At 43.1% G+C, this 139,237-nt stretch overlaps 3 protein-coding genes across 8 annotated transcripts; 1 reads left to right on the top strand and 2 right to left on the bottom strand.

Annotated features, from left to right (window-relative positions):
• Positions 1-23,092: 23,092 nt before the first annotated feature.
• Positions 23,093-33,911, bottom strand: FGFR4 (fibroblast growth factor receptor 4). 3 transcript variants are annotated; one of them, XM_084886596.1, is made up of 18 exons: positions 33,701-33,911; positions 30,775-30,917; positions 29,850-30,113; positions 29,690-29,761; positions 29,409-29,575; positions 28,826-28,949; positions 28,110-28,300; positions 27,851-27,989; positions 27,331-27,521; positions 27,084-27,229; positions 26,874-26,995; positions 25,568-25,678; positions 25,295-25,485; positions 24,818-24,940; positions 24,667-24,737; positions 24,294-24,431; positions 23,911-24,016; positions 23,093-23,812 (listed from the first exon to the last, which is right to left on the bottom strand). In XM_084886596.1, the coding sequence occupies exons 2-18, from the start codon at positions 30,863-30,865 to the stop codon at positions 23,666-23,668; spliced, it is 2,394 nt and encodes a 797-aa protein (XP_084742722.1). In that variant the 5' UTR covers positions 30,866-30,917; positions 33,701-33,911; the 3' UTR covers positions 23,093-23,665. The 3 variants fall into 3 exon arrangements, with proteins under 3 accessions (XP_084742722.1, XP_084742723.1, XP_084742724.1); XM_084886597.1 differs by lacking the exon at positions 33,701-33,911 and adding an exon at positions 33,026-33,446; XM_084886598.1 differs by lacking the exon at positions 33,701-33,911 and adding an exon at positions 33,260-33,446.
• Positions 33,912-47,555: 13,644 nt separating this feature from the next.
• ZNF346 (zinc finger protein 346) lies at positions 47,556-70,658 on the bottom strand. 3 transcript variants are annotated; one of them, XM_084886726.1, is made up of 7 exons: positions 70,410-70,658; positions 68,042-68,145; positions 66,696-66,788; positions 62,771-62,915; positions 58,848-59,030; positions 54,543-54,636; positions 47,556-51,562 (listed from the first exon to the last, which is right to left on the bottom strand). In XM_084886726.1, exons 1-7 carry the CDS (start codon positions 70,582-70,584, stop codon positions 51,517-51,519), a joined length of 840 nt encoding a protein of 279 aa, XP_084742852.1. In that variant the 5' UTR covers positions 70,585-70,658; the 3' UTR covers positions 47,556-51,516. The 3 variants fall into 3 exon arrangements, with proteins under 3 accessions (XP_084742852.1, XP_084742850.1, XP_084742851.1); XM_084886724.1 differs by having other exon boundaries at positions 58,848-59,078; positions 70,410-70,654; XM_084886725.1 differs by lacking the exon at positions 54,543-54,636 and having other exon boundaries at positions 58,848-59,078; positions 70,410-70,657.
• A 72-nt stretch (positions 70,659-70,730) lies between these two features.
• Positions 70,731-137,952, top strand: UIMC1 (ubiquitin interaction motif containing 1). Of its 2 annotated transcripts, none has more exons than XM_084886600.1 (16): positions 70,731-70,848; positions 80,733-80,887; positions 83,118-83,202; positions 84,822-84,946; positions 85,641-85,746; positions 86,085-86,824; positions 94,589-94,653; positions 96,970-97,046; positions 107,828-107,931; positions 110,752-110,902; positions 127,055-127,111; positions 131,290-131,368; positions 134,026-134,197; positions 135,543-135,606; positions 136,798-136,840; positions 137,356-137,952. In XM_084886600.1, exons 2-16 carry the CDS (start codon positions 80,741-80,743, stop codon positions 137,564-137,566), a joined length of 2,226 nt encoding a protein of 741 aa, XP_084742726.1. In that variant the 5' UTR covers positions 70,731-70,848; positions 80,733-80,740; the 3' UTR covers positions 137,567-137,952. The 2 variants fall into 2 exon arrangements, with proteins under 2 accessions (XP_084742726.1, XP_084742725.1); XM_084886599.1 differs by lacking the exon at positions 70,731-70,848 and adding an exon at positions 72,219-75,458.
• Positions 137,953-139,237: the final 1,285 nt, after the last annotated feature.

The following is a 139,237-nucleotide window of genomic DNA, read 5'->3' as shown; positions in this document are numbered from 1 at the left end:
CACTGATGTTTCTCCCTCTCCTTCTCCCTTCCTGGCTCTCTAAAAATCAATAAACTATTCTTTTAAAATAAATAAATAAAATAAAATAGCAAATCCAGGCCCCCTCATCACATCCCTCAGCCAACTGACTATCAGAAAAGATCTGACTCCTTAATTACAATCAGCATGTTCAAATGCGCCCCATGGCAACCATGTCCTTGCTGGGTTCTAATTCTAGGACAGACTGACAAGGTCAGAACCTCGTCCTGAGACTGTCATGAACTATGTCCTTGGGAAGCTCTCCCAGCACCTTCTTTCCTAAGGTGCCCTACCAGGGAGATTCATTTGATTTCTCTTATGAATGGGAAACTGTCTGAAAGGAGACCAGGAGAAAGGTACTTTCTCAGGCAGACCAAGAATTTCATATGAAAGTTAAAGGTCTGGGAACTTGTTTCCTTAACTCTGATCATGGTCAGAATAATCTGGAAAATCTTATATCCCTCAGGTAAAGACTTTAGGCAAAAACCATGATTGGAAAACCCCCCACTTGTCAGAGGGGGTCTAGGGAGGGAGGGCTTTTTCTGAAGGCAGAAGAGGCTTGGTCTTATGTAAATCATTTTACCTTGGGGCCTGTGTTCATTGTTTCTTCGCCTGGCAGGCTCCTCCCCCAGATCTCCCAGGATTCTTCCTGTCAATCAGCTCAAAAGTCTCTCAGAGAGGACACACCTGGCTCCTTCCTCACTTTTGACCCAGGCCCCTCTATTACATCTTCTTGTTCAAGTGACTTATAGCAATTACTATTCTCTGAAATTATCTGATTGTTTCTTCCTTATTATTTTCTTTTATTTAGATAGGATCCACATACAATAAAATTTTAACCCTTTTAAAGTGTATAATCCAGCCTTGCAGGCATCGACCTATGAACCCAGAGGTGATTGTTCGATTCCAGGTCAGAGCACGTGCCCGGGTTGTGGGCATGCAGAACATAGCTGATCCATGATTCTCATGCATCATTATTGTTTCTCTCTCTCTCTCTCTCTCTCTCTCTCTCTCTCTCTCTCTCTCTCTCTCTTTCTCTCGCTCTCTCTCTCTCCTCCCCCCCTTCCTCTCTGAAATCAATAAAAATATATTTTAAAAAATCAAGTGTGTAATCCAATGATTTTTTTTAATATATTTTATTGATTTTTTTGCCCCCCTCCCTCCCATACATACCCTCCCTCCCCAGAGTTTTATGTCCATTGGTTGTACTTATATGCATGTATACAAGTCCTTCGGTTGATCTCTTATCTCCCCCAGATCTCCCTCCCCTCCCCACTGTAATTTGACAGTTTGCTTGTTGCTTTACTGTCTCTATATCTATCTTTTGGTTCATCAGTTTATAATGTTCTTTATTATCCATAAATGAGTGAGGTCATGTGGTGTTTCTCTTTCATTGATTGGCTTATTTCACTCAGCATGATGTTCTCCAATTCCATCCAGGTTGCTGCAAATGATGAGAATTCCTTCTTTTTTATGGCAGCATAGTATTCCATTGTGTAGATGTACCATGGTTTTTTGATCCAATCATCTGCTGACGGGCACCTAGGCTGTTTCCAAATTCTGGCTACTGTAGATTGTGCTGCTATTTTTTTTTAATATATTTTTTTTTATTAATTTTGTACAGAGAGGAAGAGAGAGGGATAGAGAGTTAGAAACATCGATGAGAGAGAGTCATCAATCAGCTGCCTCCTGCACACCCCCTACTGGGGATATGCCCGCAACCAAGGCACATGCCCTTGATCGGAATCGAACCCGGGACTTTTCAGTCAGTCCCCAAGCCGACGTTCTATCCATTGAGCCAAACCGGTTTCGGCGATTGTGCTGCTATTAACATAGGGGTGCATATATCCTTTCTGATTGGTGTTTCTAGTTTCTTGGGATATATTCCTAGGAGTGGGATTACTGGGTCAAATGGGAGTTCCATTTTCAGTTTTTTGAGGAAACTCCACACTGTTCTCCACAGTGGTTGCACCACTCTGCATTCCCACCAGCAGTGCATGAGGGTTCCTTTTTCTCTGCAACCTCGCCAACACTTGTCGTTTGTTGATTTGTTGATGTTGGCCATTCTGACAGGTGTGAGATGGTACCGCATTGTTGTTTTGATTTGCATCTCTCGGATAATTAGTGACTTTGAGCATGTTTTCATGTGCCTTTGGCCTTCCTTCTGTCTTCTTTTGAAAATATTCTATTTAGGTCCATTGCCCATTTCTTAATTGGATCATTCATCTTCCTTTTATTTAGTTGTATAAGCTGTCTGTAGATGTTGGAGATTAAACCTTTATCAGTGGTATTATGTAATCCAATGATTTTTTAATATATTCACAAATATATTGTGCAATGATCACCACTACCTAATTCCAGAGCATTTTCAGCACTCTAAAGAGAAACCCTGTGTCCATTTGTAGTCAGTCCCCATTCCTTCCTTCCCTATAAGCCTTGCAGACCACTAATCTACTATTTGTCTCTATGGATGTGCTTTTGACCATCCTAAATAATAAAGAGGGATTATGCAAATTTACAATCACACAGCCACAAGATGGCAGCACCCAGTCCCCTCAGCCCCACTGGAGTCCCCCAGTCCTTTCAGCCCAGCTTGGGGGGCAGCAGGTGCATGGTGTGGCTGGACCTGCTGGGGCGGGGGGATGGAAGGCATACTGTACAGCCAGACCCGCCCTTAAGAGGGTTTGGCCACTCCTTGGGCCTGCTGCCTGTGTGGCTGGACCCGCCCTCAGCCTCCCAGCACCCAGGGCTGGCCTAAGGTGCAGGCAAGCCTTGGATGGTGGCTGCCCAGCCAACCTGAGGCACAGGCAAGCCTTGGATGACAGCTGTCCAGCCGCCCTGGGCCGCCTGAGGCTCAGGTAACCAAGGCCAGCCAAGGCTTGCACTACTGGTACATGCCCTTGACTAGAATCAAACCTGGGACCCTTCAGTCTGCAGACTGAGGCTCTATCCACTGAGCCAAACCGACTAGGGCTCCATTGATTCTTAGAGAGAGTGGAAGCCAGGGGGAGAGACACAGAGAGAGAAACATCAGTTTGATTGGTTGTTTTCCAGATGAGCCCTGACCAGGGCCAAGGATTGAACCTGCAACTGAGGAACATGCTCTTGACCAGAATTGAACCCAGGACCTTTAAGTTCACAGGCTAATGCTCTATCCACTGAGCCAAACCGGCTAAGGCTCAATTCAGATTCTTTGCCTATTTTACAAATTGAGCAATTTGTCTTTTTTTAAAAAAATATTTTTTAATATATTTTATTGATTTTTTATAGAGAGGAAGAGAGAAGGATAGAGTTAGAAACATCGATGAGAGAGAATAATTGATCAGCTGCCTCTTGCACACCCCCCACTGGGGATGTGCCCGCAACCAAGGCACATGCCCTTGACTGGAATCGAACCTGGGACCCTTCAGTCCGCAGGCTGACGCTCTATCCACTGAGCCAAACCAGTTTCAGCGTGATTTGTCTTTTGTTGTTGTTGTTGAGTTATTAGGGTTCTCTATGTATTCTAGATACAAATCCTTTATCAAATATATGATTTATAAATATTTTCTCTAATTGTGTGGGTTGGGTTGTCTTCACTTTCTTGACGGTATCCTTTGAAATACAAACGTTTTAATTAAAAAAAAAGATTTTAAAAATATATATTTTTTATTTGAGAGAGAGAAAGGGAGAGGGAGAGAGAAACACCGATGTTAGAGGGAAACGTGTATCAGCCGCCTCCTGCAAGCCCACAACCTGAGTATGTACCCTGACTAGAAATCGAAATGACAAGCCTTTGGTGCATGGGACAAAGCTCAACCAACTGAGCCACACTGGCTGGACAAGTATTGCATGTTTTAAAAAATCTTGTAGAATGTGAAGGTGATCTGGCTGCAACATCTGTCACCCCACTGATCACCAGGGTTGATTCAGCTAATCTGGTTGGTTTGGTGGGTGTCCCCTTTCTCCCTTACTGCTCCATATGTGCCCCTCCTGAAGCTGCATGCTCAGTGAAAACTTCCCCCACCCCCCCCCCAAAAAAAAAAATTATTGTGGCACTCTGGTTGAAAATCACTGATCTATTCCATTGATCAATGGGCCTCTTTTTTGGGGGGCGGGCCTATCTTTTATATATATAATTGATTTCAGAGAGTAAGGAAGAGGGAGAGAGAGATAGGAACACCAGTAATAAGAGAGAACTGTTAATCTGCTTCCTTCTGCATGCCCCACACTGGGGATTGAGCTTGAAACCTGGGGATGTGCCTTGACCGGGAATTGAACTATGATCTCCTGGTTCATAGGTTGATGCTCAAGCACTGAGCCATGCTGGCCAGACAGGCCTATCTTTTTGCCAGTACTATACAGTTTTGGTTGCCTGACTTTGTCTCCACCCTCATCTTTCTCACTGTCTATAATGGAAGTACCAAGGGATCAGGACTTATTTACTGTTGTGTTCCGCCTAGACTAGAATAAGGCCTGGTGCAAGGTAGATGCTTGATAAATATTTGTGGTTTGAATAAACAAATTCTTAAGTGAGTACAGTGCTGTTGGGAGGGAGGATTGAAGGTCTAGGACCAAGAGATCACTGAAATCAAGGGTGTGTGAATAGGGTCATGGGGTCATGGGCCTGGGTGCAGAGGAGAAACCCCTGATCCTCTGAGATTTGTTTTCAAAGGAAAGTGGGGCCTCAGCTCTGTTTTAAGTGGAAAGGGAAGGAAATTGATGGACGTTCTACCCAGTGCCTCTGTTTTCTTGGAGAGGTAGGAGCTGAGAGGAAAGGAAGGGGCTGACAGCTGAGTGACCTTAGGGCCCCAGCCCAGTGTTAGGTCTAATTGGTGGGCACCATTGATTCATTATTGGATTCCTTCTAGGGCAAGCATGTCAACTTGGCATGTGGCATGCTGGCTGTGAGTTTGACATGCTTGCTAGGGTTTTGTGGGGCAAGGGGTATCAGATGAAGTGTCAAGAAAGAGGTCAAGTTCTGGAGAGGGTACAAGTAAGTAATGGTTGGGGGCTCAGGTTGGCAGAGACAGGGAAGAAGCCACAAAACAGGGCCCCTGACCACAGCAACATTTTATTTCTTTTTCTTTTTTAAATATATTTTTATTGATTTCAAAGAGCAAGGGAGAGGGAGATAGAAACATCAGTGATAAGAGAGAATCATTCATCACTACCTCATGTACACTACTTACTGGAGATTGAGCATGCAACCTGGGCATGTGCCCTGACTAGGAATCCAACCATGACCTCCTGGTTCATAGGTCAATTTGTTTAGTAAAGAGAGTTTTTCTGAACCATTTCCACGTGAATTACAGGCAGTCTGATACTTCTCACCTAAACACTTAGCAAAACTTCTTCAAATCATCAGGATAATCTCCTACAAAGCCACAATACCACCCAGTAATAATTCTCTAATACCTAGTATTCTTCCATATTCAAATTTTCCCAAAATGTCTTTGGTAGATGGTACTTCTCCTGAACTATATATTGTACTAATCAAGGATCTTATAATTTCCCACCTCATGTTTTCCATGACTTTTCTTCTTCTTCTTCTTCTTCTTCTTCTTCTTCTTCTTCTTCTTCTTCTTCTTCTTCTTCTTCTTCTTCTTTTTAAAGAAAACCAGACTGAAATAAGCAGGTGGCCAAGCCAGTTATCCAAGAAGGCCCCACATTTTGCCATTGGCTGATGCTACCTCTTGATGATGTTTAACCTGTTCCTCTGCCGCTGCATTTCCTGTAAACTGGACATTAAGTCAGAGTCTTGATTAGATTTGGGTTAACATTTTTGGGAAGAATGCTTTGAAGTAAGGCAGCTGCTGACGTTCTGGCATGTTAGGGTTAGAGAGCCTGGAGGTTATCAGGGGCTGACGTCATGTTATCGGTTGAACATACATGTAATTGGAAGATGTGGAGGAAGAATCAGTTGAAAGAGAGAGAGTACCAGGAGGGTCATCAGAGAGGAATTAAAACCTGAAGTCCTTGATTGGGTGGGAGTGGTGATGAGAAATCCGGGGAAATCTAAGGAAGAGATCCCCCAGGGGGTTTCCAGAGGAGTTGGTGATAAGACAGAACTAAAGAGATTAGGTACTACCTGAAGCCTGACAGTCAACAAAAGCCCTGCCCTGGCCCCACCACAAAAAAATAAAAATAAAATAAAATAAAAATCCTGGTCCCTTGCCTGGGAAGTCAGTTGATGAGTTTAGAGTTGAAAATAAGCCCCGCCCAGGGAGATCTGCAGAGGCCTTAATTGATAGGGAGTCCTTAAAATCAAAACTGGAAACACAAGGACTCTTCCCCCTCCCCATGTGGGAGTCTGTGCTGTGAGATTCTTTTCTCTTCCCCACGTGGGAGTCTGTACTTGTTCTTCAATAAATCTCTCCCTTTGCTATACCAAAAACCAAAACCCCAAACCCAAAACTGGAAGCACAGAGGTAGGATAGCCAATGGGAAGATGGAAGTGATTTCAGAAGGCTTAATTCATTGTATTAATGAGCCTAAGGCAAAGGATGAGACCAGACAGGAGGAGGTGGGGGGTAGGGTGGGGCTCAGAGTGGTGGCATCTCCAGCCCTGCTCCAGGATCCCTAAGGCAGCCAGGGGACTTGGACTACATTCTTAGGACAGACACCCAATCACACGCTTCCTCTGTGCTGACACCAGGTCCTCACTGTGGACTAACACACCTTGCAAGATGTGGTCCTATCTGCAAGTCCAGCGTTATCATCTACCCTGTTCCTCTCCCTCCCCACCCTTCAGCCACTATGAGCTATGGGCTTGGCCTGGATGTGGAAGACCCGCCCTGTCACTGCTAGCCTCTTCAGAGTTCTGTGGGCCAGCTGCCTGTGCTGCTGCTTGAGAGGCAGCACACTGTGAAGTTATGAACACAGATTCTGACCAAGAGGCCTGGTTTGTACCCTCAGCTCCAACACTAAATAGTTCTGTGACCTTAGACAGATGGAGTTGTTGAGAATTAATGTTGCCAAACTCAAGGGGTTCACTGCTTGTGGTATTTTATTCAAGAATGAACCAAGCCAAGACCGGCTTGGCTCAGTGGGTAGAGTGTCAGCCTGCGGACTGAAAGGTCGCAGGTTCGATTCCAGTCAAGGGTATGTACCTTGGTTGCGAGCACATTCCCAGTAGGCAGCTATCAATGATTCTCTCTCATCGATGTTTCTAACTCTCTATCCCTTTCTCTTCCTCTCTGTAAAAAAAATCAATAAAATATATTAAAAAAAAAGGATGAGCCCAGCCAGCATGGCTCAGTGATTGAAACGCAATCTATGAACCAGGAGGTCATGGTTCGATTCTGGGTGGGGGTAGATGCCCTGGTTGCTAACTTGATCCCAGGTGTGGGGCATGCAGGAAGCAGCCAATCAATGACTTACCCATAATTGATGTCTCTCTCTCCCCATCTCCATTCCTCTCTGAAAAAAAAAAAAAAAAAAAAAAAAAAAAAATATATATATATATATATATATATATATATATATATATATTTTTAATGAGACTTTGCTGCTGTTAGGCAGTTTTATTTACTTGCAGCAAGTAAAGGAGATGGAATTCACATCCAAAGCTCTGTCTCCTGGAAGGGAGGCTTAGCCATTGCTTATATACACTATTTGGTTAATGACACATGGATTTCTTCTTTGCAGTTGGCTACATTTATCAGAATGGGTTGCCTCAAGCTCATCTGGTTACAGCTGCTTCTGCAAAATACATTTTAACATTTAGTAAGAACAGCATTTAGTAAGAACCACCTAGACCAGTGGTCGGCAAACTCATTAGTCAACAGAGCCAAATATCTATAGTACAACGACTGAAATTCCTTTTGAGAGCCAAATTTTTTAAACTTAAACTATATAAAAAAAACCAGTTTGGCTCAGTGGATAGAGCGTCGGCCTGCGGACTTCAGGTCTCGGGTTCGATTTCGGTCAAGGGCATGTACCTTGGTTGCGGGCACATCCCCAGTAGGGTGTGTGCGGGAGGCAGCTGATCAATGTTTCTCTCTCATCGATGTTTCTAACTATCCCTCTCCCTCCCTCTCTGTAAAAAAATCAATAAAAAAATAAACTTAAACTACAATATATAGGTAGGTACATTGTTATTAACTTAATTAGGGTACGTGGTATTTTGTGGAAGAACCACACTCAAGGGGCCAAAGAGCCGCATGTGGCTCGCAAGCCGTAGTTTGCCGACCACTGACCTAGCCCTTTAGACCCTTGTCCTATCTAATATTAATTTGAGCTTCAAAAAGTGCCTAGTGCCCTAACCAGTTTGGTTCAGTGGACAGAGCATCAGCCTGTGGACTGAAGGGTCCCAGGTTCAATTCGGTCAAGGGCATGTACCTTGGTTGCGGGCACATCCCCAGTAGGTGGTGTGCAGGAAGCAGTTGATCAATGCGTCTAACTCTCTATCCCTCTACCTTCTTTTATGTAAATAAATAAATAAAATATATATTTTAAAATATACTAAAAAACCCCCACAACATTATGGCCTTTGCTAATGTAAATATTCGTGTTTTCCAATGGTCTTAGGCTCTACAGCAGCGGTTCTCAACTTGTGGGTCACACAAGACCATTAGAAAATACATATATTTAATATTTACATTATGATTCATAACAGTAGCAAAATTACAGTTATGAAGTAGCAACAAAAATAATTTTATGGTTGGGGGTCACCACAACATGAGGAACTGTATTAGAGGGTTGCGGCATTAGAAAGGTTGAGAACCACTGCAAACCACCTGAGCTATCAAAGTAGGGATTCCTCTGCCTTTTGCGCATCTTTTCCTTTTGCTCTTCTGGAATTCCAACCCTATTTTCTTTTCTTTTTTAAAAAAAAATATATTTTATTTTCTTTTTTTAAAAAAAATATATTTTATTGATTTTTTACAGAGAGGAAGAGAGAGGGATAGAGAGTTAGAAACATCAATGAGAGAGAATCATCGATCAGTTGCCTCCTGCACACCCCCCACTGGGGATGTGCCGCAACCAAGGTACATGCCCTTGACCGGAATCGAATCCGGGACCCTTGGGTCCACAGGCCGACGCTCTATCCACTGAGCCACACCGGTCTCGGCCCAACTCTGTTTTCTTGCTCCATGCTGGCAACAGTGTAGTCTCTCCTTCGTTTTAAGAGAAAAATCCCAATTGCCCAACCAGTCAGGCCCCGCTCTTCTCCCCCATCTCCTACTATTGGGTTCCCTTCCTCCTCTCCTTCCTCATCCTAGACCTAGGCGGTCTGGCTGGTCACCAACAGTCCCATTCTGGCCAAATCTGGTGGCCTTTCATAGTCTTTGCTATTTACGTCAGACTACATTTGACTCCGTTAACCCTTGGAGCTAACAAGGTTTCCAGGGTCTTCCACTCTTGCCTGGTTCCCCCTAGCTCTTTCACAAACCCTTTTCCATGCTCCACATCCTGGGCTTTCCTCCCTTCTCCTCTTTTTCCTGTCTGGCAAACAGGTCCTCTTTGCTGCTCCTTCATGAGTCTCCCAGAGGAACCAATCTACTCCATCACTGGCATTCCCTAAATGCCAGCAATGCCTGAACCTCCATTCTAGCCTAAATGTGTTCCAGAGCTCCAAACTCACTATCCGTAAGTCTCAGGGGTACCTAAAGCTCAAGGTAGGTCATTTTTTCAATAAATATTTATTAAGTTGAGTGCTGATTTAAAACATAAATATAGTTTTAAAATATATATTTATATATAACATAATACATATATAAATATTTATTTATTGCTGTGTGTCAAAAACTTGGAGGATTACCATGTCTCCCATGACCAGCACACCATGAGTGCTTCGTTACTGTGTGCTGAGTCCGTGTAGGAATGAATGTCTGGCATAGTGTCTGGCACAGAGGAGGTGCTCAATCAATATTACTTACCTTGTCCCTCAGTCGGACTTCTCTCTATTCCAGGAATGGGAACTGTCACTCACAATGCAAAAGCTGCGTAAGTGAGCTGAACTTAAGAGAGAGAGACTTATGAAAGTCTCCCTTGTCCTGTCTAACATTCCACACCCAAGGCAAATTAATCTGTCAGCTCAGCAAAGACACCACTGCCCAGTCTCTTTCCTGGAGGCAGGAAAGACAACTACAAACTGCCATCCTAGGATAAGCAGCGACTGCAGCCAGCCTGGGAAGTACACAGATCAGGGTTCAAATTCTGGAGGCAAGGATTCTCCATAAGGTCCTTAGAGGCACCTAGGGGGCATTGGTAGTTGGCTATTTTGGCTGAAAGACTTGGCAAGGAAAACCAGGGCTTTTTGGTGCACTATCGCCATCGTGTGACTAGCTGGGGAATTACATAGAGAAGGTTCTCCAGCCGTGGAAGGGGCTACCTGGACTCGCATTCTCTGAAGACTGAGAGTGTACTCCCTGCTGCGAGTGCCCTCTTCTGCTGCCCAGGCTCCCTCGGGCCTCCAAGGCCAGTGCTGGCACCGGTGGAGGAGAAAGTATCCCACCTCTTGGTTGAGGGCAGTGGTTGTGTCTTCTCTGACTCCAGAATTTTGAGTTTTGGTGGCTCTTCAGTTAGCATTCAAGGCCCTTCAGAGCTGGTGCCCTTGACACCTACTCTGTGCTTGGAACTCAGGGTGACTTAACTCTGGACTTACCTTGAGATGCTCTCTTTGCTTTCTCCTCCCTTTCAGCCCTCCAGGAGCTCTCTTTGGCCTCCCCCTGTTCAGAAGCATGAAGCACATTTCCCCAGTGAGCATGCAACATTCCTGGGACAATATTCATGTGAAAAGCAGCTAGTTATTGACCACCTACCGTGTGCCTGGTACTGTGTTGGGCTCTTATGAGCATTTATTCTGTATACTCTTCTTTCAAAAACCTCATAGAGGAGGTAACTAGGATTGCTCTCATTTTAGTAGTAGAGGAATTGGAGGCAGAGAAAGGTAACATGATCCATCCAAAACCACACAGCCCTCAAGTGACAGAGCCCTGCCTGTAACTGCTAAGACACCTAATATGGTGGGTGAGGCACACAGACCTAAGTTCAAATCCCATCTCTGTCACTCACTACTGACTTAACAACTTTGAACCCAGACATTCTGTCCTCTTCTAAAATGAGATAGGAGGGAACTGCCATTTGACCCAGTGATCCCACTCCTAGGAATATATCCCAAGAAACCAGAAACACCAATCAGAAAAGATATATGCACCCCTATGTTCATAGCAGCACAATTAACCATAGCTAAGATTTGGAAACAGCCTAAGTGCCCATCAGCAGATGAGTGGATTAGAAAACTGTGGTACATCTACACAATGGAATACTACGCTTCGGTAAAAAAGAAGGAATTCTTACCATTTGCAACAGCATGGATGGAACTGGAGAGCATTATGCTAAGTGAAATAAGCCAGGCAGAAAAAGATAAATATCACATGATCTCATTCATTTGTGGAATATAATGAACAACATAAACTGATGAACAAAAACAGATCCAGAGACAGAGAAACATCAATCAGAACATCAAATCTCAGAGGAGGTAGAGGACGGTGGGGTAAGGGGGAGAGATCAACCAAAGGACTTGTATGCATGCATATAAGCTTAACCAATGAACACAGACACCAGGGGTATGAGGGCATGAATGAGGGGTGGGGGATAATGGGGAAATAAGGACACATATGTGATACCTTAATCAATAAAGAAATTTAAAAATACATTAAAAATTTTTTTAAAATAAAATGAGATGGCAGCTCCTGCCAGGCACAGGTGCTGTCTTTGAGGGGCAGGCAGTGATTAGGGACCTCACACCAGGGGATGAGAAGTAAGGAGGGTGTGGAGCACACTGGAGTAAGCTGGGCCCCCTCAGGCAGGCTAGATAGAGCCCAGGCTCAGGGACCCAAACTCCACCATCTCTCATCTATGTAACCCTTGCTTGTTTGCCTATGCCCATCCCAGCCTCTTCGGTGCTTTTCTCACTTGTATGGACCTTTCCAATCTAATCCTTTGCTGCAGAAAATTCTGTTGCTCATTGTGGACTCACCCCCTCACTAGAGCCTATGAGCTGTGGGGGTCTGTTGATGCAGCCCTGACAGTTCTGTCATCCTCTCTGGTTTATGGTCTCCTCCCATCTCCCTAAAGGCATCTTAGGCCTTTGCACATGCTGTTCCCACTGCCTGAAGCACTCCTCTCTCTGCCTAGCTAATGCTGAGGTGCTGGAAGGTCTCTTCCTGGGGAATGGGGGGTGGGAGGGAGGGGCGTGGAGACCTGAAAGAAGAGTGGGAGTTTGGAAAACCAACAGGGAGTGCGAGAGCGTTCCTGGAAAAGAGAACAACCCATGCAAAGGGATGGAGTGCACACGTTGCAGGGAGGGAGAAGGCGAAGGGAAGGATTGAAAGTAAAGAGAATGAGGCATGCCTAAGACTAGGGCTAAATTCTTTCTTTTCTTTTCTTTTCTTTTTTTTTTTTTGTGGTGTGGTGGTAGGGTGGTGGTGGTGGTGGTGAGTCTTTTTTTCTTTATTAAATTGGTTGAGGTGACATTGGTCAACATGAGCACATAGGTTTCAGGTGTGGGTTTCTATGTTGCAAGATCTGTATATTATACCATGTGCCCACCACCCAAAGTCAAATCTTCTCCTGTCACCTTATGTTAGGACCCCTTCGACCCTCACCCCCTCCCTCAGCGCAGGCTAAATTCTTATGTGCTGTGTTAAGGAGTTTGGACCCAATTCTGAGGGCTGTGGGAAGGTGAGGGGTGGGGAGTAGTTACAGTAGTTTGCTCATCATCTATTCAACTGGGTAGGGTGGAGAAGGGCTTATCAGCATCACTCTGAAAAGTAGAGCTTCCAGAATGACCCGCCACCACCAGCAGGGGAAGACATCTCTTCACAGATTTTCCACCTGAAACCTCCATGGGTACAGCCCAAGGCCCCCAGCCCCACTTTCACACTGGCTGAAGGGAGATGCTGTACTCCTTGTGATTGCCAGGAGGTGGCACCATCACCCTGGTGTGTCCCTCCACTCAGCTCCCTGAGCTGGAGACCCTTCCCAGGGTGCTATTGTGCATTAGGAAAAAGACCAGAAAGGAAAGAAGAGGTGGGTGAGGAAAAGGAGAGGAAGAGGTCAAGGGACAGGGGCTGGGTGGTTTGGATGCAAGGTCCAAGGACAGTTAAGGTGGTGAGAGAGTCGGGTTAAGTTGAGCACATCGGTCTGAGTTAAAATTTCACCATTATCTGCCCTGCCTTCCATGCACCCTTCCTCTGTCTAGCCTCTAAAGCATTCACAAGGACTCCACCTGGTCACCCAAGTCTTGGCCCCTTCTCACCTGCTTGTTCTTGACCACCTTTCTATCCTTCCTACCACAATTACTGGAAGTGCTGTCCCAGTTCTCAGCTCTATCTCTACCCCAGATGCTGCAACAGTCCCCTTGTCTGTCTCCCCACATCTGCCCCAACTCTTTAGTTTCTTTACTTCCTAAGGATGAAATTCTGCAACCTGCAAGGCCCACTGTGCGGTCACTTCATCTGGGGCCATGGACTCCCTTACGCTGTATTGTACTAGTACGTGCACTGTCCACATGTGGCCGGATTGGAATGCCTGAAATTCTTCCCATTCCTGCCTGCCTCCAGGCCTTTGCAGAATCTGTTCCCTTTGCCTGAAATTCTTTTCCTCCCACTCAGCACAAGGCCAAGTGCTCACCTCCTTCAACTCAATTATCACTTCATGGAACCCTTCCCTGAGCCAGATCAGGATCAGTTCCTGTTGTAGACACTCATAGCTGCAGCTGACAGCACTTTTCTGAGCTTTTGTTTATTTATTATTTTTATTTATTGATTTGGAAAAGAGAGAGAGACATTCATTGGTGTTCCACTTATTTATGCACTCATCGGTTGATTTTAAAAAAAATATTTTTGTTGTTGTTGTTGATTTCAGAAAAGACAGAGGGAGAGAGAGATAGAAACATCAATGAGGTGAGAGAATCAATGATCAGCTGCCTCCTACATGCCGCACACTGGAGATTCAGCTCACAACCCAGGTATGTTCCCCTACAGGGAATTGAACTGTGACCTCCAGGTTCATAGATAGACACTCAACTACTGAGCCATGCCTGCCAAGGTTGTCATAATTTATTTCATGCAAATGAGTTTATGCTTTAGAGCTCATTCCACTTCTTTTTTTTTCTTTTTTTTTTTTAAATGTATTTTATTGATTTTATACAGAGAGGAAGGGAGAGAGATAGAGAGTTAGAAACACGGCCGGGACCGGTTTGGCTCAATAGATAGAGCCTCGGCTTGGGGACTAAAGGGCCCCGGGTTCGATTCCGGTCAAGGGCATGTACCTTGGTTGCAGGCATATCCCCAGTAGGGGGTGTGCAAGAGGCAGCTGATCAATGACTCTCTCTCATTGATGTTTCGAACTCTCTATCTCTCTCCCTTCCACTCTGTACAAAAATCAATAAAATATATTAAAAAAAAAAAAAAAAAGAAAAGAAACATTGATGAGAGAGTCATCGATCAGCTGCCTCTTGCACACCCCCCACTGGGGATATGCCCGAAACCAAGGTACACGCCCTTGCCCGAAATCGAACCCGGGACCCTTCAGTCCCCAAGCCGACACTCTATCCATTGAGCCAAACCGGTCCCGGCTCATTCCACTTCTTATGCTTCCACTTAGCACTTGGAGTCTGAGGTCTCTCCATGTCTCTCCAGGACATACTATTTGTCCATTGGGTCCTCCACACATGTTATCTATCCACTTCCCAGGGGACTCCTAATGGCCTCCAACCTCTCCCACACTTTCCCTGCCTGGTCATATGTGAGGAATTGGGGTGTGTGTGTATATTCAGGGCAAAATTGCTGGATCATAGGACATGTGTTTATATACAGCAATTAGCTGAATGCTGCCAGATGGTTCCAGAATGTCTGTGCCCACAGTCCAGGAAGGCCCCCATAGCCCCATGACTCCTGGATTTGTTTTCTAGCTTTTTAACTTTTGTCTGTTAAAGTGCAAAGTGAGAGCATCTCTTGCATTATTTATTTATTTATTAATATTTTTATTAATTTCAGAGAGGAAAGGAGAGGGAGAGAGAGATAGAAACATCAACGATGGCCAAAACAGGTTTGGCTCAATGGATAGAGCGTCAGCCTGCGGACTGAAAGGTCCCAGGTTTGATTCTGGTCAAGGGCATGTACCTTGATTGCGGGCACATCCCCAGTGGGGAGGGTGCAGGAGGCAGCTGGTCTCCTCTCTCATTGGTGTTTCTAGCTCTCTATCCCTCTCTCTTCCTCTCTGTAAAAAAATCAATAAAATATATTTTAAAAAATATATAAAAAAAAGAAACATCAAAGATGAGCGAGAACCATCGATCCACTGCCTCCTGCACACTTCCTGTTGGGGATTGAGCCTGCAACCTGGGCATGTGCCTCTAAACAGAATTGAACCCAGGACCCTTCAGTCTGCAAGCCGACACTCTATCCACTGAGCCAAGCAGGCTAGGGCTCTTGCATTATTTTTGAGTTTCAGAATCTCCTCATATGTTTGTTAACCTCACCTTTAGGTTTCCTTGGTCAGCCAATCACCTCATCATATCCTCTCTGTATTGTTTGGAGGTGTCTGTCTTTTTTTATTTTTATGGATTTGTTGGCCTTCCTTAGATATTGGTCTCTTGTGCCCCATGCTGTCCTCAACACAGTGTGGGTGAGTGCTGTTTACAAGCAGACACCCTGAGCCTGAAGGACCTTAGGGCAGTGGCAGTCCCAAGCCCCCTCTGGGTTCCCAGCTCCACAGAGGACTAGGCTCCAGGGCAGAGGAGGTGAGGGGGATGGACTGACCCTCGGTGGACATTGCAGGATTCATTAAATACACTGCAGTATGTTTGGGGGGGCGCTGTTCCAGTTCCTACAGGGCTTGGGAGCCTCTTTGAGATCAGCTCACCAGCCTGGGATTTGAATTTTGAATTTGAGAAATTCATTCAACATATATTTGTTCCTTGAATGTTTATGAAGTACATTCAAGGTACAACTGTGGACAGACAACCTCTTGACCTCTCAGAGCTCACCTTTTAGTGAGATGGCAGCTGGTAAAGAGTGAACAAACAAGGTAATTACAGAAGAGAACAAACAAGAGGCTAAAATATGGAATAACAGAGGGAGGACTTTAGCCAGGGTGGTTGGGGGAGGCTGCTCTGAGGAGCTGACCTTTGTTCTGACATGTTCTAGGTATATTTGCCATAAGCATCTTTGCTATAAACATACATGTTTGCTACATGCATTTTTGCCACACAACTAATTGGCCAAAAAGTAATCTTTCTGAAAAGATAAAATAAGAAAAAAAAAAATTTAAAAAGAGAGGCATTAGCCCAGCAGGTATAACTCAGTGGTTGAGTGTTGACCTATGAACCAGGAGGTCACGGTTCAATTCCCAGTCAGGGCACATGCAGGCTCGAACGACTTTATGGGAAAGAATTTAAATACATTGTCTTTGAAGTATTCATTCATAGTATACTTTATATTTTTGCTTGTTGATTTATTTCCTCCTTTAGGATGGCACTGGCACTTTCGTCCTTGTCCTTTGTTAATTGAGGTGTCAGTTTCCAACTAAAGAATCGATAATTAGCACTCTCTGAAGACTTGTGAATTAGTAGCCACCTTTTATATTTGTGCATAGCTGGGATGAGTGTTTAGGGTGGGAGGGATTACTGTGCTTACCTAAGGATCTGCAAACTAGCATGTTATCATTTTCTAGTAGAGTATGCATGCATTCTGGCTTGACAAGGAGCTTTACAATCTGGCTTTATTCTTAGTTCTTATCATCCACTATTTTAAGGTCACCAGGTCTACTTCTCACTGTATAAACATTATGAGGGCTAAGATTTATCTATAATAATAAAAGCATAATATGCAAATTGACCAAACGGCCAAATGGCAGAATGACCTTTGAGGTGACCATGCTATGACACACACTGACACCAGGCCAGCCAAGGCTGGTGCGATGCAATTGGTCGGGGTCCCGCCATCACCCCATGATCACCCTGCAGAGGGAGGCCCAGGCAGGGCGATCAATTGGGGGAGCTCTGCAATTGCCCCAAAGAGGGAAGCCCATGCCACCCTTTGCAGGGCTATCGATGGGGGGTCTCCCCAGAACTAGGGAACTGGGTGTGTGTGGTGGCAGATGCAGGCAGTGCCAGGCCAAGGTGGGTGTGGGCAGGGGGTAGGGCTGCCAAAGCCCTGGAAGCTGGGGCTGTGAAGGCCTACCCTTACATGAATTTTGTGCATCAGGCCTCTAGTCTATATTAATAAAAGGATAATATGCTAATTAGACCAGGAGTTATCTTTCTGGACAAAGCCATGGTGGTGGGGCTGAGGCAGAGATGGTTAGGGGCAATTAGGCCAGGAGGGGAGGGTAGTTAGGGGTGAGCAGGCCGGCAGGCAGAGTGGTTAGGGGTGATCAGGCAGGCAGGTGAGCAATTAGGAGCCAGCAGTCCCGGATTGCGAGAGGAATGTCCAACTGCCAGTTTAGAGTGGGGGTGTGTGTCCCAGATTGGAGAGGGTAAAGGCCAGTCTGAGGAACACCCCCTCTCCCCACACAAATGTCATGCACCAGGCCACTAGTATAATATAAAAATGGAAGTGAAGGGGCGAGAACTTCCTCATGAGGATGAAACCAATCTGACAACTATCTAGCTTCAATACATTGTCTGCCGAATGTAAATCGAACTGTCAACCAGTTGTTAAGGCCAATTAGTTGGGCGGCTAAAATGCTTGTGGTAAAAATGCTTGGGACAAAGATGTTCGCAGCAGTTATGGCAACAATGCTTGATAGACAGTTCTGACACCCATCCGGAAGAAGCAGGGGACTAGCATTCCAGGCAGGCAGGGACCTGCAAGTGCTAAGGCCCTGAGGTTTGCCTGAGCTCAGGATGGTGGAAAAACAGGAAGGCCACTGGGGCTGGAGACTAGATGGGGGAGGGGTGTGCAGGGAGTTTGCGAGTGAGCAGGGATCCGCTCAGGCTTAGCCCGCAGCCCTGGGTTCCAGTTTTGGTTGGTGTGTGAAGTGGGCAGGAGGACAGTTGTGGAGGGTACTTGGTCAGAGGCTCCAACGCTGGCTCTGGGGCAGCCTGAAGTTTGGGGGCCAGGAAGATTTGGAATGTTTTTCTTCTCTGATATTATTTCCGGGGAAAATTTTTCAATTTTTGAAAATAAGTAATGCATGTACCAGGTTCAAACATAAAGAGAAACAAAGTTCCCCTCCCTGTCTCACCCCTGTCACCTAGTTTTCTTCAGAACCAACCTCTGTGGCCCCCAGCCCCGGTGATTGCATCCCTATGTCCTCAGGCACAAATCTGACACAGGTGAGAGTGCACTACGCACTATGCACACTGCTTGTACCTTGAAGTTTCACGTTAGCGGTGTGAGTGGGAGAGATTCCCTGCCATTGCACTCCGAGCAGCCCCTTTGTAAAACCTCTAGAGTTGTTCTGTCAGTACACAGCTCTTTAAATTAATATGTAAATTAATTATAATAATTAACTCCTCAGTTGCACGAGCCACATTTCAAATGCTATAGCTACTACATGTGGTTAGTGGCTACTGTCTTGGACAGCACAGATATAGAACATTTTCATCACCAGAGAAAGTTCTATTAGTGCTTCTCTAGAAAATTCCAGACACCCCCCCGATCCAAAAAAAAAAAAAAGAGAATACAGAATTCCAGGGCATCCATCATTGAGGTCTTCAGGGGTTGCTTGGAAGGGGACAGAGCTCGGCTGTGTTGGAAAAGCCCCTCATCATATGCAGTGGGTCCTCCAGGGATAATAACAATCTCTGTTCAACTCTCCAAGATCCAAGAGCTATCCCTCTGTGAAGGTTCTAGAGTTTTGATGTCCAATATGGGTCTCACTGTTTTAGCCCTGCCAGCCAACTCTCCGCTCCTGGAACCTGATTTCCTAGGGGCCTCAGCTGTGGAAGGTAAGGGGCCTCATTGTCCCCCTTACCAGATCACCTCGTCATTGGACAAGCCTTAGTGTGGCCCTCTCTGCACTGACTTGGCTTGCATTCTTAGAGATGAAGCCAGAGGCCCCTGCCCCGAGTGGGAAGGGGAGACATACATGGGTCCTTTCAGTCATGCATGGAGGTGGCATGCCTACGCTGGCTTTCTTGGAGGAGGGGATAACTGAGCTGAGGCCTGAAGGGTACAAGTGTGGTCTGGAGAGCTGAGGGGAGCTCCTAGTGATACCCTAAGGGTCAGCTGGTGAGATCAGTAAGGCCAGGTCAGGCTGGGCCCAAAGTATCCGCGTTTGCACCTGGCACTGGGGGGCTGGAAGGGGCTGGCACTGTGGGATGTGAGCAGCCACTGATTTGGAAAGGATATGGGGGGAATATTGGGTGAGTTCAGCTGTTGGTGATTTCACGCCTCCTCCTCAGTCACTTCTTGGGGACAGGCCCCAGCTGTGGGGCCCAGGTGCCAAGGAAGGTCAGATTTCGGCAGCAAGAGAATAAAAGGAGATTTCCTTCGGAGAGGAGCCTTCTCCCCCAGCGAGAGCTGCAGCTGCCTCCCTTCGGGATTAGGCCAAATCCTACAGCAGGTGGAGGCCTGGGGTGGGGAGGGGTCTCCCATCCCACTTGGAGTCTGGAGTGTGGGAAGAGACAGGCAGTGTGGCTGAGTGTGCACACCTGAGTGTGTCTGTACGTGGGAATGGGTCTCCTTCATCTCTTCAACCCTTTACTGCCCCTCAGTTCTGCCAGGTGCAGCCCGGGGTGGGGAATTAGGGGACAAGGACAGTAACCACTCACCTGGGTCTAGGGCTATGCAGCCGGAGGAGGGGAAGCATTCAGGAAGACTCAGAGAATGGGGGCCGTTTCCCTCAGGAAGCCAAGAGAGTGCGTACTGGGGGGTTGGTTTTCATTGAAAACCTTTTGTGATATTGGAATTTTTGTTGAGTCGTTTCAACCTCCAACACGTGACACCTCTATAAAAACCCTGGTTCCCAGAGTGTGGCCCCACACCAGCAGCTATACTCCCTGAAAGTTTTCAGGCTCTACCTCAAACCTACCCAATAAGAGATTCTAGGGTGGAACCAGCAGTCCAGGGCCTCCAGGTGATTTGGAAATATGCTGAGGTTTCAGGACTGATTCAGAATCCAAGTAGTGCTGGCTTTCTGTGCTCTCTTTGCAAGAAGGAGACTGTGAGAGCACCTCTGAATAGGGGCCACAGCCTGCAAGGGGGGGACAAACTGGGAGGGGTCCGAACGGAGGGCACCTGAGAAATGAGGTTTGCGTGACACTTAAAAGGTGAGGAGAGCATGGCTCAGTGGATTGAGCATCATCCCATGCACCAAGAGGTTGCTGATTCGATTCCTGGTGAGGACAATGCCCGGGTTGTGGGTCTGATCCCTAGTAGGGGGCCTGCAGGAGGCAGCTGATAGATGTTTTTCTATCATCGATATTTCTATCTTCTCTCTAAAAAATATCAATAAAAACATATATATTTTTTTAAAAGGTGAGGAGTGTGCCCCAGGAGGAACATCCCGCTCATGGGAAGGCCCTGAGGTGGCAGGAACCAAAGGCCGTGGGCTGGGGCCCAAAATACTGGGCCTGGCACATCTGTGCTTGGGCCTCCTGAATGTCTATTCACCCCTGAGTGTGGACACTCCATGAACAGATGTCCCCGCTTTTGCACACCCAGCCTCCGCTGTCCTTGGAAAGGCCAGGGCACTGGGGCTGCAGGAATGAGCTCTGCCGTGGGACAGGGCAGCCGGTCATAGGCACCGACCCCCCTACTTTCTCCTCCGGAGCCTCAGTTGTCCTTATCTGGGCAGCGGGACAAGAATGCCGTTCTGTTAGAGTTGCCTTGAGGGAGGAATAAGATCCTGGCAGCCCGGCCTGAGGCCATTCCCTCCTAATCCCAGTTGTTGACAGAGCACTTAAAACCACTCTCCAGGCGTGGCAGCATTCCTGTGTTTCAGGCTGGGAGGGTAACTTCGGTCATAGCTGCCCCCCTTCCACACTGTGACCACCTGACCTTCCTTACCAGCAGCCTCCTGTCCCTGGACTTCGGCTCCCAGATAGCAGTGGCTATCTATCTGTTGCTCTCATCAGAACCCTGACTGATACCTTCGTGGCAAAGTCCAGAGTGACTGATGCTTTTGCTACAGGCTCCCGAGGCCGGTGTCACAGCTAGGCCACTCCGAACCCAGACTGACCAAGGGGCCCAGCTCCAGCTGCTGCCGTGCTGCCCAGAGCAGGCTCGGGGGAGGGGAGGGGAGGCAGCCGAGCTTGCACGGGAATTAGCAGCATCTGTCTCACTCTTACATGCGACATCAGGAATGTGGAAGGGGCCTAGCAAGTGTGTGCCTGCCAGGGAGGTGGGCAGGGAGGGGGCACAGGGTGGGCAGCCGAGCTCCTGTTGGCCTTTGGAACCTACCAGGCAGCAGCTGCCCCGTCACTCTGAGTGACCTGGCTCAGGTCTCCCATGGGTGCAGGACCCACTGGGAACCTGGGATAGGGTGGGAGGGTTCAACTCAGCTCCTTTGGAGCACCATCCTGTAACCTTGGGCTGTGACATCCCTCAGTTTCCCTACCATTAAATGGGAAGAATGGTCTATCTGGTGCGGCTGTGGTGAGGGAGAGTGGTGGGTGGCTGAGTTTGAGAGGGCAGTGGGCCCATGGTGAGGATGTGGAAAATGGGGACTCTCATCTCTTACCCACTTGTTTTTACACACTACCCAACCAACACTTTGCCTCCAGGCTCTGAGAGACCTGCCTCTCCTGTGATTGGTTGGTTGATGAAGGACATAGTCACTGATCAGTGGCATCCAGGGGGAAGACTCAGAGAAGGTGGGGCTCAATCAGGAAGTTTAGGGGCTCCAGGGAGCCAGTTTGGGTTCTTGAGTGCAGGAGGTGCATAAGCCAAGAGCTGTTTTAGGAACCTGCCACCCGCAGGGGAATGCGAGTGAGGGGGACCTTGGGCTGCTGCAAAGCCCAAGCACTAGTGTCACTGAAATACTCATGAACTCTGCATGGTGTCTGCTCCCCCCCTCACACACACACATGTGCTCACCCACGCCTCTTCTCACCTTAGACCCAGGCCCAGAGAGGCACGCAGGGAGGAACACCCACTCACACTAGTGAAGGCAGTGACCACTGGAGAAGTGACAGCACTGGCCTTGGGATCTTGGGAGTGTCAGGCCTTGAACCTTCCACTGTGTTTCTACCTCCTTCGGGAATGGGGTTGGGGGTGACTCTGTGGCTCCTGGTCTGTGCCTTCTCTGAGATGGAGGCCCCTGGAGGAGATGCCATTTTGGGGGGAGATGAGTAGTTCAATGGGGGGCATGGGGACTCAGAGAGACATGGATAGGGCATGAGGAGACCCAGAGTAGGAAAGAACCATGGCCATGAGGTGCTGCTCAGTCTTCTAGCACCAAATTCTGGACAGTCCCGTGCCAGGACAGGGCAGGAGAGAAAGCTAGGCCCTGGGTCAGGCACCCTCATCCCATGGTTCAGCGGCCAGGGAGCAGCAGTAGTAACCCTTGGGATGGACTGAGGAAGGTTCCAGGCTCAGTCCCAGGAAGCTGATCCTCTCTACTCCCCCCCACTCCAAGGGCATCTGAGAACAGGGCCTTGAGGGCTCTCTAGGGGAGGACCAGGCAGGCAGGAACAGCTGCAGTCCAGCCGGGAGGATGGCAACCAGCTGCTGCCGTGGAGACCGGCCAGGGCAGGCGGGGCAGCGGCCCAAGCTCCCAGCCTGACGGCAGGCAGAGCGTGGGAGCAGGAGGCAGCCTCGGGGTTGGGTTTTGGGCTTTCATGCTGTGTTAACTGTCAGCTTGGTTAATGCTGAGCAGATGGGGGAGGGGCACTGCCAGCTCCCTTGGCAACAGCCCCAGGTCACGCATGTGCACAGGGTACAGGAGTCCCGCCCTGTGGATGGATGGTGCTGTGTGGACTTCTCTGCCCATAGCGCTCGTTCACACCATCACATATACAAGATGGTGCCAGTGAGAGACAGGCCAAGACAGAGGTCCACCCTGAGGCACTGGAGGTGGATGTGAACCCAAGGCCGGGCACAGAGCCCTGCCAGCCTGTCACCTAGGCAGAACTCCCAGCTTGGGGATCCCTCCACCCTTTCCCCCCTCCATCTGGGATGCAAGGCAGACATCAGGCACAACGAGGTTTATTTCAAAAAAATAATTTATAAAAGGCCATTGGTTTCTGTGTTTTCGGCAGTCTTCCAGCGTCAGCTAGGAGGGCAGGGGCCAAAGCTCCTTCCACCCAGGTGCTGGGACAAGCAGCAAAGGGGAAGTGGGGGGAGGCCTGGGAGAAGGGGGTTCAGAGGCCCAAGATCTCTCTTGGTGTAGGGAGCAGGGAGGTTTGGGACGGCCCTGCAGCCAGGTTCAGCCAAAGCCCTGAATCAGGATCAAGTGTCAAGGCCCAGGATGCCAAGCAGAGCCCTGTACTCAGGCTATTAGAATGCTCGGGCCATGACTCCGGGCCAAGGGCTGGGCCTTGGGACTAGGGTTGAATTCTGAGTTGGGAACCCAAGGCCAGAGCCGGAAGCCTCAACTAGGGACTCCAGGGCCAAGGACAGACCTCCCCAAAGCAAAACCAGAGACCTGGGACCGCACCCTGAAGTTGGACTGGGGCTGCCAAGATCAAGCACCACCAGGCTGCAGCAGATCCGGGAGGCCCATGGCTGCTGGGTGTCCTGCCTGCACAACCTCAGGCTCCTGCTCAAGTCTGCACCCCAGGACAGGGGAAGGAACTGGGCCCCAGTGGCAGGGGGTCATGGCTGAAGACAGAGTCATTGGAGGAGCAGGTGCTGCTGGCGTCCCCACCGGCTGGGGTGTAGGGTGCAAAGGTCAGGCGGAGGTCCAGGTACTGCGGGGAACAGTGCAGGTGAGCCCTGATAGTCAGCTCAGATAAAGCCCAAAGGGGAGTGGGCAGAGGGGGGTCACAGGTCAGGAGAGAAGGAGTACCTCCTCAGAGATGGCCAGCAGGACCTTGTCCAGTGCCTCCACCAGCTGCTTGAAAGTGGGCCTCTGAGAGGGCGCCGCGTGCCAGCACTCACGCATCAGCCCGTACCTGAGAGAGGTGGGGCAGGGTCAGAAGCACCCACAGGCCTGAGTGAAGGGAGGACCTCGTGGCCCCGCGTGGGTGGGCAGAGAAGGTGGGGAAGGGGAGGGGTGTCCTGAGGGGTGGATGACAGGGCACAGGAGCCAGGACCTCCCCACTGGGCCTGGGCCGAGGAGGTGGCAGTCACAGTGAGCGGGTGCTGATCCCTCCCCAGGGCCAGACCTGAGGCTAGGTCAGAGCAGAGGGTGAGGACCGGAAAGTGGGGGAGAGTAGGGCATGGCCTCACAGCTCTGGAGGGCAGTTCGGGGGCCGGTCCATCCGATGCCCCTCCCGCAGCAGTGAGAACAGCTCCTCCACAGGGATGCCAGGGTATGGGGAGCCCCCAAGGGTGAAGATCTCCCACAGCAGGATCCCAAACGACCACCTGCAGGCAGAACCAGGGCTCAGCAGGGCACAGCTTCGCTCCCTGCTTCTGGGGCCAGAAAGGGGGCCCCTGTGGGCATAATTCACCAAACGGGGGTGGGGATAGGAGCCTTTTTTGGAGTTTGGTCCAACTCAGGTCCCAGGGTTATGTGACTTCGGGCAAATGCTTTGCCTTTTCTGGGGGGTAGTATAAGGATCCTGGCAGACACTCAGGACCCCCAGCCCCCAGGACTCACACATCACTCTGGTGTGTGTAGACTCGGTCAAACAAGGCCTCTGGTGCCATCCACTTGACAGGCAGGCGGCCCTGGAGGGGAGAGGAGGAAGCCTTGGTGCCAGTCCCACAGGCCCTGCCCCCTCCCCCCAGCGCTGCCCTGCCTCCCTCACGTTGCTGGTTTTCTTGTAGTAGTCAATGTGGTGGACGCCTCGGGCCAGTCCAAAGTCAGCGATCTTCATCACGTTGTCCTCTGTCACCAGCACGTTACGGGCAGCCAGGTCTCGGTGGATGCACTGGGGACAGGGCAGGGACTTAGGCTTATTAGGACACATAACTTCCCACGGACGCCTTGGTGGGTAGGGATCGTCACCCGTTTTACAGGTGAGGAAGTCAGGATGCAGAGGGGAGACCTGAGACTCCAACGTCAGGGCCCTCACGCTCTCTCATGTGGCCTCTTTCCCTGCCCTGCCTATGGTGAGGGAGTATGTGAGGCCAGAACGGGACATGCACTGAAATCTACACACAGAAGGGCTCAGGGTAACGAGAAAGGGGAGAGAGGGAGAAGCTGGAGACACTGAATGCCAGGGTCATAAAGACATGGGGATGGAGCAGTTGGGAGTGTCCCAAAGTGCTGCTGCTGCCCTCACCTTTCGAGACTCCAGGTACTGCATGCCCCGGGCCACCTGGTAGGCGCAGGAGACCAGGGCAGGGAAGGAGAGTGGCCCCTCGCTGCTCCGAGGCCCATCAGGGCTGAGATCGGGGCCCGGCGGGCGTCGGGCCCGCAGGAACTCCCGCAGGTTTCCCTTGGCAGCACACTCCACGATCACATACAGGGGGCCTGCGAAGGTGAGCGGGCAGGGCGGCTGCCAAGGCTGTGCTCTTTGCCACCACCGCCCCTGCCCGAGCCCCACCTCACCCACCTTCTTGGGTGCAGACACCCAGCAGGTTAATAATATTTTTGTGTTGACCGATCAGCTTCATCACTTCCATCTCAGAGACCAGATCTGCCAAGTCCTTGTCAGAGGCGTTGTCTGCAAGGGCGACAGCCAGGGTGACTACACAAGGTAGGCTGTAGGGTGGGGAGAGGACATGAAGGGTGACTACACAAGGTAGGCTGAAGGGTGGGGGAGAGGACAGGAGACAAGAAGGTCTGGGACTGAGTCCCCACGAGGCTGCGTAGCCTTGATAAAGTCACCTAACCTCTCTGAACCCCAGGACCCTCTTGTGTGAAATGGATACCGTATCGTGCCCTGCCTCTCAGAGCAGTTGTGGGATGCAACAAGAATCAAGGATCTAAAAGCAGTAGGCCTGCCTGCGAGGGGCCAGGAAGCAGGAGGGGGAAGAGCTCTGAGCAGGAAGGAAGCTTGTCTGCAGGGCTTGGCATTAGTCCCTGAATGGGGTGAGAGCTCCTGGGAGTGGAGAGCAGGCTGGCGCCCTGAGGTCTGTCTGACCAGGGCCTGGCGTCCATCTGGCCCGGGAATTCAAGGAGCCGCCAGCGGGGCACAGCTCGGGGAGGCCTGGAAGAAGGCTGCGGAGCAGGGGCGGGCCCTCAGGGCTGACCTGTGGCCCTGGGCCAATGACATACCCTCCCCACCAGACCTCGCAATGCACATTTCTCAATCTCTGCCTCCGGGAAAGTGCCAGGTGGCCCCAGCTGTGCAGAGAGGAGCTGGGAGTAAGGAGGCGGAGAACAGAACAGTGGTTTGGGTGCCTGCAGAGGGGCCTGGGAGACAGCGGTGAGAGGCCCCTGTGGTAGATTCCAGGGGTGTCCTAGGCACCTTGGGGCTCCTGCTTTGAGGCTGGGACTGAATTTAAGCAGAAAGGCTGTCTAGAGAGGTAGAAACAACAGGACAGACCTGGGAAGGGCCCTGGGGGAGGCTGAGGGTGTGGCTTCGGGGGAATGAGGTGGTGTCCGACACAGCTGACAAGGTTACTTGAGGCCAAAGCTTACATAGGGTCAGGGCAGACAGGGGATAGTAAACCCCAGTTACCCCCAATCCTTAGAGTCACCATCATCCCAATGGGTAAGATTTTATGCATCAGGAATTTTTATGAACCTCTGAGGTAGGGACATATGAGGAAACTGAGGCTCAGGAGTTGGGTCTCAGGCCCAAGGGTGGGTGGGATCCGACAGCCTCTCCTGGCCCCTAGTGCTCACCTGATAGCACTATGAGCTCCTTCTGTCAGCCCGAAGCCCACCGTACCTCCCCAGGCCGCTACACTCACCCTTGAGCATCTTGACGGCCACGGTGCTGGCTTGGTCAGGCTGGGCCGGGTCCATGCCTAAGGCCTCTGCACGCACCACCTGCCCAAAGCAGCCCTCGCCCAGGGGCTTCCCCAGCACCAGCCTAGGAATCAAGAAAGCTGAGGTCTCAGCCGTCCGGGCATCCTTCCTGCCTGGAGCCTGCACCCACACCCTCCCTCAGCACAGCCTACCTGTCCCGGGGGAACTCCCACTGTGGGTCCAGCGGGAGGTCTAGACTCACGAGGCCAGCAAGCAAGGGGGGGCCGCTGGAGGAAAGACGGACGCCCCGCACCAGGGACGAGCTTGACTTGGCTGAGGAGCCTGACTCCAGGGAGAACTGCAAAGCGGGAGGCTTGGTTAGCCTGCTGGCACTGAGCTGTGGTGGGACGGCAGGCAGAGAGTCTCCCTGTGGGTCACGGGGGCTGGGGGGCGTAGTACCTGTCGGGCCAGCGGGAAGCGGGACAGCTTCTGCACCGTGGCGGGCTGCCGGGTGCGCCCGTGGAGCACCTGTCCGCGGTACAGGCCGGCCAGCAGCAGGAGCACCACCAACACCAGAGAGCCCGACGTGTACAGGATGATGTCCGTGTATCTGGCATCGGGCGCCGCTGCCACCCACGCGAGGTCCTCCTCTGTCCGCAGACACACAGCTGGCCAGTCAGTGGTCAGATGGCTGACCCTGTGCCCTCTACCTCAGGCCCTCCTAGCTCCCGCCACACACCAGGATGCACACACCAAGACAACTGTAATGACACCCACTCCTGCATAGTCCTGGGTCCCACTGACAGTCACATGTTGACATGCAGAGGGTCTGCTACATGCAGAATCCAACACAGAACCACACACACCACGTCCCGAGCTTAGATCCCACAGGCCAAGGGGTAACGTCCGCCCGCGGGTCAGCCCCCTGCTGCATCAGAGCAGGATCCTGAAGCCTCTTCTGGCCGCCTCAGGGGCTCACCTGGCAGCACGGTGAGCCAGGCCGACTGGTAGGAGAGGCCAATGGAGTTGCCTGCCAGACAGGTGTACTCGCCCGCATCCTCGGCCGACACGTTACGGAGGTAGAGGACCTCTACCTCTGAGCTATTGATGTCTGTTGTCTGGGGGTGGGAGACACATGCAGGGGTCACAGCAGGGCCCGGGGCCAGGGAGGGGGCGGCAGTCACCCTCCCCACCGTGGGAGAAGGGTAGGGAGGGCTCAGGCACCGCAGGGGCTGGACCTTCAAGACTTGCACATAAGGGAAGCCGTCGGCACCGAAGTTGCTGCCGTTGATGACAATGTGCTTCAGCCACTGGATGTGAGGCTGGGCGTCACTGTACACCTTGCATAGCAGCTCCACGTCACTGCCCACCACCGCTGTGGTATTGGCCGGGAGCCCTGCCTGCAGGATGGGCCGGTGCGGGGACCGCTCTGGGGGCCGGGCCGGGCCGTCAACCCTGACCAGCGGCACCCACAGAGGCACCCTGGTCACCTGCCTCCCACTTCCCCAGCTCCAGGGAGAGAGACCTTCCTGATACGCAGCTCAGACCTGCCTGTCTCCTGCTCACCCTGCTTAACCTCCCCTGGCTCCCCATTGCCTTCGGGGTCAAGGACAGTCTCTCAGCCTAGCATTCAGAGCCCTTCCTGGCCTGGCTCCCCATGAAAATGCCGAACCCCGGGCCCACCTCTCCCCACAAAGGCATTCTATTCTTTACGCTGAAGGCCTTTGCTGAACCACACCCTCTGCCTCAGTGGCTTTCCTACTTTTCTTCTTGGCTAATCTCTGCTCCTCCAGGCCCACTCACCCTCTGTGCTTCCCTCACCCCAACAGCAAACTTTAGACAGTCTGAGTGAGTCATCTAAGACTCAGTCCATGCTGCCTGCCAGACTGGGCTCTCACTGAGGGCAAGTTCTGGGCTTCCACCCCCACCCTGCCTCGCTCGCCCATCCGCTCACCCAGCACGTCCAGCAGATAGCTGTAGCGGATGCTGCCCACCGAATTCTCCACGAGGCAGGTGTATGTGCCACGATCTGAGGGCACCACGCTTTCCATCACCAGGCTCCAGTGCTGATGGCGCAGCTGCGGGGGGAGGGGACGTGTCCATGAGGAGTCACTAACTCATGCCCATGAGGGGAGTAGGATGAGAGAGGGAGAGGGCAAGGCTAGGGACTTTGGGACAAAGGAGAAGACTCCAAGAAATGCCTGAGCCCTGAGTTTTAGCTTGCCCTCTGAGCCTCAGTTTCCTCATTACAGCCTGGAGCTGGCCTTGCAGGGTCTCACCATGAGAATGAGCTGCCCAAACTTACTGATGCTGGTCAGGGATCCCTCCTTCTTTAGAAATGGAGTCACTCCGGAGGCTAAGTCACTTGCCGGAGAGTGGCAGAGTGGGAACTTGAACCAGAGCTGTCCAAGTCCAAGGCCTGCACTTCTTCTGGGGCCACACAGTGGCCTTCTTTATTTAAGAAGGAACTGGAGGGTTGATTTATAGGTATGAGGGGGCGGTAGGGGAGCAGGTGGCCTTGGAACCCGGAGACTCACCCGAACGCCTCCAATGCGATGCTCCCCGTGAAAGTCCTGTCCATCTTTGAGCCAGCGGATGGTGGGCGTGGGGTTCCCTGCCGCTGGACAGCGGAACTTGACGGTGTTCCCAGCAGGCACTGCGTGCAGCTTCTTCTCCATGCGCTGGGGGTGTGTCCAGTAAGGTGCTGGAGGGGAAGGAAGAACTTAGTGGCCTCGGGATGACTACGTGCTTCCACACAGGTCTCTTCTCAGGGAGCAGCTGGGAGGTAGGGACAGAGTCCTTGAGGGCTTGTACTGACCATGCTGTGGGTAAACATGCCTATCTGAAGGGCCATTGTGTTCCTCATCACCATTGCTGGAGGCCGAGGAGTCTATGTCAGGGATAGAGGGAGATATATGAGGGCAGGATTGGAAGAGCCTCTCCCTAGATAGCCACTAGCCCCTGCCAGACCTCCTTACCGTCCATGACCAAGGTGACATTGTGCAGGACAAACATGGAGCCTCGTGCCAGGCAGAGGTAGTGCCCAACATCCTCGGGTAGGAAGCTGGCGATCTCCAAGCGGCCCCTCCAGCCTCGTACCCGGCCGGCAGGTGCCAGGCGACTGCCCTCCTTGTACCAGTGGCCACCACGCTCAGCCCTCCCACAGCATAACTGCACAGGCTGCCCAAGGACCACGGTCAGCTCTTGTTCTGGCTGCTCTGGGCTGGGGGCCAGGCAGGGCTCTGTGGGCCAAGGGCAGAGGTGAGTGAGCCTCACAGCCCCAGCTGAGGCAGCCCCCACATAGAGAGAACATGCTGCCCATGCAGGGCACGAGCACCTCAGACACATGCTGGACACCTACTGCCCCTCAACATACACACAACCACATGCTATAGATGCTGCATGCAGAGGTAAGGCCATGCCTCTGATTCACAGCACACACACGGTGAGTAGCACACCCGCTGGGCTGAACACGACCCTGTTCAACACACACACACACACACACACACACACACACGGCACATGCTACAGAACACACATCACACCACTCCAAGGCATAATATCCTCCCAGTGCACACACCACACGTGTGGTCTGGGCCTTCCAAGCCACACACACACAGTGCACAGAACACACACACACACCCCCACACACACACACACCCAAGAGGCTCACCACCAGTTCTGCAGCCCCGCTCAGGGCCCTGGGCCCTGCAAGGCCAGTCCTCTTTCGCGGACACAGAGAGTGGTGGATGCTTTCTGGGAGCCAGACACTGAGTCTCAGTGGTTGCCACCTGCTGCCACCTCCCCAGGGCCTGGGCCAGGATCCTCTCCAGCTTTGCTCAGCCCCCTTTTGGTGCCAACTCTTCCCACCCCTGCCACCCTCTCCCACCTTAAAGGTCATACCCAGCTCCATTTCCTCAGAGGCCTCAAAGGGCAAAGCTGGAGCCCAGGATGCTCTCAGGAGGACCCCCAACAGGACCAGCAGCAACGGCATCTTCTTCCTGTTGCTCAGGGGGCCCAGGCTGGGTTTCCCACCGATGGCCTTCCTGAAACAGGAGGGGACAAGAGCTCCTGCTGCATGCACACCGTGGCTGGTGCTAGTCCCTTATTTTGCAGATGAGGAAACGGAGACAGGAAATGGCTAGCCACTTCCAAGCCCCCCGCCAGGCAGCGGCAGGGCAGACTGGAAACTGGTCTGCTGCTGCAGAGCCCAAGGCTGCCGCACAGTAGGGTGTGCAGGGGGGTGAGGGGGGGGCGGGGCTTCCTGCTCTGCACTGGTCCTGCTGAGACCTTGGCACAAGTTCACAGAGAGGGCAGTTTTGGGATTCTTTCCTTGGAGGCAAGCAGAGAATGGAAACATATCTTCTGTTCACTCTTAGCACACATGATTTATTTTTTGCTGAATAAATGAATTTATTTCTGAAGAGCAAAAAAAAAATAAAAAAAAAAATTCTGAAATATAATACAAGGCCAAACTGCAGCATCTGGATATTATCTGATCTGATCCCCACTCCTTATTAGCATTGCTGACATTTCCATGACCAGCTTTGGATACCTCCAACGGCAGGGTGCTTACTACTTACAAGGCAGCAGACTCCATGGCTAGCAGTCCTTCCTCTTTCTGAACCAGAACTGCAGCCTGGGAATATCTCTGCTTTTTGTGTCCCCACCACTCCACCTGAGGCAAGGCAGACTCTTGTAAAGAATGAAGACTCTGGAGTCTGACAGAGCCAAGCTCAAATCCTAGCTCTTCCCAACTTGCTTGTGCCTGGCCATGTCTGGGTCACTGACCTCACAGGACTGCTTTGAGAATAAAAGAGGATGTATGTAGTCCCAACCGGTTTTGCTCAGTGGATAGAGCGTTGGCCTGTGGACTGAAGGGTCCCAGGTTTGATTCCGGTCAAGGGCATGTAGGTTGGTTGCGGGCACATCCCCAATAGGAGGTGTGCAGGAGGCAGCTGATCGATGTTTCTAACTCTCTAATCCCCTCCCTTCCTCTCCGTAAAAAAATCAATAAAATATATTTTTTTAAAATAGATATAGAGCCGGGACCGGTTTGGCTCAGTGGATAGAGCGTCGGCCTGCGGACTGAAGGGTCCTGGGTTCGATTCCGGTCAAGGGCATGTACCTTGGTTGCGGGCACATCCCCAGTAGGGGGTGTGCAAGAGGCAGCTGGTCGATGATTCTCTCTCATCGATGTTTCTAACTCTCTGTCCCTCTCAATTCCTCTCTGTGTAAAATCAATAAAATATATTTAAAAAAATAGATATAGAGAGAATGTATGTAGGGGCTGGGTACACAGAATGTTGGAATGGTCTCCTTCCCCATCTCCTCCCTATAATTGTCACCCAGGGTCTGCCCTCTGCCAGTCACCCCCAGGTCCTGTCAGGTGTGAGCGACCCGGATCTCGGCGAACCTGGAGCCTCCGCGGGACACCCACCCCATCTGATTATCCTCCTCCAAATGCCACCAAGGACGTCTCCTCACCCTCAGAACTGAGAGTCAGCTAGGGCAGGGGAAGAGGGTGACCAGTGTAGGCCCGAGACCCACTGGCTATCACCTGGGGCTGGGTGACAGTCGGGGCACTGGTGTCTCTGGGTCTTCCTTGCCCAGGAAACCCACCACACTCTCTCTCTTCAGCCACAGCCTCCTGTCCAGCTCTGGCTCTGAGGCAGGGGGCACTTAGCTTGTCCCGGGCAAAGCCATTATTTCCCTCTTCCCTGAGTTGCCCCTGCAGCTGGAGCATTATCTCTGTTCATCCCCACTCCTCACCCCTGTCCCATTTCCAGCCCATTCTGGACCCAGGGCAGCCCATAGTCATCTCTAGCGTGGGCCTCTATTCTCCAGCAGGCTTTAAAAATTACAAGGCTGCCATGTCAGCCCCCTCCCCACCAGCTTACAAGTCCTTAATGGCTGCCCGTGCCCCGCGGGTACAGCATCCTAGGCCTTCCTCCCTGCCTGGGCCACGCAGGTTGAACAGTCTGCTCCTCCAGTACCTTCAGCACTGAAACCACCTGCTTTCAAAACTGGGCACATCTTGTCTCTTGACCTCTGCGTCCATTTCTCTTCTCCACCTGGCTCAGATGCCACTCCCTCGGCGCCCACCCCGTTTTCGTGGCCCCTCCTGGTAAAATCCCCCCCACCCCACACTCACTTCTGCAGGGAGCTCAGCTCTCTGGGTTCACAGCTCCGGCTGGGGATGGGCTGGGAGGCCAGTGGACGTTACATTTTCACCTTCAGGCTACCCTGACCTCATCACCCCAGGGTCCTTAGCAAGGTCACAAGCGGACAGGGGGTCGCAGTGCCTGACTCTGGCATCAGGTTGTCCAGGGTTTACTTCCAACCTCCCGCACTCCAGCGCTGGGGGGCCCTGGGCAAAGGACTGCACCTCTTCGAGCCTGAGCTTTCTCATCGCCACTCGGGGCGCGCCGACACCCCAGCAGCCGAGGAGCAGGCGAGCTCGTCCTCCTTCACCCCTACGCCGCCGCCCTGGGGGGAGGTGCGAGTCGGCGGGTCCCCAGGAGGAGCCGCAGAGACAGCCTGTCCGCCCCCGCCCGGGTGGGCAATGAGTAACCAGCGCCGCGGCCGGGGTGCTCTTTGGACGGAGCGGGACAAAAGGCCCTGTGTGCACGGCGGGTTACTGATTTACCGCCCCCCTCCACCCGTCCCGCCGAGCGGACACCCGGGTCCCCTTGCTGGGATGGGGCAGCACCCGGAGCCCCGTCGCCGCTCGCCCCCTGGCGGCTGGGAGCGCGGCCAGGGTCCGCGTCGGATCTCGGTGCACCTGGAGCCTCCGCGGGACAGCTCCCGGCACCGGGTCCTGGCTCACCTGGGTCTTCGGTGGCCCCGGTCCTAGCTCCGGCCAGGCCGATCCCCCAGCCCGGCGGGGACCGAGGACGCAGGCAGGGCGCTCCTCCGCCTGCGGCCGCAGAGCGGGGAATGCGCTCGCGAAAGCCGCGTGCAGCCGGCGGCCCGGCGCCCCGCCCACCTCGGCCGGCCCCTCCGGACCTGCTGTCCTGACAGCCGCGCGGCTGCGGGCGGCGCGGAATCCCACCCACCTGGGGAGGCCAGATCCTGAACCCAAGAGCGCCGAGCGACCCGGAGCAGCCTCATCCCAAAGGCCCCGCCCCAGCCTGCAGCACCCCCCAGACCCCGCCTCTTTTGCCCCATTCAGGCCGGACTTCGTAGTTCTACTCTGGTCCTTGCTCTCCATCTCCTGCTCAACACCCTCCCGGAACAAGACCCTGTAGTTCTCGTCGCTGCAGACCGTGGCCCAGCCTGGCTCCTCTGTCTTCTGCATAGTCGCCATGGAATGCCTAGTACACTGCCTCTGCCCCCGTCACCGTCCAATCTCTGCATAACCTTCCCAGTGATATTAAACATTTAACTGAGCTACCTGTCCAGGGAAAAATTTTTTAATCTTTCAATTACTATCGACTTCACCACTGTATCTCAAGAGCCTGGCACACAGTAGGTGCCCTCCAAATAGCTCTGCCTTACTTGCAAGTACTTTTCTCCTGAGCATCTTGACGGTGACCAAATAGGAGGTCAGCCGAACTTCGATCTCTGCCCAGCACTCTTCTGATGTCCAAGCCCTTTACTCCCTGAAGGCTCCTGGAGAAGAAAGGGACCCCCTCAACTAGGGTCTTAGCTCACCCCCAGTTAGCCCTCGGCTGGTGGAGACATTGGCCGTCGGAAAGCAGCTTCCACTTCCATTGTTATGTCGAGGAGCCTAGTCTCTCACCCTCACTCCGGAGGAGGGTGTGGGGGGAGGAGGATGGAGGCTTGGGCTGCATAACCAAAAGGCCCATTAAAGTGAGAATGGCTGTGATGAGTTTTTTTTAAAAAAAAGCCTTGAAAAAGAGTTAAAAGAAAATGACTCTGAAAGATCACAATTTGAGGATGGTAGCACTGAAAAAGTTATCGATGAGGAAGGCTCTGAGTTTGACAAGGAAGAATCAGACGATGCATATACAATAAAAATTTTTTTTGATGATGAGTCGGATGAAAAAGTGGGTGAAGAAGATGCAGATGAAAAGGGACTTGAAGATGCTGATAAAAGGAGGAAGAAGACGCAGTTGAAAAGATGTTTAAATATTTAGATGAAAATAAAGAGGAAGTAGATGCAAAGGACGATGAAGAAGGTATAGATGAAAAGATGTTAGAAGATGAGGATTCCTGTGAGAAGTTGGATGATTTTGGAAGAAAGGGACTGTGGGCCGTATGGGGGGAATGTTCGGGAAGAAAGGGCGCTATCTACATGCAGCAGCTTTACCCTCAGTAGTGATGATGGTGACGATATTTAACCCCTTAAGCTTGCTTTTGAGGGAAAGTCCTCCGTCTACATTTTGCCTGTGCTCTAGGGTAGTAGTGTTAATAAACACTGCACAGTGATAGGATGTCATCAGATTAATGCATTGCCTTTTTTATTGTTACCTGTACTTAATGATCATAAATATATGCTAATTGGCTGTTCAGTTAAAACTTCAGAGTATAATGCAAGTAAACTGGATACCTGTCCTTTGTCAGATTTGTTAGACGCATGCAGTATATATATATATATATATATATATATATATATATATATATATATATATATTTTTTTTTTTTTTAAATATTCTGATTGAAGTCTGTGATATTCAAAAATAAAAATAACTTGTTAATGTGCAGATACTGAAAACTGGACTTGAATTAAATTGCATTTTAAGTTCTTGCTATTGCTTTGTTTATAGTTAAGTTTTTAGTGTTTTAAGGATTTGAAAATCTGAGAAGAGTCTCCTTGCTTCCAGCTTATATTACCACTCAGGTCCCGTTTCTCTTCTCTAAACCAGAACCTGTTACTAAACTTAAAAGGTAAACAGTACTTTGGAGTTTTCCCCTGCCCAGTCCTTGCAAGTTACTTTTATTTGTTTTCCTTTCTACCCTGTTTCCATGAAAATTGCAGGAGTGAACTTCCTGAGGTGCATCCACAGCTTTCTTCACTGAAAATATAGGGAAGAGAAATATAGGGAAAATATAGAATTCTGCTCTGTGCTATTTGGCCCCTTTAGAAGTTGACTGGAACGGTGGGACCTCTCCCCAGAAAAGTGCACGCACTACACAACTTCCTGTATACAGTATTGGGAGGTTCATTGATACCCTGGAGTTTAAAAATGTCTGCCATCACTCATACTTCAATTTTGGGTGTTTTTTGTTGTTGTTGTTGTTCTAGTATGGTGCCTGGTACTGTGCTAAATTGTGTAGTCCCAGTAAAATGGTGAATCTTCTTGCTTATGCTTTCCAAATTAAGTATTGATGAATGTAGCATTAAGAAATTATTCTCGCCGAGACCGGTTTGGCTCAATGGATAGAGCGTCGGCTTGGGGACTGAAGGGTCCCGGGTTCGATTCCGGTCAAGGGCATGTACCTTGGTTGCGGGCATATCCCCAGTAGGGGGTGTGCAAGAGGCAGCTGATCGATGACTCTCTGTCATCGATGTTTCTAACTCTCTATCTCTCTCCCTTCCTCTCTGTACAAAATCAATAAAATATATATTTTTTTTTTAAAAAGAAAGAAATTATTCTCACCGAAACTGGTTTGGCTCAGTGCAAAGAGCGTTGGTCTGTGGACTGAGGGGTCCCGGGTTCGATTCAGGTCAAGGGCACGTACATTGGTTGCAGGCACATCCCCGGTGGGAGGTGTGCAGGAGAGAGCTGATGGATGTTTCTCTCTCATTGATGTTTCTGGCTCTCTATCCTCTCTCTTCCTCTCTGTAAAAAATCATTAAAATATATATTTTTAAAAAGAAGTTATTCTCATAAATTAGAAACATTGAAGTAAACTACATTGAATTTTTTTTAAATTAAAAAAAATAGTGATTTGTTTCCTTTATTTTTCTTTTCCTTGTCAAACAAAAGGATAATCTCCTCCCAATGATAAATCAGAAGAGAATTGGATATCTTTTAAAAACAGCTTGTCCTACCCTAGCTGGTTTGCCTCAGTGGCTAGAGTGTTAACCTGTGGACCAAAGGATCCTGAGTTAGATCGTGGTCAAGGGCATGTCCCTCTCTGGCCCAGGCCCTGTAGGGGTGTGTGCAGGAGGCAACCAATGGATGTGTTTCCCTCTGTTCTTTCCCTCTCTTTTCTACTCTCCCTAAAAAATCAATGGAGTTGAAAAAAGAGATAGAAAAAGACATAAACAAATGGGAGAATATACTGTGTTCATGGATTGGTAGACTCAACATCAATAAAATGTCCATACTACCCAAAGCAATCTATAGATTCAATGCAATCCCCATTAAGATACCAATAGCAGCCCTAGCCAATTTTGCTCAGTGGATAGAGTGTCAGCTTGCAGACTGAAGGGTTCCGAGTTCAATTCTGGTCAAGGGCACATGCCTGGATTTCAGGCTTGATCCCCAGTGGGAGGGGCGCGGAAGGCCGTCGATCAATGATTCTCTCTCATCATTAATGTTTCTATGTCCCTCTTCCTTCCTCTCTGAAATCAATAAAAATATGTTTTTGAAAAATCCCCACCAATTATTAAGATACCAACAGCATGTTTCACAGACTTAGAACAAACTGTTCCAAAAATTCATCTGGAATAAAAAAAGACCCCGAATAGGTACAGCAATCCTGAGAAAGAAGAACAAAGTTGGAGGGATCACAATACCAGATATCAAGCTATATTACAAAGCCACTGTTCTTAACACTGCTGGTACTGGCACAAGAACAGACATATAGACCAGTGGAACCGAACAGAGAACTCAGAAAACAACCCAAAACATTATGCTCAATTAACATTTGACAAAGGAGGCAAGAGCATATAATGGAGTCTCTTCAATAAATGGTGTTGGGAAAGTTGGACAAATACTTGCAAAAAAAAAAAAAAAAAAAAAAAAAAAAAAAAAAAAAGAAAGAAAAGAAAAGAAAAGAAAAGAAAAGAAAGAAAGAAACCAGACCACCAATTTACACCATACACAAAAATAAACTCAAAATGGATAAAGAACTTAAACATAAGATGGAAAACCATAAAAATCTTAGAAGAAGCCATAGGCAGCAAAATAGCAGACATATGTCACAGCAATATCTTTACAGATACAGTTCCTAGGACAATGGAAACTAAGGAGAAAATAAACAAATGGGACTACATCAAAATAAAAAGTTTAACAAGAAAGCCCACAGCATGGGAGAACTTTGCCAATGTTATCTCCAATAAGGGTTTAATCTCTAAAATTCATACAACTTAACAGAGGAAGGTAAACAATCCAATCAAAAAATGGGCAAAGGATCTAGTAGATACCTTTGGAAAGAGGCCATACAGCCTAAGTGCCCATCAGCAGATGAGTGGATTAGAAAACTGTGGTACATCTACACAATGGAATACTATGATTCGGTAAAAAAGAAGGAATTCTTACCATTTGCAACAGCATGGATGGAACTGGAGAGCATTATGTTAAGTGAAATTAGCCAGTCAGAAAAAGATAAATATCACATGATCTCACTAATTTGTGGAATATAATGAACAACATAAACCGATGAACAAAAATAGATCCAGAGAAAAAATATTTTATTTATTTTTATTTTTTATTGTTTTAAAAATATATTTTACTGATTTTCCACAGAGAGGAAGGGAGAGGGATAGAGAGCTAGAAACGTCGATGAGAGAGAAACATCGACCAGCTGCCTCCTGCACACCCCGCACCGGGGATGTGCCCGCAACCAATGTACATGACCTTGACCGGAATCGAACCCGGGACCCTTCAGTCCACAGGCCGATGCTCTATCCACTGAGCCAAACGGTTTTGGCGAGAAAAAATATTTTAGAATATAATAGAAGTAATCCTTTTATTTGCAGATTTTTAATATTTCCTACAACTTTTGTAATATACGGTACTATGTTAGTACAGTTTGGGTAATATTATTATATTTAAAATCCTTTCTTCTTGAAATATTAATGTTTATTGCATGTAAATGGCTAATTATTTTGTACTACAATCTGGCAATATATTTATTTTGTATATTGTAAAAATAAAAAAAATATTTTTTAATCAATGGAAAAATATCCTCAGGTGAGGATTAACAACAAAAAGAAAATAATACATACATAAATAAATAAGTAAAAACAGCTTGTCCTGCTTTCCCTCCTCCAGGTCCCTCCTTGCTGGAGGCTTCTGGCGCTGGGGGTGCCCAGCAATTGGAAGCTTACTGCCCAGAGGGGGCTTTACCGGACCCCCTGGACTCCTGGAGAAACTCAGCCCCCCACCTCTGGTCCTCTGCTGGCTCCCTTAGTGAATGTTTGTTGGGGGTGGCGGCGGGGTGAGCTGCCAGCAGGAACTGGACCCACGCAGCTTTCATTCAACTTCCAGGCACTTCCCAGTATACCTGAGACAAAGGCAAAGGCTGCCTCCTGATGTGCCAAGTCCCTTAGATTGGCAAACCTCCCAACAGCCTCTCCGCTGGGTCTGAGCCTCCCTTGTCCAGGGCCCCTCTGGCACTCAGCACCTCTCACACGGACCCTCCGCAGAATATGACGCTCTCACAAGGTCATCCATTCACTCATTCATTTGCTAAAGGCTTATTGTGTGGTATGCACTATTCTAAATCCTAGGGATAACGCAGTGATCAGACCCAGCCTCTACCCTTTAAGGAGCCGCTGATATTAGTGGGAAGACATAGATAAGTAAACAGAGCACAGAAGGAGATCTACCAAGGGTTTGAATCCAGGCCTGTCTCCCTCTCACAGTCTCACTCTCTTGCCAACAGACTGTCACCAGTCAGGGACTCAGGAGCCTGCCATTCTCAGTCCTGACTTTAACCTATCTCTGCCTCAGTTTTTCCCTCCAGAAAATGGGCATGTGCACACATGTGTGCACACACACACACCCACACCCACACACACACTCTCTCTCCCACACATACACACACACCAAAACTAAAACAAACAAACAAACAAACAAACAAAAAACCACAACAGAAAATGGGCACATTCATGCTTCCTTTTACTCCAAGATATTGGAGGAAATTAATGCATTAAGAGATGAGCCTGGCCGGCATGGCTCAGTGACTATGAAGCAAGAGGTCAAGGTTTGATTCCCAGTCAGGCACATGTTTGGATTGCGGGCTTGATCCCCAGTGTGGGGTGTGCAGGAGGCAGCCAATAGATGATTCTCTTTCATCATTGATGTTTCTATCTCTCTCTCCCTCTCCCTTCTCTGAAATCAATAAAAATATTAAGAGAGAAATGAGAGAGAGAGAGAGAGAGAGAGAGAGAGAGAGAGAGAGAGAGAGAGATATTTTACCAGACAGAACAGGAAGTAGAGCAGAAATCCACACCTTAGCTGAGCTCCCATTATGTGCTAGGCATTTGCTAGGCTGGGTGTCATACATGCATTACATCCTTTTATCCTTCTCCCAAGCCAGTGAGGGTAGAGCCTTAGCTCTGTTTTGTAGGTGAGGAGCAGATGGAATGACTTGTCTAAAGTCACGTAGCAAGTGAACAATAGAATTGAGACTTAAACCCTACCATTTGGGTCACAGAGGGAGAGCTGGGATTGCTGACACATCAGCCCACTTTCTTCCCCATCCTTAACTGTGGCCGGAAAGGTGGAGATTCACCTGAGGATGAGGGGGGGCTGGCTGTGGGCATTGCTGTTCCTGCCCATTTGACCAGCTATGATGGGGCACCTATGAAGTGCCAGGCCCTTGGCAGAGGTTTGCAGACTCTGGGCTCCTGGAGTGCCAGGCTGGGCCAGGAGGGACTCCTAAGGCCAGGCCCCTGCCCCACACCCGCCTGCCTGGGAGCAGAGTTGTGGGGAGGGGGCAGACATGGCCTGGTGCCCACCATGTTGCTCTTGGACAGCAGCGGCCTAGGGAACACTGGGCTCTTATGCGGAAGGGTTTCCCTGAGCTCCAGCCCAGGCCCCATTCCAGCCCGGGCCCGTTTCCTTCCTCTGACCCAGCCCCGTGCTTTCTTGTCTTCTTTCTTTCATTTTTTAAAAACAATTTTTATTTTGAGAAAGTTCTAAAATATAGGAAAAGTACACAGGGAAATGTACAGTTGCTGCTCAGAACTGACAATTGTTCTTACTATTTTTTCCCCAACCCTTTTCTACCCTGGCTTCCCCTACAGGTTTTGTGGCGGTCTGGCCTGGCTCTTCAAAATGGAGGTGACATTGACAGCAACTGAGTGGTGAAAGGCTGGGTGTTAGAGCCAGACAGCTGTGGATTTGAATCCTGAAAATGTGTGACCTTAGATAATGTTAAGCCTCAGTTTTGTGTTCTGCAAAATGTAAATAGTAGCGCTCTCTCTCTCTCTCTCTCTCTCTTTCTCTCCTCATTTTTCTTTGAGGTCCTGGCCCTCTCTTATTTCTAGTCCAAACCTGCAGAGAATATTTATGAGTTTGTTTGAGCCAACATACAGGGGAGTATGATCTCAAATACTCTGAAGAAAGACAGTTTTGTAGTTTCTTTTATGCATTTGAAATTAAGGAGGGAAGTAAGGAAGATCCATTAGGGTAGGAGAAAGCAAAGTGAGGATTGGATTACAAGATTATGTGCTCTCTTAAGGGTGATTATGCCTTCTAGAGATATTACTTCTGGCATTTCAAAGGTGTATTAATCTAGATGCACAAGGACAATAGACAAGACTGGCTTAAAAACCTTTCACTAAAGAAGTTATAGGCCTGGAGTGTGATCTTCCCATTTAGGAATTTATGATTTATTGCAGCACCCCTTTTTTGTCCCCAGGGGTTTGGATGGAACCAACACTTCTCCTTTGCTCTCCTGGTGGGTATATGCCCTGAACCTTGGCTAATGTGACTATTTCACCGCCACCCCCCTCAGACTACTGTGATTGGGTCAAGGATGAGCAAGTGACTAAAGCAGGGCCAATGAGGGCCAATCTGAGTTGTTCATTGGAACTAATAGGAAACTAACTCTCAGAGGTTACTGAGTTATGAAGATGTAAGCCCAGAGCTGCTTTAGAGAGCCTGCCTGTGAATGAAGCCAACATAGGAAATAAGAGGGCCAAGAGATGGAGCTGTGCCTGGATGGAGCCATGCCTGAAGCCAAAATTACCTCTTTGAACATTTCATCTATGTGAGCCAAATAAGTTTTTTCTTTTTTTTTTTTTTTAATATATTTTATTGATTTTGTACAGAGAGGAAGGGAGAGAGATAGAGAGTTAGAAACATCGATGAGAGAGAGTCATCGATCAGCTGCCTCTTGCACACCCCTTACCGGGGATGTGCCCGCAACCAAGGTACACGCCCTTGATCGGAATCGAACCCGGGTCCCTTCAGTCCCCAAGCCGACGCTCTATCCATTGAGCCAAACCGGTCTCGGCCAAATAAGTTTTTTCTTAAGCTAATTTGACTTCTTATTTTACTCATAAATAAAAGACTCCTAATAAATGACCTCTGGGTAGAAACTCCTCTCTCCGTTATGTCTCCACTATCCTCTTTTGGCTCCTAGGCCGTGGTACTCATTGCTTATGAGTCAGCAAATTCATCTTGTTCTTGCTCCTATTTGTTTGAAACCTTTCATGGCTTCCCATTGCTTTTAGGATGAAAACCTGTATTAGATATTTATTCTTGCATAAAAATAGCCCCAAAACTTAAAATAAACGTTTGGCTAGCTACTGGTGGAAGACCTCCATTTCTTTCCATGTGAGCCTCTCCACGGACTGCGGGAGTGACCTCACAACCTGCCAGCTGGTTTCCCTGGAGCTGATGATCCAGGAGGGACTGACACTGCCCTTTTATGACTTACTCTCAAAAGTCACACTTCAACACTTCTACCTTATTCTAAATGTCAGAGTGAATCACTAATATCGAAGTAAGAACATCCAAGCCTGTTCAAAATTTTTACTAAAAATTATTTATGTCAAAAAGAAAATACACCTGGAAGTAAGATCAATGCAGTGGAGAATAACAGTTTGCAGCGTTACTTATGCATATGCGACTAAGGAGGGAACTTAATGAGGGTTATACAGAGGTGGGAAAAAGCAAGGTGGGGACCCAATTACAGGGTAGTTAAGACTACATGGTCTCAGCCCTGGCAGGGTGCTAAGTTGGTTAGAGTGTCATCCTGAAATGCCAAGGTTGTAGGTTTGATCCAGGGCCAGGGCACATAAATAAGTTTCTCTTTCTCAAATCAACGGGGAATAGAAAGAAAGGAGAAAAAAAAAAAAAAAAAGATTATGTGGTCTCGGCCCTAGCCCATGTGGCTCAGTTGGTTGAGCATTGTCCTGTGTACTGAAAGGTTGCTGGTTTGATTCCCCGTCAGGGCACATACCCAGGTTGTGAGTTCAGTCCCTGGTTGGGGTGTGTACAGGAGGCAACTGATGGATTTTTCTCTCCCTCTCCCTCTAAAATCAATAAAAACATATTAGGGGAAAAAGAAAAAAGAAAAAAGCTCTGGTTGGTGTGGCTCATTTGCTTAGGCATTGTCCCATGTACCTAGAGGTTGTTGGTAGGTTTGAATCCTATCGGTGCTTCCAGAGAGAGAGATGGAAACATCAATGATGAGAGAGAATCATTGATCAGCTGCCTCCTACATGCCCCACACTGGGGATTGAGCCCACAACCCAGGCATGTACCCTGGCCGGGAATCAAACTGCGACCTCCTGGTTCATAGGTCAATGCTCAACTACTGAGCCACACCAGCTAGGACACGTTTTACATCACTAAGTTTGGGGATGGTTTATTATGTAATAAAGGTTCCCAGAATAACCAGGTAATCATCCCTTTCTTCCTATAGTAGGATTTTCCTTAAGGAGCCCCACCCTCAGCTCCTAGGGCCTGGATATGAATGACCTCCGCCCTCCTGGCTTCTGCTAGAATGACTGGGAAGGTATTGCTAAATGGGGAGGTCTGGAACCCAGAGCTGTTGGGTAGCCTTCTTTGTCACCTATGCGGGAGCATCTGCCAGAGAATAGAGTCAGAGGAAAGAAAGCAGGAAAGAGAATGAGTCTTTTTCTTCTTCAGCTAAGAGAGCGGAAGTACACGTTACATTACTGTACACGTTACATTCAGCCACAGCTGAGAACAGAACGAGTCCAGACTATCACAGGTCCAACACAAAGGACCAAAAAGGGCTGTTTTTGTACAAGCAAGGTGGGTCTTTCAAAAGGGGGTCTCAGTGATGAGATGGCGATGGCTATTCTGAGTCCATTAAGAAGTTCCAGACAGGAATGCAGTCCAACAATTGGTAGCAGCAGCCCTGGCCTCGGGCGTTCCTATTTCTGCTCCTGTGGCTTCGATGGCGCACAAACTAGCAATCTGCTTGGACCTCTGCCTCATCTTTCTTTTTCAATTTCTCTTGATCGCTGGAAGTCTGCCCCATGCCCCGCCCAGTGACCCCTTTGCCTCATCTTTTGTCTTTTGCGCCTCAGCCTGCACATTTGATTCTCCCTCCATTTGGCCTTCGTGGTGTGGAGGTTTCTAAAGAAGATGGCACTGCCCAAACCGGTTTGGCTTGGTGGACAGAGCGTCGGTCTGGGGACTGAAGGATCCCAGGTTCAGTTCTGGTCAAGGGCATGTACATTGGTTGCGGGCACATACCCAGTAGGGAGTGTGCAGGAGGCAGCTGATCGATGTTTCTAACTCTCTATCCCTCTCCCTTCCTCTCTGTAAAAAACCAATAAAATATATATATTAAAAAAATATTATTTTAAAAGCCTAAAAAAAAAAATTCAATGGACAATAGTGTGGTGAAGGCCTGGGGCGGGGGGGCGGGTGCGGGCTAGAAGGAGTCAATGGGGGAAAGAAAGGAACATTTATAATACTTTCAAGAATAAAGATTTAAAAAAATGTAGATGCTCCTGGCAGGCATGACTCAGTGGCTGAGCATCAACCTATGAACCAGGGAGTGAGATCAGTCTCTCAAAACCACAGGGTCTAAGAATGGAGCAGATATGTTACCCAAAGGAAGAGTTAAAGGCTGATGAGTAGGCCAGACATCAGGTGTGCTCCCAGGTAGGTGACTAAATTAGAGCTCTCAAAGAGAGGTGTCCTCTGGAGGGAAATGTCCTGAGGGAAGGGCCAGGTGGCCTTAGGGGCTCAGGAAAAGTCATCCTAGTCTCTTCTGCATTAAACCCAACAGTAAGGTCCTCGGGCTGGTCTACTTTGTCCAGCAAATAACATAACATAACATAACATAACAAAACATAACATAACATAACATAACATAACATAACATAACATAACATCATAACATAACATAACATAAATAATAGAGGAGCATTTTCCATCTAGTGGCCATCAGGGTCATTGCACAGGTCCATTTACAGGACTGGAAGTTGCTTTGTTAGTGTGAAGCTCCTGCACAGATGAAGCACCATTTGTGGACATGGAACCTGGGAGTGTCAGAACAGGGACATGTTCTCTCTATAATGTGGCCTTGGCACAGGGCAGCGTAAGTGAGGTTGTTATGTGGACAGATGGTCAGAGGGAGAAGTTGTATTTTAAAAGTATATACATTTTTATTGATTTCAGAGAGGATGGGAGGAGGAGGGATAGAGATAGAAACATCAACGATGAAAGAGAATCATTGATGGGCTGCCTCCTTGAACGCCCCCTACCAGGGATTGAGCCCACAACCCGGGCATGTGCCCTTGATCGGAATCACACTTGAGACCCTTCAGTCTGCAGGCCGACGCTCTATCCACTGAGCCAAACCAACCAGTGCTGGAGAAGTTGTATTTGATGCTAGTGACTGCCCAGAAGGGAGTCTCGTTAGGAGTGAGAGCAGCTTGCCTCAGAGGGGCCACTGTGAAGAAGGAAAGGCCTTCTTTACCTCCTCGGGGAAGAACCCCAACTGCCCATCATCACTACCTCTTCAGGACTCCAGCTGGGACCTGTGATTTCTTCCAACTTCTACTTCATAGCAAATATCAAGGCTTCAGGTCCCACAAAGCTGGTGGCAGGGCTCAGACCAATGCCCAGGGATCCCAAATCCCAGACCAGTGTCCTGTTCACACCCCATGGCTGCTTTATGAGCCAGCTTTGTGTCTGCACTGAGGGGTTATTACATTCCAACACTTGCTTTGCAACCAGCTCTAGACTAAGAGCTTTACGTGCACGGTTTCATCAGTTCATCAGTCTCCTCAGGTGTCACTGGCTGCAGAGGCTGGGGTGCCTGGGAAAAGCTGAGATGCCCCGGCAGTAGAAGGAGGCTTTTTTTTTTTTTTTTTTTTTTTTTTTTTTAAACAAGCAAAAGTTTATTTAAAAAGTCACAGAGGTAGAAGAAATGAGCCGTGGAAAAAGTGAGCTAAGCGGGTTGTGTTGACTCAGGAAACAACTTACAAACCCTTGGAGCTTAGGAGAGAGCAGAGATGCATGCTTTGAGGGAAGAAAGGGGAAGGAAAGGAGTGGGTGTTTGAGAGAGAGAAAAGATGGTGGCTTTTAAAACATATATATTTTTATTGATTTCAGAGAGAAAGGGAGAGGGAGAGAGAGATAGAAACATCTGTAATGAGAGAGAATCATTTACCGGCTGCGTCTTACACACCTCTACTAGGAATGTGCCCTGATCGGGAATCAAACTGACCTCCTAGTCCATAGGTCGATGCTCAACCACTGATCCACACCAGCAGAGCTGGAAAGCTTCCTTTTTGTTTGTTTGTTTGTTTGTTAATCCTCACCCAAGGATATTTTTTCCATTGATTTTTAGAGAGAGTGGAAGGGAGGGAGGGGCAGAAAGAAAGAAACATCCATGAGAGAGACACACATCAATTGGCTGCCTCCCACATGTGCCCAGACTAAGGATTGAACCCCCAACTCTTTGGTGCAGGGGCCAACACTCTAACCACTGAGAACACTGGCCAGGACTTTTAATTATTTTTTAATCCTCCTCGAGGATATATTTTAACAATTTTTTTTGGTTGTTAATCCTCACCCAAGGATATTTTTCCATTACTTATGAGAGACAGTGGAAGGGAGGGGGAGAGACAGAGAGAGAAACATCGATCCATTGCCTCTGCATGCCTATACTGGGGATTGAGCCAGCAACCTGGGCATATGCCCAGGAATTGAACTGGTGATCTCTTGGTTCATGGGTCAAGGCTCAACCACTGAGCCACACCAGCTGGGCTCAAGGATGCTTTGTTTGTTTTTTAATATATATTTTATTGATTTTTTACAAAGAGGAAGAGAGAGGGAGAGTTAGAAACATCGATGAGAAACAATAAGCAGCTGCCTTCTGCACACCCCCCCCCCCCTCGGTATGTGACTGCAACCAAGTTACAGTCACATACCGAGGGGTGGTGGTGGTGCAGAAGGCAGCTGATTTTAACCAATTTAACCAATTTAACCTTGACTCTGTAGGCCAACACTATCCACTAAGCCAAACTGGTTAGGGCTGCTTTTGTTGATATTTATAAAGAGAGGAAGGGAGAGAAACACCAAGGTGAGAGAGAAACATCAAATGGTTGCCTACTTGTGTGTCCCGACTGGGTATGTGCCCTGACAGGGGGTAGTCACACAACCTTTTGGTGTATGGTAGGATGCTCCGACCAACTGAACCACCTGGCAAGGATATGGAATAAGTGGAACTCTCCCATAATCCAGATGGGTATGTAGGTTGGTAGAACAACTCTGGAAAACCATGTGGCAGTATTTAGGCTAAAATGTATCTACCAATGATGTAACAATTCCACTCCTGGGGATATTCGTGCACATGTTCACCAAACAACACAGACAAAATGATTCACAACAGCTTTATTTATAATAGTTTAAAACTAGGAACAACCCAATTGTCCATCAACAGTAGAATGGCTAAATTGTGGTATATTCATATAACAAGTTACCACACAGCATGAAAAAAATGAACTTCTGATATACACAATAACATGGATGAAATCACAGACATAATATTGAGCAAAAATGGATGTATGACTCCATTCTTATAAAATTCAAGAGCAAGCAGAGCTAAGTTATGGTGATAGAGGTCAAAGTAGTGTTTACCTCTGGGGCAGTGATCGGCAAACTCATTAGTCAACAGAGCCAAATATCAACAGTACAACGATTGAAATTTCTTTTGAGAGCCAAATTTTTAAGCTTAAACTTCTTCTAATGCTACTTCTTCAAAATAGACTCGCCCAGGCTGTGGTATTTTGTGGAAGAGCCACACTCAAGGGGCCAAAGAGCCGCATGTGGCTTGAGAGCTGCAGCTTGCCCATCACAGCTCTGGGGGATACTATGTAGAGAGAAAAACAAGGGGACCTTCTGGGGAGCTGGCAATGTTCTGTATTTTGATCCCAAGGGTGACTGCCCAGATAAATACACATATGTGAGGAGGACTCAGCAAACTGTACTCTAAAAATTGGCACACATTACTACTTAATGTATCCTGTATCTCAAAAAGTCAGGATAAAAAAAAAGAAATGGTTAAAGACAGACACTACTTGGGTATGGCTGACAAGTTATTTTTCCCCATCTGCATCAATCTTTTCCCTTAGTCTGGAGGGAGCCCTATACTTTCTTCTCTTAGGGACACATCTCTCCCTTTCAGTCCATCTGTTTTTGGTAGAGTTCATTGCTTTGCAGGCCCCAAATCAAAGCACCATTTCCTCTACCTACAGTGGATGGTTAGGGATGGGAACAGGAACAAGCTGGCTAATGAGTCAGTCCCAGAATTTCTTTTGGAACTAATAGAAAAAGATGTTCTTCCCATTTCAGTTGCTAATCTATCAGGATATAAGCTTTGAGCTGCCAGTGGCCATCTTTCCACCTTCTGCAGAGTCTGCCCAAGGGAGGCCACACAGAGGAAAGCATGGCGAGATTGAATTCTTACTAATGACACTGTCAGAACCTGGGTCTAGCCATCTCTATACCAAGTTTTTTCATTGAGTGAATCAGTAAATTTCCTTTTAGCTAGCCATTTCAAGTTTCTTACAGTTCATTAGAGCCTAATACACTGAGAATCTTGAGTAAAATTATGAGACGCATGAGGGAGCTTGGAATATAAAATAACTACTGAACATTGTATGACTTGTTTTGTGGCTGCTCGCTCTGAGACAATCACCCAGCCAGATGGGTGAAGCAGGCTAAGGGGTCATGTGGGAAGGACTCTGGTCCTTGTTTGAAAGGGTTCTGGAATAGGAATCTTGACAACAGGATCCACTCCCCATTTTGCTGTTTTAGTGGCAAGGTCTTGGGCAAATCACCACACCTTTCTAAGCCTTGTTCCTTTTCTAGAAAATGGAATATCATCATCTGGTTCAAAAGGCTGTTATGCAGATCAAATGCTAGTTTCCCAACTTCTCCAGCTTTTCATATCCTTGGCTGAGTTAATGCCTACATCCTGGGCATTCCCACAACACCCTGTATGACCCTCTGACCATTGCCATAATGGTCTTTAACAGTGGTGAGCTCTCCAAAGAAAAGTGTTCATTCCTGTATTCCCATGCCAATGGGCTGGGCACACAGCTGGCAGGACTCCTGGATCCAGAGTGGTCCTGCAGGCCAAGAATATGGCATGGTGTGGCAGCCCACTATTCCTCTGCCCTTCACTTCCTTGCTTGTTAGATGGGCCCGATTCTGACATCTTGGGTTGGGGAGAGGGATTCTGGGGAAAATGCTGAGGCAGTATGGGCTTTGGAAGCTGAGAGCTGAGAATCCACACTTGGGGCTGTGTAGGGTCTTTTCCAGCTGGCCTAAAGCAGGTGCTCAAGAATCATTTGCTGAGTGAAGAATTGGAGCTAAAGCTGTGTGAGCACCTTCCTCAGATCTGATAGTCGGAAACAAAGGAATCCTGAAGCCATCATACTCCTTTCTCAGCTCATTTCTGGGTCATGGAAAAGGTTCTTCCAAGAATTACCAGGACCATTTCCCCTTATGCATAGTCATTCATCCATCCATCCATCCACCCACCCATCCATCCATCCAGGAAACACTTCATGACACATCACTCTGTACATTAGGGAAGGGGGGATGAACAAGGGTAGGTCTCTGCCCTGAAGGGGTTAGCCTGGAAAGAACCACAAAAAGGCTCCATTTGACCTCTGTCTGTGTCCTTTCCTGCTCTCCTACATTCCTTCTGTGCATAGCAGCTAAAATGATCCTCTCAACCAAAGCAGGCTACTAGTTTAAACTTTCTCGAGACCTCCATGAGACTCTCCGTTACAGGGAAAGGTGAATGAGTAGATGAGGTTATATTGAATTTAGGGCATGTGTGAAGACTTCCTCAGAGTTGCCAAACAATTTGGATGCCTCTCTCTGTCCTAACTCCTAAGATAAGTATTTAGGACTGTGGGAGTATGAATGGGATAAGGGTAAGGGATAAAGATACACATATTAGACCCAATGGCAATATGGCCCCAAGTCCTAGTTCTGTTAAGTTGCAGTCTGGCTCATGGGATAAATTCTTTATTTAGATGCTTCAGTAACCAAGAGACAGAGCATAAAACACATACCCACACACAACATTAAAGGCATTTCACAGGCAAGGGATAGGGAGTGGGAGGAAGAAGCATTGAGAGCAGAATAGGGCTTCTTTGGCCCAGTGAAGGAGGGCCACTGATGGTTCCACTCCCTATAATTCCTGCTTGAAAGATACAAGATAAAATATACTCCCAGTGAAGTCCCAGGCCATAAGACATGGCAGAGCTGGAGAAATCTAGGTTTGGGGCCTGGGGAACATCTGATTCCTCACCGTGGAAACTTGTACCAGCCCTCCTTCCTTTACCTGGTACCCAGGAATCTCCTGGTAGGTGATGGGGGAGGGTTAGCACCACAGCAACCTGGGCAGGTGGTCTGCTGCACGCGGGGAAGGAAAGGCTAGTGGAGGCAGATGAGCAGCAGTGAATCTCTGAGCTGGCTGGCTGGAGAATCATCAAGAAAACTTGCATATGAGGACTTTCCCATATGAACTGGGTCAGAGCACTTCTGACACAGAGGAAAGGCCCCCTAGAGCCTTTCCATGATCCCACTAGGTACTGAGGCCTTTTCCAGCTCTAGCTTGTCTCCGGCTGCTGCAGGTCCTTAGCACCATTCGGGAACTGTGAAGGGTCAGGAGGGACAGCAACACTCTGCCAGGACTGCGGCACTGCTCCAGGAGGAGACTTCACAGTGGGCAGAAACCTGTACAACTGGCCAGCTTCTGGTCCCAGGCTTAGGGAAGTCTGCACATCTTTGGGGGAGGTGAGTGTCACATTATCTCTAAGCTTCCCTGTGGCAGCTATTGTCATCTGTCCTTTCCTGCCTAGACCAAGCTCTGGCATGAAAGTGCCATATTTCATTGGAGATGCCTAGAGCCCAGGAGAACTCAGTTGTTTAGCTGCAAGGAGTGGTCCAAAACTGACTTGCAGAGGAAATACAGGACTGGAGCCTCATGACATATGGCCTAGAAGGGCCAGGGAAGGGGAAAGGCCATCCTCTAAACTACTACCCTGTGAGAACCCACGTCCTCTTAAAAAATCCCTCTTTGTCCTGACTTTCAGAGCCCATTCCAAAGGGGAGGAACATGGGTGGATTTGCCTGGACCAATCAGAGGCTGCCTGTGGCCTATTCCTCAGGCCTATGTAAGAAAGGAGGAAGAGGGAGCCAAGGGCTGACCATGGTCATGGTCAGGAGGAGGCTGGCTCATGGCTGGTTCAACCTGGGGTGCTGGACAGAAACACCTCTAGTCTTCCAAAGCAGTTGAGTCTTTCCGAATGGGTTGTCTTTACATTGGAATCTGGCCCAGAGGTGACACCATTGTTTTCGGGGATCTGTAATATGAGAAGGAACAAAGGTACAGGGTCAGTGTCTGGTGGTTGCAATGGTGCCCCAGTTGCTTATTCTAATGGTAGACAGCTCTTCTAGGGCCTTGGAGTGACAAACAGGCAGCTCTCTTTTACGGAGGGCCACACATATTACGCACAATAATGGATGCTTTGCATACAGCATCCTATTTCATCCTCATGGCAATTTTGCAAGGATGGGAGGGGAATAGCACCTCCATTTTACATATGAGAAAACTAAAGTTCAGAAAGTATAAGAGACCTGCCCACAGCAGTTTTTAGGTGTATAGATTCAGGATTGTAGCCCAATCCATGTCTTCCCACTATAGCACACCATTTATTCTGCCTAAAGGGCCCACGAGACCTGAAAGGTACAGAATGACCATTCTCCCCCTCACGCAGAATCTACAGTGGCTCTCCTGTCATTCTCCATCCCACTATCTGGTCACCTAGTATCACCTGATATCTTATTTATTTATGGGTTTGCTTCTACCACCAGAGGGGAATCCAAAGGATCAGGGAACAGCATTGGTCTTGATTCCTACAGTAGCCCCAGTGTCTAAATCAAAAGGCCTGGCACATAATAAGTGTCAATAAATATTTGTTGAGTGGATAAAAGCTCATCTCTAACAGTTCCCCTTATTGGTACTTGAACTACATTATCTCTAACCCTCACATCCTCCCAGAAGGTGGGGATAATGAACTCCATTTGTAAGTGGCAGAGCAAAATGAATGGACTTTGGAATCAAAGAGGTTTGAAACCTTGGTTTAACTCCAAGTATCCTAGGCAAGACACCTCACCTACCTGACATTAGGTTTCCTTGGGGTGTGAAAGGGTGGTCCTAATTCAGAGCTACTGTTTTGAATTAGATGAGATTGTAGCTATATTCTTACAGAAGAGGAACTGGAGGCTCAGAGTGGTTTACTGACTTGCCCAAGGTGACACAGCTGGAAAGTATAGGAATAAAATAGTAAACAACACTAGCATTTTCAAGTATGACTAGCCTCAGGACAGGGCTCTGGCTGGCTCCAGAATGTCTGAAATTGCCACCAGTCAAGGTGTCACAAGCTGCAGACATGCTGAAACAGGAGAGAGCCTGAGGCTGGGTTGCTGGAGCTTATTTCAAGTCCATATCTAAGAGAAATCTCAAGAGTCCTCCCAGTTAAAGACATATCTACAAATAAAGAGAAAGACCTCCTACAGTGAGGGAGAGGAGACTTAAGGCAGAGTAGAAAGGACCAAGGACATTTTTGACTCCAACATTCTGTTTCTACCACCTTTAATTCATTTGGCTCTGTGAGTAATGCAGAACCAAATACCGAAGTCAAAGTTATCATTTCAGCAGACTTGCCTGTCTGAAACTCAGTTTCCTCATCTATAAAATGGAGATAATTTCTACCTCAGAAGGTCATGTTGTGGCACACTGTCCACACAACACAGTTCCTTTCTGAGAGGCGGGATGTAACTATGAGGGCCCTCCCTGGCCAAACCCTAGCCTCTTCATCTCACGTGGTGCTATAACCTCCCTGTCAGCATGATGCCCTGAAGGAGCATGCTGTAAGCCAGATAAGCCTCAGTTTGAATTATGGCTCTGACTCATAGGTTCACTTTAAAAAATATATATATTTTATTGATTTTTTTACAGAGAGGAAGGGAGAGAGAGAGATAGAGAGCTAGAAACGTCAATGAGAGAGAAACATCGACCAACTGCCTCCTGCACACCCCCCACTGGGGATGTGCCCGCAACCAACGTACATGCCCCTGACCGGAATCAAACCTGGGACCTTTCAGTCCACAGACCGACGCTCTACCACTGAGCCAAACCGCCAAACCGGTTTTGGCACGTTCACTTTTTAAAAAAAATTATATTTTTGTTGATTTTAGAGAGGAAGAGAGAGGGAGAGACAGAAATATCAATGATGAGAGAGGATCACTGATTGGCTGCCTCTTGCACACCCCATACTGGGTATTGAGCCCACAACCCGGGCATGTGCCCTGACCAGGAATCGAACTTTGACCTCCTAGTTCAAAGGTCGACGCTCAACCACTGAGCCACGTCAGCAAGAAAGAGGTTCACTTTTAATGGTGGTGCCTCTCTCTATAAAATCAGAATAATAATCCCTTCCTCTAAGGGTTGCTTAAGAATTACCTGAGAGAGAAACTGCTTGGCATATGGCCTATAACAGAACAGGTGCTCAAAGAATGTTAGTCATTTTCAAGATTACCACGAACAGCCAACTCTCTGTTCTTCTCTTCCCTCAAAGAACTTACCACAGGATGAGAAGAGATAAACCAAAGAACTAATATACTTATATGAATAGCTCACGGATACTGGTAATAGGGAAGTGAAGACCTGGGAGGCCAGGTAGGGGCTGGGAGGAGAGTGGGGGGAAATGGGAGATATCTATAATACTATCAACAATAAAATATATACATATTTTAAAATGAACTTATAACAATTTTTAATTATTGGTTATTATGTTTTGTCTCCTATCAGAATGTAAGGTCTTGAGAGCAGGGGTTGGATCTGTTGGGTCTACCACTTAGGGTGTTCAATAAATCTTTGATTAATAAATGAAAGAACCTGGTAATACCTTGTAATGACCTGTAGAGGGAGCTCTTGCCATAGAATTGATGGTAGTGAAGCACAGGGTCTTCAGACCAGTGAAAAAAAGACTTCTCTAGTCAGATTGCTACAGGCCAGGAAATCCAAGTACTCTTTTTCCCCTCAAGTACTCTAAGGAGACTACCAAAGAAACTGTCTATGCTTTTTTACCAAAAAGGGAGAAAGCTAGGTTGAAGCTGATGGGAAAATTACAGAGGAGATATTTCTTTCTGTTAACTGACCTAATGACTGAGAAAAAGCTGTCAGGATTCCCTTTTAGCCAAGGAGTACCTGGCTTTGTTCTAATTCAGCAGCCCATAGCTCCTGCTGCAGACCTTGAACTTCAAAGAATGATTACTCACTGGTTCTTGTGTTTGAAGCCGCTGACATGAGCTTGGTACTGTTCTATGGAGTTCAGCACTATCTTACATGTCTTGCACGGATAGCCCTTCCCAGCTGAAACACACATAAAAGCCAAGATGCTTAGTTATCTAGTAAGAAGGGACCTGGGGACTGCTGCTTTTGACAGTGCATGCAAATGTACTAGTACTTCTGAGGACAGAGGGGTGGGATGAGGTCAGGTGATTGGCCATGATGAGAATCCCAAAGCCCTCAATGCTCAGGGGGCATATGCTATGTGCCAAAGTTGCTGTCGTACAGGGTGTGGAATGCAAACACAAGTGTGCAGTAAACCAGATTTGGGGCCGACAGTGCTCTAGCAACAACAAGGCTGAAGGTGGAATTGTGCGGCCCCACAAGGAATCAGGCTCTCTCCTCTCTGATTTTGGGGTGCATCACCTGAAAACTGCTGCTGCCATGTCACTGCAGCTCAGCAGCTCCTGCATTGAACATCTTTTCCCTGGTGGTCAGTGCATGCCATAGTGACTGGTCAGATGGTAGGAGGGACACTTATCATATTAGCCTTTTATATATATAGATTCATTTTTATGGGTTCCATGAATCATGCTGGTAAAGAGGTGGTGAATATCTTTTAAGCAGCCTTTCATTGCAACTGCAGCTTCTGAGAATGTCAACAATCTCCTCTACTCAAATAAGGTAGCCAATGTTACAGCTCTGTTTGTTTCCCTTGTTTCTTCACTTAAGGATAAACTTCCTACAATCAGAATTCAGGTCCTTTTTAGATATTTAAGGTCAGAATTCATGTTTCAACACTAACATGGAAAAGATGCATAATGGACTAGTAGAGCTACCTTGCCCCCAAGGCCAAGAATGGGACCTGGGATTGGTGTGGCTAAGAGTCACTGATACCCAGATTATAATAGCCTACTATTATTATCTATTAAGTACTAGGCACCACACCAGAATTTTGGATATATATGTCCTTAGATTCTTACAACAATAATGCAAGATAGGTGGTGATCTCCATTTTTCAAATCAGGAACCAGGCCCAGGAAAGTTAAGTCGTTGACCTGGGATTTTCCCTCTGGTCATGAAGCCCCCATTCTTCACATGTCTCTAAACTCTTCTATCTCCTTTGTGAGGGACAAGATCTCAACACACTATCTACTCATCCGTAAACTAGATTCAAAATGGTTATTTGAGCTCTGTCTGTGTGACTCATTTGGTTGAAGTGTACACCAAAAGGTTGTGGGTTCAATTCAAGGTCTGAATACATGCCTAGATTGTGGGTTCAGTCCCAAGTCAGGTTGTATAAGGAAGGCAAGTGATCCAATGTTTCTTTCTCACATTGATGTTTCTCCCCCCCTCTCTCACCCTTCCCCATTCCCTTCTCTCTAAAATAAATAAATAAATAAATAAATAATCATGTCCTCAGGTGAGGATTAAAAAAATAAATAAGAGTTAAAATTGTCATTTGGGGAATTGCAGAATTTATCGATGCTCTAAAAAAAAAAACACAGTATTTGTCCAGTAATTATCATCTGTTTTTCATTTTACAAGTTTGATATTTTGGTTTACCCATGTAATTTCATAAAACATAAGTCACAAGAGCTGGTTTTTGAACATCTTATGTGGGAAAGCACCTATATCTCCATCTTTTTACTGCTAAGCCTTCTTCACGTGCACACGCACACATGTGCATGTGCACACCCTTTCCAAGGCCAATGGTGGCTTCCTTATATATAAATTTAATGGACAACATGGATGCTTATGAGGACTCATCGTATTTGAGCTTTCAACAGCTCCTGAGAGAACTGGTGACTCCTCCCTTCTTCAGCATCTCCTGCCCAGCCCATGGCTTTCAGCACATGCACTCTTGTTTTCTGTCCTCTGGTGGCTCCTTCTCTTGCTAACACCTGTTTGATTTCCATCATTAATAGTGGCATTCCAGAGGGTGCAACTTTTTCCTTCTTTTTATTTCCTTATTATTTTATTTTTTTAAAATATATTTTTTATTGATTTCAGAGAGAAAGGGAAAGGGAGAGATAGAAACAGTGATGAGAGAGAATCACTGATTGGCTGCCTCTTGCATGCTCCTACAAGAAGTTGAACCCACAACCTGGCACATGCCCTTGACTGGAATTGAACTTGGGACCCTTCAGTCCACAGGCAGATGCTCTATCCATTGAGCCAAACCAGCTAGGGCTATTATTTTATTTTTAATTGTGGTTAAATACAATAGGAAATTTACCATCCAAACCACTTTAAGTGCACAATTCAGTAATATCAAAAGATAGGTCTGGCCGAAACTGGTTTGGCTCAATGGATAGAGCATCGGCTTACAGCCTGAAAGGTCCTGGGTTCAATGATTCCAGTCAAGGACATGTACCTTGGTTTCAGGCACATCCCCAGTAGGGGGTGTGTAAGAGGCAGCTGATCGATGATTCTCTCTCATTGATGTTTCTAACTCTCTATCCCTCTCTCTTCCTCTCTGTAAAAAAATCAATAACATATATTTACTTATTTATTTATTTATTTTAAATATATTTTATTGATTTTCCACAGAGAGGAAGGGAGAAGGATAGAGAGCTAGAAACATTGATGAGAGAGAAACATCAACCTATTGGGGTTGTGCCCGCAACCAATGTACATGCCCTTGACCGGAATCGAACTTGGGACCTTTTTAGTCCGCAGACCGACGCTCTATCCAGTGAGCCAAATCGGTTTCGGCAATAAAATATATTTAAATGCTAGCTGGATGCTATATTCCTATCAATTACAGACCAAAATACTCAAATCTGGTTTGGTATGTCATGAAGTGGGGTTATAAGGAACTTGGACCTAGGTTTCCAAATTCCTCAACATGATACTGATCCTATTAAAGGGGAAGGTACTGCCTGTATGTGGGAATGGTAAGTAAATATCAGCAATCCATTTCAAATTAAGTCTTTAAAAATTTTTTTAAATTGATTTTTAGTGAGAGAGGAAGGGAGAAGGAGAAAGAGAAACATTAATGTGAGTGTGGAACATTGATTGGCTGTCTCCTATACACCACCCAGACATGAACCCTGACTGGGGAACCAAACCAGCAATCTTTTGGTGCATGGGCACAATGCCCAACCAACTGACCCATATGGTCAAGGGCTCCAATTTAAAACAGGTTTATAAAGCAGGGCCCTTCAATGGCATTGGTGGAGCAATCTTTGGCACCCTGCTAAAGAGCTGCCCACTTTGCTTCACAGTCACTGCTTTGCACCCTTCTCATTTGTGTCAGTATTGCCCAAGGACAGCCTGTGCTGCATGGTGCTTTCGGGTTTGGAGGTTTGTTAGAGAGCCAGGATCCCTCCCCTTGCCTATATGTGGTCTGGAACATCTAAGACAACTATATGTTCATCTCTTCAGCACTGTGGGAAGAGCCCAGATGGCTCTGAGAATCAGTTTCCCTGAGGCCAAGTTGTTGGTAGCTGGATGCCATGGGGCCTCAAGTGGAATGCAAACAGAAGTATTGACTATCTGGTGCTGGATGTCCATAGCCTAGGGAGAAAACCCTGCGGACCAACACAAAAGTTCACATCGGCTCCATGAGACAGGAATTGTGCCAGTGTTGATCACTACTGTACCTCAGTGAAGAAACACAGTGGGTGCTCAATAAATAATGACTGGCTGAGTGAAAAATTAATATCTCTTCTCTTCCCCTCCCTTTCGATAGGCAGTGAGTAGTTACTGTGATGGGAAGGGCTTCTAACTTTTTGTGAATGCTCACTCCTGTGATGCTGATGAGTGAGCACCTTGAGGTCAGGGGAGCAGCTAATATTCTCAGTCAGAATGGTTTTCACCATGTTATCCTAGGAATACAGTTAGGCCTCAATTGCTGAGAAAGGAGGGGCCCTGAGGACACTCTAAAATCTGACAGAAATAGCTGAGACCTTCACACAAAACATGTGGATGACAGGGAGTTTAAATCAGAAGTTGCCCCTGGTGGCCCCTGGCCCAAATCTCACAGGACTTAACATTTTAAAAATTTAGTTGCACATTTAAAAATAAGAATTCTTATTCAAATCTGGCTTCTAGATTCTTGTGAAAAACTGGTAATAATTGGCTAGAGCTGACTCAGCCAGGCATGCACTTTTTTAGCTGACCTATCACCTCCAGGCTCTTTCCCTTATTTAAATTTCCTATCTGGCTTCTGCAGGCATTTCAGTTTGCCATGTTTGCCCTAAGAGACTTAAGGAGGAAAAGCATAGTCTTAGTGGTCCAGCTCTGATTCAACTATGGGTGTGAGCTATGTGTGAGCTGGGCTCCCTTACCTGAGTCGGTGACAGCAGGGTCTGCCAGCCGTCCATAGTGTGCCATGAGTTTGAGCTTGGTCTCCTGTTTCCTGTGTTTCTTGCCCTCATAATGTTGTTGAGCCATGGCAGGGTCGTTGAAAGTTGCGTGGCAGAGGCTGCAGAACTTGTCTGGGTCTATCATCTCTCTATTCTGGTGTAAGGCTAAGGTGGAGGCCACAAGGAAAGGGTTTGTAAGGCGTTTCGACAGAGCTGCAGTGAGAGAGTTCAAACAGAAACAATGAAAAAACCCAGAAGGTGCCAGGCTTTTGAGTATACTGAATGCAAATGAAGGCTGCTAACTAGTTAATCACGCTTGCACAGGGGGCCCTGCCAGGATGAATCACACAGTGAAAACCTTCTCTGATGAAGAAAACTGCAAAGATGTGGGGGAGCTACTCTGTTCAATAGCTTTAACTACTTTAGGAACATGAAACCTGATTTTCTCACATTCTGAGGAGGTTCTGCACTTCTACTATCAAGTTGTAAATGACAACAGACTAGAGATGTACATGCTTGCAGTCTTTTTCTCCTTCAGAAATCCCCAGAACTTCGCAGTAAGTGGGTGTTTTATTCCCATCCTCAGTACCCCCGTTACAGAGCTGGGAGGCAATGTGCAAATGTAGAGACTGAGGGTCTAAGGGCTTACAGGGTCATTCACAAAAGGCAACTATACTGGGAGGCTTTTTGCACACTTCTTTCTGGGGTAAGGTGGGGAGAGAAGAGGATGACACTGACATTTACTAGTCATTATGTGCTTTGTACATGTATTTCCTCCCTTGGTCCTCAGAACTACTCCATGAGGTATATATTATTTTGCTGCACAACAGAGAAATATTAGGGCAAATGACTTGTCCAAGACCACCCAGCTAGTGAGTGGAACCAAGGTCTGTGTGATCCTAGACACCATGCCCTCTTTGCTCTGCCAGGCTTCCAGAGTGTGGCAAGGGGACCTGAAGGCTACAGTGCATGCTTTCACCTTCAGAAAAAATCCCTGGCGTTGGTTAGTGAGTTCTGTTAATCAGAGCCTGGTATGGATATATGTGTAAGCCTCCTGTGAATCAAGAGATGTCCAAATGCTGACTGCAGGCCACGCAGCTGCCTTAATAAAGTGGATGCCATAACTCACTAATGAGTCGACGTGGCTGGAATGGTGTGGATCTAGTAACCACTGCTTTACAAATGTGGGCTAGAACCTCCACCGATGGTGGAGGGGTGGGGCTCAGCAGTACTCACAGATGTTGAGGAGCTCTTTCATCTTGGTACCACTTCAATGTGGGAAATTTTAAGGATTTTTAGCAAGCCAGAAGAAACTTACTGGCTTTTCCCACAGTTGTTTTCCAGGATAGGAAATCTCAATTTCTCTGGCCATTCACTTTTCCTGGTCATTGTTTCAGCAAGTTACTTGAAAAGTAATATACATGTTGCAGAATATTTAATAGTATGAGAAAATATTCAGCATGTGGTACTGAGTTAAAAAGAAAAGGTTATACAGAAATTTGTTTCTATGTCCTCAATTCTGTAAAGCAACAAAATATATTGGTGATATATGTTAAAAGACCAAAAGCATAAAGCAAAAGGGCTTTTCAGTATTTTCCAACTTTTCTACAATGAATGTAGATTTTTGACATCAGAAAAGAGATAATGGTTGTTATAAATGTCATTTTTTAAAAGGTACTGAAGAAAAGCATCAGAGGCAAATGCTTAAGTAAAGTTAAAGGAACTACTTAATGGACATCCAATAAAAATTAGACCCATGGGAGTCTTCCCTCAAGAAACAGCTTGAAATATGGAAAGAGTATTCTATATGGATGTTTGTTATATAGAGTTATTTATAAATACCAAGAAGGGGAGAGGGAAAAACATTAGAGGAATGGTTGAATGTGATATGATGAGATGCCTTCTAGTCATTAAAAATGTTTATAAAATAGTTTTTAATATGAGGAAATACAAATGTTAAATTTAAATGAAGAGTATAAAAGAAAACTGCACGTACAATATATAATTATATTATTGTGAAAAGACACATACACAGTTTATATGTGTATTCTGGTATTCTGAAAGTCACATATTAACAGTGTTTTTCTCTTGGTGGTAGGATTTGGGTGAAAGTTTACTTTTTTCTTTGTACCTTTTGCATCGTTTGAACTAGATTTATTTATAATGAGTATGCATCATTTTCATAAAAACAAGATTATTTAGAGTATTATATGTTTATATGTTCATATACATGGATTCAATTTAGATACACATAAAGCAGATACACACACACACACACACACACACACACACACACAGAACAAAAGATAACAGGAGAAACAGTACTATAAAATGTTAACAATGGTTACCTTTGAATGGTAAAATTATGGGTACTTTCCCCCCCACTTATCTATATTTTCCATATTTTTTACAACGTGCTTATATCACTTTTAGAAATATATTAATAAACTTATATGATAACAGGAAAATGTGCTTAAACTAAAAGTAAAAGCAGGATACATGTATGACAATTACAACTATATAAAAAGACATATATGCATGTGGCAAAGGCCAAAAATGGATATGGAAAATAACTTCCAGAATCTTGGTACTAGATATATTCCAGGGAATTTTCCTATTTATGGAGAGGTAAGTCCATATAAAGATAAGTGAGTGACCTTATAAGTTCTGTTCCTAAGCTGGTTTTTCTTGGCCTAATGTTTAGTATTTTTTTGCTGCCATGAATGGTGCCAACACTGACTTTACCGAAAGCAATTATTAGTAGTAATAAGTTCCAGGTGGTGTATGCCTGTTCAACTACTGCATTTGTTGTGGGAAATGCCACTCACTGGATCTCTTAAAAATAGCAGCTGTCATTTACTGGGCATCTGTTATGTCCTATGTTCCATATATATTATTTCATCCTCACAACCTATGAAAGTGAGGAAACTCAGGCATGAAGAAGTCAAGTCATAAGGATGGTAAATAGCCCTAGGATTTAAACCTGGGCATCTGTGAGTTCAAAGTTATTTAGGTTTATAGCACAAATAACTAGATTTGGGTGTGAGAAGGTGTAATTATAAGTGAATTGTTTTTACTCTTCAAAGCCTCCCAAAACATTGTTGTCTTGTTTTCATAATACAATAATATAAAAAAGGATAATAAGTATTATAGATAGTATAATCTACTTCTTGATCCAAAATGAAGAGAGAAGCTAAAGTTACCAAGAAAAAATAAAGATCAAAGAATTTTTATTCTTGAGTAACTAGTTAACAGAAGTTAAAAAATCCCAGAAAGTCAGGAGTTAATGAGATGAAATCAAGGGTCCCAGTGTGACAAGATAAAGGGGGTTACTTTAGAAGTCACTATACTGGGAATGAATTCATAGCCACTGCAAACACAGCTTATGGGACAATAGTGACAGTACTGAAATATTCAGCTTTGAAAGGCAAGTCCCTGTCTTGAGAAGAGGCACCTTTGAAGATTAAAGTGAGTAGGGCATAACCTGAGCACACAAAAAAGACTAGGTTTTAGCTTTCAACCTGGAACATATGATAATAAGGGCAGATGGATGCTGGGAGGAAAAAAATCTACGTGGGAGAGGTAGGAAGTAGAATGCTCTCGTGGTGTGCGGCCTGAAGGACTTTGACACTCCCGAATTATTAGTCAGAACAAAAGCTCAGGCCTAAGACACTTCTACAGAGAAAAACTGATGCAACCAAATAGAGGTTAGGTGGGTACAACTCTGAGGCTGCATTTCAATGAAGCTGAGTCTACTTTAATATTTTTAAGGGCTCCCAAAAGCAGATCAACCTCTTCAAATCTGTGGCCCCAGTGAGAGTTTCTGGGAGCACCTGGCATTAGTGCCCTAAGGATGGGGGTGGGGATGGGGGTCCCGATATAGCACTACTCAGGAAAACCAGTACCTTCCACCTTAGTGGATTGCTGCTTCAGCTTTAAGTTCTTTGCGTGGGTCTTCCCCAGGTAGTGCGACTGGGCCACGACAGGGGAGAAAAAGGTCATGTTACAGATGGGGCAGCACTGGTTCTTGTCTTTGCTTCTGCTGCTCTTCTGGTTGGGAGAAAGAACACAGGTCTGAACATGTCACTGCCCGGCCAGAATATCTAAAATGGTTCCCCACTGCCCACAGCAGAATGGGTATTCAAGGCCCCGTTCGCACACTACCCCAACCTACCTTTCTGGATTCTTCTTCAGCTAACTCATGCCAGGCTCTACTCACCATTCCCCGCTTTATGCTCTGATATTTTCTTACTTTTTGTGTGGATCATTCTTGCTACCTAGAATGATCTTTCCTTCTTTTCTGCCTGGCATATGTCCACTTAGCCTTCAAGGCCCAGATTAAATATCACATCTTCTGGGAGACTTTTACTCAAGAAAATTATTCAATAAACAATTATCAAGGCACTTTATGTGACTATTCCAGGAAAAATTAATTCTGTTCCTCCTCCATACTCCCAGAGTGCATGAAACAGACCTCTTTAGCATGCCACTTGTAACTCTAAGCTGACAGCATAATAGCTTGGGAGACTTTTCTGTGAACTAAACTTCAACATGGACGGCATAGTCTGTTTGATTTTGTCTCCTATCCTTAGCAGTCTGTTGGAGTCTGGCACACAGCAGAGGCTCAGAGTTTATTGAACAAGTACTAGCAGATCATTGTATTTTTAAAATTTTTTACTTATTGATTTTAGAGAGGAAGAGGGAGAGGAAGGAAGAAAGGGGGAGAGAGAGAGAATAATGTGCTATTCCACCTATTTATGCATTCATTGGTTGATTCTTGTATGTGCCTTGATTGGAAATCAAACCCGCAACCTTGGCGTATCGGGACTACACTCTAACCAACTGAACTACCAGGCAATACAGCATTTTATTTATTTAGTTATTATTTATTTATTTATTTATTTATTTATTTATTTATGTTAATCCTCACCTGAGGATATTTTCCCATTGCTTTTTAGAGAAAGTGGAAGGGAGGAGGAGAGAAAGGAGAAACACTGATGTGAAAGAGACATATTAATTGGTTGCCTCTCAAATGTTGGGGCCAGGGACTCAACCTGCAACCCAGGTACCTGCCCTTGACTGGGAATCAAACCTGTGACCCTTTGGTGTTTGGGTCGACACTCTAACCACCAGGCCACACTGGTCAGGGCAAGACAGTATTTTATTTTTATTACTAGAGGCCCAGTGCACAGAATATGTGCACTCGCGTGGAGGGGTCCCTCAGTCCAGCCTGCACCCTCTTACATTTTGGGAGCCCTCAGGAGATGTCCAATTGCAGGCTTAGGCCTGCTCCCCTAAGTCAGCAGTCCGACATCTTTAGCGCTGCCACGAAGACAACAGAGGCTCCCGCCACCACCGCTTTGCTCGCCAGTCTTGAGCCTGGCTCAGGGCTTCTGGCTGAGCAGTGCTCTCCTCATGGGAGCACACTGACCACTAAGGGGAACTCCTGCATTGAATGTCTGCCCCTGATGGTCAGTGTGCGTCAGTGACTCAACATTCTGCTATTTGGTCGATTTGCATATTAGCCTTTTATTACATAGGATTATTATTATTTGTTTAATCCTTATCAAGGATATTTTCCATTACTTTTTAGGGAGAGTGAGAGAGAGAGGGAAAGACACCGAGAAACACTGATGTGAGAGAAACACATAGAATATTTGCCTCCTGTATAAGCCCAACTAGGGCTGGGGCTGGGGAAGAGCCTGCAACCAATGTACGTATCCTTGACCAGAATTGAACCTGGGACACTCTATCCACTGAGCAAAATTAGCTAGGGCAAGACAACATTTTAAACCTTGGCACTATTAATATTTTGGGCTGAATAATTCTTTAATTGGGGTAGGGGTAGGAGCCTGTGACCTTGTTTGAAACTACTGGACCACCCTGAGTTGAAGGAACTGAAATACAAAGAGGTAAAGTGACTTGCTCAGGGTCACAGAGTTGAGCTTCATTTTCTTTTTCTTTTCTTTTTTTTGTTTTTTAAAAAAAGTCTTATTCATTTCAGAGAGAAGAAGTGAGAGGGAGAGAGAGAGATATGAGAACCACCGATCAGCTGCTTCCTACATGCCCCTTACTGGGGATCGAACATGCAATCCAGGCATGTTCCCTGACCAGGATTCGAACGATAACCTACAGGTTCATTGATACACGTTTAACCAGTAAGCCACGCTGGTCGGGCCCCCCCCTTTTTTTTTTTTTTAAGAAAAAATGTGGCCGAAACCGGTTTGGCTCAATGGATAGAGCGTCGGCTTGGGGACTGAAGGGTCCCGGGTTCGATTCTGGTCAAGGGCATGTACCTTGGTTGCGGGCATATCCCCAGTAGGGGGTGTGCAAGAGGCAGCTGATCGATGACTCTCTCTCATCGATGTTTCTAACTCTCTATCTCTCTCCCTTTCTCTCTGTACAAAATCAATAAAATATATTTTAAAAAAAAGTGTATTGATTTTTAAGAGAGAGAGGAAAGGAGAGGGAGAGAGAAATATCAATGTGAGAGGGAACATCTTTCGGGTATCTCCTGTATGCTCCCTACTGGGGATGGAGCATGCAACTCAGGCATGTGCTCCCACTGAGAATTGAACCAGAAACCCTTCAGGGCATGAGATGACACCCAACCAACTAAGCCACATCGGCCAGGGCTATTTATTATTATTATTTTAAAGAGTGTTATTTTTACTAATTTTAGAGAGGGAGAATGAGAGATAGAAACATCAATGATGAGAGGGGATCATTGATTGGCTGCCTCCTGCATGTCCCACACTGGAGTTCCAGTCTGCAATCCAGGCATATGCCCTGACCAGGAATTGAAGCTTGACTTTCTGGTTTATAGGTTGATGCACAACCATTGAGCCATGCCGGCTGAGCTACTTTTAATTTTTATTGAACTCTTTGGGGTAGCATTGGTTAGATCCTGACTTTCAGAATTCTAAATTTTAAGAAGGGCCAAGTAGGGGATCAGTCTAGTGTAGTGATCGGCAAACTCAGTCAACAGAGCGGCAAACTGCAGCTCTAGAGCCACATGTTTGCTGACCTCTGGTCTAGTAAATTGGAGAAGGGATGAGCATGGCACTTCCAAATCTATAATAGGAGGCATAGTTTTTATATTCACTGGGTATACACTAGAAATGGAAATTTTACCTTATGGTACCCTTAAGAGATAGAAATTACTATCTCCATTTTATGAATAAAGTACACAGAGGTTAAATGATTTACCTAAAGTCACCTAACTAGTAAGTTGTAGAGTTAGTGCTAGTTTCTTATCCCATGATGTTTGCACAGCCTCCTATGGAACAAAAATTATAATACCCCTGAGGACTTAGGGTTGTTTCAGCATAATTCCCACATTATTTCTAAGCCAAATAGCAAATGTGTTTATATCTCTATCAGAGCAGGCATCTGATAAGGTGTTCCTACCACTTATTGACTCAAAACATTCAAGTGCTGAGCTCAGCTCTTTTCCCTGATCTCAAGAAAGCAGCCCGGCCTCCTTCCACTTTGTTTCCTTAAGTAGTGAATGGGCAGCTTCTTGTTCTACTCCATCAAACCACTGGGTGGTAATACAATACACAGCAACGGCTCCACTTACTAAGCTCCTGCTATGTGCCAGGCTCTGTGTGGGGTCTTTTTCTTTCCCTCATTTTAGTTTGGAAAATCCTAAAACATAACTGATATTAGCATTCTCTTTTTGATAAAGAAAGAAATCAAGGCTCAGAGAAACGACAGGGCTGGAATTTAAAGTCAAGTCAGACTCAAAGCCCTTGCTCTTTTTACCACACCAACCTGTCTGCAGGCTTCATCAGGAAGCAAGCAGTATCAACATGGCAGCTGGATTACCTGATCTGAGTCTAGCTTCTTCATTTCCCCCTTTAATGTCTCCATTCCATGGATTGCTAGGTACCTCTTCACTTTGTTGGCATGTTTTTTGCTCTGTAAGAACCCAGGAAAAAGATCAAAGATAGCCAAATATCAATTCATATCTAAGGAACTCAAAACACTTACTAGATTTTCACCTGATTCATCCTCATAAAACATTTAAGCAGGAGAGGGTGTGGGAAGAAACCTAGTCTTTTGAGTTCCCACTCTGCTCAAGGTACTTTACATGCAGTCAAATCTAATCTTCACAACAACCTATGAGAAAATTATCATCATCTCCATCTTGTTTTTGTTTTGTTTATTGTTTTTTAGACAGAGTGGAAGGGGGCGGGGAGAGACAAAGAGACAGAAACATTGATGTGAGAGTGACACATCGATTGGTTGCCTTCCCCACGGGGACTAAGCCTACAACCTACCCTGTTTCCCTGAAAATAAGACAGTGTTTTACATTAATTTTTTCTCCCAAAGTTGCACTAGGTCTTATTTTCAGGGGATGTCTTCTTTCCACGCGCTAGGTCTTATTTTTGGAGGATGTCTTATTTTTTGGGAAACACGGTAGGTACATGCCCTTGACCGGAATCAAACCTGAGACCCTTTGGTCTGTGGGCTGACGCTCTATGCATTGAGCCAAACCAGCTAGGGCATCATCTCTATCTTATAAATGAGGAAACAGAGACTGAAGATACTGAGGATTCTTGCCCAAGATGAGTAGCAGAGCTGTGATTCAAACTCTGGTCTATTTAAAGCCAAAGTTCTTACTTTCTACTGTACAAGCTACAATGGAAGATATAAGTACAGGCAGCCCTCGGGTTATGTCAGATTCAATGTACATCATTTCGTGGTTATGTCGCCATATCTCATTTATTTATTAAAAAAAAAAGTTCCGTCATTTTGACATATGTACATATGTGCTTTATGTTTTTTATTATTTATTTACCACAAGTAAAGGTCAGGAATTATTGTTCTTTTAATTTTTTTTTACTGTTTCACTTCATTACTGCTGTGTATGTGCTCCACGTGAGTGACATAGGTGCTTATGTAGGTGGGTTCCCACTAAAATCACATTACGTCGCACCGTAGGAACAGATCTCCAATGTAACCCAAGGACCTACTGTATAATGATTCTAATTTAGATGAGAGAAATGGGACTTGGGAAAATTAAATCAGTCTTCAAGTTACAGTCAACATGCATGGAGGCAACGTCTGGGTAGCTAAAAAGGGAATTACCTTTCACAGAGCAAGTCGGGAGAAGTGGGGGCTTGGAATTGTCTGGAAAGTAGAGCAGTTCTAAAGGTACTATGGCATACCTGGTAGTGTGCCAGCTTCTGAGAGTCTGAAATGAGCAAGGCGCAGCAAACCTTACACTGGGTGTTGGTGAAGAGACACTGGTTCTTCTGGATCATATGCTCCACTATAGAGAGGAAAATAAAATCTGTGAGTTAAAAATCTGCTTCAATAGCATTGTCTTTGAACCCTGCCTCAAATGCAGGCACTGAGTAATGGAATGCCATACTATTATATCTTGACAAACTTCAGTCACTCTTTCCTACTGCTTTCATAACTTGTGCCATGTTCTCGTACCATATATATTATTACTGGGGATTGAGCCTGCAACCCAGTCATGTGACTAACTGAAATTAAAATGTGACCTCCTGGTCCATAGGTCAATGCTCAACCACTGAGACACCCCGCCGAGCCAGAACATTCTTTTTGAAATATTCCCTCACACTTGTCAGAATGGCTATCATTAGTAAATCAACAAACAAGTGTTGGTGAAGATGTTGAGAAAAGGGAACCCTCGTGTACTGCTGGTAGGAATGCAGATTGGTGCCACCACCATGGAAAACAATATGGAGGGTCCTCAAAAAATTAAAAATGGCCCAGCTGGCGCGGCTCTGTGGTTGAGCATCAACCTACAAACCAGGTGGTCACAGTCCAATTCCCAGCATAATTACAATGGATGAATTTTATGATATATATAAATTATAACTCAATGAAAGTGCAGAGAAAAAACAATGTGAGTAGAAACTGGTGTTATAGTTATCTACCTAGATCTGATATAAATATTGTAGGGGTGTGGAGAATAGGGAAATGAACTGGTGTGACACTGTACATTCATACACACATAGAGACAGTTCACTTTTCAATGCACAGTCGCTGTGTCCTATGTCCTCTGAGGACAAAGGTCACTTCCTCTTCTTGTGTGCACCCAACTCTTAGGCATTCCTCTTCGCTATATTATAATAAAACTGCGGTGGTGTCTGCTTCCTGGACCAGACTATAAGCCACTTCAGAGCAAGAACAGTTTTTCCTCACCTCTGACACCCAAACAGCCTTGAAATAGAGCAGGCATCAGTGAATAGAGCAGACATTTGTGAAATTAATGAAATAAAAATTGTGGGGTTGGGGGTGGGGGAGGAAGGGCACAAATTTGTACATAATAACTTAGGAATCAGACTAGACTAGACTATTTTTTAAACTGGAGAAATATATATATATATATATATATATATATATATATATACACACACACACACACACACACACACACACACACACACGAGGGTATAGGTCTGTGTACCACCCCAAACTGAAACATACAGTCCTTGGCTGTGATAAAAGGTCCCGAGTTCGATTCCAGTCAAGGGCACATGCCAGGGTTGCAGGCTTGATCCCCAGTAGGGAGCATGGGGGGGGGGGGGGAAGGCAGCCAATCAATGATTCTCTCATCATTGATGTTTCCATCTCTCTCTCCCTCTCCCTTCCTCTCTGAAATCAATAAAAATATATTTTTAAAAAATTCCATTTTATTCCAGGGGGCATCAATTCACAGGTAAACATACTGAACTTTTCAAGATTTGTCTATTCAGCAAGCACAAACCATTAGAGCAATCTGATTGCCCCGCAGATTACTTGACAGGATTTAGCACAGAAGCCCTGACAGCTTGTGTTCTTTTGGGTAGTTAAGCAGCTGGCTTTTCTAAGGACTGTTAAGTGGGTCACACAACCAGGTCAGGCCAGCTTTTTCCATCTCCTCGATGTCCATCTTCCCACTGCTAAGTAAAATGCAGAGCAAGCTGGAAAGCTTCTTTCTCAGATTCCTGGCCCCCATCTCAGAAAAGGGTAGAGACCAGGCAACTACAAATGGGGGTGAGCCAGGACTCCATCCATCACCACCAGCAGGAACATGGGGGTATAAAGAAGGCCTTCTAGAGCCCTTGGAAATTGGGGCATGAGAGAAAGGAGGCTAGAGACATGACGCGTGGGGCGATGGAGAATCGGGGAGAAATGGTGAGTTAGCTAAAAGTCTGGCGGGATTGTTCTGTAGGTCTCACAGAAGGTGTGGACAGGGACTACAGTCCACGAGCCAGGGAAGAGCTGCACTCCGGTGGGTGAGGAAGGCCGGGCAGAAACACCCGCGGCCTGAGCGTGAGATGGCCCTTGACCATATGCACGCGGGAGCCTTGATTTTCAGGGGCGGGCCTGCGATGCCCGGGGCCTGGGCCCCTGGTTTGCATGAGTTGGGGAGTCCCGGGCTGCGTCACGCAAGGGGTGGGACCAAACAGACGGGGGGCTGGCCCGCATTCCAGCCTCGCGCTTCCGCCACTCGCTCCGGGGGCAGGCGGGCAAGGGGCCTCCTTCCTCTGAGACCCCCGCCCTCCCTCTCTCACTCACCTTCCTCCCTCCCCAGGGGCTGGGCCCCGGACACCGCTTCCCACAGGCGGCACGCCCTCTCGCGGTCGAAGCGCAGCCCGTCCGGCTCCCGACCCTCCGGCTCCGCCGAGCTGTGGTATGGCTGGACCCCTCCGCTGTCCGTGGCCTGCACGGTGCCCAACGCGGGGTACTCCATCTTCCCTGGAAGCCCAGATCTGCCGGCAGAGCCGGGGCCTCGCGAGATGAGGCTGGACGGGTGACTTGGCCCGGCTAACAAATCTCGCGAGGTTGGGAGCCGCAAACCGCGTTGCGGTTCCTCCCTGACGGTCCTTTCCCCGGGTGACTGCTGGGGATCTCGGATCCTCTGCTGCTGACTCGGAAGTCGGTCCACAATTCAGCGGCTCTCTCCTTGCTGGACGGCTCCTGCGGTCCTTGGCTCGGGGGTCTCACTTTGCACACGGTCAGCCTTTGACACTTATTTCGTTCTCGTGAAGGCCCTGTGATGTGGGAGTATTGTCCCCATTTCGCTGGTAGGGAAACTGAGGCTCAGAACCTAGAAGTGGCTTACTTGAGTTCACTACTAGTAAGTTAGCGATAGAGGAAACTCCATCTCCGCGATTAAATACCTTTTGAGTTCCAACTGTTAACCCCCAGCAAGACCTCTCCTTAAACTCCTTTCCTGACAAAACTCGTAGTTCTGTCGGAACCACAATCTCTTGCCAAGGTTATTGCTGTGAAGTGCTCTGGTCCCTTCCTTTGCTCTTCAGGTATTCTAAGCACAGCAGCCCCAGTGATCCTCTTGAAACAAGCCCTATCATGACACCAGGTGCTCCAATTCTCCAACACTTTTTTTTTTTTTTTTTTTTTTAATCCTCACCCAAGCATATTTTTCCATTGATTTTTAGGGAGAGGGAAAGACAGAGAGAAATATTAATGTGAGAGAAACACATCAATCGGTTGCTTCCTGCATGAGCCCCAACCAGGGCCCGGGCTGGGAAGGAGCCTGCAACCAAGGTACTTGCCCTTGACTGGAATCGAACCTGAGATCCTTTGGTCCAGAGGCCAATGCTCTATCCACTGAGCCAAACCTTCTAGGGCTCTCCAACACCTTTTTATCCCTTCAAAAAGCCAAAATCACCCAGCTGGCCTTAGTGGCTCACTTCCAGGAAGCCTCTCAGTAAGTTTCAGTTTCTAGGTCTTTTATTTTTTACTGGAGGCCTGGTGCATGAAATTCATACGGGGGGGGGGGGGGTCCTCACCCCAGCCTGCACCCTCTCCAATCTGAGACCCCTTGAGGGATGTCTAACTGGCAGTCGGACATCCCTCTCACAATCCAGGACTGCTGGCTCCCAACTGCTCACCTGCCTGCCTTCCTGATTGCCCCTAACTGCTTCTGCCTGCCAGCCTGATCACCCCCTAACAACTCCCATGCCAGCCTGATTGATGTCTAACTGCTCCCCTGCCAGCCTGTTTGCCCGAATTTCCCTCCTCTGCCAGCCTGGTAACCCCTAACTGTCCTCCCCTGCAGGCTTGATTGCCCCCAACTGCCCTCCCTTGCAGGCCTGGTCCCTCTAAACTGCCCTCTCCTGCAGGCCATCTTGTGCTGGTCATCTTGTGTCCACATGGGGGAGGGTCTTTGACCACATGGGGGCAGCCATCTTGTGTGTTGGAATGATAGTCAATCTGCATATTACTCTTTTATTATAGATAGGATAGAGGCCTGGTGCATGGGTGGGTGTCAGCTGGTTTTCCCTGAAGGGTGTCCTGGATCAGGATGGGGGTTCCCTTGGGGTGTGAGGCGGCCTGAGTGAGGGGCCTGTGGTGGTTTGCAGGCTGGCCATGCCCCCTGGCGACCCAAGGAGAGGCCCTGGTATCTAGAATTTATTTATATTCTATAATTGAAACTTTGTAGCCTTAAGTGGAGGCCTGTGCTGGCCAGGGTGTGTGGGAACCTTGGCTTCCTCTACCGTCCGGGAAACCCAAGCCTCTCTCCTGCTTTCTCGGTGGCCGCAGCCAACTTGGCTGGGTTAATTTGCATACTTGTTGTGATTTGGCTTGTGGGTGTGGCTTGTGGGTGTAGTGGAGTGGTGGTCAATTTGCATATTACTCTTACATACGACTAGAGTCCCGGTGCACAAAATTCATGCACTTGGTGGCGGGGGATCCCCCTACCCGGTCTGCACTCTCTTGCAGTCCAGGAGCCCTTGGGGAATGTCTGACTGATGGCGTAGGCCCACTCCCTGGCCTTAGCGCTGCTGCAGAGGTGGTAGAGGCTCCTGCCACCCCCAGTGCGCTTGCCACCTATGAGCCTAGCTTCTGGCTGAGCGGTGCTCACCCTGTGGAAGAGCACTGACCACTAGGGGGCAGCTCCTGTGTTGAGCACCTTTCCCCTGGTGATTAGTGCGTATCTTAGCGACTGGTTGTTCCACTGTTCAGTTGATGTGTATATTAGCCTTTTATGCCTGCAGGATTGTGCCAAAACTGTGACTCCAACATCCCCTGGGGGTCCCAGATTGCAAGAGGGTGCAGGACAGGCCAAGGGACCCCACTGGTGCACGATCAGGGCTAGGGAGGGATCCAAGAGGTTGGCTAGCTGAGGAGGGACTGTGGGAAGGCTCCGGGGTGTGTCTGACCCGCCTCACTCAGTCCCAATTGGCCAGACCCCAGCAGCAAGCTAATCTACTGGTCAGAGCATCTGCCCTCTGGTGGTCGGTGCACATCATAGCAAGTGGTTGAGTGGCTTTAGCATATCGTTAACATATTATGCTTTGATTGGTTGAATGGACAATAGGACGACCAAACACTTAGCATATTAGGCTTTTATTATATAGAATTTTTATTGATTTCAGAGAGAAAGGGAGAGGGAGAGAGAGATAAAAACATAAGTGATGAGAGAGAATCATTGATTGGCTGCCTCCCACATGCCCCACATTAAAAATCAAGTTGCAGCTTGGGCATGTTTCATGGCTGGGAATTGGACAAGAACTATTATTCCAAAAAGTCAAGCCTCCAGCAAAATTCCTGTAATGGTTAGCATATCTATGGCAGGAGTTATTTGCCTGAAAGCCCTGGGAAAAATGCAAGCTAGAATTAAGATAAGAGTCAGAGACTGAGCATTTCACTCCATTACAATTGGAGGTCATCTTAGAGGTTGCCTACCATTGGTTGGCTCTCCTTAGGGTTACAACATGGCTGCTAACAACTGCATCACCAATCTTCTTTGAGGTAGGATGCCCCAAAAGGATAGGATGTCAAGTGGAATGGGGAACCTGAGAGAGCTGAACAAACTGGCTGAGCAATTTACCCCCAGCTACAGGTCACCTCCCTAGAGAAAACATCTAGGATTAAGCTGTATTTCAGCATCAGGTCCAAAAAAGCAGCAAAACCAGGTGGGCATCGCCAGAATCAGCTGCAATGACTAATGATCTCCTGCCCTTGTGCCAACCAGTCAGTGGAGACCATGAGCCTGAAAGGGTACACCTGGAAAAGCTTACGACTATTCTGTTGAGATCCTTAAGACTGCTTCTAAACTCCCAGCCTTTAAAAAAAAACCCCTCAAAATGTAGGTTCCCAAAATGAATGAGTTCCCCCTCCCTGGAACATGCCCCTGTCTTTCCCTACCCGCTCTTCTTCCCGCACAAACGTGTATTTCCTAAACTCCAGGGGTCCCCATGAGACTTGCAGCAACCAAGGGAGCAACGGGCAGCAGCAGCTTGTCCCAGGCTAAACCCCTGAACCTGTCTCCAAGGCCCCTTTTCTCTGACTTCTCAGAGAGCTAAAGCAGCTCCCCTAGGCTCTTTTCTTTCTTATAATATTTCCAGAGAGCCAAAGCAGCTCACCTGTGCTCTCCTGTTGTTTTTCCTGTCATAAACCCTTGTTTCACCATCCTCAGCTTTAATAAAAATACTCTCAAAAGCACCTGAATTAATGTTGTGATTTTTTTTTTTTTTACATGAAATCAAGGACCAACACATTATGGGCCAGCCTGAGGCAGAACCACTTAGGGCCAGGTCCCCTTTCCAGTAACATCATGACAGATCTGAAATCCAGTTTATCCCCTCTCCCCAGCCATCCTGGCTTCCACCCCTCCTGCCTCCTGCCCTCATAACATGATCACATTGTGTATTCATCTATCCATGTAGGTCATTTTCTATATGCACATTTTCCATAATCAGGATATACTGTTATTCTATGTACTTTAAAAGTATACTTTATGTCATTTTACAGTGTATGTAATTTGTTGGCATGTCACCATTTCAGTAACTCATGCTATGAGCTATCAAATGTTGCTACTTATTTTATCGTAATCTTTTATCTTGGGAACATATCTCATCATCCATGTCGTATTGGACATTTCTGTTATTTCTATTTTTTTTTTTTGCAAGGGAGCAGGCTTGAATATAAACATGTCCTTTTGTGTACACCTGTAGCAGTTTCTCTATTTTTTTTGAACATGAAATTGCTGGGTCATGCACATTTTAAATCCCCCCCCCCCAAAAAAAAAGTAAACCTACCTAAAGATTATCATAAAAAAATTTTCACCAAAGTGGCTGTTCTGATGTTACACTTCACCCGACATCCCCAAGTGTTTCCCAGAATTCCCCCTCCCCTGAAATGATCAGACTGTAACATTTACCCGGAGAGTTTTCAAGCGGTCACGTGAACAGATAATGTCAGTATAACTGGATACATGCAAAAGGGCCAGAAGAGGTTCTATGCGCCAGAGAAAACCTTGAAGGGTTAACTAGAGTGTTCTGCGGGCTCTGTGCTACTCCGGTTTCCTTCACAGTGCTAGGATAACACCTGAAACTACACACGGCGGGAGCAGGCAGGGCCCGCCTGCAGGACGCGCCCCGGTGGCGCCCCCCCCCCAGCAGCAGTTGGTACGTTCTGGCGGCGGCTTCCCCCGCGCGGGGCTCGTTGGTTTCGTCCCCGGACGCCCGCGTCTCCTCCCGGCAGAGCCCGACTTCGCGCGCGCCTCCGCCCGCCCGCCCCCCGCTCCTGACGTGGTGCGGACGCCGTGACCCCCGCACCGGGAGGAGGGGCTCGGCCAACCGCGAGGGCCGGTCGGTGAGTACCTGCCGCCTCCGCACTCTCCGGGCCGCCCTCTCCCCGCCGCCTCTCCCGCGCGGGCCCGCGGCCGCTCCGCACGCGCAGGGGCGCCTCTGACAAGCGGGTAGGGCCCTCTCGATGCTCTCGGGACACCGAGGTGGCCGTTTGGGACGCCGGGGAGGCGCCTCCCAACGCCGGGGTGGGCCCTACGGTCGCCTGTCGGCTCCCGCCCCGGTGCCGGGCCCGCCCCTCCCCCTGGGGGTGCGGCCTTCCTCCTCCAGGGCGTCCCCGTCGCGGTTCTCACTCCCGCCCGCCCCTGGAGGCTCTTCCTCCCGCGGAAGCCGGAGGCGGCAGCGCCGCGCCCTCCCCGGCGCCCGGCCGCCCCTTGCTCCTCCCTTGGGCTGCTGTTGGGTCGGGAGCGATCCCTGCATTCACTACTTTGCCAGATTTTCCTTGGAAATCCTTATCGTTTACCACTCCCCCCTCCAGCGGAACTGTGGCCTCTCCTCTGTACCACAGACCAGTGCTTCTAGCCTTTTCCACAAACGCGATTATTTAATCTTCACGAGTAGATGCGGGACCTTCAGTTTGCAGATGATCAGTGACACAGCTCAAAGGTAGACCTGGCGTTGAGTCCAGGCACCTTGACTCCAGGGTTCCTGTATAGCCACTCTGTCTTACCGAGATAGAAGTGACACCCAGGAAAAGGGGAAGTAGTATGCTTCTGTCTTTATTTTTTCCAGTCAGGGAGGAGGCATTGCTGTGTAATTCAATCAAAGAATGTCTTTGGAATCAGACATATGGGGCTTCAATTCTCAACATAGTCAATTACCAAGTTAACAACTGTTTGATTTTGAATACATTTCCCAACGTATAAATAGTGATTAAAAACAGCTTATACAGAATAATAAAAACATGTTTGATAATAATAATGACAGAAAACTTCCTCTACCTGGTGAAGGAAGTAGACATAAAAGTTCAGAAAGCACAGAGTCCCAAACAAGATGAAACCAAAGCGGCCCACACTAAGTCACATCATAATAGAAATGCAAAAAGTTAAAGACGAGATTCTTAAAAGCAGCAAGAGAAAAGCAGTTAGCTACTACTACTGTCAGCTGATTTCTCAAAAGACACTTTGCAGGCCAGAAGGGCGTGGCAAAAAAAGATTCAAAGTAATAAATAGCAAGGACCTACAACCAAGATTACCCAGCAAAGCTATCATTTATCAGAGGTCAGATAAAGACCTTTCAGATAAGAATAAGCTAAAGGAGTTCACCATCACCACACCAGTATTACATGAACTATTGAAGGGTATCTTATATTACAAAGAGATAATATGCAAATTGACCATCACACCATCACATGATGGCAGCACCCACAGCAGGGGTGAGGCCGGCCCCACCAGAGGCCTTGGGTCCTTCTGTACCCTAAACTGACTGACAGCTCGCCCAGGCTCCTCCAACAAGCTGCCCATCCCTTTCTTTTTCCCTCCCCCAAAGTTGAAGCCTGACTGTGCTGTCTAACAAATTGGAACTTATAACCCATGTCGTTGAGAGTATCCTCCCTTCCTCAGCTGGGGCCAGCCACTCTGTACCCCTGCCGCCAAAGTCCCCTCAGCCCCGCCAGGGGCCTCGGTTCCTCCTGCACCCCCCATTGACTGAGGCTCAGGCAAGCAGGGTCAGCCAAGGCACAGGCAAGCCTTGGATGGCAGCTGCCCAACCGCCCCTGGCCGGCCCAAGGCACAGGCAAGCTTTGGATGGTGGCTGCGTAGCTGCCCAGGGCTGGCCTGAGGCTCAGGTAACCAGAGCTGGCCAAGGCTTGCACTGCTGGCAGTGGCAGCAGCAGAGGTGTGGTGGGGCATCGCCTTCTCCTGATTGCTGGGTTGCCTCTTGCCCCTGAGGGCTCCTGGACTCTGAGAGGGTGCAGGCTGGGCTGAGGGACCCCCTCCTCCAATTCATGCTCTGGGACTCTAGTTCTTTAAGAAGAGGAAGAAGAGAAAAAAGATAAAAAATATGAACAATAAAATGGCAATACATATTTATTAACAATTGAACCTAAAAATCAAAATAAATGAACAAGCAATCTAATGAACAAAATAAATTGGTGAATAAAATAGAATCAGGCATGGAAACATGGAACAGACATGAATCTCAGAGGGAAAGGGCGGGGAAGGGAGGGGGGAGAGATTCACCAAAGATCTTACCTATGGACACAGTTGGGTGGTGAAGACCTGGGGCAGGGTGGGAACCAGGTGGAAGGGAGAAAGATGGACATTTGTAATACTCTCAAAAAAAAAAAAAATCCTGCCGAAACCGGTTTGGCTCAGTGGATAGAACGTCGGCTTGAGGACTGAAAGGTCCCAGGTTCGATTCCGGTCAGGGGCATGTACCTTGGTTTCGGGCACATCCCCAGTAGGGGGTTTGCAAGAGGCAGCTGATCAATGATTCTCCCTCATCCATGTTTCTAACTCTCTATCCCTCTCTCTTCCTTTCTGTAAAAAATCAATAAAATATATTTAAAAAAAAATCCTTACTCAAGGATCCTTTTATTGATTTTAGAGAGAGGAAGGTGGAGAGAGAGAAAAACATCGATATGAGAGAGAAATAGTGATCCTGAATGTGCCCCAACAGGGGATTGAACCGTGACCTAGGTATGTGCCCTGACCTGGAATCAAACTAGCAACTTTTTGGTGTACAGGATGATGCTCCAAGCTACTGCACCACCTGGTCAGGGCTCAATTTCTTAATATGGTTTGAAGCACAAGATTGTTTTTTAAAAAATACATTTAAAAATATATATTTTATTGATTTTCTACAGAGAGGAAGGGAGAGGGACAGAGAGCCAGAAATATCGATGAGAGAGAAACATAACTACCCGCCTCCTGCACACCCTCCACTGGGGATGTGCCCGCAAGCAATGAACATGCCCTTGACTGGAATCGAATCTGGGACCCCTTAGTCCGAAGACGGACGCTCTATCCATTGAGCCAAACCGGTTTTGGCTTAAAAATATTTTTAAAGTTAATTTCAGAAAGGAAGGGAGAGAGATAGAAATATCTATGATGAGAGAGAATCATTGGCTGTCCCACACTGGGGATTGATCCTACAACCTAGGCACATGTGTTCTGGTTCATAGGTTGATACTCAACTACTGAGCCACATTGGCTGGGCAAAGTTTTTGATTAAAAAAAAAGCCCAGTTTCTTTATTTTTGTTGTTGCTTATGCTTTTTTTTAAATTTATTTTTATTTTTTTAATTTAATATATTTTATTGATTTTTTACTGAGAGGAAGAGAGAGGAATAGAGAGCTGGAAACATCAATGAGAGAGAAACATCTATCAGCTGCCTCCTGCACACCCCCTACCGGGGATGTGCCCGCGACCAGTGTACATGCCCTTGACCAGAATCGAACCTGGGACCTTTCAGTCCGCAGACCGATGCTCTGTCCACTGAGCCAAACCGGTTTCGGCTTGTTGCTTATGCTTTTGATGTCATATTTAACAAACCATTTCCTATTCAAGATCCCAAAAATTTATGCCTATGTTTCTCTTAAGAATCTAATTCCATTTCTTGCAACTTTTTGTATATGATAGGTAGAGATCCTATTTCATTCTTTTGTATGTGGATATCTACATTTATTGAAAAGACTATAATTTCTCCAAGTATTTTGGCATCTTTGATGAAAATTGTCAATGTGTGGGTATTTTCTGGATTCTCAGCTCTGTATCATTGATTTTTGTCTGTCCTTGTGCCAGTGTGCCAGAGCGTCTTGTTAACTAGCTTTGTGATAGTTTTTTTTGAAAAACATTTTTAAAAATTGATTTTAGAAAGGGAGAGGGAGAGAGAGAAACGTTAATGATGAGAGAGAGTCATTGATGGGCTGCTTTCTGCACGTCCCCTACTGGGAATCAAGCCCACATCCTGGCATGTGCCCTTGACTGGAATCGTACTCGGGACCCTTTAGTCCACAGGCCAACACTCTATCCACTGAGCCAAACCAGCTAGGGCTCTGGTAAATTTTGAAATTGAGATATGTGGTTCCTTAAAATTATTTTACTTTTTTCAAGATTGGGACCCTCTGTTTCCATGTGAATTTTAGGATCAGCTGTCTATTTCCCCAAAAAAGCCTACAGGGATTTTAAAGTTTCCATTTGCAAATCTACTTCCTTCATTAAATTCATCCCTAAGCTGTTAGAATTCAAATTTCATTTTTGGATTGTTCATTGCTAGTTTTTTTTGTTTGTTTGTTTGTTTTTGGTATATTGACCTTATATTGTGTAATCTTGCTGAATTAATTCATTTTAGTATTTTGTGGATTTTTAAAAAATTATAAGATTATGTTATAAGCAAATGATGATAGTTTATTTTATTTATTTATTTATTTAAAATATATTTTATTGATTTTGTTCAGAGAGGAAGGGAGAGAGATAGAGAGCTAGAAACATCGATAAGAGAGAGTCATCAAACAGCTGCCTCTTGCACACCCCCCAACGGAGACATGCCCGCAACCAAGGTACATGCCCTTGACCGGAATCGAACCCGGGTCCCTTCAGTCCCCAAGCCGACGCTCTATCCACTGAGCCAAACCGGTTTCGGCCAAATGATGATAGTTTAGTTCATTCTTTTCAGCTTGGTGTCTTTTATTTCTTCTTGAATAATTGATCTACCTAAAATTTTCAGTATAAAATTCAATAGAAAGGATGAAAGTAGACATTCTTGTCTTATTCCTATCTTAAGGAGAAAACATTTAGTCTTTTATCTTTAAGTACTATGTTAGTACTGTTGGTTTTTTTGGAGATATATTTTTATCAGGTTGAGGTATTGGTATTAAAAAATCTTTTTAGATAAATTATAATATGCAGTCAAGAAAACCAATGATCTGAGTCAGTGTATAAGGAACGAGGATAATTTGTCATATTATTCCTATTAAAATTTTATTAAAGAGTAGTGGAAAAGTTCAGAATCCAGTTTTACTTTATTAGGTATCTTTTTCTTTTATATGATTAAATTACAAATAGCATCTATAAAACTTATACTTAAAATTTTTTTTTAATTGATTTCAGAGAGGAAGGGAGAGGGAGAGAGAGAGAGAAACATCAGTGATGACAGAGAATCATTGATCAGCTGCCTTCTGCATACCCCCTACTGGGGATCAAGCCAGTAACCCAGGCACGTGCCCTTCACTGGAATTGAACCTTGTACCCGTCAGTCCACAGGCAAACCATCCACTGAGCCAATCTGGCTAGGGTTAGAAAACTTATACTTTGAATGAATTATTTGTCCATGTTTTCAGACAGAAGGATGCCACGAAGAAAGAAAAAAATTAAAGAAGTCCCTGAAGCTCAGAGCTTGGAGAAGAAAGATGCAGAAACTTCCAGTCCTGTCAGTGTGAGGAGGAAGCGTAAACTGGAGGATGCACTCATTGTGATATCTGATAGTGATGGAGAGGTCAGTATTTTGAAGTGTGGAGTTCTAGGTCTCAAACTAGGCCTTGTTACCGAAGACTGGTTTGTGTTGTAACAACCTTAATGCCAGCTTGCCAGACCTTGCAATTTTAACTCAGTTTCATTTTAATCATCCGTTATTTGAGTTCTTGCAATATACTCTGAACTTGCTTCTGCACCGTCAGCTTTTTCTCTCTGCATTTCACTTAGCTTACTCCAACTTCCTTTTAAGATTTTAGATTTTATATCTTTGTACTTGATTGCTTAAAAATTTGTGACTAATACCTACAAGATTAGTTTAGAACTTTAATACAGTTTACTCTACAGAACCTTCACAATCTAATCTTACTTATATTCTTTAAAAAAAAATAAAATATTTTATTGATTTTGTACAGAGAGGAAGGGAGAGAGATAGAGAGTTAGAAACATCGATGAGAGAGAGTCATCGATCAGCTGCCTCTTGCACACCCCCTACTGGGGATATGCCCGCAACCAAGATACATGCCCTTGACCGGAATCAAACCCGGGACCCTTCAGTCCCCAAGCCAATGCTCTGCATTGAGCCAAACCGGTCCCGGCTAACCTTACTTACATTCTTATCAACAGTTTATTTCTTGTCCCCTTGCCAAGACTATTACGACTATTTAAAAAAAATATATTTTATTGATTTTTTTTACAGAGAGGAAGAGAGGGATAGAGAGTTAGAAACATCGATGAGAGAGAAACATCCATCAGCTGCCTCCTGCACACCCCCTACTGGGGATGTGCCCAAAACCAAAGTACATGCCCTTGAGCGGAACCGAACCTGGGACCTTTCAGTCCACAGGCCAACGCTCTATCCACTGAGCCAAAACGGTTTTGGCTGTACTATGCTTTTTTAATTTTTTTTATTTTTTATTTTTTATTTTTATGACTGGCAGCAGTGTAGATTTGTTTACACCAGCATCATCAAAACATGTAATATGTTGCATATGATGTTATATTGGCTATGATGTCACTCAGTGATAGGAATTTTTCAGCTCCATTATAATCAGTATGTTGTTGAGTTAAATGTAATATATGCAGTATGTTGTTGTTGAGTTAAATGTCTTTATGCAATGTATGACTATAAGAGGAAAATTAGCCCTTTGTCTGACAAATATGTTGCTTACTTTCTCCAAGTTGTTCTCTTGCTTTTTGAAGTACTGATTAAAAAAATTTGCACTGAGTTAAAACATTATTATGTTTTAAACTTTCTTTTTTTTGGTTTTGTTAATCCTCATCCAAGGATATTCTTTCTATTGATTTTTAGAGAGGGAGGGTGTGGGAGAGAGATAGAGAGAAACATTGATGTGAGAGATACATATGGATTGGTTGTCTCTTGATTAGGCATAATCAGGGATTGAACCTGCAACCCAGCTATGTGCCCTTGGTTGGGAATTGAACCCGCAACCCTTTGTAGGAGTGTCGAACTCAATCAGAGAAGGGGCCAAAATCTAAAATCCAGCCTAAATTGCGGGCCGAATGGTTTACTGAACAGTCATAAACTGACAATGTCATAAACTGACAGTGGAGTGCAGTGATGACAGCGCGGTGCGGGCCACATTGCAAGGCCTGGCGGGCTGGATTTGGCCCGCGGGCCTTGTGTTTGACACATGTGCTTTAGTGCATGGGCTGACATTCTAGCCATTGAGCAATACCAGCCAGGGTGATTTTTAAACTTTCAATCAAGCCTTTTCTGAACTTGGGTGTATGCTTACTACTATTTTGCGGATAGTCCACATTTTACATGAGCATGTGTATGACAGATAATGTCAATATGTTAAATATTTTTTATTTTTGTGATATTTATTGATTACAGATCTACATTTTTTTTGGTACTGTAAAGGATCTTTTTTTTTTTTTTTAATTGATTTTAGAGAGAGAGGAAGGGAGAGAAAAACATTGATATTAAAGAGAAACTTTGATTGGTTGCCTCCTGAGTGCACCCCACCCAGGGATTGAACCCCAAACCTAGGTATGTGTCCTGATCAGGAATCAAACCTGAAACCTTTTTTGTGAGTGAGACAGTGATCCCAACTCACTGAGCCACCCAGCCAGGGCAGTACTATACAGGATCTTTTACTAATGTTTTCTGTGAATGTTTACAACCGTTGATTCTTCAGAACCTCAGCAGCCTCCAAGCTGTAGAAGAAATGGAAAGAGTACCACTTTTTATGGTAGCCATCTGATCATATTTCTTTGTTTTGAAATAGGAACCACAGGAGGAAAATGGATTGCAGAAAATGAAGACAAAACAGTTGAATAGAGCAAAGTGTTTGGCTAAAAGAAAAATTGCACGTATGTTTTTGTTTTTGTGTTAAAATTGATTAGAAATTATAAGTCATAGTGTTGTACCAAAAAAAGGAGAAAGTCTTTATTTTTCCATTGTTCCAAATGTTCTCTTTCAGCCATTTTAAGTACTCACAAATTATACAAGTTTTCTTGATAGTATATACTATCTAGTTTTGTTTCTGGATTATTAATAGTCTGTTTGCATGTCTCAGTGGGAGGTTAACCTGAATGTTGGGAGATGTTAATTATTGTAAATTATAACCAGCATAATCAGCTTCACAAAGATTTTGTACTTCTCTTGTTTAGCTTAGCAGAATCATTTGATAAGGTAATATTTAATGCTGATAAGGTTGAAACTTGCTGACATTTTCCTTAAGGGAGCATGCTCCCAGGTGTGATTCTAATTTTTTTCTTTTTCTTTTTCTGGTTGAGTTTTTATCTAGTAGAGAGGTAAGGTAAAACGTTTTAGTAAACAGCAGTGTTTATTGAACTTTAGTCTTAGAACATTTGAAAATAACAGATAGTAACTAGTGAATGAGAGTGTCCTTTTAATTCTGATTTAATTCTGAGTGGTTAAAGTAAATTTTTAATGGTGGCTTTGTCAAGTTATGTGGCTCTGTGTTGCCAGTGAAATATACATCAAATGATTGAGTTCAGTAATTGAAATTGAAGTTTTGAGTTTCTTTAAATAATATATAATAACACATAATTTAACTGATTATTATTTTAAATATATTTTTATTGATTTCAGAGAGAAAGGGAGAGAAATATAAAAATATCAATGATGAGAGAAAATTATTGATTGGTTGCCTCCTACATGCCCCCCCAACTGGTTGTTCTAGTTTTGGCCAGCGAGAACCTTTTTACTCTGGCTCTTAAAAGTTTTTTGATATGACCCTGGTAGTGTCTTCTAGCTTCCTTGTTCACAGATATGACAGATACTCTAGCTCATCTTCTACATTTCTAGCTACAGACTTTGAATCACCCATTTCTACTAGGTACCCCAGTTGCTTTTAATAGGAAATGATGTTTGGAGATCACATTCTCGTCACTTTGGAAAGTCTTTTCTAATGGGTAAACGGTCCCATCAAGAGGATTCTAATTGAGTAAATTATTCTGGTTAAATGTCCAGCATAAAGCAGTGTGATTGGTAGGTAGCAAAAAGTCCTGGAAGCCTGTTCCTCTGTTTATTCATTCACCAAATATTTGAGTATCTACCAGTTGCTAGGTATTCTTTTTTGTACAGAGGTGGACAAAAGTAGATTAATAATAAAAAATAATACAATAATAGTAAATAAGTAATACAAGAATAAACTGTTTCACGTACTCACAACTATAAACCTTTTGCCTACCCTTGTATGCTGGAGACATAACAGTGAACAAAATAGGCAAAAACTGCCTTCATGGGAGCTCACAGTCTAGTTAATCCAGGATTCTTGTAACTTCGGCTGCTGACCTTGGCCAATATCTTACTTTTGGGGACTTTCCTCATTTATAAGATTATAAAATTGTATTACATGGTCTGTAGTGTTTTCACTTGAAAAGTTTAATAATTCTATTCCTTGCCTCCATGCTTATTCATTGTTTGTGGTATCCCTCCCCTCTTTTTCCCTGCCCTTCTACAGAAATGACAGAAGAAGAACAGTTTGCTCTGGCTCTCAAAATGAGTGAGCAGGAAGCTAGGGAAGTGAACAGCCAGGAGGAGGAAGAAGAGGAGCTCTTGAGGAAAGCCATTGCAGAAAGCCTAAATGTAAGCATGCTATGCTGAAAAAGTTTGTGAGGATTGATAAGCGATACTTTTTCTTCTACAGTGTTATGGTTGCATTAGATACTAGCTGTAGTAGTGCATAGGATTTTCAACTAATAAATATTCCCACAAATTTTAAAGTCCATGTTGAATTGTTGGTAAACCTAATTTGAAGTGTTTTGCTAATTCTATATGAAAGAGTTTTCTTCCATCTGACAGATTTTCAGTCCATGGCTTAGGAGAACCAAAGTGGTTGGCAGCTCCTGAAAAGAATTACCTATTAACAAGAAACCAAAAGTACTTACCTCCCCTGTTTTGTGGAGAGAACAAAGAGAATGAGAGCTAGCTGTGGGTTACAGAGAGAAAGAATGGGTAGTTTTAAAATGTTTCAAATAATATTAAATTGTGATTTGAATAAGTGTAATTGAAATTGGATATGTACCAGTGGCAGGTCCTGAGCCATTTATGCCATCTACTTCTCTATATTAGGAAAGGGTTTAGTATAGGACCTAGGATAGTACTTTGCACATAGTAAGCATTCAGTATGAATTGTGGAATTCATTTGAATTGTGCATCTGCATTTTAAAGAGGAGACTCTGTTAGCGACAGTGGCCTCCCCTTTTTGTTGTTGCTGTGACCCTTCATGTGTAGCCATTTTAATAATAAACTTGGTCTGGTTTGGGATTCCTTGTTTCAGAGCTGCCGGCCTTCTGATGCTTCTGCTACCAGATCTCAAGCTCTGGCCGTTGGGCCATCTTCACAATCCCACCAAGAGAAAACCAGAGACTCTGCGACCACTGAAGGCATGTCTCCCTGTACTGCTCCTTGTACTCATCAAATATAACCATATTACAGGGATCTCATACTGAGAGTAGATATACTGAAATTCCCTAAATTTCTTTGGTGGTATTAAAGAGGTTAAATCAGAAAGTAGTTGAGATCTCACTAATATCCAGCATACTTTTATCTCCAAGGAAAAGCCAACAGTTGGTTAAACCCAAGGAAAAGCCAATGGTTGATTAAACCCAAAGAAGAGCCTTTTTAACCCACATTATGTAGTTCTTGGTAAGTGAGAACTTACCAAGCCTTCTTAATTAAAAACAGTTTGTCCTTAGCCCTACTTTTTCTCAAATACCTACAGGCATATGGCAGCTGGTACCTCCATCACTGTTTAAAGGCTCACATGTCAGTCAGGGAAACGAGGCTGAGAAAAGAGAGGAGCCTTGGGACCACACTGAAAACACTGAAGAGGAGCCGGTCTCTGGCAGCTCAGGAAGCTGGGACCAGTCAAGCCAGCCAGTGGTTGAGAATGAGAACGTTAAATGTTTTGACAGATGCACTGGCCACTTGGCTGAGCACACACAGTGTGGGAAGCCACAGGAAAGTACTGGGAGAGGATGTGATTTTCACGAAGCTGCCCAGGGTAGGGGGGGCATATCTAGGCACTTTCTGCCTGCCTCAGCAGATGCCAAAGGTATCCAGAACAGTGGGGGCACTGTGCACTACTTCTGGGGTATTCCATTTTGCCCAGCTGGGATAGACCCTAACCAGTATACCAAGGTCATTCTCTGCCAGTTGGAGGTTTATCAAAAGAGCCTGAAAATGGCTCAGAGGCAGCTCTTAAACAAAAAAGGATTTGGGGAGCCAGTGTTACCTAGACCTCCCTCTCTGATCCAGAGTGAATGTGGCCAAGGAAATCAGGCTAGTGAAACAAATGAAGGCATCTCGGAAGATATGGCCGATGAAGACAAAGAGGAGGAGAGGCAAGAGTCTAGGGCATCTGTCTGGCACTCAGAAACCAAGGATTTCCAAGAAAGTCCAATTAAAAGCTTGAAAGAGAAACTTTTGTTGAAGGAAGAATCAGCAACCAGTCATGGTCAGGTAAGGGTCAGTGATACTATGATTAAGGATGATTTATTCACAGTTTAAATAAAGATTTTAGCTATGCTTTTTGTGTTTTCCCCCTTTATTTTTTTTTCTCTTTCCCCCCTCTTTTATTTTTAAAAAAATATATTTTATTAATTTTTTACAGAGAGGGAGAGGGATAGAGAGCTAGAAACATCGATGAGAGAGAGACATCGATCAGCTGCCGCCTGCACCCCCCCCACTGGGGATGTGCCCGCAACCAATGTACATGCCCTTGACCGGAATTGAACCTGGGACCCCTCAGCCCGAAGACCAACGCTCCATCCACTGAGCCAAACAGGTCTCGGCATCCCCTCTTTACTTTTAATGAAACACATGCCCATTATAGGAAATTAGGAAACGACAAAAGAGTGTAAAGAAGAAAAAGTTATCCATAATCCCAGCACCTAGAGAGCCAATCATCATTTCTGTGCATACAAAAATATTTTTTCTGTTTATTTTTTCAACAAAATGGAAATTCTTCTGTATAAACTTTGTTCCTTTTCCTTCCCCACTTAATAGTTTATCTTAGATTTTTTATTTATTAACTATACTGAAAAACATTTTATAATATGAATGTACCATAATTTATTTTTTGTGTTTTAAAATTTACATTATTTTAAAAAAGTTTAGTTTTTGAATGGGTAACAGTGTTCACATGGCTCAAAATTTAAAAAGATAAAAATAAACTAACTGTCTTCTGTCCCTATCCCCAGCCAACCAGTTTCCTCCCTGGATCAACCTTTATGACTAGTTCTCTAGTGTGTCCTTTCAAGAGATTTTGTGTAGTGCTAGTATAAGAAACTTCCTTTACCCAGATCATGGTTTACTCTACACATTATTATGCTCTGTGGTTTTTTTCATTTAATATCTCTATGAGATCATTCTATAACAGTACATATAAGAGTTTCTCTCTCTTTTGGATGTGTAACACACCATGTATGGGTGAGTTTTATTTTATCCAATGCTTCTGTTGCTGGACGTTTAGGTTGATACCAATATTTTACTACTATTGCAGTGATTACTGTTGCACAGAAGATGTTTCATTCATGTGGGAGATATTTGTACAATAATTTGTTGTAGAAATAATTGGTGGGTCAAAATATATGTATATATGTATTTACAGTTTTGTTAGCTATTGTAAAATTGCTTATTGATAGGGGTTGTATAAATTTACACTCACTGCAATGTATGAGTACAAACTTCCCCATACCCATACCAATACAGTATTATCAGACCTCTTGATCTTTGTTAATCTGAGAGATGAAAAATATTATCTTAATGCAGTTGTAATTTTTATTTTTCTTACTATGTGTGTAGTTGAGACTCATTTGAATTTCCTTTTCTTTTTTCTTTTTGACCATTTTTTTCCTTAGTGGTTTGTAGGCACTCCTTATGTATTAGGATCACATGAAGTACATGTAATTTTACAGTTTATTCCTCCTCCCACCCCATTATGGTCTATTTCCAGGTTTGCTTGTGATAATTTTTAATAATTTACTGAAAATAGTCCCTTGCTTGGGGATGTTTCGGTTGCCTTTTTAGTTTTTTTCTGACATACCTAGATTGTATTATATATAAAAGCTTATATTCAGTTTTGTTCTCTGAATATTATAAAAGCAGTTATATGATTTTTTTATACACTATAAATAGAGTATTTTGTTTTATGACTATACTGTTCCTTGTTGCTATTTCTGTTTTCAGTTTTGTTTTGCTGTTACCCTTTTTGCTCTGTCTCTTATGATAAGGGTTCTAGAAATGATCGCTATTAGAAATTTCATAGCACAGTGCACAGAGTATGGATTTGAAGTTTGAATTTTTACTTTTTTGTTTTAGTAACTGTGTACCTTTGAGCAAACCACTTAACCCTCTGAATCTGTTTTTTACATCTGTAACATGGGAATAGCAAGTCAGTAGTTTAATGATTTAAGTGAATTGTCCAGCCAAAGCCTGTTTGGCTCAGTGGTAGAACTTCGGTCTGCGGACTGAAAGGTCCCGGGTTCGATTCCCGTCAAGGGCATGTACCTTGGTTGCGGGCACATCACCGGTAGGGGGTGTGCAAGAAGCAGCCGGTTGATGTTTCTCTCATCGGACGTTTCTAGCTCTCTATCTCTCTCCCTTTCTCTCTGTTAAAAATCAATAAAATATATATTTTTTTTAAATAAAAAAAATAAAGTGAATTGTCTAAAGTACCTAGTATATTTGGTAAATGGTAGTTCTCTCTAAGGGACTAGAGGGTCATTCACTGAGACTACCTTCTGGGAATCATTATTGCCTAGCATTCTCTTCATCCACATTATGGGAAAATTGCTGTATGTGAAGAGAAAGCATTTTTTCCTAACAGTACTGCTAGTGATTTGACTCTTTTTCAAATGAAAGGTAATGTTTATAATAACATGTTTTGTTTTTAGTTTTTTTGCAATGTAGAGATGCTTCCCCTTAAAAGAATAAACTAACTCTGCAATGATTTATTGTAACTCAAGTTGTTAGCTTGAAAGATTTTAGGGGCCAGAGTTCTAGAGCATAGACTTGCCAAGTTCTAAGTTTGAAACAGTGTCTTTGGAATAGCATGGACGTGGTCAGACTTTAGTGGGTAGCCTTAATAGATTGAAGTTCTTTTACTTCATGAACAGGCCTCAAAATACTACAAATATTAATTGGTACTATTTGGTTATAACAAATAAAATCAAGCTATCTTAATTAAGAAGAAGACTTTATCATAAGGAAACATGGTACCTCATAAATTTTAAAAGAGGATCGTAACCAGTCTGGAGAAGATACTGAGTCTAGAAAATCATCTAATTTTATGTATCTCAATGCCATATTGTATCTACTTCATTCTCCCCCGTCCCCCACAGACTGTCTTCCTTTTCTTCTATCTTTCACATGGTAGGTGGAAAATACTGATCCTACATAGCTCTCAAACTTAAATACAGATTGCAGGAGATTTACTTTCTCCCAGTTCAATTTCATATTTCTAAGAAAGGAACTTATGGCCCATTTGATGTTAATAGCTCTCACCAGAACAGTTGGCTGTGGCCTGAAGTGGGTATGTGTCACATTGAACAAATGGCTATGATGCTATAATGCAGTGGTTGGGGTAAGGGGCAGTCTTCAGTGAAAAGAGACCAGGTAGACAATCTAGTGAGTGTCCAGTGCAGTCATTAACATTAATTTTAGAGATCATTTAGAACTATTGAAAAATGTTCAAAAATTTTTAGAATAAGGCTGAAAGCCTCCATAATCCTATCATCTAGTGATGTATTCCTTCTTTTTTTCTGTATAATTTTTGTGTTTTAAAGTTAACATGTAAACATTTTCTTATGTTAAAATGATAGATTTCCATTTTTAATGATTAACATTCTGGCTTATGAATTTTTATTTTTTAAAATATATTTTATTGATTTTTTACAGAGAGGAAGGGAGAGGGATAGAGAGAAACATCAGTGAAAGAGAAACATCAATCAGCTGCCTCCTGCACACCCCCTACTGGGGCTGTGCTCGCAACCAAGGTATATGCCCTTGACTGGAATCATCAAACCTGGGACCTTTCAGTTTGCAGGCTGACACTATCTACTGAGCCAAATTGGTTTCGGCTGGCTTATGAATTTTTAAACTATTTTTCTATTGCTGGATATTTTGATTGTGAAAAACATCTTTCTAAATATAATATAAATATTTTCTTTACTTAAAATTAGTGTCTTTAGGGATAGGGAACCAGAAAAATGTTGGATTAAAGAGTTATAAACAAAAAGGTTTGTTATTTGTTGCCAGATTGCTTTTCAGAAAGCCTGCTCAAATTTATACTCCCTCCGTCCAGCTGTGTATCAGAATACCTACTTCACTGCAGCCTTGCCAACATAGAATAGTATCTTTAAGAAATAAACAACAATAAACTTACTAATTATATAGGCAAATAATGAAAGTGTTAAATAATTTCACCTCTTGTCTTGGTCTTTGGCTTTTAGGAACTGTGGTAGAAAGAATTTATATTTTTGTTAAATATTTTCTATTGATTTTTATTTTGCTGGAGTTGTCCACATTTGAGACTACTTGGTTGATAGAGATAGCAAAATAGTCCCAGAAATAGGGATTCAGAAAAATATTCACCCTGAGGCAGATTGCTTACTCTATATGAAGGCTATAAAATCAGATGTTAACTGGTTTCTGACATCACTGAGATAATTGGGAAATTGTTAATGAAGATGGAGTGATTATTTTGATAACTGTTCAGCAGGGAAGTAGAGGGTAGTATATTAATGTGTTCATTATTTTTCAATGTCTGATTTTTAATTTTTTCAGTTCAGAGACTGGAATTTGTTTTCCAGAAATTATCACATTGTATGTGGTTATGAGAACTGACTTGACTAACCAAACTTCTGTCTGACATGAGCACCAAATGACAGTTTGTTAATTTATTATGGAAGAGAGACATTTTTAGTGACTGGAATACTCAGGTCCATCATCTATTGTATCTCTTTCTAGGATGAGGTATATGGAAACCTGAAATAGTAATCAGAAAATGGAAATTTTAAGAGATGATTCAACTAGTCTAGGGAAAGACTTGATATACTACCAGTGCCTGACAACAGAGGATATTTTTATGGTGACCAGATGATATGTCCATTCACTTTCACTTCTCAGGCCATGGTGTTAATGGCACTGCTTGAATCTAGATCTTTGAATCTTTCTTTTGTAAATATTTTGGTAAACTATCCTTTTCCCATTAACTTACTTCTTCAGGCAGAGAACTGTCTTGATTAGACCACAGTTTCCTTAGTTAAAGTTATATTGCTATCATGCTTTCCTGTCCACCTTGATTAAATTTGGGTGTTTTAATTGCATTTTGTTTGCTTGTTTTACTGTATTGTTTTCATATTCTGGAAGAGCCTCACTTTACCCCTTTCTTCAAATTATTGCTATTGAGGTATAAGTTTAGAAATTAAAAATGGTTTATTGAAATGAAGACATTCTTGGGATATGATGAAATGATTGGTAAGAAGATCATTTGAGTAAACAATATAACAGTACTGGTTAGAGCATGGATTTTGGAGTTAGACAGGTCCAAGTTTCATTTTTTACCAAGTCTGTGATTTTGGGCAAATTATTTAACCTCTCAAATTGCATTTTCCTCATTTCTAAAATAATTAATTTATTTCCTCAGAAGTTTCTTGTTAGGACTAAAGGAGATAATGCATGTAAGTGATTATCATAGGCCTGGCATAAATAGGTGCACAATATATTTTTTAAAAAACTTACTCTGGCAAAGGTAGAGATGCTTTAACCTAAGGCAGAAGTGGAGTTATAACTTCTTAGTGCTTTGATTGCTTCTGAAGCCCAAGGCTTAGTCAACAAATCATTCTAAGAAGGTAAAATTCTATTAAATGGACACTAGGTGTCAGTATTAATCCTTTTAAAAAAGCATTTTTTTTTTTTTTTTAATTGCTTTTAGAGAGGAAGGGAGAAAAAGAGAGAGAGAAACATCAATGATGAGAGAGAACCATTGATTGGTTGCCTTTTGCACGTCCCCTACTGAGGATCAAGCCCACAACCCAGGCATGTGCCCTTGACTGGGCATGTGCCCTTGACGGGAATTGAACCCGGGATCCTTAGGTCTACAGGCCAATGCTCTATCCACTGAACCAAATCGACTGGGCAATATTTACCTTTTTCGAGGTTTCAGGAATGAAACTGGTCTTTCTCTACTGAAATCAAACAAATATGTGACATATTTATTACTATTGTATTTTAGTACTTCTGACAGCTTTGTTCAACCTTTATTTTTCATAATGGCTACATTTCTGATCACAGCTTTATCTTCCCTTTGACTGAAGGGATTCCTGTTTTTTAGTATATTTCTTCATTTTCCTGGGTAGTAAAGAGATGGCTAAACTTGTTTAGGTTATTTATACCCTGTATGAGACCCTCTAAACTTCAGCCAATAGTTTTACATCTATTGGAAGAAGCCTTACAGTTAGGGACACTTCCTCAGAAACCCACCTAAGTTAGCAATAGCTACTTTTTCTGTGCTCTTCTGTGCACCTATATTTAATGAGTAGACATTTGCAACAACTACCATTAATCAAAGAAAATAGTCTTTTTCTTATCCAGTATCTGTCTGTTATACTTCATTAAAAAATATATCTTTTATTTTAATTTATTTATTTTGTTAATCCTCACTTAAGGATATTTTTCCATTAATTTTTATAGAGAGTGAAGAGAAAGGGACAGAGAAACATTGATGTGAGAGAAACACATCGATTGATTGTCTCCCACACGAGTGCTGACCAGGTCCTGGGCCGGAGATGAGCACGCGATGAAAGTAACTGCCCTTGACTGGAATTGATCCCAGGACCCTTTAGTCCACAGGCCAACGCTCTATCCACTGAGCCAAATTGGCTAAGGCTATTATATTTCTTAAAAGATATCCTTGTAGCCAGATTCCAAAACCATAGTGGCAGATTTCTAGTAAAAGGAATATTTATAACCTTCCTTTTGGAATGCTCTGTGTTATGTCTGTTGTGTCCAGAGAGACGTTTTTCATGGATTGCAGTATTTTTCCCAACTCTCTATTTCCACTGAAAACTGGATTTTTCTCTAAATCTCCTCTTCCCACAACAAAAGCTTTATACGTAACTTGTTTTACTGAAATCATAATTTGACTCACCATTATTTATGTCTTGTATTTACAAAGTGCATCACATATCTTGTTTAATTCTCATAGCACTCTGTGAGGCAGTCGTTTTTTAAATATATTGTTATTGATTTCAGAGAGGAAGGGATAGGGAAAGACAGAAACATCAATGATGAGAGAGAATCATTGATCAGCTGCCTCCTGCATGCTCCCTACTGGGGATCAAGCCCGCAACTCAGGCATGTGCCCTTGACCGGAATCAAGCTTGGGACTCTTCAGTCCACAGGCCAGTGCTCTGTCCACTGAGCCAAACCAGCTAGGACTAGGCAATTGTTAATATTATTTTAAGATGAGGAAACAGCCAGGCCAGTGTTGCTCAGTGATTGAGCATCAACCTATGAACCAGGTGGTCATGTTTTGATTTGATTCCCAGTCAGGGTACATGCCCCAGTTGCAGGCTTGGTTCACAGAAGGGGGCATGCAGGAGGCAGCTGATAAATAATTCTCTCATCATTGATATTCCTACCTCTTCTTCTTTCTTCTCTGAAATCAGTTAAAAAAAATAAAATAAAAGGCTAAGTGTCCTTCTGACCACCCGACCAGTAGCTATGACATGTACTGACCACCATGTACTGCTTTCTGATTTAGCTTTTTCCAGCCCACCGAAGCACCCCAACGTCTCTTTCAAGTAATTGTCAGCAACACAGCAGTAAATATCAATACGATTGGGAATATGATTGACTCTTGAGAAAGGGCAAATAGCGATATTAAAATATTTCTTCTAATTAATTTCCTTTCAATGTGCATGAATCAGTGCACCGGGACACTAGTATATGTATTAAAAGATAAACAAAGTCAGATGTGACTTACTCAAGATTACAGAGTTAACAGGTGATTCACCCATAATTTAAATTTCAGTCTTTTGTCTCCACAAGATACGTTCTTTTGGCTGAAACTTACTGACAATGTAATTTGTTATTGTTAACTGCTGAGTGATAATGTTGAACAACCAGGTGTGTGTGTGTGTGTGTGTGTGTGTGTTTTATAGGAAGAGAAACTAGTTCATCTGTACCTGTATATTTAGGATGTTATGTATTTCTTTGCAGTCTTCCCAAGGTCTATTTGCTGAGGAAACTTCTGAAGAAGGAAACTCTGACCCTGCCCCACAAAGGTAAGATTATATGTTACGGGTCTGAATTCTCCTCTGTTGATGCCAGAATAAGAGAGCTGAACCACATGAGTAAGACTTGGGGGACAGCTTGCTAGGGATCTTTTAGCTCTTTTATAAGCATAGACTAGGAGAAATCTTTGTTGCCTATATACATCTCATAGAAGCTTAGAATATTTGGTTGAAGAAATCTTAGGGATTTTTTGTTGTTGGTTTTCTTGTCCAATCCAGCCATCTGGTACAAATCCCATTTACACTGTTTCTAAAAAATGGTTATATCCTGCTACTCTCTTAACTAGCTACACTACCGTCCCAAGCCAATATGAAGGCTCTAAACTGATTTCTTTATGTTCCTTCTAGTCTTCCTCTCCCCTTTGTTTCCTCTGCTTACAAGTATGTTTACTTATCTGCATATCTAAACCATATACATTTTTAAAAAAGTATTTAAAAAAATATTTTTTTCAGAGAGGAAGGGAGAGGGATAGAAAGTTAGAAACATCAATCAGCTGCCTCCTGCACCTCCCCCCTGGGGATGTGCCCGCAACCAAGGTACATGCCCTTGACCAGAATTGAACCTGGGACCTTTCAGTCTGCAGGCCAACGCTCTATCCACTGAGCCAAACCGGTTTTGGCTAAAAAGTATTTTTAAAAAAAATAATTTCAGAGAGGAAGGGAGAGGGAGAGAGAAAAACATCAATGATGAGAATCATTGATCGGCTCCCTCCTGCATGCCCCCTCCTCAGGATCAAGCCAGGCATGTGCCCTGATCAGGAATCGAACCGTGACCTGGTTCAAAAGTCGACTCTCAAACACTGAGCCGTATACATCTTTTAAATCTACTCTTACGACTTACCTCCTTTTTGAAGCCTTCATATTATTCAGGCCACATAGAAACTGTATCTCTCCCCCTAACCTATGCCACTTTTCGTTGGTTATATCTCATCTTTCCCTTAAGTGGTAATATTTGTATTACCTCCTTAATTATTCTTACTGGTTGATTGATAGGGCTATTTTCTTAGGTCTTCTCACTTTAATATATAGTAATGGATTGGTTATAAATTGGATCAGGCTTCCAATTACTTTTTCCTTTATTTGGTTGTTGACCTTTGGTGATGACTTCATCTCCTATGTGGAAGTTGAGACCCAGTTGCTATTTGCTGTAATTTAGTTGGTGTTCTTAGGTTTTTGGTTAATAGTACATAGTACTAGGTATTTCTTCTTGAGCTGAAGAATATGGCTTTGGTTTGATTCTCCTGCTAAAACAGTTTTGGAAGTGGTTTTAACTGGAGTTCTGCTTCCTACAGGCCTCTCTGTTTTGTTGTAGTGAGCCTTGTGCAGAGCAGATGTAGGTTTTAATAAATGATTATACGCTTTGTCACCAGGAGAGAGTTGGAACTGCAGGCAATGTGGTTTGACTTTAAATTGATTACTCCATTTTATAAATGTCAGCAAATTGTTTTGTGATGGACCCTTTGAATAGAGTCCTAATGTTACATGCAGAGTAAACTGTATCTGGTTTGGGTTTATAACAAATGGTATGAAATACTTTATTTAGAGAAATAAATCACTTGTGGTTTTCTATCAAGGTTTAGTTATTTATCACAAATCAGTGGTGGTTATTTTCTTTTCTCTGTGGTTGATGTGAGGATTTGTGTCCTCTTGTATACTTGATCAAACTAATCGTAAAGCTCTATGGAGCATGAGGGGGCTAGCTCAGATCTCTTAGCCATGTGTTCTGTGTCAGGAAGAGATTGCACTCCATGAACAGGCAGGGAAACCAGAAGGTCAGATGAGGGGAGCCATTCATAATTACGTTTTTCTCAGAAGAGATTTTCAACTTCTGTGGAGTTAGGAATTGTATCTTATTTTTGTTGTCTATAAAGCCACATCTTGAGATAGAGTCGAAATTTAACTGCAAGTGTGTTGTCAGGAGAATCTTCATATTTTCTCTTACTGGCTGAGATGGAGACTCTGAAACACCTTTGACATCCTTTTATTGGAATGGAGTTTTTGTCTTCTGTGATCTTCATAGATAGTCCTTACCCTTCAACCTTTCTTTGTGAAGACTCCAAAAGTGTATACTTTTTATTTAGAGATTTCACTGGAACCAAAGTAATAAGCATGTTTGTTTCCTCTATTTCTGGCCTGGAGTTTTCACTACTGATTTCTTGCTTCCCTGTTGTGCTTTTTTTTTTTTTTTTAATATTGGACAGCAGGTATCAGATAACCGGTGGCTTTGTGAATGATTCACCATTGCTTTAGGTGCAGTGTTCTGACTTATTTTATTGGCAATTCACTTGAGGTTTGGTTCTTTTTCAGCATTGCTGCTTTGACTAGTAAGAGAAGCTTAGTCCTTATGCCAGAGAGTTCTGCAGAGGAAATCACTGTGTGTCCTGGTAAGTATTCCACTGTGGCTTTACTGACTTTCTGATCCCTAGCTATATTTGTGCCTATTAATTTGTCTGACTTTTCCATCCCACTCCCAGGAGGTTTATGTGTGATTGATGTGTGTGTGTATATCACCACACACATACACATATATATACTGTTTTTTCTCATGAATATTGGCTCTGATTCTCACTCAACCTTTTCCCAAAGATATGTGAGTTTTGAAATTAACATGGCTTGTTTGTCTTGTTTGTCTTGTTTGCTGACTAGCCTCATCAGAGATGGCAGCAAAGCATCAGGAATACCACTTAATTGTACATTCAGAGCCTATAGGACTTTATGTTTTGATTTATGGATTCTCAAAGTTGGGCTGTCCTTAAATCTGCCTGTCATTGAGCAAATTTTTCTGATGCTTTTACTAGTTAGTTTTACGTTGCCACCCCACAGGATATTATTGCATAGGGAATAAAAAAATTGAATTTTCGTGCATAGTTCTATCACTGACTTATATTTTAATCTCAGACAAGACACTTAACCTGGTTAAGTTCTGTACTTTGGTTTTGTTAATTATAGAGATGCAAAGACATGTGTACCTTGTTTTAGGTATAAGAGCTGTTCATTAAAAAGTGCACAGCATAGATTTTGATATATAAATAATTTTAGATGAACTAAGGTACCTATGGTCTAAGAGAACTCTTGGGTTGAACAGTATGTACTGTGAAGAATTATTTTGTGATATGAACCATTATTTTCTAAGCAATTTGTTTTAGCTTGTATTATTATTATTTTTGGCTTTTCTTAAATGTGGGGCCCATTATTTTTATCAGTAACCTACTTCATGTGAGATTGAGTTACTGTCTATTAATGTTTAAACTTTTGAGTAGCAAATATTATACAAATATAAATCATACCTAGTTTTCTCCTAGGTCTTATTTAACCTGACAGAGTCAGAAAGGCTAATATAAACTAAGTTTGAGTTTTTGTGGGGAAAAACTTGAAAGAAATAAGAAAAAGAAAACTATTAAGTAAACATTTTTAAACATTTGGCAGCATATCATTAAGGGACTTTCTTCACTTAATTAATTAAATTTTTATATATATTTTGTTGATTTTTTACAGAGAGGAAGGGAGAGGGACAGAGTTAGAAACATCGATGAGAGAGAAACATTGATCAGCTGCCTCCTGCACACCGATGTGCCTGCAACCAAGGTACATACATGCCCTTGACTGGAATCAAACATGGGACCTTTCAGTCCTCAGGCCAACGCTCTATCCACTGAGCCAAACCGGTCAGGACTTCTTTACTTATTTTAAAGTTTAAATATGTTAGGTTTTTAAAATATATATTTTTATTGATTTTAGAGAGAGGAAGAGAGAGAGAGAGAGAGAGAGAGAGAGAGAGAGAGAGAGAGAGAAACATCGATAGAAATATTAATCGACTACTCCTGCATGCCCCTAGTGGGAATTGATCCTGTAATCCAGGCATGTGCCCTGACTAGGAATTGAATGGAGGACTTCTTGGTGCCTAGGGCAACACTAACCAACTAGCAACACTGGCTAGGCTCTATGTTGGTTTTTTATTGAAAGTGGTTTCTTTGTTTGAAATGTAGTTGGATTATTGCCTACTAAGAAACTCCACTATCTTGTGCTCCAGTTTTGGCAAGAACACTTAGAAATGCTGTGCTGTCTTTGTGAAAAGAAAGCTTTATCCCCCTCTCTGTCTGGGACTTCTCCCTTATGCCATTCTGCTCAGAGTCAGACTGTCTGTTTAGTATGATGGCATATGATGCCACCCTGGGATCTTGAAGGAGAATTGTATTGCAAATACAATAATCTTTTTTTAAAAAAAAAACCATTTTGTTTGTTTGTTATATTGTTTTTAATTTTAGAGAGAGGAAGGGAGAGGGAGAGAGAGAACATCAGTGATGAGAGAGAATCATCAATCAGCTGCCTCCTGCACACCCTGTTCTGGGGATTGACCTGGAATCAAACCCTGATTTCCTGGTTTAGGGGTCGATGTCCAACCACTGAGCCGAACTGGCTAGGGCCTAATACAATAATATTGAAAGCCCTAGTAAATAAGAGAGGAAAAAGCAAGCCCTTTATGACTGAGGTTAGATAACTTTTAGATCATGACTGTTATCACTAGTCTGTTAATTAAATCCAGCTTTTTGCTGACACAACCACTTCTAAAGTAGATCACAAAAGGTTTTCATAACTTGTTCCTTTTGCTAAGAAAGTATTAACTCCTTCATGGAACTGGACTCCTGAGTGTCTGAACACACACACACACAATTCTAAATATATAATTTAAAATCTGTGCATTTAAATTGTCTGAAAACTTTGTTATAAATGAGTGAAACACAGTTTGGGTATAGTAATCCATCTTATCTATTTCATTTTATAAATTTCTATTAGTTTTTATATTGAAAATTATGACATCCTTTTAGAGTTACTCACTTTGTTGAAGAAGCAAATTTATAGCTTTATGTCCACAATGTGCATGACACTAGCATTGTTTATTTCTAAAGCTAATGACCTCTTACATTGTCTTTACAGTTGAACATTTCAGCCATTTATAGAAAGCTTAGGTAAAGACATTTTATTTTTACTGTAGCGTAAGCAATAAGCAGTTATTCTTTTCTGATAGACTGAATGTCTCTTTTGGTAATATCTCTCAGGGAAACATGACAAAAAATTTGAAGTTTATATACTGTAATCTTTTTTTCCAACAAGATGGTAAAATTTTGTATGTGTCCAATTTTAAAAAATTATAGTTTATTAAAATATATTTAACATTAGAAATGTACTTAATCCTTCTTTGATGTTTGAGAAAATGCCTTAGTATCTTTCAGGTACTTAATTTGCCCAATATTGGCCATTCATTGTATTTGAGAAGCACAGAAATATCAGTTAGATGTACAGTGTGTACAGTGTATATAATAGAGAACTTATTGGACTCCTGTTCTGAGATCAATTTCTTTTCCAGATTTATTGTTCTTCTTTAAAATTTACCTTTCTTTGTTATATTAAGGGATGGGATCTATATCAGAAGTTGGCAAACTTTTTCTATGAAAGGCTAGATAGTAAATATTTAGGCTTTGTGGGTCATGCAGTTTCTGTTGAAACTACTTACCTCTGCCATTTTAGCACAAAAGCAACTATAGACAATACAAAAAAGAAATATTTATTTCAACATAGCATGGCTATGTTGAAATAAATATTTATTAACAAAACCAGGCAGCTGGCTGGATTTGGCCCATGAGCTATGTAGTATGCTGACTTTTAAATTATGACACTATGAGGGACCTCATCTTTTATTTCCACATTTCGAGTAGCCTATATAGTGCCTGGAACTTATTATTGAATAAATTTTTGTTGAATTAGTGTGAATGAATAGATGCTGTTTAAAGAATATATTAAAGAAAGGCATATGTGATGGTGGCATAGGTAAATGTGGTACTCACCATTTCCCACAACCACATCAGTATTACAACAAAAATACAGAACAACCATCGTTCAGAACCACATGAAATCTAGCTGAATGAAAGCCCCTACAACTAGGGAATTAAGAAGCCACAGAGACTGGTAGTAGGGACAGAGAGACACAAGGCCAATCAAGGAACTGGCTGGTCCCACACCCACATGTGGCAGTTTAAAATCAGGAGGATATCTTGGCTGTGGAGGTTTCCCAGCCCCACCTCAGACCCCTTGATCCAGGATTCCAGTGCTGGGAAGAGAAGTCTCCAAAACTTCTGGTTGTAAAAACCAGCAGGATTGTGGCTGAGTGACACGGAGACTGCAGGAGACACAGGCAGTTCCTCTTAAAGGGCCTGCCCATGGACTTACTCAGGCTCACACCCTCTGAGCTCCAGCACTGGGGCAGCACCTTGAAAGGAACCTGGGACATTTAGGGAGGAATCAACTTATCTGGAATCAGGGCAAGAGCTGGAGGGGCAACTTTTTCCCAGACACAAGTGCTGGCAGAGGCCAATCTTCCTTTGCTTAGTACTCCTTGCCACAGAACCTATAGGCAGGAACCATATCTGAATCTCTATCAACCTGGCTCACACTTTTCACCCTGCCCTGGTGATTTCCTGAGACCCCACCCCTCCCTACTTGCAGGCTCATCCAAGCCATTTCCAGTGGCTTTTCTATACAAGTGGCCTCTCTTGTCTCATGCTTCGGGCTTTCCTAAAATCTCTCAAACAAGCAGCAGCTGGTCTCAGTGTGCCCTGTACCTCTCAATAAGTGGCCCTAGGCCCAGTATTAGCAGCAGCCCCTTATAGCTTGGCTTCTTGGGCACCTCCAAGCCCAACACAAGTAGCAGCCATCTGCAGATTATTTTGTAGCTCATGCTGGGTAGCCCTGGGTAGGGCACAGGCAGTGGCTGACTTTGCACCTCCTGAGAGGCTATAGAGCCAGTGAACCTGGTGGTCAGCTTCAACCATGCTGGATTACAACCCTACCACCTCCATGAGTGACACACTCAAGGGGCGTGCTTAGCACCAAAGCCCCACTGAACCTATTCTTGCTCCATAGGGTCGGCTCCTGTAGAGTAGTTCTGTTGTAGTCTCAGTCGACCCTCTCAACTGATTGGCCTAGGGGTCAATCCCACCCAGTGACACCAACATAAATCAAGGCTCAACTACAATAGGACAGTGCACACAGTTCACACTGGAGTGCCCAGCTCAAGTGATTGGGAATGCTGAGCCACTGGGCCCTACAGGACACCTACTACACAAGGCCTTTTTACCAGTGTGGGAGATGTAACAGATCTACTGAAAACATAGACACAAATATAGGGAAGCAGCCAATATGCTGAGACAAAGAAATCTTTCTCTAAAGAAAAAACAGAAGAAATCTCCAGATAAAGACCTTAAGTGAAATAGAAGCAAGAAAACTACCAGATACAGAGTTAAAAACAGTGGTTATAAGGATGCTCAATGAACTTAGTGGGAACTTCTTGGAACTTAGTGAGAACATCAATAACATAAAAAAAAAAAAAGCCAGTTAGAAATTAAGCATACACAATATGGAGTTTCCTCAATAAATTAAAAAATGAAACTCCCATTGACCCAGCCATCCTACTTCTAGGAATATACCTAAGAAACTTGAAACACTCAGAAAGAATATATGTACTCCTATGTTCATAGCAGCATAATTTTTAATAGCTAAGGCTTGGAAACAGCCTAAGTGCCCATCAGCAGATGAGTGGATAAAAAAACTATGGTACATTTACACAATGGAATACTACATGACAGTAAAGGAGAAAGAACTTTTACCACTTACAACAGCAAGGATGGATCTGGAGAGTTTTATGCTGAGTGAAATAAACCAGTCAGAGAAAGATAAGTATCACATGATCTCACTCATATGTGGAACCTAATGAACCAAATAAACTGATGATGATAAATAGACCCAGAGACATAGAAGCATGTACACACTGTTGAAACTCAGAGGGAAGTCAAGGGAGGGTGGGTGGGAAGAGATCAACCAATGAACTTGCATGCATATATGCATAACTCATGGACACAGACAATGGGGTGATGAGGGAGTGGGGGGTTTGAGGGAGGATAGGAGTGGGCTGGAAGAGGTTAATGGGGGAGAAAAGGAAGACCTATGTAATAATTTCAATAATAAAGATTAAAAGAAATTAAGCATAGACTGACTGAAATAATAATTTGCAGGGGATCAACAATAGAGTAGATGAAGCGAAGAATAAAATAAAGAATTTGGAATAAAAGGAAGCAAAGAACACCCAACCAGAAGAGCAAAAAGAAAAAAGGATCCAAAAATATGAAGATAGTGTAAGGAATGTCTAGGAAAATTTCAAGCTTACCAACATTTGCATCATGGGGGTGCTGGAAGAACAGAGGGAGCAAGAAATTGAAAACCTATTTGAAATAAATGACAGAAAACTTATCTTACCTGGTGAAAGAAATAGACATACAATCCAGGAAGCACATAGGTTAAAATGCCAAAGGTTAAAGACAAAGTTCCTTAAAAGCAGAAAGAGAAAAGGAGTTATTTATCTACAAGGGGGTGCCCATATGACTGTCAGTTAATTTCTCAACAGAAATGCAAGCCAGAAGGGAGTGGCAGGCAATACTCAAAGTGACAAATAGCATGGACCTACAACTGAAGATTACCCACCAAAGCTATCATTTAGAATTGAAGGTCAGATAAAGAGCTTCTCAGACAAAGAAAAGCTAAAGGATTTTATCACCACCAAACCAGTATTAATGAAATATTAAAGAGTTTTCTTTAAGAAGAAGAAAAAAAGATTAAAAATATAAACAATAAAATGACAATGAATACATGACTATTAACAATTGAATCTAATAAAATAAATGAACAAGAAGAACAGAAACAGACTCATAGATAAGAGAACATTTTGATGGTGCCAGATGGAAGAGGGGCTGTGGGATGGGTGAAAAAGGTGAAGGGATTTAGAAGTACAAATCAGTAGTTATAGTGTAATCATGGGCATGTACTGTAAAGTATAACATAGGGAATATTGTAATAGGTCTACTAGTTAATTTGGATTTTGTAACAAAAGAAAACACGATAATTTCAAGGGAAACATCAAAAGTGCTTTATTCAAAGTAATGTCTATTGCTAGCTACACATTTCCCCCATCTTTCAGGAAATTTGTGAATACTGTCCCAATCGAACTTTTCTTGTTTTCCACTTTTTTGTATGTTTTGAAGTGCTATTCAGAAAGTGCATGTGCCATTGATTGGAACAAGTGGTAATCTGAAGGATCAAGGTCTGGTGAATAGGGTGGGTGGGTTAATACTTCCCAGGCAAGATCTTTCAATGTGTATTTAACTGGTTTTGAAGTGTGTGAGAGTGTGTTATCATGAAGCAAAATTACTTTGCTGTGTCTTCTGGCCCATTCTGGTGGTTTTACAATCAAAGCGGTTCTAATTGATTTTTTGTTGTCGGTAGCGATCAGTATTAACCTGGTTTTAGAAGTTCATAATACACCACACCTTCCTGAGCCCACCAAATGCAGAGCATTGTCTTCTTTCTGAAGGCATTTGGCCTTGCAGTCGATGTTGATGGTTGACCTGGATCAACCCATGATTTTGTGCGTTTGGGATTCTCAAAATAAATCCATGTTTCATTGCTAGTCACAATTGGATGCAAAAAAGACTTTCGTGCCATTAAAGCAATATTTTACTGATGACTTTTCAGTTTTCCATTTGTCTTTCATTCAGTTGATGTGGCACCCATTTTCCTTCCTTTAAAATCTTTCCTATTGCCCCAGTAACCCCACTCCTAGGAATATATCCTAAGAAACCAGAAACACCAATCAGAAAGGAAATATGCACCCCTATGTTCATAGCAGCACAATTTACAATAGCTAGGATTTGGAAAAAGCCTAGGTGCCCATCAGCAGATGATTGGATCAAAAAACTATGGTACATCTACACAATGCAATATTATGCTGCCATAAAAAAGAAAGAATTCTCATCATTTGCAGCAACTTGGATGGAATTGGAGAACATCATGCTGAGTGAAATAAGCCAGTCAATGAAAGAGAAATACATGACCTCACTCATTTATGGATAATAAAGAACATTATAAACTGATGAACAAAAAGATAGATACAGAGACAGTAAAACAACAAACAGACTGTTAAATTACAGCGGGGAGGATAGGGAGATATGGGGGAGATAAGAGATCAGCCGAAGGACTTGTATGCATGCATATAAGCAAAACCAATGGACGAAAAACTCGGGGGGTGGGGAAGGGCATGTATGGGCGTGGGGGGGGGGCAATGGAAAGATATGTACACATATAATACCTTAATAAAAAAATATTTCTCATTGCTTGTAAATGATAGGAAATTATTTGCTGAGCAACGTTTAATCTTTCTGCAAGTTGTTTTTCAGTTTGTCATGCATCTTCATCCAATAATGCTTGTTATTGTTGGTCTTCAGACTTTTTCAGTCAACCTGGTTGTTCTTTGTCTTTCACATTGAAATCATCACTTTTAAAGCGTTTAAACCAGCGTTCATAAGTATCTTGAGAGGGAGCATGTTCACCGTAAGCTTCCCAAAGTATTCAGCAGCACTTTTTTTCAAAATAAAGTAATGAATTAAAACTTCCCACAAATGCTCTTTTTTGGCACGAAATTTGACATTTTTAAGCGTAAAAATATCTATGATGTTAACACCTCCAGAAAATTTGACATAAGTTTTGAAGCTTGTCAGTACAACAAAATAGCATACATATCAACACATGTGTAACTCCATCTATTGAAAAAAAATCCACATTATTAACTGATACACCTAGTAAGTAATATTCTATTAACTATGTATGGTGTTAGATGGGCATGAGATTTTTCTGAATGATCACTTAAAGTTTTTTTAATGTCTAATCATGGGGGGGGGTACATCTGAAACATATAATATTGTAAACATATAAATTGAAATTGAAAAAATAAAGAAAAAATAAAATAAAGTCATATCTTCCTTGAGAATGTATTTTCTATTTCTGCTCCCTAATTTTGTCATCTCTAATCATTCCTTTTACTTTAGAACTTACATTGGCAGGTTTTTGTTTTTTGCCAAAATAAATATACTTTAAAAGCACAACTATGCTGGAAAGAAGACAAACCAATTGATTGATGAATGGATAAACAAACTGAAATATCCATACAGTGGAATACCATATTAAATAAAAGAGGTCAGACACAAAGACAACACACCATATAATATTCTAGAAGAAGCAAAATTATAGCGACACAAAATAGACTGGTCATTGCAAGGAGCCAAGTAGGAGGGGATTGAGTACAAAGGGGTACACTTTTGGGGTACTAGGAAGGGAGAACTTTTTGGGATGTTAGAAAGATTTTTTATTTTATTTTATTTTTTTAATATTATTTATTGATTTTGTACAGCGAGGAAGGGAGAGAGATAGAGAGTTAGAAACATCGATGAGAGAGTCATCGATCAGCTGCCTCTTGCACACCCCCTACTGGGGGTATGCCCGCAACCAAGGTACACGCCCTTGACCGGAATCGAACCTGGGACCTTTCAGTCCCCAAGCTGAATGGCTCTATCCATTGAGCCAAACCGGTTTCGGCAGAAAGATTTTTTAATATATATTTTAATCCTCACCCAAGGATATTTTTTCCATTTGTTTTCTTAGAGATAGTGGAGTGGGAGAGAGAGAGAAACATGGATGTAAGAGAGACACATTGATTGGTTGTCTCCCAAATGGGGGCCAGGGATCAAACCTGCAACCGTGACCAGGAATCGAACCTGAGACCCTTCAGTGCTTGGACTGACACTCTAACCACTGAGCAAACGATCCAGGGCAGGTTTTATTTTATTTACTTATTTAAAAATATATTTTTATTGATTTCAGAAAAAGTGGGAGAGGGAGAGCAGGACAGAAATATCAATGATGAGAGAGAATCATTGATTGGTTGTCTCCTATAGGACCCATGCTGGGGATTTAGCCTGCAACTTTGGCATGTGTTCTGACTGGGAATTGAACCATGACCTCCTGGTTCACAGTTCAACACTCAACCACTGGGCCATGCTGGCCGGGCCAGGGCAGATTTTATATCTCTTGATTGTGGTGATAATTACATGGTATAACTGGTTTATGTATGAATTGTATATATTTATCAAAACTCATCAAATTATATTTAGTAAAACATTTTCAGACTTTGACTTAACAGATTTTGGATTTAATGGACACAATTTTTGGTCCATATGTCATATGTGAAAATTAACACCCTTTTAATTTTAAAATGCTTTTAACCAAGATTTGCTTATAATTAAATTAACAGGTTATATATATTTTTTGTTAATTCATTTTTATTTTTATTTTATTTTAAAAATATATTTTATTGATTTTTTTTTCAGAGAGGAATAGAGAGTTAGAAACATCAATGGGAGAGAAACATCTATCAGCTGCCTCCTGCACACTCCTACTGGGGATGTGCCCGCAACCAAGGTACAAGCCCTTGACTGGAATGGAACCTAGGACCCTTCAGTCCTCCGGCTGATGCTCCATCCATTGAGCCAAACCGCTTAGGGCTTCATTTTTATTTTTAACAAATTGTAGCGAATAGGCCATATGTTGGAAAAACTCTAGTAACTTCTTGCTGACCTAGTTAAACATTACATATTTACAACCATAGTTTATATCTTTAAATCCAAGAGTCACCAATTGTAAACAATGTTTGGCGAATGATGTGATATAAACAATGATCACACAACATTGTCAGGGTAATTGGTTCTGTTGTTGAATGGCGTGACTTTGCAGCAGTTTTAATGTATGCTAAGCCATGCCCCAGTCGTGTGCATTTGTTTACTCATGGTGACTGGTGAATGCACACATTTACTATACCTACTCAGTATAAATATAAAATTACAGTAATACATATAGAACACTTCAATGAAATTAAAATTTTTATGCATACTTAATTTTAATTACACAAACATGTCTACATAAATATAAACAGGTAAACTAATTTGTCAATATTTTTAACATGCTTTCAGAAAACCTACTTTATTATATAATGGACTTTCAGCTTTAATGGACACCTCCTCTCTTGAATTAGCCACTTATTCTGTACAGAAAATTGCTGAGTTCTATTGTATGTATATTATGCCTCAGTAAAGCTTTATGAAGAATCAAGCAAATTGTATGATAAACCACCTCAGTTTTATCATACTCGTTAGGGGAAATAGATGTTTGTTTTTTTTAACTGAAAATACAAAATGAAAATTAATGAGATTTATATTTTTTTCAATTACAGAGACACAGCTAAGTTCCTCTGAAACTTTTGACCTTGAAAGAGAAGTCTCTCCAGGTAGCAGAGAGACCCAGGATGAAGTAACAATAATAACGTCAGATAAGGAGGTGAATAATCTAATTTTTCTCAGTGTTTTCTTTCTGTTGGTAGTCCTCTGCTTCCTACATGCCCCTTATTGGGGATTGAGTCCTGACCAGAAATCAAACCATGACCTTCTGGTTCATAGGTCGACACTCAGCCACATCAGTCGGGCACTTCATTTCTTGAAGTGAAGTTTCTTTTGAGGCTAAAAGGTAAGAGATCAAGATTTGGTATCCAGCTGCCTCTTTTGAGAAATGGCTGTATAGCATTTTACAATAGTAAAAGAAAGAAGCATTTTTGCAGAGACTTAATCCCTGATGGCATAGTCCTGATAAAAGTTTCTTTTGTTTTTTGGCTTGGGGTTTCTCCATTAGAGTTTTCATTTTTACATTTGATAGTTACATTTTTTCAATTTTCTTGATTGTTGAAAGTATTACAGATATCCCTTGTGGTTTTTTTTTCCTTCCCAATGACCCCTCCACTTCATACCCACTCCTCCCAGACCTTCATCACTCTATTGTATGTGTCCATATATGAATATAATTTCACCAGTTTATCACCCCCCTCATAGTTAATATATAAATAGACCGTTTTAATTGTGATAGAAAAATCTTATTTTAATATAAAAATGTTCAGAAACCTTCTGGGTTGCCTATGAGTGTGATTGGAAGTGGTCTTGTCTTCACAATAAGACAGTAATAGACTACTCCCTCTTGAATATATTAAGAGTTGAAGGTACATTATCTACATTTTATAGAGTTGGTGATGAATGGAAAGGAGGATAGTACTGGGTGTGAACACTGACATTCATGTCATACAGTATTTCTGTGCTTGGTGAACTTTAGAAGGCCAAGTACTGCGCAGGCGACACTAACTTTCAACAACTCAAGACTACTTGCAAAATATCGAGTAACTTTGATTTTCTTCCCTCTGCTCAAATGGCTTTGCATGTAAAATTACAAGATGACTTCTCATTGTAAAATTTATGAACAGAAGAACCTGTATTTATAAGAAGCTCAGTGATTAAGCTTGGAATAAATAACACCTAGAACTTCTAGACCTACCTCCTATAGGAGAGTCAGCTTTCCGAAACAAGTGGAAGCGGGTGACTTTTGCTTTTGCCACACCATGGTAAAATGGAAATACTGAAGGTTTGATATCATACAGGCCCGGGTTTGTGTCTAGATTGCCTACTTAGTAACTATGTGATCAGTAGATTACTTTGTCTTTCTAAGCCTCAATTTCCTCTTCTGTAATACTTGAGCTAGATACGCCTTTGTCGGTTGGGCTGTTATGAGGGATGGATATGGAAAATGTTTGGTCAAACCTGGCATAGTATAGGAACTCAACCATTGTTAGTTCCTTTCTCATCTTTTCCTTTTTCCCCCTTCCAGAATATTTCTTTTTAAGTATAAAACACATGTGTTGAAACAACATATTTTGGCAATTGTAGAAACTGTTTGATTTGGTATTTAGGTGACCTATTTCCCTCTCTCATGGATCACATTCACCGGAGATTTCAGGGATGGCCTAAACTTAAGAGACAACCTCCCTACCCCAAGACCCAGTTGTTTCAGAGCTCAAATTATCTACCCATTGCAGTTTTGGTCCTGTTTTGTTCTTGTACTAGAAGATGGTTTATTTTTTCCCTGTAGTAAGGCATAATGACAGCCCAGGTGCTCTTTGCTTTTAAATGGAAGCAGTGGCTATGCAGGATAGTTTCACATTGATTGGACAGGACATGCTGTCCTTTGAAGCAAATGTTAGGCAGTAGTACTGCAGTGCTTAATGCATACTGTTGAATTAATCACTGCAGAGTTCTCAGTTCTGATCTGTAAGGTAAAATAAAACTGCCTCTGAGAGACACTGGCAACTATTGAAAAAATGATGAATATAGCACAAGGAGAGGAACAAGAGAGGTATGCTATAGAATGGCTTCAGCCACTCTCTCTAAAAATGGTGTGGCTCAGTGGTTGAGTGCTGACCCATAAAACAGGACACATGCCTGGTTGCATACTCAGTCCCTAGTGGGGAGTGTGCAAGAGGAAGCCTGATGGTGATTCTCTCTCATCATTTATGTTTCTATCTTTCTCTCTTCTTCTATGAAATCAATAAAAAATATTTATTTAAAAAAATGGCTTTAGCAGCAATGTCTTAGTGACTTTTCTTTGGCTTTCTTAAATATTTGGGATTTAATTATATTTCTTCTTTCAATCCAAAGTCATAAAACACAAGAGGCGATATATCTTACTGGTTTAAGCTGAGACCTAGGTTCTTAAATTTTAATTGTGCTTCTGTTGCTTAGAGCTCTTTTGTTTTCTAACTCCTTATATATGTCTTACGTAAAATATCACAGTTCTTTTGTGAGATTGAAAGTGTCTTTAAGGTGCTGCTGCTCTACAGACTATTGAAACACTGCAAACAGTACACTGACCCCAGGAGAACAGTGCCTTGCAGCATGATAGAAAGAAATGCCCTCAGTTTTTGGCGCCAAATAGTCCTTGGTTTGAATTTTAGCTCTGCCACTTATTTGTTCCGTGACTTTGGGCAATTTGCTTTACTATTTTGGACAATGCTTATCTCATGTAAAAAGGATATGTTAATACCTTTGTTAGATTGCTTTGAGGATTAAATGAATATTATATGCAGAGTACTTAGCACATAGGGAGCAGGCACTGAATAACTATTGACTATGTTATCTCTCAATCCTCAGTCTTGAATTTGCAAACTAATTGGTATTGTCTCTGAAAGTAAATGAAGTATGGATAGAATTTCTTGTAGTTCTTTGGGGAAAATTTATTTTATAAAGTAAAGCTGTTACAATTGCTGCTTGTCATGTTCTTTAGGTTGGCAACAGGGAAGATGCTGAGAAGGAAATACCTTCTTCTTTCTCATCTAGTACCAAGGTATCCTGCCCACTATGTGACCAACGCTTCCCACCCACAAAGATTGAGCGACATGCCATGTACTGCAATGGGCTGGTGGGGCAAGATATAGGTAAGGACTTATCTGTCTGTGTGATGGTTTTGTAATTCTGTTCAATACAGAGCATAAAAAAGAGACAGTTCTTCAAAGTTACAGTTGTTTTTATTGCTATCTAATTAATTTTTAGTATTTTTCATGGTCTTTACTTGGCAGGTATGTTATTTTGTGGCACATACCTGAGGAGAAGGGGAAGGGGAAAATCTTGTATCTTTTTAATGTTTCAATTTGTTCTTTGCCATAGTAGGCCAAAATTCAGTGCAATGCCATGGATTTTGCATTTCAACTTATATATTCAAATATTGAGACTGCTATGGAACTTGAGGAACTAAGATCTAGAGTTGCCCATTTTCAATTCAAAATAAGTGTGTGTGTGTGTGTGTGTGTGTGTGTGTGTGTGTAAGTAAGTAAACTCTACCTATAAAGACAGTAGCTGAAAAATATTTCTAATTTCTATTCATGTGCTACAAGTCTCTGCTGTATCCCCCTGAAGTTATTGATTACCTTTGTGTGTGTGTGTGTGTGTGTGTGTGTGTGTGTGTTAATCCTCACCTGAGGATATTTTTTTCCATTGATTTTTAGAGAGAGTGGAAGGGAGGGAAAGAGGTGGAGCAGGGTAGGGAGGTGGTGAGAGAGAAACATCATTGTGAGAGAGACACATTGATTGGTTGCCTCCTGCATATGCCCTGCAACCCAGTTATGTGCCCTTGACTGACAATCAAACCCATGACCTTCAGTGCACCGGCTAATGCTCTATGCACTGAACCACATTGGCCAAGGTCTTATATTATTCTGCAACTTGTCTTTTTTCTTTTGTCTTTTTAAGTTTAACAGTAAATTTAGGTCTTTCCATGTGCAGACAATTTTTATATAGTTGAGATCTGATTAATGTAAAGTTTTGTATTTTATTTTTTCTATTTATAGCATAACATTTCCTTCACGAGTCACTAAAAGTTAGTTGTAAAAATATTTTAATGCCTATGTAATATTTTGTAATCCAAATTGCCTCCATTTACTTACCTGTGTTTAGAATGCTTCAAGTTGCCATGTACATGGCACTGAGCCTCTTGTGCTTAAAATTGTTGCTATATTTTGGGGTCATTTTCCCAGGATATATTTCTAGTTTGGGTGGTAGTAAGAAAGGTGGGCTCTAGAGTTCAATCAATCTGAGGTTGAGTCCCACCTCTGTCACTTGTGCTAGTTTCCAAGCTTTCCTTTATTCGTCTGTCAAGTAATAGTAGTAATGATCTTATTTGTTTTTTTGTGAGATATCTTAAGGAAAATGGCTAGCACAGTGCCTAGCATACAGTAAGTACTTAAGAACTTTCAGGTGCTGTTACTACTCATAATAGTGAATTACTAGGTCAAATATTTTGTCATAATTTTTAAGGTTCTTTATGAATAGCATTGTAGTATTAAATGCAATGAAAGGTGAAGACTAAATCTGGTCATCAACACCTTTTAATAGAAGAGCATTGAAGGCCTGGGATTCTAGATGCAGTTTAATTTGACAGCTCTTTAGTCTGATTTTTAGCAGAGAGTTCCAATGGCTGAAAAAATTTCAGGGCTAGGCATTTGGTGACCAGAGAAAGAAGATACTGTCTTTGTACCTCTCCAAACATGCTTACCCAATTGGTATTGTGTGTGTCAACAACCTACTCAGTATGAGGTCCAGAAAGAAATGAGTTTGAGAAGCTAGGCTTAGCCTGGGCTGTAAAGGCTGGATAGGTTTGGATAAACCCATAAGAAAGTAGGGGACCATATATCTTCAGTGGGTTAAATAAAATAGGAAGCAAAAGAAATAGCATTAAACAATAGCTTCCTCTTAATCTTCCTAGTGGTGTTAGCTTGTTAATAACCTAAAGTACTCTCTCTGGTGACATTTTAGGCCTTTTGAGAGAATTTGGAGGAGGGAGTCCTCACTAGAACTATCCCATTCTTTGCTTTCCTGGAAACAGAATTTGGGGCTGTAAGTAGGGTGGGGAAGTTAGAGAGGAATTATGCAAAGCACCTACTGGTGTGCCTGGCATAGGTCCTCGGTAAGTTTGCTGTGTATTTGGTTTTTCTACCAGCTTGCCTGACCCTGTCATCCTTGCCAGAAGTAGTGATTGTTCTGATTCCTATAAGCTGTATAGCCTTCAGCCTAATTTTTTTTAATTTAAAGGAATTTAAATTAAAAAAATCTTTGCTTAAAGGAAGCTTCTCTTAATATGGAGTGTAAAAAGTTACTCTCAAAGATACATGACCCAGGTTGGGAGACCAGTAGTCTAGTGCCTAAGGGTATGGAATAAGAGAGAGACCTCCCAGAGTTAAATATCCAGCTTTACCCTCCTTCCTGTTTTCCTCTGAATCTGATCCTAGACATGCTTGGTTTGCCTGTGTTAAAAAAAAAAAAAAGTAATTAGAGTCATTTACATGAAGTGTCTACCATTTATGCCTAGTTACTGTGCAGCACAATAACAATTATGCATATCATTAAATATGTGTCTGATTAACTTTGCTGTAAGTTTTATGTTCTTATAATATGTACTACACTGGTTACATTGGCTCAGCTGCTCACTCATTGCTCAATGGCATTACTATCTATTCACGACTTTGGAAAAATTAGAGCAGTCTCTAAAGGCACTGTTTGGGGGAGATAATTTGCTAAATTAATCCAGACTAGGACAAAGGCAGCTTAGCTTCCCTTTGCTTTCTGGAAAATGTCTCTGAGATCATTTTATTTTATTTTAAAATAAATGTTTATTGTTCAAAGTATTACATATGCCCCTCCTTCCCCATCCCCTCCCCCCACATCCTCCACCCCAGGTCTTCAGCACCCTATTATCTGTGTCTGGGATATGCATACATGCATACAAGGTCTTTGATTGATTACCTCCCACCCACTCACCCTCCCCCATTTTCTCTCCAAGATTCTACACTCTGTTCCATGCTTCCATATGTCTGGTTCCACTCTGTTCATCAGCTTATTTTGTTACTTAAATTCCACATGTGAGTGAGATCATGTGACATTTATCTTTTTCTGACTAACTTATTTCACTTAGCATGATATTCTCCAGGTCCCTTCATGCTGTCTCAAAGGGTAAGAGATTCTTCTTTTTTTACTGCTGCATAGTATTCCATGATATAACTGTAGCACAGCTTTTTAATACACTCATTTGCTGATGGGCACTTGGGCTGTTTCCAGATCTTAGCTATTGTAATTGTGCTGCTATGAAGATAGGGGTATATACATTCTTTCTGATTGGTGTTTCAGGATTCTTAGGATATTCCTAGAAGTGGGATTCCTGGGTCAAAAGGCAATTCCATATTTAATTTTTTGAGGAAACTCCGTATTGTTTTCCATAATGGTTGCACCAACCTGCATTCCCACCAGCAGTACTAGGGTTCCTTTTTTCCCCACATCCTTGCCAGCACTTGTCATTTGTTGATGTATTGATGGTAGCCATTCTGACAGGTATGAGGTGATACCTTATTGTTGTTTCAATTTGCATTTCTCTGATGATCAGTGACTTTGAGCATTTTTCCATATGTCTCCTGGTCATCTGTATGTCCTCTTTGGAGAAGTGTCTATTATGGTCCTTTGCCCATTTTTTAATTGGATTGTTTGCCTTCCTTTTGTTAAGCTGAATTAGTTCCTTATATATTTTGGATATTAACCCTTTATCAGATGTATCATTGCTATATATGTTCTCCCATATAGTAGGCTTCCTTTTCGTTTTGTTGATGGTTTCTTTTGCTGTGCAGAAGCTTTTTATTTTGATGTAGTCCCATTTGTTTATTTTCTCCTTAGTGTCTTTGCCCTAGGACAGTGGTCGGCAAACTCATTAGTCAATAGAGCAACGATTGAAATTTCTTTTGAGAGCTGAAAACCGACTTCTGCGCATGGGCCATGAAGTTTCAATCGCACTGTATGTGCCCGCCCACACGTGGTATTTTGTGGAAGAGCCATACTCAAGGGGCCAAAGAGCCGCATCTCGCTCTCGAGCTGCAGTTTGCCGACCACTGCCCTAGGAGATGTATCCATAAACATATTGCTACAAGATATGTGTGAGGTTTTGCTGCCTATAGCTTCTTCTAGGATTTTTATGGTTTTACAACTTATATTTAATTCTTTTATCCATTTTGAGTTTATTCTTGTATATGGTTAAGTTAGTGGTCTAGTTTCATTTTTTTGCATGTACCTGTCTAGTTTTCCCAACACTATTGAAGAGACTGTCTTGACTCCATTGCCTTCTTTGTCAAATATTAATTGAGTGTAATGCCTTGTGTTGATTTCTGGGGTCTCTATTCTGTTCCATTGGTTGACATGCTTCTTCTTGTGCCAGTACCAGGTTGTTTTGATTACGGTGGCTTTATAGTATAACTTGAAATCTGGTATTGTGATTACTCCAACTTTGTTTTTCTTAAGATTGTTGCAGCTATTCCGGGTCTTTTTTGATTCCATATAAATTTTTGGGTTGTTTGTTCTATCTCTGTGAAGTATGCTGTTGGTATTTTAATAGGGATTGCATTGAATCTGTAGATTGCCTTGGGTAGTATGAACATTTAATGATGTTGATTCTACCAATCCATGAACATGGTATATTCTTCCACTTGTTTATATCTTGTATCTCTTTTTTCAACGTTCTATAATTTTCTGAGAATGGGTCTTTTGCCTCCTTTGTTAAGTTTATTCCTAAGTATCTTAATTTAAAAAATATATATTTTATTGATTTTGTACAGAGAGGAAGGGAGAGATATAGAGAGTTAGAAACATCAATGAGAGAGTCATCCATCAGCTGCCTCTTGCACACCCCCTACTGGGGATATGCCTGCAACCAAGGTACATGCCCTTGACCGGAATAGAACCCAGGACCCTTCAGTCCCCAAGCCGACGCTCTATCCATTGAGCCAAACCGGTCCCGGCTATCTTAATTTTTTTTGTTGCAATGATAAATGGGATTGTTTGTTGTTTCTCTTTCTGAGAATTCATTATTATTATATAAAAAAAACCAATATTGATTTTTGGGTTTTGATTTTGTATCCTGCTATTTTTTTTATTTAAACATCTAGAAAGACTAAGGCTCATCATTTATTCAACCTACTATATAACAGATACAGTAAACAGAATGTACAGACTCCCTGTTCTTAAAGGGCTTATATTCCAATAGTGGGATACTGATATTGTTATCATTTCTTTAATTTGATGATAAGTATTTTGGAGGAAAAAAGAAAGCAGAGAAAGGAGGGGGTAGATAAGAGGTAGCAATTTAAATTTGAAAAGACACTTCTGCAAAGTATTTGGATGGCCAGTAGACATACGAAAAAATGTTCAAAGTCACTAATCATCAGAGAGATGCAAATTAAAACCATAGTGAGATATCACCTCACATCTGCCAGAATGGCTGTTATCAACAACTCAACAAATAACAAGTGCTGGCAAGGATGTGGAAAAAATGGAACCCTTGTTTACTGTTGGTGAGAATGCAGACTGGTGTAGCCACTGTGGAAAATAATATGGAGTTTCCTAAAAAAATAAAAAATGGCCGAAACTGGTTTGGCTCAGTGGATAGAGCGTCAGCCTGCGGACTGAAAGGTCCCGGGTTCGATTCCAGTCAAGGGCATGTACCTGGGTTGCGGGCACATTCCCAGTAGGAGGTGTGCAAGAGGCAGCTGATTGATGATTCTCTCTCATTGATGTTTCTAACTCTCTATCCCTCTCCTTTCCTCTTTGTAAAAAAATCAATAAAATATATATTAAAAAAATAAAAAAAATAAAAAATGCCTTTGACCTAGTAGTCACACTTCTGGGATGTATCCTAAGAATCCCAAAATACTAATTTAAAAGAATATATGTACCCCTGTATTCATTACAGTATTGTTTATAACAGACAAGATCAATAGATGAGTGGATTAAAAAAAAACCTGTGGTACACTTACACAGTGGCATACAATGCAGTTATAAAAAAGAAGGACATCATACCTTTTGGGATAGCATGCTGGATCTAGAGATTATTTTGCTAAGTGAAGTAAGTCAGAGAAAAACAAATACCATATGATCTCACTTATATGTGGAATCTTATGAACAAAACAAATGATGAATGAATAGAAACAGAGGCATGGATACATTAAATAGACTGACAGCTGTCAGAAGAGAACGGGTTGGGGGTGATGAAAGAAGGTAAAAGAATTAGCCAAAAAACATAAATACATAACATATAGACCCAAAAAAACAATGTGGTGATAGAGGGAAAAGGGATGGGGGCTAGGTGGAGGTTGGCAAAAGGGGGGAAAATGGGGACCGAGAGAGACTTTACTTGGGGTGGTGGGTGCATGATGCAGTGTGTAGATGATGCTTTATAGAGTTGTACACTTGAAACCTATATGGTTTTGTTAACCAATGTCATCCCAATAAATTCAATTAATAATAAAAAAATAAGTGGTGACATTTGAGCAAGAGAAAAGAAGTTAGGGAATAAGCTAAGAGATTCCGAGGTGGAGAAGAGAGGGTGTTACAAGCAGATGGAATAGTAAGTGCAAAGACCCTAAGGTGTGAGCAGGCTTGGTATGTATGAGGAATGACAAAGAAGCCAATGTGGCTGTGGTGGAATAACTAAAAGAGAGAGAAACAATGAGACCAGATAGGTAATTGGGGAGGAGACAAGTGAACAGGACTCTTAGGCCATAGTAAGGACTTCATTTTCTGAGCAAAGGAGGAACCATTGGAAGGATTTGAGCAAATAATGAATTAATATTTGAATAAATAATGAATTAATATTTGAATAAAGAATTACTCAGGCTGCTGTGGAATTAGATTGTTGGGATTGGGGACAGGGTAGAAGCTGGGAGAACAGCCACTGTTTTATTTTTGGCAGTATGATAGAGTGAAACATGGGCTGTGGAACTAGGTGGAGCTGTAATACTTGTCATCTGGGTAATATTTGAGAAATTGCCTTACCTCTTTGGGGACCAAGTGCCTCGCTTGTAAAATTAGTCTGACATCATTAGGATTGTCATGAGAATCAGAGACACTTTATGAAGTACCTAACACTGTGTCTAGCTTGTAATAGGTATTCAATAAATGATAGCTGCTGTTATTATTGAGTATTATTTTTGCCTGCGTAGTCTCAGTGAGGTTGGTGTTAAGATGTCAGCCAGATAGAGTTAAGGGAAAGATGAAAGGCAGGGAAAAGCAATCTGATTGTCAAAGTGGTAAGAATAAGCTAGTGAGAAATAGATCATTGGAGAGTTAGGGAAGCTGAAGGCATTAACTGTGTACACCTCAGGGCTAATTCATAGGAGTGTGGCTTAGAGTCAGGACACTGCCTGGAATGATTATCTCTTCATGGATATCTCCTGGGAAAATAATGGTGGGTAAGTGGGTGGGTGGAGCTAACAAAAGGACTTGACTTGGGTGACTCAGCAAAAATCATTTCTTTAACTGGACAAAATTGATTTTTTTCTTTAATATATACATGTATTTGCCTACCTGAATGTAATTTGCACCCCATTCAGTCCTCTCACTTATATTAATGTGGCTTTTGTGATACCCAGGACAATTAGATTAAATATATTGCTATTGATACCTAACTAAAGAGGTGTTCACTCAGTGCTCTTGGGAAATAGCATAGGTTTAATAGAAATAACATGGATTTGGGAGGCAGACTGACCTGTGGGGAGATACACAAGTCCAGACACAGAGCAGTTGAGTAGATAAGATATGCACATGAATAACTGTAATACAAGGTCAAATCTACTAAGGGACATACAGATAAAATCCTTGCTGTTTCAGAGGAAATGTGATTAGAGATTAAGAGGGAAGGGCATTAATGTAAAAGAACAGTAGACAAAAATCACATAAATAGAAGAATGTGAAGGATGTACAGGAAAAAGCAAGCAATTTAATGTGGTTGTAGTGTGGGCAGTATGAAACGGAATAATAGGCAGTTGGAGAACAACAAATGTACCAGTAACTTGAGTTTTATGAATTAATATGAGGCAGTTTTTTCCAACTGTAAAATAACTGTATGCTTACCCCATTGTAGTATGTAGGACTCTTTCAGATGCAAATGTTGGAAATATAATTAAGTAACCTTAAGCAAAAAAAAGAAAGTTTGTATAGTAATTGAGAAGTCTGTTATAGGCTTCAGGCAGAGCTGATGTCTTTCTCCCATCTTTTCACTTAACTTGTCCATTCAATAGATAGGGTTTTTCTTTTTTCTGTTAAGCCTCATTCCTATAATCTATTGGGATTGAGTTTATTCCAAATTGTAGTAAAATTAGGTCAGTTATAAATTTTGTGTTTGCCTTGTTTTCAAAAAAAAAATCTTTCTAAACAAAGCTTTATTGAGCAATTGCTAGGCTGGAGCCTTTTAGAATCAGGGATGTGACCTGGGGTTGCTGCCTGAAAGTTGAGTTGTTTTTTGTTTTGTCTTGTTTTTTTTAGAGGTAGTGGAAGGTTGTGGGCGGTGGGGGGCATGGTGGTGGTGGTGGGGGACCTATAACCCAGATATGAGACCTTGACCGAAAATCAAACCTCAGACCCTTCGGTCAGCAGTCCTATGCTCTAACCACTGAGCAACTTTTTAGGGTCAGATGTCTTTATGTGTATAAAACTATCTCTGAAGCCATTGATTAATTTGCTTTGTATAGTGATTCAACTTAACAAAAATGTTTGTGTCTTGCTATTAGTACTGGGGGGCAGGGTGTACTTGAGAGGTGATTAGTGATACGGTATAAAGCTGGATGGGACCTCAAATTTATACTCAGGGAATTCACAATGCAGTGAGGCAATCAGACTTGGGCACAACTAAGTATGATACAAATCAGGTGAAGTGCTAAACCAGAGGCCTGAACCACTCACAGAGGAGGAAGGATCTCTTCTGTTTCACAGGGGTGTGGTAAGAAAAAGAACAGATTCTTACTTCAGTGTTACCTAATATCAAGCATGGGTATTACATCTTTTTTTTTTTTTTATTAAAAGTTTGATGAGCCTTGAAATGTATAAATTTTCTGAATTTCTAATAAGAGTTCTTGTTTTTCTTTCTTTCTTTTTAAACGGGCTTACTAAAAGTGGAATTACTGGGTTATATGTATAAAGTTTTTAGATTGCTTTATTGGAAGGTTATACTCATTTAAATTCTCACTAGTAGCAAAGTGTACCTCTCATCATACCATTCCAAATAATGAGAAATATAATTTTTTAAAAAAAAGCTTGGCATATTTCTGATAATCGATGAAATTTCATTATACTTCTTTGATTAGTAGTAAAGTTGAAGTCCTCTTTGTGTTCTCTGAACTTGGTTTCTTAGTATTTCTTATTTATTTATTTATTAAAAATATATTTTTATTGATTTCAGATAGGAAGGGAAAGGGGGAGAGAGATAGAAACATCAGTAAAGAGAGATAATCATTGATCAGCTGCCTCCTGCCCTACTGGGAATGAAGCCTGCAACCGGGCATGTGCCCCTGACCGGAATCGAACCTGGGACCCTTCAGTCTGGAGGCCGATGCTCTGTCCACTGAGCCAAACCGGCTAGAGTGGTTTCTTAGTATTTTTATTAAGAGTTTACATGAGTTCTTTATAAGGCAATTGCCTTTTGCTTTGAAGGTGCTTTCAAAATTTTCCTACCCACCCATCAGTTTTTACCAAGTTTCCAGATTTATGCAGCTGGGGCAGCAACCCCCTTCTTGTGTGAATGCTGTCAAAGCTTTTATTTCTTGAAGCAGAAGTGGTGCTGATCCTGCAGAAAGATCTAATCGGTGTGAATGGAAGTGGCGCTGATATGAGAAAAAGAGTATTAGAATTCATCCAGAATTAAGAAGGGGAGTGGGCAGCAAGGAGAAAGGGTAAAGAATTCATTGCCATTGATTATGGAAGGAGGGAGTTAAGAGGTAGGAAGTGGTGGTCTGGTATAGGGGTTGTCTTAGTTGTCTTTTGAAAACTTTTGTTCAACCTCTCTGTGGAACATTTCCTCATAAGCAGCCCCACTATGGTACATCAATAAAGTTGCTGTATGATGTGGTGTGTGAAATGGCAGCCTGAATGTAATGTGTCCTTTTGAGTCCTCAGTGCCTTTGCTGTTCCCTCCTTGTTCTTCTCAATATGGATTGTCTTTGCTTACTACTACTTAAAAAAAAAAAAAAAAAAAAAAAAAAAAAAAAATATATATATATATATATATATATATATATATATATATATATTGATTTTTTACAGAAAGGAAGGGAGAGGGATAGAAAGTTAGAAATATGGATCTGCCTCCTGTACACCCCCTACTGGGGATGTGCCCGCAACCAAGGTACATGCCCTTGACCAGAATTGAACCTGGGACCCTTCAGTCTGCAGGCCGACACTCTATCCACTGAGCCAAACGGGTTAGGGCTCTCTGCTTACTTCTACTCACTGTGCCTTGCTGCTGAAGAGCCAGGCTTCAGGATTTCTTTCAGCATTTTTTTTTTCTGCTAAGTCTGCGTATTCCTTCCTTGAAAAATAAAATAGCTCTTATTAACACCTGAGTTAATACCCAAAGCATTATGTGTTAAAGGAATATTAACAGCTAAAAACCACTTTAAAGAAGTTCTCTTACTTTATGATCTAGTCATACTTTTTAATTTAGTCACCCAAAACAATTTTCAACTGGGTGTGCTGCAAGAATTTTAAAAACATCAATACCTGACTATTTAGTCAGGGGCACTGACCTCTTTTCTTTTAGATTGTCAAATAAAAAATGACAACAGCCAACACAACAATAGCCATCATGTGTGAATGAATACAAATTATACTTCTTCTTTTTTTGTCAGATAAAAAAATGTATTTTTGGTGTGCTGCAGAATTCTAATAATTAGTTTAGGTGTGCCATGAGTTGAAAAGAGTTGAAAATTGCTGATTTAGAGCATGTTAAGAAAGAAAATTCAAGGAATTAATATTAGAACAGTCATCTCCTTAGGACTATAATTACCTTACAGGGTGTTATTGTTATTTCCAATTTACCTGTGAGGAAACTGGTATCAGAGAAATTCAGTACTTGTCCAGCATCAGTTAATAAGCAGCAAAGTTGGGTCCTGAGCCCAGGTCTCGAGCTAGCGTTCTTCATTATTATGTTCTTCTATCTGTCTTTCCACATGTGGAGACGGGGATATACATAGTCAGGGCAAAGACACCATAAAAGCCTCAGTCAGTTTTGGGAAGTCAGTATACTAAAATCCTTCACTCCTGAATGCAAACATGGAATCTTATCTCATCAGACATGGCCTTGTCAGCTTTTCAATTACCTGGAAGAAACAGTTATATGGATTCAGACTATTTCCTAGTAAACTGAGTTAATGTGACATGAGTCACCTCTGTAAAAGCATATGTGCAAAGTCAAAGGATCGATCAGACAAACTATTGGAATTACTTCTGTGGTGGCTATGGAGATTGACTGTTCACAGACTGACTTGCTAATAAGGAATTTTCTCAGGGCCTAATATAAAGGAAACTCTTAATAGCAAGGTGTTATTTTTCCATTAAGCAAAAGGATTTAATTTTTCAAATCTTTATAAATCATAACTAATTGTAACCAACAATAACTACCATTTATGAGCACCTATTATATACTGGGAACTATGCTTTTTGTATATTCTGTTTTAATTCTCACAACAACCTTTTGAAACAGATATTATTCCACTTTTATGGAAGAGGAAACTGAGGCTTGACAGGAAAATAATTTCCCAAGATCACATATTGATATAATACTTAGAAAGCAGCTAGAGCTGGATATACAGTCAACATTAATTCAAAAGCTTATGCTCCAAAGAGTCATCCATGAAAGTTCAGATTAAAAAAAGTTTGAGAATACTAAATCCAGTATGATAGTCAATATATTGTTTTAAGAATTTATGGTAAGACTGTGGAATAAGAACAAAGTAATAACAGTTTTGAGAATAAAGGCTGCTTGTGTGGAGATAAAGGATGGAATCAGGAAGAAGCACATAGCTAATTGGTATTGGTATTGTCTAGTTCTTAAGTTGGATGATTGGTTTACACATATATTCTTTTGTTCATATGATAAAACATTTTAAAACTCACATATTTGTATTATGTTCCATTGTCATTCGTTTCATTTTCATAGGAACCTTGATAAAAGTCACTGTTGATCCTTGCCTAGACTTGTTTTTTAAATATTGAGGTGTCAATATTTAAATAATTTTTAAAATGAAAAGTGGTATATGCTCACTGAAAAAAATTGGCAAAATAGAAAAATAATCATCCCAAATAATCACCCAATACCTCTCCTTCCCACCCACTGAGTTAGTTGATATTTTAGTATATTTCCTTTCAGTCTTTTTTTTAATTGTTTAAAGTATTACAAATAGTAGTATATATGTCTCCTTTTTTCCCCCCATTGACCTTCCCCTGGCCTCCTCTACTCCCCAGCAATACCCCTCCCCCCCAATGTCTTACGTCCATTGGTTATGCTTATATACATGCATTCAAGTCCTTCACTCCCCCAATCCCACCAGCCTTCCCAGTTTAATTTAACAGTCTGTTCAATGCTTCTCTGCCTCTGTATCTATCTTTTTGCTTATCAGGTTATAATGTTCTTTATTATCCACAAATAGTGAGATCATGTGGTATTTTTCTTTCAACTGACTGGCTTATTTCACTTAGCATAATGCTCTCCAGTTCCATCCATGCTGATGCAAATGGTAAGAATTCCTTTTTTTTTTTTTTTTTTTTTTTTTAGCAGCGTAGTATTCCATTGTGTAGATGTACCATAGTTTTTTAATCCGCTAATCTGCTGATGGGCATTTAGGCTGTTTCCAAATCTTAGCTATTGTAAATTGTGCTGCTCTGAACATAGGGGTGATATATCCTTTCTGATTGGTGTTTCTGTTTTCTTGTGATATATTCCTAGAAGTGGCATTACTGGGTCAAATGGCAGTTCCATTTAAAATTTTTTGAGGAAATGCCATACTGTTTTCCACAATGTCTGCACCAGGCTGCATTCCCACCAACAGTGAAGGAGTGTTCCTTTTTCTCCGCATCCTCTCCAGCACTTGTCATTTGTTGATTTGTTAATGATTACCATTCTGACAGGTGTGGGGTGATATCTCGTTGTTTTAATTTGCATCTCTCAGATGATTAGTGACTTTGAGCATGTTTTCACATATCTCTTGGCTTTTCGAATGTCCTCTTTTGAAAAGTGTCTATTTAGATCCTTTACCCTTTTTTTTTTTATTATTGGATTGTTTATCTTCATTTTGTTAAGTTGTATGAGTTTCCTGTAAATGTTGGAGATTAAACCCTTAGCGGAGATAACATTGGCAAATATGTTTTCTCCCATGTTGTGGGCTTTCTTGTTGTTTTGCTGATGGTTTCTTTTGCTGTGCAGAAGCTTTTTATTTTGATGTAGTCTTATTTATTTATTTTATTTTCTCCTTAGTTTCTCATGCCCTAGGATCTATGTCTGTAAAGATATTGATATGAAATATGTCTGCAATTTTGCTACCTATGGAGTCTTGTAGGATTTTTAGGTTTTCCATCTTACATTCAAGTCCTTTAGCCATTTTGAGTTTGTTTTTGTGTATGGTGTAAGTTGTTGATCTACGTAGTTTCATTTTTTTGTATGTATCTGACCAAATTTCTCAGCATCATTTATTAAAGAGATTGTTTTGACTCCATTGTATGCTCTTGTCTCCTTTGTCAAATATTAATTGAGTATAATGGCTTGGGTCAAATTCTGGGTTCTCTATTCTGTTCCATTGGTCTAGATGTCTGTTCTTGTGTCAGTACTAGGCAGTTTTGAGAATGTGGCTTGGTAATATAGCTTGATGTCTGGTATTGTGATCCCTCCAACTTTGTTCTTCTTTCTCAGGATAGCTGTGGCTATTTAAGGTCTTTTTATTTATTTTTTATTCCAGATGAATTTTTGTAGAGTTTGTTCTAGATCTTTGAAATATGCCATTGGTATTTTTATAGGTATTGCATTGAATCTATAGATTGCTTTAGGTAGTATGGACATTTTAATGATGTTGATTCTACCAATCCATGAACATGGTATGTCCTTCCATTTGTTTATGTCTTCCTCTATCTCTTTTTTCAATGTCCTGTAGTTCTGAGTTAGCCATCCTACTGGATAAAATACTCCTCGTATGTCCACACACTCTCCTTTCATTCTCTCACTCACACACTGTCTTTCAGCCTGCCTTCCCGTCGGCAGCCGTCTCCTATCCTCCTTTCAATCTTTATTTTGAATTCCTGCATAGTATTTTATCCTGTATTTGAACATTAGGTCATTTAATTTTTTTATTGTTATATGCTTTGATAAAATATCTTTGTTTTACAGTCTCATTTAAATTCACATGATTCCTCAGAGTAGATTCCCAAAGTATAATTCATGGGTCAGAAGATATGAGTTATTTTAAAATTCTTGATATATATTGTCAATATTGCTTAAGTAAAAATTCCAGCTGTTAAAGAAAAAGATTGAGTTATATATTTTATACACAAATACTAATAGGAACTAGATATACACAAAAACTATAGTAGGAACTGTTTTTCTAAGACCTCTAAATTATTCAATACCTCATGAACTGAGAAAACATAAAAAACACACACACACACACAAAAAAAAACACCCAATTAGACCAAAGGAGTTGAATATATTTTTTTTCAAAGAAGATTTACATGTGAAAAGATGATCAATATCAGTCATTAAAGAATTAAAAGTTAAAAAACACAATGAAATAACACTTTATACTCAGTAAGATGGCTATTAACAAACCCGAAAATAACAAATGTTGGTTAAAACTGTGGAGAAATTGGAACCCCAGTATATTGTTGGTGGCAATGTGATATGATGCAACCACAGTGGAGAAAAACATAATGAAGTACTGACACATGCTGTAACATGAAAACATACGTTAACTGAAGGAAGCCAGTTACAAAAACCCATATATTGTATGATTCCATTTATAGGATATGACCAGAATAGTCAATCCACAGATTAGTGATTGCCTAGGGCTGAGAGTATGGGGGAAAATTGAGTATGAATGTTAATAAGAACAGATTTCTTTTTCAGTTAACAAAATGTTCTAAAATTGGTGTGGTGATGGTTATACAACTCTGGATATACTCAAAACTATTGAATATATGTTAATTATAGCCCAATAAAGTTTTATATTAAAACAAAAAAGAATGACAGCTGAGTAAGGATGGGTATTGGAGGTATGATGATAGTGGAAAAGATGTGAAATAAACTCTGGGAGAGTACAAGAATATACTGACTATGGAAATATATTTATTGGGGGGGTGTGATTGATAGGCAGTACTTGAGGGTCCTCTTGAGGTTTGTGGACTTAAATATAATGTGAGCTCAGTTGGCACTGTTGTGCTGCTTAGGTAGGAACAAATAATAGGTGGAGTGCTGGACTTAACTAAAATTGGGTTTTGCCAAGGAGTACAAAAGAAATTAGAAGTAAGTTGAGGGAATACTCAAGGGAATGATTAGATAACCATGAGATCTAACTTAGGAAAGAAGGAAATTGAGAACATAAGAGGGCAAAGAACACTGAAAAAAGTGATAGTTTGGAATTAGATATCCTAGAGAAGCTGAGAAATTATTGGAGTTAAGGTATTTAGAGGGAGTCAGAAAAGATCAGTGGTGGTGATCAGAAAATGGGACATCTGAAATTGAGAGCTTATAAGTGGCACTATTACAACCAGGTTTTCTCATTGGAATCATGAAACATAGACAATGAACAGATTGTTATCCTACTTCTCTCAAGGATGGTACAAAACTGGTACCAACTATTCTAGATGCAGCAGACAAAGATCAACTCATCACATACAATGTATGCCTCATAAGGGCATTAGGCTTACTTCTGTCTCAGAACCCCCCCTGAGAAAGGCTGGGATAGTCATCAAGGAACTGAGAGGCAAGAGCATTTGATGCATCATACCTTAGGTTGAAACCTATAAAATCTACAACTTGATATGCTTCAGTCTAATACAGTTTATAGATATTTAAATCACCAAGAATGATGGCAGGAGTGGTGAAGAGAAAGACAGTGATATATTAAAATTTTCATTGAATGGTTGGGAAATGTGGGTGGCTGGTGGAGGGCAGGTGATCAGGAGAACAGGCAATGACTACTTCAGGGTTGGGTTGCAGGGTAACACTGATTTGTGCTTCAAACTAGGTTTTTCCAGTAGGCTGGAAGCAACGAGGAAGAAGAGGATATCTACCCCAACCCCAGGTCAGTATTGCTGTGGTGTGAGGAAGAAGGTACAAGGCAAAGAAGTATCCTCCGAGGACAGCCATCTTTCAGTGAGATCAAGGAGATGAAGAGAATGTTCAGAGGAGGTTGAGAATGTCATGGGAGTGTGTGACGGGGGGTTGTTGATCACTGGCAGGAATTCCAGAAGGCAGAGTCATTTCGAGAGTAGGAGTGGATGATTGGGTCAGATTAGAAAAGTCTTCCCAGAGTCAGAGTAGAGTTTTGTGGGGATGAGAGATGCCAGGGAGGCTTGGATTTCTTGTGGCATGTTTTATCCTGGTTATCTCTTAAAGGAGCAGTGCTAGGCAATAGAACTGTCTGTATGACAGAAATGTTCTATATCTGTGGAGTCAAATATGAAAGCCGTAGTCACATGGCTATTGAGCACATAAAATGTGGCTCATGGAACTGAGCTGAATTTTAAATTATATTTAATTAGAGGCCCAGTACACGAAATTCATGCATGGCTGGGAGTGGAGGTCCCTCAGCCTTGCCTGCACCTTCTTGCAATCTGGGACTTCTTGGACATCCCTCTTGTAATCTGTGACTGCTAACCGCTTGCTTGCTTGCCTGCCTGCCTGCCTCCCTGCCTACCTGATTGCCCCTAACCCCTCTGCCTGCCTGCGGATTGCCCCTAATCACTCCTACCTGACTAATCACCCCTAACCATTCGCCTGCCTGCCTGATTGCCCCTAACCACTCTGCCTGCCTGCCTTATCTCCCCTAACTGCTTGCCTGCCTGTCTGATCGCTCCTAACCACCTCTGCCTCACCCTCTGCTTCAGCCCTACTTTGTCTGGAAGGACATCGGGAAGGTCATTCAGCTATCTGATCTAATTAGCATATTATTCTTTTATTATTATAGATTCTAATTAAGATTTAAATTTAAATAGCCACATTGTTATTAGGCTAGTTCTTACGGGAGGTCAGCACATTGAGGCAGGCAGCATGCAGGTGAAGTGCACCTTTCCTTCTTCCTCTTACAGCCCACTGAGGAGTATCTGGCTGGGTGAGGGGCACTTTTACTAGGAACATAAAGTCTATGGCCTCTTATTTTCTGCTGAGGTGGTTTTGAGGTTGAGGGAGATAAATTGAGAATGACAAATCTCTCTTCTTTGTGTATATAATTTCTACTCCCTAAGGATCCATTTGTTTCACTCTTATAGTTCTAGGCCATATGCTTTATTTGTGATTGCTTGTCTTTGGATTTTTGGAAACAAATGTGCTGATATTTACATAGTATTGATAATTGTTCTATAATTCTTTGGTTATTTGCTGTTCATTCTGTTTGTACAAATCAGTATGGGAACCACTTAAAACTAAGACCTAATTCAAATTTTAGACAGGCTGATAAGCGCTTATCTTAAGGATGGGCTTAAATCTTTGGCTAAGGCTAAAAAATAAGTCTGGAGGAAAAATAATGATAATTACAATTAACAACTTATGTTTGATGAGTGCTTTCTGTGGGCTGGAAACTCTTACAGCTTATTTGGATTACCTGATGTGATTCTTACCAAAACTCATGAGGATAGATGCTGTATCATCTCATTTTGTGGATAACTCAAACTAATACTCAGGTTAAGTTATTTGCCTATGATCAATAGCTAGTAGAGTCCCAGTTTGGACACCATTTTGTCCAACTCTAAAGTTAGTGTACTTTATTCCACAAGCATTACTGCTTTCTTTTGTCTTACCCGGACAGAGGCAAGTCCCAAGGGCAACTCCTTAGGGTGTTTCCATCTCTCAGATCTTGGTGACATCCTTCCTCTCCTCCATTTTGCTTCCTTGCCTGGTGGTTATTTTCCTGGTAGTTGTTCTCAGACTCCATTGTTCCTTTTTGAAATCTTTGGCCCTTGTCACCAGCAGCAAGGGTTTTGGATTTCAGTTTCATATTGAATTCTCTGCCAGCTCCTAGTTGAAGTGACTGTCCCAACCCTTATAAACTGGAGTTGGAAGCTCCTTTAAGAGCAACTTACACTTTTCTGTTTCTTTGTAGGGAAAACTTAGCTGCAAGGCCCAGTCCGGTCCGTCCTGATTCTAACATTAAATAATAGAATTAGTGTGTGATTCCCAGCAATCTGCCAACTCTCTCCCCTCAGATGCTTTTCCACCTGTCTACTCACTCACTACTTAACACTTTTTCTTTTCCCATCCTTTACCCTTTTATTTTCCAGGAGAGGTAGCCTACTCTTATCAAAGAACATATGCTTCTTTTACGTTAGACTTGTATTGTGGTTTGTTGTTGTTGTTTTGGCTTTGTGATCTTGATCAGTTATTTAATATTTAATCATCTATAAAATATGAATAATGACATATGCCTTGTAGATTTTGTTCTAAGGATTGAGATTATGATTATAAAGTCTCTGGTACAGAGAGGTCCTCATAAAACAAGAGCTCTTTTTTTCCTCCTTGAATCTATTGCTATGATTTAATTGGCAAATATTTATTAGTGTCTAATATGTGCTAGATTTTGCTGAGGATGCTGAAGAGATCAAAACAAAACTCAGAATCTCTAAATTTAGAAAGTTGCATGATGTAGAAAGGAGACTGACATACAAACAAATAACAACAGAAATGTGCTAAGTGCAATAGAGGTATATATAAAGTGCTAGAAGCAATTTTTTTCCAGCCCTGTCTGTGGAGTGTTTCCAAGTATTTCTTTTGGAAAAAATACTGGGTAGTCAAGATGGGGGAACAAATGGAAAGAGAGAGAGGAAAAACAACCCTTAAAAGTTTTTGTAATCTGTGAGGTGCCAACCTTTTAAGAATTGATTTTAGCAGTGCCCTTGATAAAATCTCTCATGAAGTCCTTGTACATAAGATGGAGAAATGTGGGCTGGCTGATGGAGTAGCAGGAGGATTTGAAGGCTATATAACTATGTCCAGGATATTTTTCTCCTGCAGTACTTTATTTTTACTTATAAAATCTCTGGGGTGGAAGGAACCTTAGAAATAGATTACCTACTTTCTCTGTACTCTGCTCTCTTTCTCTCCCTTTTAATTCTTAATTCAACAGTATAGAAAGTATATGGTGAAAAACATACCATTTTCCTAATTCAGTCCTCAAGTGTCGCTGTCATCCTCCACAGAGACAAACACTATTAATAGTTACTTGTGTGTATCATCTTGTTTTATTATGCATGTCTCTTTACATTTGGTGTTATAGTTATTTGAGTGTATGTTGTCTCCCTTAATACATTGTAAGCTCCTTAGGGCAAGAACCCCACCTCATAATTTCCTATGTCTCCCCAAATTACTCACATATTAAAGATTCTCTGTAAATATGGATGAAGATGATTGTCATATATGCAGATGACACAAAACTGGAAAAGAGCTAATAACATTAGATGACAGAATCAATATTGCAGATGAACTTGACAGACTGCAATGTTCACCTGAAAAGAACAGGGACATTCCTGGCTGGTGTTGCTCATTGGTCAAGCATTGTCCCATATACCAGAAGGTTGCCAGTTCAATTTCCTAGTCAAGGGCACATGCCAGGTAGGGGCATTCAGGAGACAGCACATAAATGTTACTAGTATACTCTCACATTTTCGATGTTTCTCTTTCTCCCTCTCTTCCCTCTCTCTCTAAAAGTCAGTAAACTATTGCCAAAAAACAAACAAAACACACACACACACACACAAAAAAAAAACAGGGACAAATATAAAGCTCTGTGTTTAAGGGAAGGGGGGCTACACAACAGCGTAGTTACCCAACTATAGAGTTAGGAGATTTGTCTTGATAACATATTATTTGAAGATGAGTGGGAAGGGGAGGAAATGGACCTTAATTGCCTTATGTTCAATTTAAGCCAGTGAGAATTTTGGTTGGAAAGGTATAAATCTCTCTCTCAGATACTGCAGGTTGGGGTAGTACACAAAAACCTGTCTTGGTGTGGACTAGGTTTTTAGGTACCATGGCAAATAGGGATAAATAGATCTCATTAGCAAACACGGACATATCTTGTAGCTGGCAGTTTCAGTACATATTTACAGGTGTATTCTCTGTACTATAAAGTCAAAAGTTTCTCAGACAGTGCATGTCTCAGACAGTGCATGGAGTAGGATTTTAAACTTTGCTTCTTGCTATACATTTTGTCTTTTATATTCAGAGTCTACTGCTAACTGATAGCTTTTCTTCATTTTTTGTTGAAAGTGTTGACTTGGAGACAAATAGAGGCCCAGAGCAAGAGGGACAGTGGAATAGTGGCCCAGACTTCCTTAGACATTGAGAAGTAAGTATGCATGCTGTGTTTAACATACCATTGCTTGAATCAAAAAACAAAAAAATAAAAAGACCAATTTTTCTCTTTCCCTGGGTTTCTTTGGCCTGCCAATCACTTTGTTGCTTGGATGACTGAATTTCTTATTATTATTCCCATTTTATGTCAATGTATGTGGCCTCTGTATATCCCTTTTTATTACCCTAAAAAAATTCTGCTACCCACTCCATTTCCACATTGTTCTTAACTTTAGAATCAGAGCATAAGTGAAAATAGTAAAGCTAAATTTCAATGTTAGTTTTATAAAAACAGTTTAGATATGGTGATTTAGTAGAATACAAGAAAGCAAGAAAATGTGTCACACATACCAAATTAAGGATGTTGAGTTATGTTACTCACGTCTGCAACTTTAATTTTAACATTATCTACCAAAATAAACTTTATTCCTTATAACTTAAAATGTGTGTGTGTCTGTGTAATAGTTTTTTATGTACAGTTTACCCCACTGTTTTGGCTGCATTAAACTAATTTTAAAATTAAAATTTTTTTTCTTTGAATTTACTTCTTAGTGTTTTGGGGAAGCAGCGAGCTATTTTGTGATATAATGATAACAGAAGTTGGGTTGCAAAAGGTTGGGCAATATAGAAGACTTCCTTGTGTTGTGGGTTGCAGTTTGACAAGAAAGCACATTTTAAGGGGTTGGGTTTGAGTGCTTTTTCCCAACAGTAAAGATATTACCAATAGTACATTAGAGCAGTTAGTCATTAGGCAGAAACGTTTACCTTAGAAACAGATTTAGACCCTACATTTTAGAGTTTCCTTCTCCAATCCAGTTGAGCAGAGTTGATCCCTTGCTCCTTTTGGAATCACTGTCATGTGGACATTCTTCTAGGACTGTATTCATCACAGTGTATTGCAGTAATTTGTTTTGTTCATTTTTGAGATTTCTGTTTCCTTGGCTAGGCTGTTAGTTATCTGAAGGCAGATACTTGCCTTCATTCATACTCTATTCTTCAGCATCAAATAAAATGTGTCTGAGACAGCAACAACAATAAAACCTATTTGTTGAGTACCTAATACTGTGTACCAGCCATTGTGCTAGGTGCTTTATTTACTATATAACTGTTATAATAGCTTTTAAGGCAGTTATCCTTTTTTCTTTTAATAAAGAAACTGAAGAGAAATTGTAAGTAACTGGTTGAGATCATGAGGGCAGAACTGACAAAGCCTACTTGGACATGCTCCTTCCTCAGTGATGCCATCTTTCACACAGTAGGAGATTAATAAATGTTTTTGCATTAATTGATAAACTATGCAAGGTTCACTGGTCTGCTTCTCCCATCCAAGTACTAACCAAGCCCAATCCTGCTTAGCTTCCGAGATCAGGGTGGTATGGCTGTAGACTGCTTTTCTCATAAGGAAGAGTTTTACTTGCATTTTCCGAGATTATTAAATACTTGAGACTTATTTCTTTTTTTTTTTTTTAATATATTTTATTGATTTTGTACAGAGAGGAAGGGAGAGAGATAGCAAGTTAGAAACATCAATGAGAGAGAGTCATCGATCAGCTGCTTCTTGCACACCCCCTACTGGGGATGTGCCCGCAATCAAGGTACATGCCCTTGACCAGAATCGAACCCGGGACCCTTCAGTCCCCAAGCCAACGATCTATCCACTGAGCCAAACTGGTTTCGGCAAGACTTATTTCTTCTATTTTAAAAACCTCTAGAGAAATTCTTCCTTAGAGCCAATCCAAATTTCCCTTGCTGTAGTAATTGAGTTGTAATGGCCAGAAAGAGAAATCTAAAATAAAATAGCAAACTTTGAATAGTTTCCTTTAGCTTCTTAAAACTGAGATGATCTTGAGTCAGGCAAACCTGGCTTCTGACAGTTATTAGCTATAGAACCTTGGGGGGAAAAGTACCTTCTTAGTAGGGCTGAAGATTAATTGAGAAATTGTATTTAAAGCACCTTCAGCCATTATCAAATATTTAATAATTGTTCATTTTCTTCCTTTGTTCTCAATGATTCCTTTTTCACCAATGTCCAATTCTCCTTACAATTTCATCTCTTTCCACAAACTGAACTGTTACAAAATGAAAAAAAAAAAAACTATGTGTATGAAATTTGCAGAAGCCTTTGGCAGAACCACATGGTTTTGGTAACTTCCTAGGTGATGTTGCAGGTTGTAGGATTAAGGAAGTCAGCATATGGACAGACTTGATTTACTAATCAGACAATTTCATCTATGCTGGTAAAATTGTCATCTTGGTTTAATGCTTTTGGTGCTCCCTTTTCTGTCTAAATTTTAACTTCCCTTTGAAAAAACGATTAAACTTAATTTCAGAAGAGTTTGACAGAATATTTTATGTCTGAAGAGCAATCAACATTGTTCGAGATAGTTAGAAGTGCTGGTTTTATTACCATCCCACGGCTGCAACAGCAGGGTACAGAGAAACAGCCTGGGAAAACCACTAATCACTCAGTCCTTTTGATTGTCATTGGGTTAGTTTTATTGGCAGCCCTGCTGAGCAACTCTGCATTGGTTGACATGTCTCCTCCACAGAATAACTTTGAGACGTAAAAACATGATTTGAGACATATCCAGGAGCCCAGTGGCAAAAGCAAACCTTAAAACTGCTTTTTCTCTCTTTCTTCTGATTGGCTAGGAATGAGAAGTGTTATCTGTGTAAATCCTTGGTCCCATTCAAAGAGTACCAGTGTCATGTAGAGTCCTGTCTCCAGCTTGCAAGGCATGACCAGGGAGACGGGCCTGCAGAGAGTGGGAGAGTACACTCAGCTGAGGAGGGGAAGCAGCGGCAGTGGCTGAGGAACCCAAAGGTATGTGGAGTGTTTTAACAGGAAAGGCTACCTAACCTTCCCCAGTTCTGTTCTGGGTTTTTCTCCTCTTTTCTCCCTCCTTTTCTTCTGTTTATCTTGAAACAAAATTTGTACTTTTAAAAATGTTTTTTTCTTTTAATTAAAAATAGTATGTTCGTTGTAGGAAATATGGGAAGTAGTTTTTTTTAAGTGTGAAGATACTAAATATAAACTATAATAAAAAATTAAGATAAATGAAGAAGTATGAGGAATCAGGGGACATTATCAACTATAATTTCTTCCAGTCTTTTTTTCTATACATTTTTAATGTAGTTGGCACCATACTGTATGTGTGTGTGTGTGTGTGTGTGTACACACTTAACATTGTAGCATAAACACCTTTCCTGGTTTATTTTTAAACTGTTTTTAAAAATTACTCTTAATGTTTGTATTATACAGTTACTTACTAGTAATCATTTTCGTTACTGAACATTCAGATTCTTTCCAGTTCTTCTGTATTATAAGACTGTGTTTAAAACATTAATCAGTCTTTGTAACACTGGTTATTTTCTTAAAATAAATTTCCTAAAGTGGAATTCTTAGAGCAATGGAAATAAACATTTAAAAATCTCGTGAAACATACTGTCAAATTGCTTTCCAGAAAGGTTATCCAATCATACCCCCACTGCCAATATGTGCGATCAGCTCTCTTGAACGCTTTGTGTGCCTGGCCTTAGGAAGCTGTGGCTCTGGCCTCTGGTTGCTGGGAAGATGGATGTGCTTTCTGGGCTTTGTGATTAGAGATTAGGAAGAGCAAGTCTTGGCTTAGAGAGAAAGATAAAACAGCAGCTCCGTGTTATAGGCTTCCATAGCAATCACTGTATGCTAAGATGAAGAAGCCATTATCTGTCATGACAGAAGAAGCAACCCTTGTATGAATGGGGTGGTTTGTGGTGGTGATTTGGAGTTAGGTTTTATAGGTATGTGCTTATACCGTAGAGCCAATTTATTCTTCTTATCACTGCCCCTAGAATTTACCTCAAAATTGTCATTTTCTATTTAAATCTCTCAGAATGTATCGTAGGTCAAAGGCTACTTGTGTTTAATATGATCTTGGTGGAATAATTTGCCTTCACTCGAATTCGTTCCTCGATAATATTGGCATAAAGATATATTCTCTTCATCACGGTTTGCTTTTTAACTTGTATACCCTCATTTATGAGAAAGCAAAAGACTTTCTTAGAGGTCGCCTCCACACCTCTTTCCTTAAGAGACAGGTGTGATCTGGGCTAAGGAAGTTGTTTTTTAGATTCTCTGCTGTGAGGTAATCCTTCCCTTCCCTTTCATCTATTTGTCTCTGCCACAGGAAAAAGGCCGCAGTGAAGGCCGACTCCTCAGTCTCTTGGAACAGTCTGAGCACAAGACTGCAGGTGAGGAACCCAGGGCCAGTTTTCTGGGCTTTTGGCCAAGGCCTTCAAGTGAAAAGAAGCACTGCCTATTCCTTATTTGTTAGAGTTGTGTGGGTACACATTTCACCTGAGTAGCAAGCCTTTGAGACTCGGTCTGGGTCATCTCTCCCTAAGAAAGATGGGAGATAGCCTGTCTTATTCATCATGCATTTCATTTCATGTTTTATGAAGCCTAAACTTCCAGGACTGCCTGTTGAACTGGGGAAAAAACATTTCCAGATGACAGGGCAATGACACAAGCAGAGGTGGGGAACCTTTTTTCTGCCAAGGACCATTTGGCTATTTACAACATCATTCACAGACCATGCAAAATTAACAACTTAAAAATTATGTTACTATGAAAAAAAGTACCTAGATTTATTGAATTTTAAGTCCTGCCTGTGGTTGCCTTGGCAGTCAGACCAAATGATATGACCCATAGGCCGGATGTTCTCCACTCCTGTTAAAGGGACAGGCATGGGAAATCAGACATACCAATGTTACTGCTTCCTTCTAATGTTATATGCTTCATTCATATGTTACCTTTAGCTTAGTGTTTCAACCTATGCTCCTTTTGTAGGCAATAATTCTGTCTCTTGGTGCCTAGTATTTAGGGATCAGTAGATTGGTTACAAGCATTGTATAGAATTAATAATACCAACTTCACAGATTGCAAGGCTTATATCTAGTAAAACTCCAAACATATTCCCTGGCACAAGTAGGCCCTGGATAAACATTAGCTGCTACCATTACTGTGGTGGTTGTTATTTGCTATTGTTAAAATTCACCAGATGCAGATGGAAGAGGAACTTTTGCTTAAGGCTTTCGATGACTCTAGAAAGGCAGCCTCTGTGAGTTCCATGTTCTGCTGTCTCCAGATCAGCAGGTTGTGATTCTCCGCAGGTGGCAGATTTCCCTTGGCAACTCCTTTTCCCTCAAGTCCAGATTTGAAGTAGATTTACCCAGAGGCTGTTTATTTAAAGTGTTCACCTCCACACTTCTGCAGCTGAGTGTTGGATCCTAAATGCTCACATTCCATTAGTCTGGGGATTGGGGATTAGTCTGCAGCCTGATGAAAAGCAGTGCCCAGAATACAAGAAGCACATGATCAATGAGAAGTGCTATGACTACAACACTACTAACAACGTTATTGCTTTTTCTCTCCTATCACAGATGCAGAGATACAGACCAAGTCTTCAGAAACAGTGGCCTTCAGGTGAATTGGGGTGTGCATTGAAGTGCGGCTGTGAGCAATTCTAAAGAAGTAGAGGCCTAGTCCTGGGTTTTGTGAATAGTATGATAGTCAAAATGTAGAAGGTAGAAATCATGTGGAACTCACTCTCTCTGCCTCTGTGACCCCCTATATCTTAGCTAAGGATGGAAAAGTAGCTCAGTTCACTTACAGTGTTAAAACAAACAGAGCAAAAGCTATTTCTTACTCCTCTCTACCTCTCTATCCCTACCCAACCCTGCTCTTCTGATTTGGATTTCAAGCAGCTTGGGAATTTGAATCCTCCTTCTCTTACTGTATAACTGTGTGGCTTTAAGGTACATGATTTACCCAATGTCTTCATCTATAAAAGGGGAATGATATTACTTATTTGGTTGGATGATTACAAAGATTATGTGAATTAATAATATATGTAAAAACCCCTGCTACAATGCATGATGCATGCTTAGTGCTTATTAGTAGCTGAATATTGAATTCTAAAATTTTTCCTTTCTCTCTAGGGTACCCTCACCAGGGATGGAAGAGGCAGGCTGCAGCAGAGAGATGCAGAGTTCCCTTGCACATCTCGACTTAAATGAGTCTCCCATCAAGTCTTTTGTTTCCATTTCAGAAGCCACAGATTGCTTAGTGGACTTTAAAAAGCAGTTTACTGTCCGGCCAGGCAGCCGGACACGGTCCAAAGCAGGCAGAGGAAGGAGGAGAAAATCCTGAATTTCTAGGGTCCGAAGGTTGACAAAACCATTAGCAATAAGGATGGACCCATGGTCATTAAGCTTTAGTGGCTCCCAGTTCATTATTGAGCAAGTTTTGACACGGCATTTTCCACCACCAGCACTCACTCAGCATTCTGATTTTTGTGTTTTCTATGATCTATACAGACAATTGTGTATATAGTATTCGGTTTTATAACAGCCTGTTTGAATTCACTTATAGTTAAAAGAAAATTTAAATATATTTATATATGTTTGTATGAAAAGTTATTTGAATGAGATGGAGATCTTCCTTTTCCCCCCCTCTGTGTTGTAAGGTTTTGGGTACAGATATTTTAATTGTGGGGTTAGTTCTAAGACTTATAAATTACATGTTTCTGAATGAAAGTTTTTACTAGTCTTTGATATACTACCTATAATCACTGAATGTGTAGTGCATGGTTCCAGAACACTGTGTGGTTATTTCCTTGACCTTTACTTTTTAAACTATTGATTTCAGAGAAGGGAGAAAGAGAGAGAGAGGGAGAGAGGGAGAAAACAGTGATGAGAGAAAATCATTGATCGGCTGCCTCCTGCATGCTCCCCAATGGAAACAAAGCACTAAACCCAGGCATGTGCCCTGACTGGGGGTTGAACTGTGACGTCCTGGTTCATAGGTCAATGCTCAACCACTGAGCCACATTGGCTGCGCCCCTTGACCTTTTCTGACATTATTGTGTAAGGTGCCAGTTCATTGATTCCTACTCCTTATTCTGCTATCCCTATTATTCAGTGACCTGTTACTTCATCTCTTTGCCTCACCCAGTTAAGAATTCTCAGCCAGCCCAGCCGGGAGGCTCAGTTGGTTGGAGCATCACCCTGTACACCAAAAGGTTGCAGATTTGATTCCCAGTCAGGACACATAAGTAGGTTGCAAGTTAGATCCCCAGTTGGGGGCATGGGTGGTTAGGCAACTGATCGATGTTTCTCTGTCACATAGATGTTTCTCTCTCTTCCCCTCTAAACATATCCCTGGGTGAGAATTTAAAAAAAAGCAAAAAAAAAAAAAAAAAAAATCCCAGCCAGAGCATAGGATCTTTGAGGGATCTGTCCTGCCATTCTTCTCAGGAATTTGTAAGTGAACACTGTTTTTAGTTACTTCCTATGCTATTATTTTCCTTTGTAGATTAATCAGTGGGGATGCCAGGCATATTCATTTGTTCAAACCATAATTGGTTCTCTTGTTGTCAGAGGTCACAGCAGTAACAGGAAATAGGCTGTTTTAAGTACATTAGTAGAAAGCACACATTCTTAGCCGCATTGCCCAGGAGCTTTCAGAGCAGAGCAGTGATGTGGTCCCTTCTCCGTGCATAGGCAGTTGTAGAGTGTATTGGATGGCAAAAGCAACTACCTGAGGAAGACTTAGAAAAGCTAGCTTTGGCCCAAACAGACTTGAAGATGTAATGAAAGACTGTGGGAGATGGTTGCTGAACAGAAAAGGATCCTGGGACAGGATGAACAGGAACACATTCAGACTTTCCTAACTTCTGATTTATCAAGTTCAAAGTTACCTTTTCCTTTATTTAAAACTAGAGGCCCGGTGTATGAAAATTCATGCACTGGAGGGGGGGTCCCCTCTGCCTGGCCTGCCCCCTCACATACTGGGAGCCCTTAGAGGGGGGAGGTGACCTGA

This window comes from Pipistrellus hanaki, assembly GCF_964339955.1.
Source record: "Pipistrellus hanaki genome assembly, chromosome: 5".
NCBI lineage: Eukaryota > Metazoa > Chordata > Mammalia > Chiroptera > Vespertilionidae > Pipistrellus > Pipistrellus hanaki.
This window is presented reverse-complemented; position numbering and strand designations above follow the sequence as displayed.

What these genes read in the sequence shown, in the direction of transcription:
- FGFR4 (XM_084886596.1), bottom strand. Translation starts at nt 30,865, where the DNA reads ATGCCGTTGCTGCTGGTCCTGTTGGGGGTCCTCCTGAGAGCATCCTGG. An exon ending in CTGGCTCACCGTGCTGCCAG is followed by an intron (nt 27,522 to 27,850) that starts GTGAGCCCCTGA and finishes GTCTGCGGACAG; the next exon opens with AGGAGGACCTCGCGTGGGTG. An exon ending in AGTACCTGGAGTCTCGAAAG is followed by an intron (nt 24,941 to 25,294) that starts GTGAGGGCAGCA and finishes CCCTGTCCCCAG; the next exon opens with TGCATCCACCGAGACCTGGC.
- ZNF346 (XM_084886724.1), bottom strand. Translation starts at nt 70,584, where the DNA reads ATGGAGTACCCCGCGTTGGGCACCGTGCAGGCCACGGACAGCGGAGGG. An exon ending in AGAAGCTGGCACACTACCAG is followed by an intron (nt 66,789 to 68,041) that starts GTATGCCATAGT and finishes GGGTTCTTACAG; the next exon opens with AGCAAAAAACATGCCAACAA. An exon ending in CCCTGCTGTCACCGACTCAG is followed by an intron (nt 54,637 to 58,847) that starts GTAAGGGAGCCC and finishes TGTGTGTTTCAG; the next exon opens with CTGGGAAGGGCTATCCGTGC.
- UIMC1 (XM_084886600.1), top strand. Translation starts at nt 80,741, where the DNA reads ATGCCACGAAGAAAGAAAAAAATTAAAGAAGTCCCTGAAGCTCAGAGC. An exon ending in AGACTCTGCGACCACTGAAG is followed by an intron (nt 85,747 to 86,084) that starts GCATGTCTCCCT and finishes AAATACCTACAG; the next exon opens with GCATATGGCAGCTGGTACCT. An exon ending in AGTGGCTGAGGAACCCAAAG is followed by an intron (nt 134,198 to 135,542) that starts GTATGTGGAGTG and finishes TCTCTGCCACAG; the next exon opens with GAAAAAGGCCGCAGTGAAGG.